Source organism: Magnolia sinica, chromosome 11 (genome assembly GCF_029962835.1).
Source record: "Magnolia sinica isolate HGM2019 chromosome 11, MsV1, whole genome shotgun sequence".
Lineage (NCBI taxonomy): Eukaryota > Viridiplantae > Streptophyta > Magnoliopsida > Magnoliales > Magnoliaceae > Magnolia > Magnolia sinica.
Window position 1 is genome coordinate 75,221,239 of NC_080583.1, and position 144,179 is coordinate 75,365,417.

General features: G+C 40.2%; 2 protein-coding genes across 13 annotated transcripts; one reads left to right on the top strand and one right to left on the bottom strand.

Annotated features, from left to right (window-relative positions):
* Positions 1-40,752: 40,752 nt before the first annotated feature.
* Positions 40,753-95,443, bottom strand: LOC131219386 (uncharacterized). 12 transcript variants are annotated; one of them, XR_009158154.1, is made up of 10 exons: positions 95,296-95,443; positions 76,728-78,311; positions 76,129-76,338; positions 66,622-67,501; positions 63,592-66,430; positions 62,534-62,604; positions 62,060-62,210; positions 61,865-61,927; positions 61,670-61,716; positions 40,753-40,979 (listed from the first exon to the last, which is right to left on the bottom strand). XR_009158154.1 is itself a non-coding variant. In XM_058214492.1 (7 exons), exons 2-6 carry the CDS (start codon positions 78,103-78,105, stop codon positions 62,575-62,577), a joined length of 5,337 nt encoding a protein of 1,778 aa, XP_058070475.1. In that variant the 5' UTR covers positions 78,106-78,311; positions 95,296-95,443; the 3' UTR covers positions 61,934-62,210; positions 62,534-62,574. The 12 variants fall into 12 exon arrangements, 1 of the variants encoding a protein (XP_058070475.1); XR_009158156.1 differs by lacking the exon at positions 40,753-40,979 and adding an exon at positions 46,152-46,446; XR_009158155.1 differs by lacking the exon at positions 40,753-40,979 and adding an exon at positions 60,325-60,558.
* A 26,373-nt stretch (positions 95,444-121,816) lies between these two features.
* LOC131219387 (uncharacterized) lies at positions 121,817-137,625 on the top strand. Its single transcript, XM_058214494.1, has 4 exons — positions 121,817-122,036; positions 130,607-130,763; positions 132,295-132,439; positions 137,273-137,625. Exons 1-3 carry the CDS (start codon positions 121,863-121,865, stop codon positions 132,426-132,428), a joined length of 465 nt encoding a protein of 154 aa, XP_058070477.1. The 5' UTR covers positions 121,817-121,862; the 3' UTR covers positions 132,429-132,439; positions 137,273-137,625.
* The last annotated feature ends 6,554 nt before the right edge of the window (positions 137,626-144,179 follow it).

Consider the following 144,179-nt stretch of genomic DNA (forward strand, 5'->3'; position numbering starts at 1 on the left):
CGACCCATCTAGATTTATGTTTTGTCTAAGTTTAGCGACCATACATAAGGTCCACTTAGGAGTTGAGTGGGCTACCCAATCCGTTAGAAGGACACATAGTCCTAGATGTACGAACTCCACCAAGCCCAATTTGTGTATGTATCGGGTCCCATATGGAAGCCCAGTTTATTCATGACAAGAGATTGATAAAGCCCAATTGTTCACCCAGTTAGCTCACCCTGTGAACCCACCTTATTGTATTCTCACTTCACTCCCCCACGAGAAATGTATCCTACCCTTGTACCCCATTTGCTAGGACCTCGTGACATATATATATCTTCCACACCGTCCATCTCCTTGTCGAGACAAGTGTGAGATCCATCCCTGACATTATTACATCATTATCCCTTGCCATAGACGGAAGGATACATGGTATCAGATTTGGTATATCCACTGTGTGAAAACTACCTTAATACGTAGGTTAGACCTATCGTCCTTTTAGTGGACCTTGTCTTAGGACATATGATATGCTAGTATCTAGAGTAGGTTATAATAGTCTAACATGGACCATTCCATATAGACTTCTATATGTCTAATGGGGTGTATCGTTCAGCCCCTACTCTTATAAGTAACATACCAATTAAGGTCGATCATCGCCTGTTATATTTGACAATCATGCTAATGTATTTAGTCTAGTAGAACATGCTTAGCATAGCATCGTGATACATGCCTATACGCATCATATGTATGCTTGATACGAGGAGTGACTGATCATAGCATATGTCATTGGGCAGATTGTTTATAGGACCCCCTGATAGGCAGAGTTGCCCCACATGAGCACGCGATACGCGCAGGATTGCTGCATGACTGGATAGTGTGATTCATGCATCTCGCATTGTGTGACATGTTTACTATACACCTTAGCGACATCAGGATCGTAGCCTCCACATGCATATCGTGGATGGTAGGACTGGACACCAAAAATCTTTTCTCTACATGGGGTGTAATAGATGTCCCTGGGTGAAATTTTTTAAACCCTTATGGTACCAGGAGGTTGCTCCAACGTCTAGACTAAGTGGATGCATGAGTATCAAGTGCCGAATACTAGGAGGTCGCATTTCTCACTTTGTCTTGGTCGGTTGGAAGGAGGTGCGGCCTTACCCGCCCGAGAAGAGGGGGCAAAGCCAGGCTGAGTTTGACCAGCTTGAGAAATGGGTCCGCTATCGACAAGTCGAGCCCGATATTGGCAGGCAGATAGTGAGGTCTCTTCCACTCACCTTGTTGCGCACGATGGGGTGGCAATATGGTTTAGAGTGTACTAGACCCCGGTGACATTCCAAAGTTAAGCTATATTGATATGTGGATTCAGATGAGGATTGGTATGCTTAAGTTGCATCTCACATATGACATTGGCCACGTAGGTCTCGCATCGCAAGGCCTTGGTATGACCAATAGCATTCATGCCCTGCATCGTATAGCCTTGGTACAGCTAATAGCATTCATGGACTTACCAGCATGTTTCCGCATTGCTCTGATATTACATTCTCGATATATAACTTGCGTACATACTTACACCACCCTCTAAGTTTTCTATAAGCTTATGCACGATCGTTACGTGCAGGTGACGTTAGGACGCCGCGGCAGCATTGAGATTGGAGCATGCAACTGTCTTCTGGAGCTTTGATATTGATATTGTATTTCTCTTATGCTTTGTACTCTAAAGTTTTAATTATAGTGGATATGTGGTGATGTTGTCATTTGTGACTTGGTTATGCTTGTGGTTATACTCCTTTACAAAAAAAATCATATTGAAAATCCTTCTTGTAGGGTCCCAGGATCGGAATCTGGCATATGGATGCTATGAGCCAAAAATGGGGCACTACAGAGGTTGTCGACGCCGAATTCGGTGATTGGAAATTCTGTGAGCTCAGTTTTCGAGTTTGGGGCGTGACACGTTATCCATTCCTTTCGTAGGTGTAGATTGACTGTTTCGCTTGTTGGACGACATTTCCGTGTCACTAATTTTGATAATCCACAGAGTGGAAAAAACATATATGATGAGCATTGCAAACTTGCATACAAGGATCATAATGTGAGATATTGCAAAGTTGAAATTTGGTTTAATGAGACATATGCATGCAAACTGATCATATTTTCAAAAAACCAAAAAAAAAAAAAAACAACACAGTGGAACGTGTGATTGTATGCAACAGACACAATTCTTTTTTATTTGTCTCTATTACAAAAACTACAAACACTCAAGTGAGGATCACAGACAACGACTCACAGGATGATAATCATTCCACATTCGTGAAGCAATATTGTCTCGAAATGTCGCCCATTCATCCTTCTCACGCTGAGTGACGTTTATAATCATCTGCCCCTCGTCAAGAGAACTAATCTCAACTGGTGAAGATTTACACCTTCTGTTACTTCTGTAGACGTGATCGCATCTTCGTTCATGTAAGGCCCGAATCCTAGTTTGTACCGTTCCTTAAACTTTTACGATCCTCCCTGTCGAATTTCAGCACCCCGCGACTTGTAATCAGCATTTGCGCGTGACCCTATATCGCACCCTGTCAGCCCGAGTCGACTCGACCCAAGACTTGTACCCTTGCGACCATGCCGTCACCGCGGTTCTAACACCGCGTCTCGCGCGCCAATGCGATACCCAGGCCACGAGTTATGGGCCCGCGTTTATTTCGAGGAAAACGCCGTGCGTTGCGAATCCCGATAAAATCTCTACCATCCATCACATCAATCAATCAAATACAAGTCAAGTACACAACCCATCCCCAAAGTCAACTCTCTCTCTCTCTCTCTCTCTCTCTCTCTCTCTCTCTCTCTCCACCGATCCCTTTCTTATACCTCACCATCCCTCTCTCCCATCCATCCCATCCCTTTCATCCCATCACCTTCTCTCTCCATCTCATTCCATTCTCTACCATCCCAAGCAACAAGAGAGAAAATCCTAAGGAGAGAAAAGAGAAGGTCCACTCCCTACCACCCAATCTCTCATCCAACCCTTCAATTCTCATCATCATCCATCAAAGAGGAAGCAAAGGAGCTCGGGAGATCAAGGAGCCTAGAAGAAGTGGAAATCGGTGGGTGTTCATAGCACTAGATCGTGATTTTGATTTATGGCCCACATGATTTAGACCCATTTTGTTGTATGTGTTGTATATGGCCCATGTAACACCCCGCACTTTCCAGTACTCGGGTATTACCATGTGATATAGTTTAGTATAAATACAAACCTAACCTACTTAAATATTCACGATCACCACAATTTAGAACTGATTGATTAAAGCAGTCCTCATCCACAAGATAACCCATCCATCCATTGGAGTTCGAAACGAACCATCACACCATCAGCACAACCCGTTATCAGGACTTCGATCACCTCAATAGATGAATCAAACCATCCAGAAGTCATATGATATTAAATAAGTATATCATTTTATACAAACATAGATAAAAAAATAAAATTTTAGATGTATTTTAATAATTTATCTGGAATTGAATTGTAATAGGGTGATATATATATATATATATATATATATATATATATATATATATATATATATATATATAATGTATATGAAATATTATAAAAATAATATTATATTAAATAGGCATAACGGGTGATAATTTTTCAATGTACAATTGAACTATAAATATAATATAGTATTAAATATCTTTTATAAATATACATATAAAAATTATTAGATATTTTAATAAAATGGCATATTATTTAACATGTGATTTTAAATATGATAGTGTACAATTTTTAATCTATATATATATGCGTGTGTGTGTGTGTGTGTGAAATGATATTGTATATTAAGAATTATATATTAATAAATATGTGATCAATAGCATGAATATAATAGTATGTTAATATTAAAAATTATATTTATATAGGTGTATAAAATTTTAATTATTTTAATTATAAGTAATATACAAAAGTAATGAAATCTATGTTAATATTAGTATTGGTTAGTAATATATGATGAAAGCATTACGAATGGCCCATTAGGACCTTTAAACCGTTGACGTTCAATTTCAGGGCGATCCAACTGTCGGATCGATGTAACCGACACCTAGGGATATTAATTCAGTTGGTATGGCCCACCTGAGCATTAGATCTACTAAATCTCCGGTCAAGATGGCCTAGTTGAGCGATGGAACATCATGGACAGAGTGGATTTCCCACAAACATCACCACGAGCCCCACATTAGTGTGAATGTACACTGGTGCTAAAGCACCTGCGGTGCGCTGGACGACACAGCTCAGTCAAATGGGTCTGACCCGTGTTCTCCCACGAATGGAAAGAACTCCCTTTCCATTTTTTTGAGAAATTGACCGTATTCGCCTCAAAGTTTGGGTCAATTACCTTGAACGCTACGACACTCCATATATTCTCTAAAGGGCCTTCTGACAGTTTTTTGACTTTGTTTTGGACGAAAATGCCCCTGACCTTAGTTCAGTGGTTGCACGATTTTCTAGGGACTAAGAAGTTACGTAGTATTTAATGCCAGTAAAGTGATGTGTACAGAACCCTTTTTGCGCGTGGGCAAAGACTAAACTCGTAGGGCCCATATTGATGTATGTATATAATCCATGCCGTCCATCCTTTTTACCGTGTCATTTTAGGGCCAAGGTCTAAATATCAGCCTGATCCAGAGCTCGTGTGGGTCACATAATATAAAATAATGGTGACAATGGAACGCGTTGTTGAAACTTTCCAGGCTCACCGTGATGTTTGTTAGAAGTGGACACTGCCTAAGTTAGGACTTTTTGGGCCCACGCCAAGCTAGCCGACAAGATGGACGGAACGGATCTCCCCATTGTTGGCCTCAGACTATTGTACCAATGGTTATCCTTTCATTTAATAGTAAAGAAAGTGAACATGTAACAACCGCTACCTGGGAAAACTAAGACCCATATAACATGAGAACTACGACCCTATCTACATTATAATCACAACCCTTACCACATTACAACCACGACCCAGGTATGGGTCGTGGTTGCCATGTTATATGGGTCGTGGTTTTCATGAGGAAAGGGTCATGGTTATCATGAGGTAGGAGTGTGGTTGGCCCGTTTTTCTTTCTTTCCCCGCGTAAGTTGCGCGCGAGAGAGGAAATCGGATTGAGTACTTGGTTGGGCCCACGTTAAATGTATGTGGTTTATCCACGCCATCCATCCATTTTTCTATCTAATTTAAGGGGTTTAGCCCAAAATTGAAGCATATCCAAAGATCAATTGGAGTATACCATGACCTTAATCTCTAACCTTCGATCCATTTACACTACAAAAAATAGATCATGGTTGTCATGGGTCGTAGTTATCATGTTATATGGGTCGTGGTTGTTATGTTATATAAGTCGTAGTTATCATGGGTCGTGGTTGTCATGTTATATGAGTTGAGGTTGTTATGTGGTAAGGGTCGTAGTTGTCATGGGTTGTGGTTGTCATGTTATATGGGTCGTGGTTATCATGTTATATGGGTCGTGATTGTCATATTAAATGGGTCGTAATTATCATATTATATAGGTCGTGGTTCTCATGTGATATGAGTCGTGATTGTCATGTTATATGGGTCATAGTTGTCATATTATATGGGTCATAGTTGCCATATTATATGGGTCGTGGTTGCCATGTTATATGTTAGATCTGTCTTATTTTTCATATCAAGCCTTAAGACGAACTCACCAAATGGATGAACGGTTTGGATATAACATATACCTCATGATCAGACACACATAACTTGTTGACTTCAATACAGCAGCTATATAGCTGGTGTGAGGTACACCAGCCAATTCGCTTCCTTTGATCCACGTCCGTATCCGGGATGGAAACGGATTGGCTACTCCCCGCTACTAACAGCCCCGTGGCTGGTGGTCGGTGTTATGTGGGCCCACTATGATGTATGTGTTACATCCATTCCGTTCATCCATTTTTACAGATTATTTTAGAGTTTTATACTAAAAATGAGAGGGATATAAATCTCAAGTAGACCACACCACAGGAAAACAATGGCAATTGGAAAACCACTACCCATGACAACCACGACCCATGTAACAGGATAACTGCGACTCATATAACATGACAACTGCGATACATATAACCATGACCCATATAACAGGATAACAGCAGCCCACATAACAAGACAACTGCGACCGCGACCCATATAACAGGATAACTGCGACCCATATAACAGGACAACTGTGATCCATACAGCTACGAACCATATAACAGGACAACTGCGACCTAAATAACAAGACATCCGCGACCGCGACCCATAAACAGGACAACTGCGACCCATATAATAGGACAACTGCGATCCATACAACTGAGACCCATATAACATGAAAACTACGATCCATACAACTACAGCCCATTTGGGTCGTGGTTTGCATGGGTCGTAGTTGTCATGTTATATGGGTCGTGGTTGTCATGTTGTATGGATCGTGGTTTTCAACGTGTTCAATTTCTTTTATATCAAACCATTGTTATCATAGCTTAAGGCCCACAATGGGGTGATCCGATCCATCCACCTTGATAGCCAACTCGGCGTGGGCCCAAAAAGTCCTAACTTAGGCAATGTCCACTTCTAACAGACATCACAATGAGCCTAGAGACTTTCAACAGTCACCATTATTTTTTACCGTGGGGCCCACATTGATGTTTGTGTATAATCTATGCCACCCATCCTTCTTGTCGTGTCATTTTAGAACTAGGGCCTAAATATCAACCTAATCCAGAGGTAATTTGGGTCACATAATAGAAAATAATGGTGACAATGGAACCCACTGTTGAAGCTTTTCAGGCTCACTGTGATGTTGGTTAGAAGTGGACACTGCCAAAGTCAGGACTTTTTGGGCCCACGACGAGCAGGCCGATAAGGTGGGCAGAACGGATCACCCCATTGTGGGCCTTAAGCTATGATACCAATGGTTATCATTTCGTTTGATAGTAAAGGAAGTGAACATATAACAACCGCGACCTATATCACATAAGAACCACGACCCATATAACATGATAACCACGACTCATGATAACCACAACCCATATAACATGATAACCACGACCCTTACCATATTACAACCACGACCCATATAACATGACAACCATGACCATGACAACCACGACCCATATAACATAACAACCACGACCTATGATAAGTATGACCCATATAACACAACAACCACGACCCATATAACTTGACAAACACAACTCATATAACATGACAACTTCGACCCCTATTACATGACACCCATGATCCATTCCTAAGGCCCACTGTACTGTTTACTTGACATCCAATCGGTTGATTAGGTCATAAAAACACAGATGAAGGGAAAAAACAAAAATCAGCTTGATCCAAAAGTTTTATGGCCTCCCTAAAGTTTTTAATGGTCTACAACGCTCATTCAACATTGTTTCCTGTAGTGTGGTCCACTTGAGATTGAGATATACCTCATTTTTGGTCTCATACAATAAATTGATCTAGAAAAATATATGGATGACATGGATGAAACACAAGCATGATGGTGGAGCCCACAAACCGCCAAGCGTGGTGGTCCATTTGCCCATTCGGGCTAGAGACGGGCGGGTGGTAGGACGCAATCTGCGTCCGTCCCGGAGACGGACGCGGGTTGGATGGAAGCGGATTGGCCGGTGTACCTCACACCGGCTATATAGCTACTGTATTGGCGTTGGCATATTCTGTGGGTCTCATCATGAGGTATGTGCTATATCCAAACCGTCCATTCATTTGGTGAGCTCATTTTAAGGACTAAAAATAAGAAATATCTAACTATCAAGTGGACCACACTGCAAAAAGCAGTAGGGGATTGAACTTCTACTATTGAAACCTTTTTGGGGTCACCGAAGTCCTGGATCAATATGAAATTTGTTTTTCCTCTTTATTCAGGTCTTTGTGACCTTACGAGTAAATTGGATTGAAAATAAACGTTATGGTAGGCCCTACAAATTTAACGGTAAAAATCATTATCTCCGTTGTTATTTGTGGTGTGGTACATATGATATTTGCATATGATTTATTTTTTAGATAATGATTTAAAATAATCTCTAAAAATAGATGAACGGTGTAGATATAATAAATACATCACTGTGGGCCACGTACCTTTGATCTACTTTGAACCGTTCGTACAACTCAGAGCTCAAGGAGCGTCACTGCGTCAGCGCTCATCCTTGCACGGCACGTCTTGGCTACTCCCCAGACACGTTACTGTGGTCGGTCTCTGTGGGCCCCACTATGATGTATTTGTTTCATCCATGCCGTTCATCCATTTTTACATATCATTTTAGTGCTTGATACCAAAAATAAGATGAATATAAGTCTCAAGTGGACCACATCACAGGAAAACAATAATGATTGGATATCCACCATTAAAATCCTCCTAAGGCCCACTGTACTGTTTATTTGACATCCAATCTGTTGATTGGATCATAAAGACCCAGATGAAGGGAAAAAATAAATATCATCTTGATCTAAAACTTTTATGGTCCCAAAACGTTTTTAATGGTCAAAATCCATTCAACACTGTTTCCTATAATGTGGTCCACTTGAGATAGAGATATACTTCATTTTTTTATCATATCATAAAATGATATATAAAAATATATGGACGGCATGGATGACACACATACATCATGGTGGGCCCCACAGAGCACCGACCACCAGCCAATGGGTGGTGTCAGGGGGAGTAGCCAATCCGTTCCCGAGTCGGACGTGGATTAAATACTGATAGGTTGAGTGGCGAGACGGGCTACTGAAGAGACGTCACCACTTCTGTGGGCCCCACCATGATGCATGTGTTGTATCAACACCGTCCATACATTTGGAGAGATCATTTTAGAGCATGGTCCAAAGAACGAGGTAGATCCAAGGCTGGGTAGACCCACCACAGAAAACAGTGATGAGAGTGACGCCCGCCGTTGAAACCCTCCAAAGGTCCAGCATGATGTTTATTTGAGATCCCACCTGTTCATATGTTAAAGCAGACATGAAAGAAGGGAAAAAACAAATATTAGCTTGATCGAAAACTTTGTGGCCCTTAGAGCTTTTTAACGGTGGGTGTCAATCTCCCGGCTGTTTTTTGTGGTGTGGTTCTCTCCAACTTTGGATCTAATTCATTTTTTGGATCATAACCTAATATGATATTTGCAAATGGATGGACGATGTAGATACAAAACATAAATCATAGTGTACCCCACAGAACTTAGTGACGTCACTTCAGTGGGGAGTCTCACTACTCAACCTGTAAGTAGCTGATCTACGTCCGAATGAGTCCCAGCAAGACACGTACCTGTAATGAGTTCTGGCATAACACGTACCTACAACAGCAATATAGCTGGTGTGGACACCAACCAATCCATTTCGGCCTACATAAACTAGACCACACTACAGAAGTGTTGGATCAAGCATGTATTTATTTTTTCCTTTCATCCTTGTCCTTGTGATCATATAAAAATGTTTCAACAGTGAAAATCATTATTTCAACTGTTTCGTATGGTAAAGTCCACTTGATATTTGGGTATGATTAAATTTTGGATTCAACTCCTAAAATAAGATGGAAAAACGGATAGACGACGTAGATAGACCTTATACATTCACAGTAGTACACCAACCAATCCGTTTCACTTTTGATGCGGATTAGAAGTTACTCGACTTACGTGTAGCTGTAGGAGTCTTTGATGAGTCCATATTCCCAAGACCTCAGGAAGACTATTTTAGTAAGTCCTATTACTCAACTTATGCATCCCAATATATGTAAAGATGAATAGTCTTATTGGGCTCATTGTGATGTATATATTTTATCCATGCCGTCCATTCATTTTGAAAGATCATTTTAAGGAATAAACCAAAATGAGGCATATCAAAGGCTCATGTGAACCACACCATAAAAAACAGTGAAATTGAAAACCTAATATTGAAACCTTTTGGGGCATGACAACCATAACCTATATCAACCACGACCCACATAACATGACAACCACGACCCATATAACATGATAACTATGACCCGTGACAACCACGACCCGGATGACAACCACAACCCAAAAAATATGACAACCGCGACCTACAATCATGACCCATATAACTTGACAACTACGACCCATGACAATCACGACCCATATAAAATGACAACCATGACCCATATAACTTCACAACCACGACCCATATAATATGACAACCTCGACCCTTGCTACATGATTACCACGATCGACTCGAAGGGTCGTGGTTTTCATCCACAAAGGGTCGTGGTTGATATTTGACCCTACCCCTAAAATGACACAACAAAAAGGATGGGCAGCATGGATTATTCACATACATCAATGTGGGCCCATTTGGGTCGTGGTTTGCATGGGTTGTAGTTGCCATGTTATATGGGTCATGGTTGTCATGTTGCACGATTCGTGGTTTGCAACGTTTTCACTTCCTTTTCTACCAAACCATAGCTTAAGGCCCACAATGAGGTGATCCGATCCATTTGCCTTGTCGGCTAGCTCGCCGTGGGCCCAAAAAGTCCTGATTTGGGCAGTATCCACTTCTAACAAGCATCACTGTAAGCCTAGAAAGTATCCATAGTCACCATTATTTTCAATTTTGTGGCCCACACAAGCACCGGATCAGGCTGATATTTGGGCCCTACCCTCAAAATGACACGACAAAAAGGATGGGCGGCATAAATTATACACATACATCAATGTGGGCCCATATGGATCGTATTTGCATGGGTCGTAGTTATCATATAACATGACAACTGCAACCCATATAACATGACAATTACGACCCATTTAACATGACAATCACAACCCATATAACATGATAACCACAACTCATGACAACTACGACCCTTACCACATAACAACCACGACCTATATAACATGACAACCACGACCATGACAACCATGACCCATATAACATGACAACCACGACCCATGATAACTATGACCTATATAACATAACAACCACGACCCATATAACATGACAACTACGACCCATGACAACCACGATCCATTTTTTATAGTGTAAATGGATCGAAGGCTACAGATTAAGGTCGTGATATACTCCAATTGATCTTTGGATATGCTTCGATTTTGGGCTCAACCCCTTAAATTACAATGGATGGATGGCGTGGATAGACCACATACATTGAAGGTAGGCCCAACTGAGTACTCGATTCGATTTCCTCTCTCGCGCGCAACTTACACTAGGAAGGAAAGAAAAACGGGCCAACCACACTCCTACCTCATGACAACCACAACCCTTTCCTCATGAAAACCACGACCCATATAACATGGCAACCACGACCCATACCTGGGTCGTGGTTGTAATGTGGTAAGGGTCGTGATTGTAATGTAGTAAGGGTCGTAGTTCTCATGTTATATGGGTCGTAGTTTTCCCAAGTCGTGGTTGTTACATGTTCACTTCCTTTACTACCAAATGAAAGGATAGCCATTGGTACAATAGTCTGAGGCCAACAATGGGGAGATCCATTCCGTCCACCTTGTTGGCCAGCTTGGCGTGGGCCCAAAAAGTCCTGACTTGGGCAATGTCCACTTCTAACAAACATCACGGTGAGCCTGAAAAGTTTCAACAATGAGTTCCATTGTCACCATTATTTTCTATTATGTGACCCACACGAGCTCTGGATCAAGGCGATATTTAGGCCCTAGCCCTAAAATGACACGGTAAAAAGGATGGACGGCATGGATTATACACATACATCAATATGGGCTCCATGAGTTTAGTCTTTGCCCACGCGCAAAAAGGGTTCCGTACACATCACTTTACTGGCATTAAATATTACGTTACTTCTTAGTCCCTAGAAAATCGTGCAACTACTGAACTAAGGTCAGGGGCATTTTCCTCCGAAACAAACTCCAAAAGCTATCAGAAGGCCCTCTAGAGAAAATATGGAGGACGTAGCGTTATAGGTAATTTGCCCAAACTTCGAGGCGAGTACGGTCAATTTCCCTTTTTTCCAGCGATTGTACATTCATCCGTTTATTTCGATGGTGGCCCACCAGCGGGACCCATCTTGATGATCTAAACCATCCATATCGTTGAGCGGGAGATGAAGACCAAAACCATAATCACTCTACCTGATATTACGCATAGGCGTGCACATAATCCTTGGTGTAAACAAGCCATACAAACACATCACTTTCCAAAAACAGAAACTATCCTCCTTGCCACGAGGGCAATCCGCGTGAAACCTCTCCCTTACATCCCAACCCTCCATTCTCAAGCAACCCCAGCCATTTGTCACAGAGGCTTTGCAAAGGGAAAGCATAAGACCCAAAAACATAGCCGTTTCTTCCTCCCTTCCAACCCACCAACCCAACCTCCTCAAAGCTTCAATGAAGCTTGTCTGCAAGCCTTCTAGGGTCCATACGGACCGTCTGGAAGAAACGGATTGGAGGAAGAAGCTCCATTTTCAAAAACGTCATTGATGGTTGTCGTCTTCCCCGACAGTTTTCTTCATTCAACAGTGCTGCTGGTGCCACTGGACCGAGTCCAGGATCATTTTAGCCATCTATGAAGGGGAAGAGTGAAGAAAGGAGGAAGATATGAAGAAGTAGAAAGAAGAAGAGATGGGGTGGTGCAGCTGTTGCACCGCACCACCATGGCCGACTCGTCCAGGCCGAGTCAGGCAGGGCCCATTGCCGCTGTCGAGTCTGTAGCAAACAAAGGATGAGGAGGGAGAAGAGAGTGAGATGAAGGAAGAGTGTTCGAGATTCGGTGTGGGGTGGTGTTGCACTTCTGTCGAAATGCAGGGACTCCCACACCAGCTCGACTCCAACTGAGTCATCGACTCGGTGGGACTCAGCCAGCTCGAGTCCTGCAACAGAAGAAGAGGAGAAAGGGGTTGAAGGTGAGGGGAGAATAGGAGGCCAAACAGCAGCCGCCCTCCAAGTGCGTGTGTCGAGTCAGGTTGGCAGTTTGAAAACTGACTCGCTGTCGAGTCTGGACACGAGTTGGGTAAGGCCTGGTCTTCTCACTTCTCCCATTTCATCTTGAGATACGACATTGTTCCTCGTCTTTTACTCACCCCTATTGATTCCATCGAACAACAACTTCAGACCATTCTCCCTTTCCTGGATCAAAATATTGCTTTATTTTAATGTTGAGGCCCTTTGTAGATCACCGCAAGCAATGTCACTTACTAGCACTGTTACGAGAAATACATATCTGGTTGCAAGCCACAGCGCCTGTTTATCCATGGACTACACTAATATGTTGTTGGAAGCATTACCCAGCGTTATCAAGCTTAGCCCTTTCAGACTTGTTGGAACTTACGTCTTTTATACTGGGAATGAGAAACTCCTCATGGTTTGGGCCGAGCCCAGCTGCTGACCTGGGCCAAAGAAGTGGGCTGAAACCAGCCCACGTTCTGGGCCGAAATCAGTCCAAAAGGTGGGCCGAGGGCAACCACTAATTTGGGCCATGTGATGGGCTGAAATCAGCCCAAGTCTAGGCAAAAAATTGGGCCAAAATTGCATAGTGGGTCTGGACTAGGCCCAGCCTCAGTTTGGGACCAGTTTGCATAGGTTTGGGCCCAAGTTCACAGGTTGGGTAAATCCCTATAAATCCATCCAGTTGTGGTTAACCATTAGTAGATTAATTTTTTTTGCTAGTATTAGTAATTATAGATACTTGATATTAACTATTAGCATTATGTTGTCATTAGTAGATTATTTATTTTAAATTAGTGTTGATAGTATTAACCAATAATTATTATCATCATTACTCCATTGCCAATATTATTTTAAATAAATTATAGGAATTTGATTTCAAACTCTAAGCCAAAAGCCTAAAATTAAATTAGTGGATAAAACCCTGAGTCTAAGTAACCTAAACCATAAGTTATGATCCTAATCATATACATCGATGAGCTTATTCTCTATGATATCATTATAGGTTTCTTCTATTGTCATTATTACTATTATGAGACCTATTAGTATCATTATTTGTGGGTTGTTAGATAATTTGATATAATAATAGTCATTGTTAACATTCCTAAAATTAATAACCAACTTATTTGATTAATTTTATTCATTTATTATTTCCATTAATAATATCATTAATGGCCACACAAAATAGAGTTCAAATTCCATAATCAAATCCTAGAATCTAAGTTCAAGACTAAACCCTAGAAAGAAAATCTTAATGTTACATTAAAACCCTAAAAACAAGTAATCAAAACCCTAAGTTATACTAATCTTAGTCATAAACACTTTGTAGAGACTTGATCTCACGTACAACTTCCCAATCCATGGTAGGATTCAATTATAAGGATGCACGTGCTTCCTAGCAACATCAGTTGGCGATTCAAAGTATAAGGTGATGATTCTTCCCCTTGTTCTTTCCATTTTCCCATTAGCTTAAGTATAGTTTTATTTTAATTTAAATTGATAAATGATATCTCCATCTTATAATGTAACGCCCTGGAAATCGAGGGTCGCTCATCCGCTCAACTCCCGAGTTCCCGAGAGTCACTATTAACAGATTCTCATTAATATGCGTTAAATCTATTTAAGTTACGCAGCCTGAAATTCCCTGAACATGAAACATGAACACGCAAGTCTGCTAAAATGAAAGAGGTCTGACATATATATACAAGTCCAAAACATAAATGGGTCGCACAAGGCGTTGCCCAACCCAAACAACAAAAGAATATTATGTCCCAAAAGAATAAGGCCGAGCTCACTGCCCAGCCATCCCAATCCCGCCGATCAAGCTGGCGGTGAACCCTCCATCAACTAGAAGTATAATAGCTCCTCCTCCTCGTCCAGGCTCGTCTCGCCAGGCTCCTCCAGTCCTGAGTCACCTGTATCTATGAATGGGTCTGGGACGATGTTTTAAAACACCAACCAGACCCGTTCATAGATGCAGGTGATATAGATTTCGTGGAGCCTGGCGACGCGAGCCTCAAGGAGGAGGACGACTTCTCTTACTTCCAGCCGATGTACGGGCCCTCATCGGACCTGTAGATGGCACGCTGGATCGCTGCGCAGAGGGCTCAGCTCTATTCTTTTTGGACATATTATTCTTTTGTGATTTTGTTGGGTGACGACATGTGCGGCCCTTTATTTTTTGGTCATGTATATGTGTATATATATACATATGCTTGTTCTCTTTCATTTCAGTCGACAGGTACGTTTGTGCTTCATGTTCCAAGAACTCCAGGCTGCGCATTTAAACCCGATTAAATGCATATTAAGGAAAATCGGTTATAAGTGACACCTGGGAACTTGGGAGTCGAGTGTATGCACGACCCCCGATTTTCAGGGCGTTACATATAATCACATGTGTAATTGTTGGAATCAAATCACTAGGTTTCATGCTTAATATTTATCCTGCATATTATCTCATGCTTGTGGATTATTTGTGGATTTCTTATGGAACTTAAACTGGTACATCAGTGGAAAACCCCCGCCTATAAATGTACACCCATACTTGGGATGTAACCCGACTGGTTATGATTGTAATGGACCTTCGACTTAGTGGTTATTAAGTGATGGTTTAAATTGATCAATGATGTGGGCCTACCATTCAAAGTTGTTGTGTCCAATGGTTTTAAGGATGGTTTCTTATCGCATGGTTTCGACATTGGCCCCACGTGGCTTAGTTTTACTAATGACCCTATGTGGCTTAGTTTTGATATTCTCCATACGTGGTTTTGTTTTGGTACTTGCCCTAGATGGGTTCGATGTTTTATTCTATACAACTCTGCAGTGGTAAGCCCATATACTGTAATATGATTAGCCACTAGTCAATAGGTTTCTATTAAACATCCTAATATAGTAGTCTCATGAGCTGGGAATGGTGGTATGGGACCTATGCCTGAACTGTCAGCCTACGCTGGTGATCAGCCCCCATAGTAACCTTGGACTTATTTAAATTGGTTGATTGTAACTGGACTAATAATGGTTTGGCTAATCATGCATACATAGCACAGACCAGCATCTATTGCTATCGTACGTGATGTATGTATTTGTCTGACTGGATGATTTTCCTAGGTCGATGATTGCATGGGTGACGAGCCCACTGTCCGCACGGATGACCATCCCTAGGGCGATGATTGCATTCACGCATCCATACATATAATAAGACCAGCATCATGTATTATTTTGTATGCTTTGTTTTATAATTATACTTACCTAATGCGGCGGTGTGTAATCTTGAGGGGAATTCATACTGAGTTGGCCACTCATCCATCAAATATATAACCGTACAGGTAGCACAGGTGGCCTAGATAACTTTCATGTTCATATTGATGAGGAGCAAGCTATGGTTGATAAGGGTGCATGACTGTATTTGTTAAAGGTTGCTATAGGATTTCACAAATTAAGATTGTTGTAAATTTACTTTGTTTCACATGTAATATTATTTTATTTCGTAATTGCAAGAATGAGGACATTGGTTTATATAAGTCATTATGGGCAGCTTCTTGTATGTTTAAATGATAATGCAACTTTCCTTTACATTTGATTTGCCCATACTACGCTAACTATTAACTCTGAATGAACTAACTTTGATAAACAAAAAATATATATATTTGGATTTTGGCTCTTTATAGGTTTAACACTCGGGTTTTTAGGAAATGGGTTATATACTCGGGTCCTGAAAAGTTATGGCGTTACAGCCCACCTAGGGAAGCTCATAGTGGCGGAGCTCCCCTACCTCACGTTTCTCTCTCTCTCTCTCTCTCTCTCTCTCTCTCTCTCTCTCTCTTTCCCATTTTAATGGTCCACCTATGATTTATGTATTTTTTTTAATCCATGCCGTCCACCAAGTGGGATGCACTCGTTGCCATGTCCAGGGCGCACCCTTGCTGTCCGTTTTGGACCAGCCCGGACCGAAGGGAAAACACAAATATCAGCTTCATCCCAACAGTGGGTGGCCCACCTACGTGGACCCCACTTTGATCTATGTATTTTATCCCCCACTGTCCATCAATGGACGCTACTGGACTGACGTCCAGCAGCTGTGGGACCTACCGCGATGTATGTAAGATAGTGTGGCCCACCTGGCATATGCATCATCACCGTCTGTCCATCTGTCCGTCTAACAGTGGACCCTACCAGGATATCCGTGTTGTATCTCCACCATCCAGCAAGCTAGACGGTGGAACGCCACCATGATATATGTGTTTTTTTTCCACGTCCTCCGTCCATCTGGATGAGGGTCCTGCGTGAGGTATGTGTTTTATCTATACCATCCATCCCTATGGGGACCACCGTTATTGCTGCTATATTACGTCAACAAGTTCTATGGTCTGACCACGAGGTATGTGTTGTACCCATACCGTCCATCTGTTTTTCCTGGGGTGGGACCCACCCCACATGTGTTGCACATGTGGGGGTGGGGCCCACCAGATGTATGAATTCTATATCCGCACCGTCCACCTGCCAGGGATGGTGGGCCCTTTGATGCATGTGTTCTCCACGCTGTCCATCTGTTTTGGGAGGACGTGGGGCCCATTGCACATGTGGAGGTGGGCCCACACTGATTTATGTGTTTTATATCTGCACCATCCATTCCTGGATGGTGTCATGTGGGGCCTACCTTGATGTATTTCCTTGTCATCCATCCAGGGCTGGACGTGAGGCCAGCCATGTGTGTGGTCGTCCACACCGTCCACGTGGGACATGGACCCCATGATGATGTATGTGTTGTATAATCCACACCGTCCGTCCGTGGACAGTGCTGTGGGACGCATCATGATGTATGTGCATTATTTGCACCGTCCGTGAGACTCGCTACACACATGCAGTCCACACCGTCCATCTATGGGACCCACCCACTGATGTATGTGTTGCTCCCACACCGTCCAGCAAAGGACGGTGCTGGGGCACCTTAATGTAAGTGTTTTATCAACGCTGCCCATCCATGGGGCCACCTTGATGACGTGTCTGATCCAAACCGTCCAGATCCTGTAGAGCCCACCTTAATGTTTTATCCAAGACATCCAGGGCCAGTAGGCCCACCGTGATATACATTATCCAGGCCGTCAGGGCCAGCAAGTCCACCATGATGTATTTATCTTCTCAGCCTAGCTGGCCACCTTGATGAGTGCATGTTGATCTGAGTCATCCGTCCATTGTGCGGCCTATCGTGATGTATGTATTGAATATATATGTCGACCACTTATGAGGCCCATATGATGTGGCCAATGTGATGAATATAAGACCCATATGATGAGGCCCGATATGATATATATGAGGCCCACATGGTGAGGTCCAATATGATGTTTGTATGGCCCATATGTGCGGCCCAAGATGATATTTGTGTGGCCTATATGCACGGCCCAATATGATGTTTGTATGGCCCATATGTGCGACCCAATATGATATTTGTGTGGCCCATATATGCAGCCCAGTATGATATTTGTGTGGCCCATATGTATTGCCCATTGCATTGTATGAGAGGCGCATATAATGAGGCCCATTGTGATATATGAGAGGCCCATGTGGTGAGGCCAAAATGATGTATGAGATAACATGAGAGAAGTCTATTTTATTCCCAGCCATTTGAGGTCTATGGGTTGTTTCATTAAGCCTTTGTGTGAGGCCCATTATGATGTACATGTGGCCCATGAGTGAGGCCCAATGTGATGCATATGTGGCCCATGAGTGAGGCCCTTCGTGATGTATATTTGGGCTCTTGTGTGAGGCCCATTATGTTGTATCTGAGGCCCTTATGTGAAGCCATGGGCCCCACTATATGTTAGGCTCTATATGGGTCACTCCTTAATAGCAATGTTGGTTATATATCCACATTGATGGGCAATGATGGTTAAATGTCCACATTGTGACCTTTCCTTAGGCCTTTGTTAGCCCTATTCTCATCCCTCTAAGTGGATTGACCCTAATCATTGGGCCCCATTGATAATTGCATGATCCATTTATTCTTATTGCGCTAACCCAAAATAGTGGACCCCCATTGGTTGTTAGTAGGGTTGTGTTTAATCTTGGAGTCCATGTAGGATTTATTTCGGGCCCCCTAGGGCATCTAGCGGGCCATATGATAATATGGTAGAGAAAGCCAGTTCTGGATCCTTAGGATTATAAGTAGGCTACTTAGGCCCAACTTTGATATGAGGAGAGTTCATCATCACCATAGACAGAAGGATCCGTGCTATCAGATTTGATATATTTACAGTTGAGGATTGACCATCATGTTATGGATCTGCTGTCCATTTATGGACCCCACCTTATGTATAGGCCGATTATCGATGCCAACTATGAGTACGTGCTAGTGTAACATTATGATACAAACCATTGACATGGTATAAGGCCCATTGTGATTGTATTAAGTTCATTCTCATTTTCCCTTGATGGGTCCCTATTATTATTAGTATGATTCATCCCGCCTTATTGTGCTATCCCAATTCTTTGGGTCCCCATTGATGCTACTAGAAGTACCTAAACCTGGAAGCCCACTCTTAGGCCTATGAGTAGGTCATCTAGACCCATCCTTATTATGAGGAGGATCCATCATCACTTCTGGGCATAGGTAGAAGAATTTGTGATATTAGATTTGGTATATCCACTGTTGAGGACCGATCCTCATGTTATGGATTAAACCTATTGTCCTTCTATGGACCCTGCCATATATAGGTCGATTATTGATTATGACTATGTTAGTATACGCACTGAGTATGTGTTAGCATAGCATTATGATTGGATAAGGTCATTGTGAGGTTTATTATGATTATACGAGGCCCATCATGATTGTATGAGGCCCATTATGTGATTGCATGAGGACCATTGTGATTATATGAGACTCATTATGATTGTATGAGATCCATTGTGATGGTACGAGGCCCGTTATGATTGTATGAGGCCCGTGGTGATTGTATAAGGCTCATTATGATTGTATGAGACCCAATTGTGATATAAGAGGCCCATTATATATGTGAGGACCATTATATGCATGAGGGCCATTGTATGTGTGAGGCCTACCATGTGTAGGTGATTATTGCACACCACCCATTCACCTATACGGGCCATGGGCCATCTTATACCAGCCCACCGTGATGTATGTGATTATAATCATGCTTGTTATACTTCATAATACATGCCTATACGCATTATTTATATGCTTGTTATGAGGAATGATTGAGCATATCATGTGTCATTGGGCTGATTGTTTATAAGACTCCCTGAGAGACAGAATTGCCCCACATGAACGTGCAGTACACGCAGGTTTGATGCATGACTAGATGGTGTGACTCATGTATATCACATTTTATGATATGACCATCGTACACCCTAGTGACATCAGGGTCATGACCTTCATAGGCATATCGTGGATGGTCAAATGGGACACCAAAAATATTTGGTTCTAGCATACGGGCACGATAGATGTCCCTAAGTAAAAATTCTTAAACCCCCGAGGCCAGGGGACGCCCCAAGGTCTAAACCGACTAAATATATATGAGCAGATGAGGGCCATATACCAGTAGGTCACGTCTCCCACTGTGTCGTGGTCGGTTGGGAGGGGGTGTGGCCTTACCCGCCAGAGGGAGTAGGTAATGTTAAGCTGAGTCTGACTAGCTCATAAGTGGGTTCGCTATCAACGAGCCGGGCCGATATTGGTGGGCAGATAGTAAAGTCTCTTCCACTTACTCAATTGTGCGCTTGATAGGGCAGCAAGCTAGCGTAGAGTGTACTAGACCCCGGTGATGATCCCATAGATGTACGATACTGATATGTGGACTTATTGAGCAGGAGTTGCATACTCAGCATTTTACTCATTCATTCATTCACTATCCACTCGGGCTAGTAGTGCGCAACTAATTTGTTAGGTATACCTTCGCAATGGCCAGGATTTCTTTTGGGGCATACGACCAAACTGAGATCAGGAGTTTACTACATTGAGTTTGGCTATCCAAGTTTAGGTATGGAACTGGTTTAAATAGAAGTCCCTTGTGATGGACCCCATAGCCTGCAATACTACGTAATATCATCCCGACTTTACAATCCAGCTTGGTCATTTCATTCACACCGCATATTGCGTTGCATCCTCAAAACATAGTATTTGGTTTACTATGCTTCTGTTTTACATAGCCTGAATAAGGTTGATGGTATTATGGACTCGCCACGATTCGTATTATACATTACATCCGTGGCATATGGCATTTAGGTTGCTACATTTGTATGGCCTAGATGAGGCTGATGGTATTCGTAGCTCTTCAGAATTTCATATTGTATTGCATCCTCGGCATCTGATATTGGTTGATTATGTCTTCACATTACATAGTTGATCTACATTGTTTCCTTAGTATATGATATTAGTTTATTATGTTTTTACATCACATAGCCTGGATAAGACTGATGATATTTATGGACTTACCAGCTATTTCCTCATTGCTCTGATATTTCATACTTGATACTTACCTTGCGCACACATTTACACCACCCTCTAAGCTTTCTATAGGCTTATACACGATAGATGCATGCAGGTGGCGTTAGGTCACAGCAGTGTCGAGCTTGAAGCATGCAGCTGTCTTCTGGAGCTTTGATTATCGATATATGTATTTTCCTTTCAGCACTGTAATCAACTGTTTATACTAGTGGATATGTGATGATGATGTTGCCTTTATGATTTGGGTAAACTTGTAGTTATGCTTATTATTGAACAAATTCATGTTGAAAATCTTCCTTGTAGGATCCTAGGATCAGAATCTGGCGTATAGGTGCTAGAAGCCGAGAATGGGGTACTACGGAGGCTGTCAGCACTGGATTCGGTGATCTAGAATTTTGTGAGCCTGGTTTCCGAGTTTGGGGCGTGACAGTTCACATCATCTTCGTTGATTAATCAAATAAAGTTATGTAACACACAACAAGTGATCACTATCTTCACTTGAGTGTGAAGGTTATATGATGGTGCAGATTTGAGGATTGGAAACCTAGCTTTCAGAACTTCAAAGATCCGCTCTATAACGTTTTGTAATTGGGCATGTCTGTAGTTGAATTGTTCTTTCTTGTTAGCAAGATTATGGCCCGTGCGATATTCATTGAGGTGGTACCGTCTTCACGGAAAGGAGCCAGGAATCCGGGGGAGTGTGCTTAACCAGCATCAACTACATAGTACTTGCCTACAATTAATTATGAATAGTTATATAAGTATAAATTAATGTGAAGAATGTCTAGGGTATAAGTAGATACGAAATACCCTCTGGGAATATGTGTCAATGCACTTTGTAAAATGCGTGTATCAAAAGCAGATCCCTCCCATTCGGTGTGCACATAGACGAACTTCATGTCAAATGTACATGCGGCCATTATGTTCTTAGAAATGACCCCTTTTCTATTATGGTACGTACCACTTTCCTAAGTAAGGACATATGCGGGTATATGGGTTCCATTAATTGCACCAATATAGTCCTAATTTGAATAACATTAAAAGATAAAAAATGAATGATTTCGAGATAAGAAAGGGTAAAATACTGTCGAATATAATTGATATTACCTGAAAGTAGGTGTTAAAATTAAGATTGGCAAGGATCTCGTTAAGGGTTTCCACACCCGGTAGTTTCATGAACTCTGGATATAGCCCGACAATAGCATCCAAAGCTTTACTAAAATATCGGCTCACAGTTTCTCCTGACTTTAAGAAGCAACTACCAATAACACAGTTTCGCACATTATGCCCCACCATATGAAGGAACATGACGAGTTGTTCCTCCATGCTTACGCATTTCCTGTCAGGAAGGAGATTCTTATCTCTGAGAAACGAGCACAGGTGGAAGAATGTTGCCTTGTTCATTCTGAGTTGTGCGATGCACTCATTATCTCCTACTCTAATTATACCACTTATTATCTTGCTTCTTTCGATATCCCCACAGCTCGCAGGTACCCTAAATAGTTGACTACTGCAAAACTCCCCAACCACAATAGTAATCGTTACTGCAGCAAGTGTAGCTGCAAATACAGCCATCTCCTCTTCCGTCCATCCAAGTCCTTCTATGTTTGAATTTTTTTCTTATACAACACACGGAAGGAAAATGTGTCAGAAACAACCTATCGATATTGATCTTTAATTTTCATATGACTATGGAAGGAAAATGTTTTAGGAACAACCTATCAAAAGTCATCCTCAATTTTCACCTATCAAAAATGATCCTCAATTTTTATATGACTATTGCAACCATTATAATTACTCTTCGATAATACTGTGGATCAACAACCGATTAAATTATGCAAGTTATAATTCCCAAAATGCATCTCTGACATCCAATCACATACACTGGATAGTCAATAAACAATGTCAGAAAAATGACTGTCGGTGGAAGAGAAAGTCAATTTTGTATTTTTTTTTTCTTTTTAGATATTATGAATACAAATTGTGAAGATTGCAAGATCATGTTCTGAAACAATCAATAAATGTGGATTTGAAATCGCCAATAGATATGGTGAGTACATGTAGAATTGGTATCATGTATGAATTTGTAATACTATAGCATACAACAGAACTGTATCCTTGATATTCAATCTCAGGTCAAAACCAACAAATCAGTCCCTAAAATATATGATTTACAACAAATCACCAATCAAAGACAATACATAATGGATATTGCACCAAAGAACAGGCTGTTAACTTTCAGATGTAATATAATTGACAAGTTGAAAGATCATGATAACATTATACTGATCAAGTTCTCCACCCTTACCCAACCTCAATCAGTCAGAAGATTGAATTTATTTACAAAGTGAACAGTAATCTATTAAGCTAGATTGATTCATTCTACTAGCCGATTAAACCAACGATTCTCAGCTACATAGTTGAACACCACCAAATTCACAAACAACTAATTCCTTGACAATGGCAACATTTCAGATAGCATATCAGATCCAACATGCACATCCAGACTCAGGCTAGCCTTGCATCCATTCCAAACAAAGATTTGATAAGCGATTATGTATTCATCCTCAGATTTTCTCATACCATTCTTACGTATAAAATTAAATATATAAAAAACGACAGATTCTGAAAAAGCATTTCATAGAAGACAGTCATTTTTAAAAGCCATAACATAAGGAATGCATTTTTGATATACCAATATGAGTAGAGATTTTGACAGCAACGATATGATGAATATATGGATTAACAAATTCCACCTGATACGTCACTTTCATATGTTGTTTTCAAGGTATATTAAACAATCTTAACTATGAAAATTAAGCAAAATATGCATTTCATCATGGATATCCCACATGTCTTGAAAATGCTAGTTTTCGTATTTCCATAACACTGTAGAATTTGAGAGCGCCAATAACACCAACATTTGGTTAACAAATCCCACCTGAAACTATGTTTTGATATCTTGTTTTCAATGTAAAAATAAAAAAATAAAAAATCATATCAGAATATTTACGTTGTTATGAAAAAAATAAATTGAAATGTGCATTGTAGGCCTCCTTATGTTTGTTCAGGAACCGAAAATCAAGCAGATCCATGGTTTCAAGTGAATCTTTCCAGTGAAAAACATATGGGAGCTGGTCACACCATTGATTACAGGCTAGTCCACCATCTCATCCACTTGAAAATCGTCAAGTGAATGGTTTAGATTGCGTATAAACAGCAATGTGAGCAGTTGGCATTCCCTTCCCAACTGTTCCTCTGGACTGTGGGCCAATCTAAGATTTGGTTAACAAATTTCCATGATCAGAAATTAGATCAGAGCTCTAGTTCAAAGACATGAATGTCGTGCCCTGGCAAGAGGCATTATTGGTTTGGATCCAACATGCACGATACCCATCGTGGAGAACCTCAAATAGTTTGGAAGAAGAAAGTACAAATCTCGTGAAGTTGTTTGTAATCAAGAAGATGGGTACATACCTGTCAAAGATAACGACCTCTTGTATGGGAAGTCTGCAGGTAGTACCGATCAATCACAGCTGGATTAAACAAGCCTGAAACCACATTAGAAATCCAGAAGGGACAGAAAAAGAACAATTTTCCAATCCAAAACCAGAACTCACCTTCGATGAAATTGACGTCAAGTCCAACCAACCACAAATTCTGCCTCCGTAGCTGAGGTTCGACCTTCACAGCATAGAAGAAAGTATCACATCCATTGAACAGAACATGAGATTCGTATTTAGATCAGGAAGAAAATTTGGAAGCAATCACAAACGGCATCAACACTTGATATATATGAAGTGGAAATAAACAGAGAAGTTGTTTTTAAAGGAGATGTTGTTGAGGCATATCTCTCCCTATGAAAACCGTCGTCAGTTTGAACAGAGAATGTTATTTCTGGTTTTAAACCCAACTGATGATTGGACGTGGGTTCGAAGTTATCGTAATGCTTTTGATTTTTTTATCCCAGAAAAATGATAAACATGGTGGTGAAGAAGAGCTAATATCAGATATGTATTTATTTATTTTTTTAAAAAAAAGAGTGAACGACCAGCATTCATACTCCTGCGGACCACGGGAACCCAAAATTGTCATTCCGGCAGGACGCTGGCGACACGTCCTCTCCTCTCGACTACATGCAGGGCGGCCGAGATATGGCACGATCTATCCATTTCAATTATAGCAATTTCGAAATCCACTCGAGTGCCTGTATTTCTTGAAAATTTCAAACAACGGTCTTTCATAATGATGACGCACCTACCACTATTTACTTATAAGTGAGAAAACCAAACAAGCCCTAAATTTCATGGCTTGGATTCTAAAAGCCCCTATTTGCACCTCAAGGACTTTGAGGAAGTAATTGCAACATTACAAGTAAACAATGGCCATAGAGATATACTCAAGCTTAGGTTATTCTCATTTTCTCTAAAGGATCAAGCCAAAGCATGGCTCAACTATCTAAGACCTAATACCATTACTACATGGCAAGCCTTAAGTAAAGAGTTTTTGAAAAAGTTCTTTCCCGAGCACAAAACAAATGTACTAAAATAAGAAATCATGTAATTCTCCCAAAAAGGGAATGAACTATTTTTCCAAGCTTAGGAGCGCTTCAAAGACCTTCTACTTACTTGTCAACGTCATGGTTATGAACCATGACACATGATTGAAGCGTTCTAAAAGGGGTTCACCATGGATACCCGTCAGTTCATAGAGATGATGTGTGGTGGAACCTTTCTTAACAAAGATCATAATGAGGCTTGAGATTTTCTAGACATGTTAGCAGAGAATATGCAGATATGAGATATCTCTGCTAAACCAAACCAAACTAGACCCATTCCTAGAGAGAAAATGGGGATGTACGTCCTAAGAGAGGAAGACGACTTTAATGCAAAATTCACCGCCTTAGCTAGAAAGGTCGAAGCCTTGGAAATTAGGAAGGCTGATATGGTTAAAGCAAACACTTCCTTAGGTAATTTTTGTAGCATTTGTGGTGGTGTAGACCATGACACAAAGGATTGTCCAACAATCCCAGTTGTACAAGATATCATACATGAGCATGGGCAAGCAATGCAACCAATGGGAAACACGTATAATCCAAATTACCGTAACCATCCTAATCTTAGTTAGAGGAATGGACTACAAATTAATGCGCCCAATACACCTTAAATGCCTCCACAAAACAACTTCTTTAAGGTATCTAACAATGAACCATATGTGCCCCCGCCAAAGCGATCATCTGTGGAGGATGCATTAACCGCATTCATGAACTCTCAAGCTCAAATGAATCAGTCTTTAATCCAATCAAATCAAGAATTAAAGATGGCCGTGGCTAGAATTGAGACTCAACTAAATGCTAGGGAAAAAGGCACCCTTCCTTCTCAACCTGTGTCAAACCCTAGAAACACACATTTCATTGGAGACTCAAATTTAAGTAAGCTACATCATGAACAAGCTAAGGCCATCATTACCTTAAGAAGTGGAAAAGAGGTCGATAACAAGATAATGCAACCGGTAGAAATACCAGATGATAAGCCATCATCTCAAGAAAATGATGAACCTGCTATGGTTTAAGAGCCACAACAACAAAAGGACAGAGACTAAGTCATAGGAACCTCCAATTTCGTTCCCATCTAAACTTCGAAACCCAATTGTCCCCATGAAATATCAAAAGGTGTTGGATGTGTTTCAAAAGGTTACTGTCAACATTCCTCTACTTGATGTCATTAAACAAATTCCATCATATGCTAAATATCTTAAGGACTTGTGCACTGTAAAGAGGAAATTAAATGTGCACAAAAAGGCCTTCCTTATTAAGAAAGTGAGCGCTATTATTCAGCAAAGGGTCATACTCAAATATAAAGACTCGAGAAGTTTCACTATTCCTTGTATTATTATAAATTTTCAAATTGAGCATGCTTTGCTAGATTTGGGTACAAGTGTCAACTTAGTACCTTATTCAGTTTATAAACAAATGGGGTTAGGCGAGCTTAAACCAACCACAATTGCACTCTAATTCACTAACCGCTCTATTAAGGTACCAAGGAGAATTTTAAAGGACGTGCTAGTCCGAGTGGAGAAATTCTACTTCCCCGTGGATTTTATTATACTAGACATCGAACCTTGTGTAAACGCTAGCGCTCAAGTTCCCATCATTTTAGGCCGTCCATTCCTAGCAACTTCAAATGCAATTATAAATTGCAGGAATGGAATGATGAACTTGTCTTTTGGTAACATGACTCTAGAAGTAAATATTTTCAATCTATGTAAACAGTCCATTGACAATAATGAGATCCATGAGCTGAATTTCATGGACTACTTGATAGAAGAAGAGGAATTGGAACCTAGTCTGACTAAGGAATTGATTTAAGTCTTTGGGGACTTGAAAAAAATCTGATTTAGAAAAAGTGCTTACTAAAATTTGTGATGATAATGAGAGCACTACCACCCAAGACATTGGTATGTACCAATGGAGACCGCACACTCAAATCCTATCTATCGAGGATTCACAACCTTTGCCATCACTAACCAATGTTCAAAAGCTTGATCTAAAACCACAACCAAATGAGTTTAAGTATATATACTTGTGTGAAAATAAAACTTATCCTGTGGTGATCTCTTCATTTTTAGACAAGGATCAAGATATTAAATTGTTAAATATTTTAAGGGACCACAAAGGAGCCTTAGGCTGGACCATTTCTAACATCAAGGGTATAAGCCCTTCCATATGCACCTATCGGATCCACCTTGATGAGGACGCCAAACCAATTAGACAACCTCAAAGGCGTCTCAATCCAAACATCATAGAATTTGTAAAAAAATGAGGTAATCAAATTATTGGATGCGTGAATCATCTACCCAATATCCGATAGTGTTTGGGTGAGTCCAACTCAAATAGTCCCAAAGAAATCCGGTATAACTATCGTGCAGAATTCTAATAATGAACTCATACCAACACATGTCACCACATGTTGACGTGTCTGCATTGACTATAGAAAATTAAACCAGGTCACAAAGAAGGATCATTTTCCTCTGTCATTCATTGATCAAGTTTTAGAGAGGGTAATAGGTCACTCCTTTTATAGTTTTCTTGATGGATATTCCGGATATAATGAAATAGAGATAGCCCTGGAAGACCAAGAGAAAACCACGTTCACTTATCTATTTGGCACGTTTTCTTTCAAACAGATGTCATTTAGATTGTGTAACACCTAAGCAACTTTTCAATAATGTATGTTAAGTACTTTTTCAAATATGGTTGGGAAGTTTCTTGAGGTTTTCATGGACGACTTCTCTGCATTTGGGAATAGTTTTGAGGAATGCCTCAACAATTTATCTCTTGTCTTATCTAGGTGTGAAGAGAAGCACCTTGTCTTAAATTAGGAGAAGTGTCATTTCATGGTTCAAAAAGGAATTATTTTGGGCCATGTTATCTCCAAAAATAGAATCGAGGTATATCGCTAAAAACTGAACATTATATCTAATCTACCTATCCCCCAAACTGTTAGAGATATTAGATCACTTTAAGGGCATGCTAGTTTCTATAGAAGATTTATCAAGGACTTCAGTGTCATTACTAAACCCTTGACTAATCTTTTCCAAAAGAATGTCCCATTTAAGTGGACAAATGAGTGTGCAAGTGTCTTTAATAAAATTAAATCATCCCTTACCACTGCACCTATCTTGCATCCACCGGATTGGACACTTCCTTTTGAACTAATGTGTGATACAAGTGATTATGCCATAGGGGTTGTTTTGAGCTAAAGGAAAGATAAATGGCCCTACGTTATTCACTATGTGAGTAGAACTCTAAACTCGGCCCAAGTGAACTACTCAATAACTGAAAATGAGTTACTTGCAGTAGTTTTTGCTTTGGATAAGTTTAGGTCATACTTGTTGGGATCCAAAGTGGTCATTTTCACAAACCACTTGGCTCTGAATATTTGCTATCTAAGAAGGATGCAAAGTCGAGACTTTTGAGATGAATCCTCCTACTCCAAGAATTTGACTTGAAGAAAAAAGATAAGAAAGGAGTTGAAAATGTAGTGGCCGATTACCTTTCTAGATTGGTGTTAGATGATTTCACTGAGGAGATGCATATCCAGAACACTTTTCCTGATGAACAATTATTTGCGATCTTCAAATTACCTTGGTATGCGAATATAGTGAACTATCTTGTAATGGGAAAAATGTGATATCATTGAAAGTCATAAGATGGGAAGCGTTTTGAAACCAAGGTTAGGAACTTCTCTGGGATGACTGGTATTTATATAAATATAAAACTAATCATATTTTTAGACGTTGTGTCCCAGTGGATGAAGTTTAGAGTATTATTTCCTTTTGCCACATGTAAGCATGTGGCAGCCATTTTTCTGCTAAGAAAACCACTGCAAAATCCTTCAGTGTGGTTTTTACTAGCCCATCATGTTTAAAGACACTCATGCTTTCTGTGTTGCTTGTGATAGATGTCAAAGATTGGGAAGAGTGTCTCGGCACAACATGATGCCTTTATCCCCAATTTTACAATTAGAGATTTTTTTATTGTTGGAGTATTGATTTTATGGGCACATTTCCATCTTCTTTTGGATTTTTTATATATTGGTTGGTGTGGACTACGTTTCAAAGTGGATTGAGGCAGTTCTAAGTAGGACCAATGACAATAAAGTAGTCATGCGATTCCTCAAGGAAAATATTTTTTTTAGATTTAGAACTCTAAAGGCCATCGTTAGTAATAGTGGGTCTCACTTTTGCAATAGGATATTTGAGGCTTTGATGAAAAAAATATGGCAAGCATAAAGTAAGCACCCCTTACCACTCACAAACGAGTGGGCAAACTGAGATTTCTAATCAAGAAATCAAACACATTTTGGAGAAAATAATAAAGCCAAATAGGAATGATTGGTCCCTCAGATTATCTGACGCTTTATAGGCTTATAGGACTGCTTATAAGACCCCGATTGGAATGTCCCCATATAGATTGGTGTATGGGAAGGCTTGTCATTTGCCTATGGAATTAGAATATAGAACATACTGGGTAATAAAGAAGTTAAACTTTAACATAGACTAAGCAAGTGGACAAGAAAATTAGAGTTGAATGAATTAGAGGAACTGAGGAGAGACTCCTATGAAAATTCTAAAATTTACAAAGAGATGACTAAAGCTTTTCATGACAAAAACATCCTAAAGAATAATTTGAACATCAGCAAAAGGTCCTATTGTACAATTCTCGTCTCCAGTTCTTTCCGAGAAAGTAAAGATTAAGATGGACAAGCCCCTTCATTATGAAGAATGTTTATACTCATGGGGCTGTTGAAATTGAGAATCCACGTAATGGTAATGTGTATAAGGTTAATGGACATATATTGAAGTCTTATGTGGAAAACTTTCATTTAAGAGAGGAGTCCATCCCTCTTTATGAGCCAGAATATTCGGATTGATGCTCCTAGTTTGAAGAAACATTTGTGTAAGATTTGTATAATATTCATTTTTTTTTGTGACACTTAGTATTTGCGGTTCTTCATGGTAGGTACTATCTATCATTTCTTTTATTTCTTTTATTCTTTGCATTACATTTTCATTATTTTGGGGACAATGTAGATTTTAGGTTGGGGGGTGTGGATAGTCATCCATGTGAGTTTTTTTATTTTTTAGGTTTATGGAGAAATTTTTTCAACATTTTCAAAATAATATGTTTATATACAAGAATGTGAACATGATATTATGTGAATTCCAAAGGCAAAGTTAATACTTTTTCTAAGTTGATAGTAGTTAGAATTCTGGTAACTGAAAATTATAGACTTGAATTCGATTATCTAATCACTAGTTTAAAATGAGTTGTAATTTGATGTACTAAATTCATAATACACCCTAACTAACTCAGTAAGGAATCTGATATGTGAACTAGAATAACAAATTTTGATTCAAACAAGGTTGAATGATCTAATACCATTGACATATGCTTAAACAAAGAATATTGAAAGAAAAAGTGATAAAAAATAAAAAGAGAAAAAATTACCATTAAAGAGCATGAATGTAATAACCATAATAATCGTGTCAGTAATCCGAAAGAAGAATACCTAAGTATTCATTGTTGTTACTGTTACAATTACGATACCTTAGGTTATGAAGCAAACCTGGTGGAAATCTTCATCTAAGGGTAGTCTATAATAATAAAGATATGATGATAAAAGAAGAAATGGCATGAAGGAAATGAGATAACTAGAGATTTCATATTCTTGGGATGATTGAAAGGAGTTAGGATAAGGAGCATGCATATTTCTCAAAGTTAGACTAATGTCACCTAGCACCTAAGTATATTAGATCATAACTATTCTAAATTTTGATTAGGTCTCTAAACTCAAGGATGTAATGGATTAGGAAATTGATATTCTAACTAACTTCAGATTTAGGGTAAATATTGTTTTATTTTGGAATTCATATGATGAATGGATGCATAATTGTATAAATTTCTGAGTGTTGAACTATTTTTCATATTTTTAATGTTTGTGGGTAACATTTTTGGAGACCCTCACGAGACTATAACTCGTCCACTAGGAGAAACCTATGGGTTTAAAGGTTTGTTGCATATGCTAAATGCAATTAAGATTACCTACGAAAGTGGTGTACTTAGAATTTTTATTTTCATTTTAATTTTGTTTCTAGAATTAGTTTTTATTTTTATTTTTATTTTTCTTCACCTATTTTGCTCGGGACTAGCAAAATGTTGGTTGAGGGGTGTGTCAAGTGTCAAATATTGCATATTTTTCCCTGTTTATATCTTAGTTTTATGAACATGATAATGCTTAATGGTAAATTTTATACATGTTTGTGTTGCAAGGTGAACTTGAGAGCTTAGAGTAAAAATAATGCTAAAAGTGTGGATTTAATGCTCAAGAATCACCAAGGCAAGGGATGGATCTTAAGAGACCAAGATTGAAGAATTCACATGCCAAAGATCCAAGAAAACTAAGTGAGAAATAAAGAGAATCAAAGATTTGAAGTGAAGAAAAGGAATCCTGAAATCGTCCTGAAAAAACATATTCTTACACTCTGGGTCATTTTGTGAAATTGTGCAGAGTAAAGTTTATTTTAGCAAACTGCATAAATTTGAAGTGGTTTCTTGAGTTTTCCAACTAGGTGCGAAAGTTGAAGTTTTCCACTTATAAATATGGCTTCCCAGGTCATTCTTAGGCATCATTCAAAGCATTCAAGAGCAAGATTTAGGGTTTTTAAAGAGTTTTCAATTTTATTAAAGTTTTCTAAATTATTTTTTTCTTTTAGATCTTTTTTATTTGCATTTATTTCTTTCTTGTTACTTTCTATTTTACAATTTAGTTATGTTTTTCTACTTCCCCCTAGCCCAAGCTAGAAGGGAAGCACATTGGTTTAATGATTTTATAAATTATAATGATTGATTATTTTTAATGATGAGATTAATAGTGTATGCATGTTATCAATTATCTAGGTTTAGGTTTTTTATCCTCATGTGAGATCCATATGTTTCCATCATATGAGATTTACATTGATGGATAGGGTTAACCTAGATCAATTAGATTTCCTAGATAGGAGAGGTTCTCAACCCGCTACATTTCTTTGATATTTATTATCTCATGGATATTGAATTCTTAAAATCATTGGCGCTTGAGAATATATATATATATATATATATATATATATATATATATATATATATATATATATATATATATATATATATCAATGGTGCAAATCCCTGATTTTCTAATCTTTTATATCATTTATTTAAAATGTATAAATTATTTTATTTTCCGATTAGGCCGACCATAGTGCTCGGATCCTAATTGTGTTAGCTAACTCATCATGATTTTGGAACATTAACCTATGTGTGGAACTTTGAAGCTTGGGTGTTGTTTTAATTCAGTTGAATTACATCGATTCAAAACTCCTAAAATCAAATCATCAGTTTAGTTTCTATTACTTAGTTTATTTTGCATTTGATTTTCTCATTCTCACAATTCATCTCCCTATGGGATCGACCCTGTATTCATGGGATATTACTTACGAACCTCTGCACTTGGAGGCAAGCAATCATCCAACCTTCCCCTTAATCTTAGAGAAGGTCTTCCATTTCTTCTTCTTCGGCACCACTGAATCATCTCGAGGGGGCGCACGAACCTTGGAGGGAGGACGGAGGAAGGGCCGAGCTTCAGGCATCTCCGTGTCACCGCATAAGAATGATACGTCAAAAAATTTTCTTTAAAAAATTCTAAGTTATGAAGCTCAGCTGAGGATCTTACCCAAGTTCTTACTAGTAAATGCCAAGTCCAAGCTCGATTTGAGGAGTAGCTTGGGTTGAAGAAGTATTCTCCAAGACCTCATCTCCTCGTTGATCGCCCGCAAATCTCTGATCCGAGCTAGCAACCCACTGCTGAGCAAAGGAGGATGCTTAGGTATGGCTACAACAAACATATGTAACAAAGGTCATATATCAGTAAAAACCAATCAATAAAAGGACAACTTCTACAACAAAAATACTAACCTAGGTCGGAGAAAGCTCGGAGGACAAGGGGCTGAGTTGATTCTGGCTCGGCCGTCTCCCAGCACCTAGAGGCCCAGAACTATTTGTCCCTCCAATTTTTATTGGAGGACAGAGGGTCGATTCTAAGGGCCCCACCAGTGTTCCGCCAAGCAGAGAAGTAGTATCAGCCAGACTGAAGATTGTTCGGCTTTAACTGGTATGGGTGAATGAACTCGTCCACAAAGTGCTCAGGCTGGTCTAACTCGGCCCATAGGACTGCATAGCCGAACAAGGCCCTCCACTAGTTTGGGATCATCTGTCCCGGGGCTAAGCCAAGGCGAGCTAGCAAACGCCTGACTATTCCTTACAAAGGAAGCTGCAGGCCACACTAAAGCGCGACCTGGAAGATCGCGATGACCCCCTCTGAAGGTCGGTCCAGAAGCTCGTCCAATGAAGGAAACTGGAGAACTACAGACTCAGGGACATCGTATCCTAGCTTGATCCGAGCCAACTCCTTCTTAGGCAAAGTCGAGGGCACCGCCCCCCTCGAACCCTCCTCATCATCAGGCTCTTCCGGATCCACCTCTTCGGAAGGGTCGCGCCCCACAGCCACCAACTCCTTAGCCGGAGATATACTTGGTGCCCTAGGCATGGACGCTGGTCTCTGACTGGGGAGAGATTCAACGCCCTAGCCACGAGTGTCAACCTCTGTGCAAGAGACTGTTCCAATACCCGTGACGACGACGACCGAAAATCGGCGTTCCCCATCATCACTAGTAGCGACGATGGGTTCGACATTACTCTAAGGCGACTACTCGCCCCATTGTCGCCGCCAGAGGCCCCCTCCCGCGATCTCAATGAGCTAGACATGTTATTTTTCCAAGTAAAACTACTAGAAAATGGAAAAACGAAAGGAGGAGGGGGAGATGGAGCTCACCGGAAAGAGAGTAGACGAGTCTCTGGCTTGATTGGGGAAGCAAACGAATGTTGGAAATCGTCCAGATAAGAAAATAGGAGACGAAGAGGGGAAGAAGCGGAAATGTGAAAGAAGGGGCCCTAAGGGTTAGGGCTTCCCTTATATAGCAATGCCATATGGCTATCATTAAAGACTCCCAGCAATACGGCTCCGTACGACGTCCCCTCAACTATCCCAACTCGACACATGGCGCAACCCCATGCGCTGCTCGACCCTAATATCGAGTATGATGCCACGCATCACAACCTCGTTGGTCCGTCATTGAAAAGACAACTTAGGGCTCCACGTGACCTCGAGCCACGAAATAACACGTCATGATTATGGAATGTCATACTTCGACTACCGTGCTGGCCACCATACTTGGCATTTATGACAATACGACTCAACTTAGTCCACACATAACCTGACCTAACTACAGCCAGCTTACTTTCCGAACCTCCGTAGATCGGCTCGAAAAGTAAGGGAGGCTCACTAATGGGGGAAAAATTGACAAGTCGATGAGTCGGCTTATGGAATGGACCAACTCTACTTAACCAACACGGGGCCAGTAAAACCCGAGCCTGATAAGGCGTCTACGTCCAGAAATAGGCCAACCTTCAAGGAGGTCAATGCAATTGTAAGGACACACAAAGAACACGACTACGAGCACATTCGAATAAACTATGTTCTGACTTAATAGGTCGATTATAAATCGACCATAGGTCGGTCATAGGTCGGATATAGGTCGACCATAGATCGACCCAGATCGGCTACTATCTGGCCATAGCTCGGTCATTTGACAGCCATAGATCGGCCAATGTCCAGTTATAAGTTGGCGACATCCCATGACAAGGTCAAGGAACATTAACGCCCAGTTGAAGGGAACAAGGATCCTCCGACCCAACCATTGGTCAAAGATGGTGAATATTGATCTATCAAGAAAATCAGAGTTGCTTATTCCTGAGTCGTCACCAGCCTATGGGAGCTGACCTAAATCCGAGCTAGAGATTTGAGGAATCTCCTAACATCCCGAAGATCTCCCCCCAGATCTTCGGAGGATAAGATTAGATCCCGATAACTTCAGAAGCCCGTAATCTCACAAAGATCCCGGATCCAAACGGATCTCCAAGATATTAGGAAGAGTCCTCGTGCAATTGGACTCCCTCCCTATATAGAGAGGCCAACCATCAAAGGTACGCTTATTCTTACCCTAGCACTCAACTGGTATCTCTTTTCTGGAGACCCGGCCCTATAAAAAAAACCTCATTCCTGACCTAGGCATCGGAGAGTCCCCTGCACTAACTAGGGTCTCTTTTGTTTCTCTTTTACACCTGTGCAGGTTTAGGGGGGTCAACCGCGAAGGGTCTGCCAGAAAACTGCGTCAACAATAACAATCTTATATTTATTTATTTTTCCTTTCATCCAGGTTTTTTTAGCATCCACGAGAGGTTGGATGGAAAATAAATATTACGGTGAACCTTGGAATGTCTTTAATGTGTTGGGGTTTACCATTGTTTCTAATAAAATGGTTCACTTGAGATTTGTATTTGCTTCATTTTTGGGCTCTTGTCCTAAGATTCTATCACAATAGATGGACAATGTAGATTTAGAATAATTTTATCAAAGTGGCCCCACAGTAAGGGTTGCACATGTTGGGTCAGGCCTGGGTCGCACCCAATATGCTCTTCTGCCTAAGGTTTCCACATTTATATATATATATAGGGAAAAGGTACTATGCGCTCGACCTCACGAGTCCGTCCCATGAGGTCGAGCTGTGTGGACCCCACCGTGATGCGTTTCAAACATCTACCCCATCAGTCAGATGCACCATTACATCGTGGGCCTAGGTCTCAAAAATCAAGTCAATCCGTGACTTGTGTGGGCCACACCACATACAGAAGTGGAGAGGGGCCGTGCACCATTAAAACATTCATAACCATTTTTTGGGCCCACCGAGATGTGGTTTGCAAATCCAGCCCATCCATTATGTGTGTCCCACTTGGATGAGGGTTCAGACCAAGTTTCATACGCATGCAAATTTTAGGTGGGCCCCACCAAGTGCTTTTCTATGTTTTAACGGTGTCTTCACATGATTTTAGATGGTATGGCCCACCTGAGTTCCGTATACGGCTGATTTTTGGGACATCCCATAATTTAAAGGGGGCTCATCAAATGCACGGTGTTGATGGTCGACACGCATCACAGTGAGGCCCACACAGCTCAACCTCACGGGAGCTTATTGTGAGGTTGAGCGCATAGTACCTTTTCCCATATATATATATATATATATATATATATATATATATATAAGAGGTTGAAGGAAGACTCTTAATTTTCTAGTGCCCACCGTGATATATATGTGAGGTCTACTCTGACCAACTGATGCATAATCACATGTTAACCCAAGGACTAAAAACTAGACCTAACCTGTTATTCTAGTGGGCCATGCCAAAGGAAACGGTTGCAAGAGAGACATGGACCCTTGATTCTTGCAGGAATCACTGCGATAATTGTATAAAATCCACTTTAACCATTAGATGCCACACAACTATTTATGCATAGGCCTCAAAAATCACAGCCATCTGTGATTCAGATGGGCCACACTAAGAAAATAGTTCAGAAGGTGAGCATTGTCTCATATACTGTTTCAAATCGTGTAGCCAGTTGAATCATTGATGGGATAGTTTTTTGGGCCAAAGGCCTATCATGGTGTGGCACACCTTGTGGTCGGGGTGGATTTCATATCAACACCAAGGTCAAGCCCACTCATAAGGCACGCTATTTATCTAATAGGGGACCCACCATGCTGTGTATGTGAGATCCAATTGGACTATTAGATGTGCAATATTAAGTTATGAAAATGGCCAAAAATGATGGATGACTTGTGATTTGGGTGGGCCACACCAAGGAAAACAGTCGGGAGAGAGAAGTCGACCTTTTATGTTTACTGGGCTTACTGTGATCATTATATGAAATCTAATCCAACCATTAGATACCACACCAAAACTTAGTTATCAGACAAAAACATCACACCCATCCAATATTCAAATGGGCCACAAAGAGGGAAACAATTTTCACAGTGATCATTGCATTTGTGAACTGTTTACAATATTGTGGTCCACCAAAAAACACGGACGGGGATGATTTTTGGGCGCTGGGCCTCACGTGGGGTGAGTCACCCGATGGTTAGGTGGATTTTACATAAACAACATGATGCCCCCCACACAACCCCGAAAATAACTTCCCCTTTATCGTATATGAAACAAATCGAATTTCAAACGTCCTTTATAACTAAAACTGCCGGTGAGGGCTACCAGGCTCTTGGACATCATAGTCTAAGCTTGGGTCAATTTAGAAACGGGCCTGACATTTATGCCCAAGCTCGGCCCACAAGCAAGATACTGCAATCTAAGCCCAGCCAAAAGCGTGCCAGGCTCGAAAGCTTGACCGATCAACCCGACCCATTGACAGGGCTATGATGGTTTGCATGTGCCATCCAATCCATTCATCTAGCGTGCACTATAAAATCACATTATTCCAACATTTACATAGGTTTTTATCATGTGATTTGAGCTCTTTCGAGGGAAGAAAAAAAAAACGAGGGGGAGGGGGGTGGATCTCCTAATGTGTTAAGTGTTGTCGAGGATCAACGCGGTGTATTTGTTTTATGTTCACGCCGTCCATCCGTTTTACTATCTTATTTTAGGACACGAACCAAAAAAAAATGAAGTAGATATGAAGCTCAAAGGGACCTTACCACAGGGAATAGTGGTGACTGAACACGGACCATTAAAACTTTGTGGGGTCACAAAAGTTTTGGATCCAACTGATATTTGTGGTTTCCCTTGAGTAACCTTATCAACAGGTTTGATGAAAATAAACATTATGGTAGGCCCTAGAAAGGTTTCAACTATGGGTGTCATTATCCTCACTATTTCACGTTGTGTGATTACTTGAGATTTCATTTTGCTTCGTATTTTGGTTCATACCCTAAAATGAGCTGGAAAATGGATAGGATGGTGTTGTTAAAGAGGTTATTGCTCATGTTCAAGAGAAATGGTAATAAAAAAGAGAAAATAAAGAGATAAAATGGTGATTGTTCAAGTTCTAGAGGCATTCTAATAAAATATGTTAAATTATCGGATGCAGGTAAGGTAGAATGTCAATTAGGTGCATCCTATAATTTAACCTATTTTATCATATGCCTCTAAAACTTGAAAATCACAATTTTATCTCTTGATTCTTTTCTTTTTACTATAATTGTATCTCTTGAACAAGTGTGACTTAACTGCATCCCTGGAACCAACAATGCGGGTGAGATTGTAACCATAGCGTGTAAAGAAAATTGCAACAAATTCAATGACGGTACTAGCATCTAATATAGGAAATCAATTGTTTGAATACATACCTTGATCTTGCATTGAGCTGTTTTTCAAAATCCCCAAAAGAGATCATTGTAAGTCGGTCTTTCACATCTAACACACCTATGCTTGTTTGCACACTCCAAGGAAAAGAGAACGTGCATCTAATAGTGGGTACAATTAGAGACTGGACACTCCTTATTATATAGTAGGTATGGGAATAACTGGCCCTTCACAGGACTCTCCCATGTCCACATCTTATTACTCCTTCTAGGAGAAGAGAGGTTAATTCAAGATACACCTCTATCTAGAGTTGTTAATGGTACTTCATTCCCCGTAAAGCGGTGTACACCCACTATAATATGGGCCTCACCCTAATGTTCGTGTAATTGATCCAAACTAATTATTGCATTGCCAGATTGAATTATGTCATATATGGCCCACAATTCCAACATTCTCCTCTTTGAAACATTAATGGCAGTCTTTAGTATGCAATGTATTATCAAGTACTTTCTTAACAAACTCGAGACTTTACTACATCCTGTAAAATACCTTGAATTTTTCGGTCCATTGGAACTACTAACATTGGACCACGACAGTCATCACCTTATTTATTGAAGTGAGACCAGGCACGATCATAAATGTTAGTATTTCCAGCGACATGGATGTCAAAGATAAGAGTGCTAAAAAATGAAATTCCCATGCAAAGCATAAGCTGTATACAAACTTTCAAATGGTCCAATCACCTATATTAAGAGATGCATTTGCCTCAATCATAAGTAATTTTAACTGTTTATTTCATCTTATGCATATGTACAATGAATACCTCAGTGAACAAAAATCAAAACTTGAATTGTTAATTACACCTTAATTATTTGTGTATGCTACTATAATGTTTGTACTCCCACTTACTATGAGCATTCTATTAGTCAAGATACAATTATCAATTAAGGTCTACAAACACTTGATGATTATATATCATCTTCCGTTTAAGGGGCTATGTCAAGTGTCATTTTTGCATATCTTAATTCAGAATGATGCAATACTGTAACGTTTAATATATGGCTTCGTGCTAGACGTTAAAATTATGTTCCAATGCATGGTGTTACAAACGCTTGTATTACATCCTGACGAGCAATAACATTCATGCCATCAAACAAAACCTAAAATTAGAACCCCAACTGATAAGGCATTCACTGTAGTATAAATTGTCATAACACTTGAGACAGACTTCCACTATTCTCTTGCTAATCAAATGATTAGAAGCCATATATGGCTATAAGAGAGGCTCTCACATTACGTACATCAGAATTCTCGGGAATTTGAGACAAATGTCCCTCATTCTTTTCAAGTCAAACTTTTCTCATGGATTTCTAGCTTAATATCTTGAATGTCATTTTAGGTACACCTATCCAAAAGTGATAACACTCTTTGGTTCAAACTATAATTGTTTATGCATGTCACTTTTAGGAATTTAACATATTCATAACTTTTACTTTTATTATTTTCTGTATACAAGGTTGCCTTCATTCACATACACATTCCATGCACAGATAAAGTATCGAAGCTTAAACTAACATTTGAATTTAAAATAAAACCAAATTAACTAATTTTCAAACCGAAGTATTATAAAATGATTTCAAAATTCAAATGCAAACTAATTTAAGTATTTAAAATGAAATACAACACTAATCAGCCTTAATTCTTCTACTTGAAAACCACTCATTGATTATGAAGCACTCTACATCACTGGATCTTAGGCTCCTTAGGTGTCACTACAAGAAATACAAGATGTGAGTATCGGCCCGAAATTGATCAACATCATGATAAATGTAAATCAATTAAAACCTCAGAAACTATCAGACATGAATCTTTACCTTTATTGTTATTTCTATTCTTCTTAATACGAGCCTTATATCCATGACACTATTTCTTTAAGTGATAATCCTAATAGCAAAAATAATAAGCTTCAACCGTTTGATTTTTATCCATCGAATCAGCACCATCACTACAACTTTGCCTTTACCCTTACCCTTAAAGCTCATTCTTCTTTTCTTTGGGTTATTTCTATGAAAAGAGTGCGCGAGATGAGCACTCTCTGGTTGTTCTCATCTAAGTATCTCCCTCTTACCCACAATGCGGCATTAGCTCAATTAATATTTATTTTTCCTTTTGGGTGTTATAATTAACCTTGAAAGTGTTAAAACAAGAAGGAAGAGAAATCCATACAAAATAAACCACTAGGTCTTCTAGAATGTTCAACTAGAGCGCCATTAACTGCGATGTCGGACATCTTTATGATGTACTCCCTAATTCTATCGCTATTATATTTCAAAGACACAAGTTTAGAAAGGACTATTATTGTCTCTGCCTTATCGAATTTGGTAAATCTAGCTATTTTTATTTCTTTAATAAATTTTCTCGCATTTTATCTCAGGTATACCTTTACGAAAAGACTTAGGAATGAAATGCTTGATGATCTTTATAATTAGTTTATTGATTTAATCCCACTTGTTATATATGACAATATCATAGGCAGGGTTGGATTCAATTGGTTTTGAAGGTTGATTCTCATTTAGGGATAAGTCTACAACCAAGAATAATTTCTAATGTCTCTTTCCATTCTGAAAAGTTGGTGCCATTAAAGGTAGGGAGAATGGATCCAATATTCATAACTATACAAAGATGCAATAGTTCACTCAAAGAAAAGATCTCATTAACCTTAAGCATCAATAAAAAAATACTTTATTACATTTAACTTTATCTTATCAACGAGGTAATCAACTAGATTATCTAGAATGATGGGCCTAATCATCAAATCCTAGTATGAAACATGGGGCATCATTACGACCATTCCTTTGGGCCAAGATTGCAACATGTGAGCGGTCTTCACAATATGAAGCTAGCTCTTCACAATATAAAGCTAGCTGAATGTCAACAATGTAAGCCCAAATAGTCCAACACCTCTATGGCAAGATGGACCATCTAATCCACTGCTGTTAACACCATCCACCCCACCCTGTTTGGCTCCAGCCAAACGAAAAGCTCCTTTGGGTCAAACACCGCCCATTTAGAGACAAACGCTACCTAATTGATCCTTAAGGCATGACGTTAGTACCATGCCCTTGAATCTAAAAGCCAATTGGCATCCTTAATTACGACCACTTTAATGAATCATGTAGCCAATGATATCCACTAAATCCTAGAAACCAAGATCCCACCCCCATCCAATTGCCCTTAATAGATATTACCAAAGCCACATAGATAAAGAGATGGGTAAATAAAGCCATATGGGATAGTCAGTGCTAGGGCGACAGTGAATTCTATTTCCTTACTCTTAATCGATGATCATGTGGTTTCTAATAAGGATGTTATTTGTAATTCTATACTTTCTTTTTATTCTAATTTTCTCTCTTCAGCTAATGTAATATGTCCCGGTATTAATGATTTAGCTTTTAGTTTTGTACCCCTTAAGGATGTTGATCTCCTCATAAAATTTGTTAATCTAGAAGAGATTGAATCTGTAGTTTGGGAACTAGTAAGAGATAAAGCTCTGAGGCTTGACAGTTTTCCGATTGCTTTTTTTTTTCCAGACATTTTGAGAATTAGTTGATGGTGATCTTTACAACTTTCTGTCTTATTTCTTTGACTCTAATAGATTACTGGCCAAGTTGGGTTGCACCTTCTTAGCTCTAATTCCCAAATTGGAAGCAGCTTAGCATTTTGAAGATTTCCATCCTATCAGTCTTCTTGTAAATCTTTATAAAATCCCTTCCAAAATTCGTAGTCAAAGACTCAAAGGCTTAGTTGGTGATTCCTAAGGTTATCTCTCCCTTTCAATTTGACTTTGCTGAAGGAAGACAAATTTTTTACAGTGTGCTCATAGCCTATAGGTGCCTAGATTCATTTTCTAGAACTAGTACATCGGGATTTCTTTACAAATTAGATCTTGAAAAGGCCTATGATCATATCGATTGGGTGTTCCTAGATTATATATTAGGTACAATGGGTTTTAGTGATAAATAGAGAGTATGATTGAGAACCTATGTTTCCTCTCCTAAAATTTTTGTGCTTATTAATAGGTCTCCCTTTGTTGTTTTAAAAAATAAAAATAATAAAAATAATAAAAATAATCTCGAGAGGTCTGTGGTAGGGTGACCCCTTATCCCTGTTCCTATTTATTTTAATTAGTATTACTAACACTGAGTTGCATGTTGTCTGGGGGTTATGAAGCAAGGCTGTTTAGGGGTTTTCATGTGGAAAACTCCCCCTCTTAATATCTACCGTCTCCAATTTGTATATGACACTTTATCTATTTGTAAAGGTAATGACCATATAGTGGATCTCTTGAGCATGACCATTTGTTGATACAAGGTTGTTTTAGGTTTGAAAGTAAATTTGTATAAAAGTATATGCTTTGGGAACAATTGGAAGGAGCTTAACATCTTGAAGATTTATGTCTTGCCTTTGTTGAAGGAAGACAAATTCTTGACAGTATGCTCATAGCCTATAGGTGCACGGATTCATATTCTAGAGCCAGTACATTAGGCTTTCTTTACAAATTAGATCTTGAAAAGGCTTATGATCATATCAATTGGGTGTCCCTGGATTATATATTAGCCAGGATGGGTTTTGGTGATAAATGTAAGGCATAGATGAGAACCTTTGTTTCCTCTCCTAAATTTTTTGTGCTTATTAATGGGTCTCCCTTTAGTTTTTTGTTTTAAAACCTCAAGAGATCCATGGCAGGGTGACCCTTTATCCCCATTCCTATTTATTTTAATTAGTATTACTAACACTAAGTTGTATGTTATCTAGGGGTCAGGATGCAAGGCTATTTAGGGGTTTTCAAATGGAAAACTCCCCCTCTTAATATCTACCATCTCCAATTTGTAGATGGCACTTGTCTATTTGTAAAGGTAATGACAATATGGTGGATTTCTTGAGCATGACCATTTGTTGATTCAAGGTTGTTTCAGCTTTGAAAGTAAATTTGTATAAAAGTGAATGCTTTGGCAACAAAAGCTTGGAGGTAGTTAATGAGACCTTTTTAGCCAAATGGACCTGGAGATTTGGGATGTAAGGATGACAGCCTTTGGAGATTGATTATTTCCTGACGGATAGAGGACCAGTTCCTCCTCGCTCCCTTTACCGTTCTTCCTATTTTGGGAAAAGGATTGCCAAGGTGGCCTCAAATAGTTTTTAAAAGGTTGTCCTTCTCTTTGGAGAATCGTTCCAGGATTAGGTTTTGGTTAGATCCGTGGTGCAGATTCCCCTCCCCTCTCTGAAGCATTCCTTGCTTTGTTTGCCATTACTTCCAATCTTGAGATTATAGAGATTAATTGGGGATTCCTCCATTTCAGATTTATCTAACCAACTCTAAAATTTAGGACCTTACAAATCTTCTTTCTCGTCTCCAAGGTTGTTCTCCTAACCCTAGTTTGGAAGACTCTTTATCCCGGTCATTGCGACTTCTGATAGTGTTACACCTTTTACAATTCCTCATCCCACTAATTCCTGTGAGGTGGTCCACTTGAGGTTAGCCGTTCTCAATCCTATCCCTTTTGAGTGGGGCAGATGCGTTACAACGTCCACTTGTTTACAAGTCATAGGTCACATGGTAAGAAATATCGAACCAAAGTGAAAATTTAAGTTCACAGGTAGATCTATCGAATAAATGTTTCAAGATGATGATTGGACCTATTTTGTTTCTCTGCTCAATTGCTCAATCCTGACCGTAGATTTCTCAATGTATTCCTCGGATGCTAGGATCATCTGATTGTCATTACCTTTGCACCTCGTGTTGCTCTAGTTTTATGAATGAAGGAATATTTCAGATCCATGATTGGGTGTTCCATATGTCACTTAAAAAGGTTTTGGGACGTTGCTAACCTTCCAATGAAGGTGGGGTCGTTAGCAAAACCCAATTTTATTAAATTAATAATTTTAAGGGTTTGGATAACATCCCCAAAGCTTTTAACTGACACAAAGCGATAACTTGTCATGTGAACCGTTCCTTCATTCTGCAACTAGCAAGCCATGATGCAGTTGGATAATCTTAAACAAATGATCAATAGCATTGAAAAAGGACAGTCAAGAAATCATCATGTTGAAACATTTATTTGATAAATCCAACTTTGTATTTGCTTATAACTCCAAAGTAGCACTTCGATTATTCTAACCATGTGTTCCATGGCTGGTAAATAACTGATGGTTGTAACAAAATGGCCCAATTCAAAGTGATAGGATCATTCAATTGCCTGTAATTCTAGCACCATGGCTTGCTCCCAATGGCACTATTGAATGAATTGTCCCAATTGATGATTGGGCATCCCATGTCTCACTCAAAAAGGTTCAGGTACATTGCCAATGACCCCATGAAGGTAGGTAAATCACCAAAACCCTAATTTCAAAATTAGTTTAGAAACCTTTTTACATTAAAAAAGCAATAATTTCATCAAATAAATCACAGGACATTAATTAACTGCTGACACTTTAAAAATCTCGTGATATCATTGCAATAATTTTATTTGGTCAATTTTCCGCAATGAGTATAGTGAGATTTTCAAAATCTGGGCCATATTTGTCCTAATGATTGGTGGTGTCCCTTCACTCTAGGGCTCCATGGCCAGGCCTGGACCAAGCAAACTAAAATTTTGAATAGGGCTCGGCATGTCGACAGACCCCATTTGCTTGTACCCTGGCAGCCTGGCCCAGCCAATCCACTTATCATGCGGCACAACATCAAAATCAATGGGCAGTCAATGGTACGGCAGTGTACTGGTTTGTACCTGGTTAGTACATTAGGGCCTAATTTCCATATCGGGTGATCATCAATTAATCATGGTGAGGCCCACCTTTTGTAATAACATATTCTACAATCAACATGTTGGAGGGAGAAAAAAGAAAAGAAAGAAGAAAGAAGAAAGAAGAAAGAAGAAAAAGAAGATCTAAACAAGAAATTCTAATATTGCCAGTGTATACGATCATCTCTCTTTTAGAGTGACCTACCATCACTGATGTGTCAAGCACAAATGCCAGATTCTAAATAGGGCTAGGCAGGCTGAGCAATTCAAATGTCGGGCCTGTGAACTTTCCAAGCTTGATAATTTATACAACTAATGACTGAGTTCAAAGTTTATCAAGTAATGATAAAGTGGAGCTCGAAGAATCGAAATGTGGTGGAGCATGAATCAAAGGACAGTCCTTCCATCTAGTGGGCCCTGTCGTGGATGGATTACACTTCAAAAGTACACATGTTAGACAATCATATTCAGTATTTTTGTTCAATTTCCCCACTAAATATATGACACGGTCATCTGTCATGGGCATGGAGGTTGACACGTGACTTAGCCATCGATTACTCTATTTATAGATACGAGAGGCATGTGCATAGTAGAAAGAGTATAAAGAAAACTAAAATATCTGAGTCATGTAGAGTAGTGTAGAGAATTCTATTTATAGATTCGAGACGCATGTACATAGTCAAAAGAGTATGGAGAAAACTAAAATATACAAGAGTCATGTACAGAAGTGTAGAGAATCCTACACTATGGCAGAGTCATGTAGAGATCACCCAAAAGGTTCAATAGTTATTTAGTTAACTTTTGGTAGCTATGCTTGGCGAAAAGAGTCTAGAAAGTGTAAAAAAAAAAAACATTGGATCATTTTATCCAAGCTACGCCGCAGCCAAAGAATTACAAAGATACCCAAAAAGATACCCCCCAAGAGAGAGAGAAAACTACAGTCCTAACCAACTATCAGGGAAAAGGATGATTGCCTGTAACTCATTCCATAACATGAATGCGTGTTATTGTCTAGAGTTCATTGAATGAGTGTCACAGCACAATGCAAGAGTGGTTCCTGAGTGCAACACAAGCTTTCCATTAGTTCCCATCCCTTGAGACAAGCATTGCAAGAGTGCTAGAGAGGTGAGAGTTGGTAAGAAGTCACAAGTCCAAGACAACTGCCATGCAAGATGGGTTGGTTCTACAAGCACCAAATCATTGTCAGAGGTGAGTGTTAGTAAGAAGGCTAAGAGGAAATCATCCTAGCACAACCAGAGGAAAAGTCCAATGACTTGAGGGTTTGGTTCATTTTGGAGGATTGCATTGGCAAGTTGGAGCTTGCCATTACCTAAAGCAATGGAATGTTGGGGAAGGGAACTCAACAAGTTCATGCTAAGACAATTAAAGAAATCAATGGCGACATGGGTTAGTTGAGGTACTCAAAACTCAAATTGCTAATATCCACAAGGTAATGTTAAAGGAGATTGAACCCTTGGATGCAGGCATTGTTGTGGTAGAGAAGGTCATTGTGAGTTATGGATGTGGTTTGAGGGCGATCACCAAGCTCAGGGATCTTTAGACCCGAGTGCTTCAACGGCAAGGGAAAATAAAGATTTTTGAGAATTTCTCATGGCAAATGGAGCAGTACTCCTCAAGGCTTCCAAGTTGGAGGATGGAAAATCCAGAGTGCAGATAATGCACCTCACTAATGATGTGATGTTGTGGTGATGTAAGGGACATGGAGACGTAGAAGAGTCTCTCCACCATCAGGATATTGGGGGAACTCAAGAAGTTAAATGAATAATTCCTTCCTGAGAACATTATTAGGCGAAAAAGAGTCTCAAAAGATTCCAACACTCTAGGTCGTTTTGGATTATGTGAAGCGATTCACAGCCTTATTACCTGACACCACAACTATGACGAAAAAAGGCAAGTTCTCGCTTTGTGTATGCATTGGCAGCAGATGAGCAGCTTGTGGAGAGGAACTCCAACAGGGCTGAGAACACGTTCCAATTCCAAGTCTTCTGAACACTTTGACAAAAGTTATAGCTGGTAGAGATGGTGTAGCATTTGTGAGTAATCCAGGGTTCAGCCGAGACCACTGCACACTGTTGTGCAGGATGCCTTGGATTCTGCCATCTGAGAGTACAAAGAAGGCCACTTTCAGTTCGACCAGTATTTCCATCGGTCCAACCGAATTAGTGGGGGTATCACAGTTTGCACGTTTTCGATCCGACCAAGATGTGTAAGTTGGTTTGTTTTAGTCCAACCAATGGTTCCATTCGGTCCGACCGAGAAGTGTAAGTCGGTTTGTTCCAGTCTGACCGATAGCTTATGCAAACTAACACAAATCAGGATATTTAAGTCCGTTTTCAATTAGGGCTTGATAACGGACAAGTATTTTCTCTATAAGGGCAAGGGTTAGTGAGATGGTTCTAAACACTTGTTTGTTTTTTTTTTTTTTGTTTTTTTTTCTTTTTTTTTTTTTTTTTTTTTTTGAGAATTAACCGAAGCATTCATTAAAAAGAAAAGGAATACAGGAAGGGGAAAAGCCCGCTGAGATGGCAGGCCAAACATCCTCTAAAAAAGAGAAATTACAACTCGACAGATTAACCACACTACAGGCCCATTCGATGATAAATTGATGCACTCTCTTAACTATGAAATCCACCGAATTGGAGACATCTCTAAAACACCTACTAGTCCTTTCTTCCCAAACTGCCCACCAAACGGCTAAAAGGGACATTCTCCAAACCAGAGAACTATCTTTACCCAGGGAAACTACATGCCAGGCTGAGAGAAGACGATCCGTTGAATGAGGAAAAGTCCAGGAGACCGCAAAAGAAGAAAGCAGGACTGACCATACATGATGGAAGAAAGGACAATGAATGAATAGATGGTCTGTCGTTTCTTCATTTGCCATGCAACAGAGACAAATATTGGTGATTATCATTCCCCTTTTTCTCAGATTATCAACTGTAAGGACCTTCCTCTTCCCCACCAACCACCCGAAAACTGCAATCTTGGGAGGCACTTTATATTTCCAAACTTTAGCTGTCATCACCTCCTCAGTTATATATGTTTTCCTACCAATACAGAGATATAAGGATTTCACTGAAAATAGCCCCTTTTTGTCGGGTCTCCAAACGAGCCTATCATTTTGAAGATCTGGTTTACATTTGAAAATACGATCAAGTGGGGCAGCAAATTCTCCAATTTCCCAGTCATGTAAGTTCCTTCTGCATGGAGGATACCAAACGGCGTCGTTACCATGGATGGAGAAACAATCAGCAACCACGATGGAAGAGTTGGGAGCCAGGCGATATATTGAAGGGAAATCATCTTTCAAAGCCGTAGAACCTGCCCAGATATCCTCCCAAAATCGGGTTTTATCTCTGCCTATAGAATGGCCGATACTCCTACGAACTTCCTTATTAGAACACAACACACCTCTCCATAGGGCTGAGGCTCAATAGGAAGAAGAGTCCTTAGACCACCAACCTTCAGACGTGCGCCCATATTTACGTTTGATCAAAATATTCCAGACAGATCCATTTTCTGTCCTAAGTCTCCACCACCACCTGCCTAGGAGGGCCCGATTCATAATTTTGAGGTTTCTAACTCCAGCTCCTCCTTGAAATTGCTGACAAACCTCTTTCCAATCGACCAAATGAAATTTCTTCTTTTCCTCCTTCCCATGCCAAAGAAAGTCGTGTCTTAATCTTGTCAATCTTGTCAAGATACCGAGAACCTTAGCCGGACATTTGAATAGAGACAAAAAATATAGGGGAAGATTAGAAAGCGCCGCTTTAATCAAAGTAAGACGACCTCCTCAAGATAAATATCTGCATTTCCACCTGGCTAAATATGATTTAAACCTATCGATTAGTTTGTCCCATAAAACCATCTGGGGTTTACCTACGCATAAAAGAAGCCCAACAAAGGTGGTCGGAAGAGATCCCAATGCGTGGTCGAAAAAATCAGCGAATACACTGGATTCAGCTTCATCCATATTGACATCAAACATCAGCGACTTTTTCAGATTCACTTTTAAGGCTCGAAACCACTTCGAAACAACGGATAGTGGTACGGAGATTGCCGATTTTGTTGAGATCTGCTTCACAAAAAAGAAGAGTATCGTATGCGAACTGAATGTGAGATATGGGGAAGTCCATGCCTTTAACCTTGAAGCCACCAATAACGCCTTTGGCTTGGCCTTTGCTCAACATACTTGAAAGGGCCTCCCCCACTATAAGGAATAAGAAGAGGGGTAACGAATCTCCCTGCCACAAACCCCTTGAACTCTGAAAGAACCTTTGGGGAAACCGTTTATAAGACTCAAAAAGAACGCCGACCCGATACATTCCTCCATCCAAGATGCCCATTTGATCCCAAAACCCATCCTCTGAAGCATATATTGGCGAAAATTCCAATCGACATGATCGTAAGCCTTCTCTAAATCAAGTTTACATAAGAGGCCCTTAGATCCAAATTTATGACTTGAATCTAGACATTCAAAAGCAATGAGAGCATTGTCAATGATTTGCCTTCACGGAATAACACACTTTGATTATGAGATATGATCTTGCTCAAGACCCCCTTCAACAGAGAAGCTAAGACTTTGGCCAGAATTTTGTAGGGCCCACCAAGGAGACTGATCGGTCTGAAGTCTTGCAAAGAGTCTGCTCCTTGAATTTTTGGGATAAGCACAATAAAGGACGCCCCCATCGATCTGGACGACTGACCTCTATCATGAAACTCCCTGACAAAGGCCATTAAGTCTCCCTAAATAATTTCCCAAAAATGCCGAAAAAATAGAATCGGAAAACCATTAGGACCGGGGGCCTTGTCTCCTCCCAACGCCTGCACCACATCTTTAACCTCTTCTATCGTAAACTCAGATTCAAGGGTTTCTAAGTCAGAGATACGATTAAAAGAGAGGAGGTCCAGATTTGGTCTACGCCAGTCTTCTGTTTGAAGGAGGTTTCTGAAAAAAGAAATAGCCTCTTCTGATATAAGATGTTTGTATTCGGTGAGCACTCCATTCACTAACAAACTGTTGATCTTGTTATTTCCAGCCCGAGTGCTGGCTAGGCTATGAAAATATTTGGTATTTTTCTCTCCTTCCTTTATCCATTTACTTCTAGATTTCGGCCTCCAAGAGATCTCGTCTTCGATCACCCTGGCCGGACTAGCTGAGCTCTTCTGAACCAGATTGCATTATTGATCGAACTGTCTTCAACCGCAGAATCCATGGTCTGGATTTCAAACAGGATGGCATCTGTTTCTTCTTGTCTTTTACGAATATCAAACTTCTTCCACCCTTTTATCTTCTCCTTCAGCATATTCAACTTTTGACATAATTTGTACCCTGCATAGCCATCAACCTTAAAACCTTTCCACCAATCCGTAATGAGTTGTTGAACACTTATAAAGGCTTGGGAAGGGATTTTCTCAAGGGGCTAAGGTTTTCCTAGGTGCGATCGCAAGGGGAGATTGGGTTCCTTCTGTAATCGATGAAGGTGAGTGGTGTAAAATAATGCTTTTGATTATACTAAGTTGTTGTCACTTTGTGCCGTGGTTTCTTTTTTTCTGCAAGGGCTTTCCATGTTAAATATCTTGTGTTTTATGTGATTGCTTTATTCATTACTGTTTATTCAATTGTTCTATCTTCGTTGAATGTGCTTTCCGTAAAGCGCACAAATTAATGGTGGCATTAGATCCGAATTTCTAGCACCTATGGTTGATCTGGGTTTGTTATTGCTTGGTATTACATCATAGTGGTGTGATAAAAGAGTTGGAACTCCAACAAAGTAGTATCAAAGCATCAAGTTTAAAGAGGTTGGGGAATTCGGCAAAGATGTCAAGGTTGAAGTTCGATATACAAAAATTATATGGGAAAAATAATTTTAGTTTGTGGCAGCGGAAGGTTATGGATATTCTAGTATCACAAGGGTTGAGTAAGATGTTGTTAGAGAATAAACTGGAGAAGATGTCGGATGATGACTAGGGCGAACTCGAGGAGAAAGCTATGAGCACCATCCGTTTATGTCTATCGAATGAAGTCATGTACAACATTCTGGATGACGAATCTCCCCTATAGATGTGGTGAAGTCCCTCACTAATGAGTTGTTTGTGAATGAACTTCTCGGGCTACGGATGAAGAAAGAATTTGATCTCCTAGAGCACATGAATTCGTTTACGAAAGTATGTAGCAAGTTGTTAAGGCTCAGAGTGACGATTGAAGATGAAGACAAAGCAATGCTACTTCTAGCATCGCTTCCCACATCATACAACCATCTAGTCACCACTATGCTATATGGGAAAAATAGCATGAAGCAGGAATAAATCACCGCGACTCTCGTTTCCAATGAGATGAGGAAGAAGTCAAGCGATGAGGACACTTAAGCAGAAGGGTTGGTTGCGAAAGGGAGGCAAGGACGTGGGAGATCCACGGAGTGATCTCAATCTGACAAGAAGAAAAAGTCTAGATCGAAATCAAAGGCTAAGTACAGATGCTTCTATTGTGGCATTAATGGGCACTTCAAGAGAGAGTGCTAGAAACAGAATGATGACCTAGAAAGCAATGGTAAAAAGAATATAGGTGAATTGGCTAACGTAGCGGAAGAAAGCCTAGAAGGAGACATCATCATAGTCTCTTCAAGTACGAGTCATCTCTCAAATACATGGATACTTCATTCAGGATGATCGTATCATATGTGTCTGAATAAGACTTTATTCAATTCCTACAAGTCCTATGATTGTGGAAGTGTTTTGATGGGGAATATCGCAGCATGCAAGGCCATCAAAATAGGGACCATCAAGGTAAAGATGTTTGATTAAGTCATATGGACTCTGGGTGATGTCAAGCATGCCCTAGATCTAAAGAAAATTTTGATATCCTTGAGTGTTTTAGATATGAATGGGTGCACGCTCACCGCATCTTACGGTGTAATCAAGGTCACCAAAGGTGCAATGGTGTTAATGAAGGGAAATACGATGGGAAATCTGTATAAGTTGGTTGGGAGCACAGTTATAGGTGAGGCCACTACCACCTCACATGCAGAATCCGACACAAATGACACTGATCTATGACATATGTGGCTAAGGCATATGAGATAGACGGGGATGATGGAACTCCATAAACGGAAATTGTTGAAGGGAGTTGAGGCGTAGAAGGTACTCCATAAACGGAAACTATTGAATGGAATTAAGGCGTGCAAGGTAGATTTTTGTGAGCATTGCATCTATGGGAAACAATGCAGGGTAAGGTTCAAAACTGCTACACATACTAGCAGCGGGGTGCTCAATTATATTCATACTAATGTCTAGGGGGCGATGACGGTATCGTCTAAGGGAGGAGCACAATACATCGTGAGCTTCATATACAACTACTCGAGGAAGGTTTAGGTCTACTTCTTAAAACACATGTCTGAGATGTGCGCAAAGTTTAATGAATGATAGGCAAAAGTAGAGAAGTAAAACGAGAGACGAGTTAAGTGTCTCAGGTTAGATAACTAAACAGAGTACAGAGAAGCGGATTCATAGAATTCTGCAAGGAACAAGGCATCACAAGGCACTTCTCAACTCTAGGGACCTCACCGCAGAACGAGGTGACAAAGAGGATGAACAAAACTCTATTGGAGAGGGTGAGAAGTATGTGGTTGCATATGGGGTTACCTAAAAGCTTTTGGGTAGAAGCGTTTAACATGGCATGCTATATTGTAAATCGGTCACCATCTACAACGCCAGACTCCGAGGTTGCAGAAGAAGTCTGGATAGGCAAAGACGTCAATTACTCAAGGGTGAGGATCTTCGGGGTGAGCATCTTCGGGTGTTCAGCATACATCCACGTGCAAAGTGGACAAATGACAAAGTTGGATCCCAAACCTATGAAGTGCATCTTTATCGAGAATGAGAAAGGTGTTACGAGCCACAAGCTTTGGGATTCAGTTTCACTGAAGGTGGTCATTAACAGAGATGTCGTCTTTGATATGGCATCAATGTTGAAGGCCAACAAGGACGCTGAAGAGAAGTCGGAAAAACATATTTAGGCCAAGAAATTGTCGATGCAAGTGGAGCCAATCGAGCCATTTACTAAAAGTGAAATTTAGCAGGAGCAAGAAACTGACCAATACAATCAGCAGGATACCCAGGAGAATATAGCCAAGAACAAGCAGAGAAACCATTAGAGCCTCAATTTGGTATGGGTCCGAGGAGATGGTTTCATTCGCATTGTTCACAGGGAGTGGAGATCCCTCCACCTTTCAAGAGGCAAAATTTGAAAAAGAATGGCGACAAGTCGATGTTGGCCATGTCCGGCAGAGATGGAATCTCTACATAGTAATCAAGCATGGGAGTTAGTGGAACTTCCCAAAGGTCAGAGGGTTATAGGGTGCAAGTAGGTGTTCAGGAAGAAGAAAGTATTAACAGAAAAGGAGGGCAACAAAAAAGGAGGGCAAAAAATTCAAAGCACAACCTATAGCAAAGGGGTACTCGGAAAGGGAATGAGTAGATTACAATGAAGTTCTCTCCGGTCGTGAAGCATACGTCAATCAAGGTGCTACTGGCTATGGTAGCGGAATCCAATTTAGAATTGGAGCAGCTCGATGTGAAAACGGCATTCCTTCATGGGAACTTGGAGGAAGTGATTTACATGAGGCAGCCTGAAGGATTTGAAAAACTTGGTAAGGAAGGCCACGCGCGTAGGCTGAAGAAGTAATTGTATGGGCTAAAGCAATCTCCGATGAAGTGGTACAAGTGGTTCGAAGTGCTCGAGGACGGGTCTTACATTCTACTAATGATTTACGTTGATGATATGTTGATTGTTACAAAGGACAATGAGGAGATACTCTAGCTTAAATCTTTGTTACGCAAGGAGTTTGATAGGAAGGATCTGGGCATTGCGAATAAGATCCTAGGCATGGGGATTCACAGAGATGCATCTAGGAAGTTGATTCAGAGGGATATATGCAAAAGGTGCTAGAGAGGTTCCATAAGGAAGGTGCTAAGCCAGTTAGCACGCCTCTAGCAAGTCACTTAAAGTTGTCAATCAGGTCATTTCTAGGTACAAAAGGAGAGATTTCATATATGTCACGTGTCATATGCGAGTATAGTGGAGTGTCATATATGTAAGGGTTTGCATGAAGCCGAATATCTCAAAGGCAATTAGTGTGGTCAATAGATATATGGCAAATCCAGGAAAGGTGTTGTTAAGTAGATTCTAATGTATCTCAGGGGACAATCGATAATGGGATCATGTTCGGGGGACATAGGCTTGAGTGAGGTTGCCATGGGATGCAAGGGCACACTCGGGGTGGACAACCCATGTGAGGCGAGTGGCTCGTGTAAGGCAGGCCCCATGTGAGGTGGGGCCCACAAGGGGGGTTTGGCCGAGGACCTAACCCATGGAATATGGGGCCTGGGCTATTAGATAAAGGGATAGATTCGCCATGCTCTATCAATTCAAGCTTTTAGAACAAGTGGCTAATTGTCCTGCATCAAAGTGGTATCAGAGCGGGAGGTCTCATGTTCAAGACTCCACCAAGGGTGATTAATGCAGAGGCATTTTTACACCAGGCTCGAGTGGGGTTGCATGTGTGATGCAGAGGCACACTCAGGGCGGGTGGCTCGTGTGAGACGGTACCTATATGATGTGGGGCCTACTAGGGTAGATTATGGAGCTAATCTAGATAACAAAAGGTCCACTACGGGATATGTTTTCACATTAGCACATGAACCGATATGTTGGAGATCTACGCTATAGTCTACAATAGCGTTGTCTTTAGCCGAGGCATAATATATAGATGTAACAGAGGCGTCAAAAGAGGCATTATGGTTGAAGGGTCTAATAGGAGAACTCGGATTGAAGCAAGAGACAATTTGGTTGCATTGCAATAGTCAAAGCGTTATCCATCTAGCAATGAATCAAGTGTATCATGCGAGAACCAAGCACATTGACGTGAGGTTCCACAAGATACGGGGACATGTTGACAAAGCCAGTGACCACGGACAAGTTCAAGCATTTCTTCAGCTTGATCAATCTCTTCATCCATTGATTGAGATTAGGCACCCTTGCACAGAGGTACGGATGGATCTGCATTGCAAATGGAGAATGCATCGAGCGGTCTACGCTCAAGGTGGAGATTGCATGAGAGATCTTGAGGGTGACTTGGCAGAATGCAAGTCAAGGTGGAGATTGTTGTGTAGGATGCCTAAGATTCTGCCAATCCGTGATTGCAAAGAAGGCCACTTTCAGTTCGACCGATATCCCATCGATCCAACTGAATTAGTGGGGGTATCATAGTTTGCATGCTGTGAAGATTTGCATGTCTTCAGTTCAACCAAAATGTGTGAGTTGGTTTGTTTCGGTCTGACCGAAGATTCCATTCGGTCGGACTAGCAATTTAGGCAGATTAGCGCAAATCAGCGCATTTTAAGTCCGTTTTCGATTAGGGTTTAATAACATACGAGTGTTTTCTCTCTAAGGGCAACAGTTTTGCTAGGTGAAAGGGTTCTAAACACTTATAAGGGCTTGAGAAGGAATTTTCTCAAGGGGTTAGGGTTTTCCTAGGTGCGCATCACAAGGAGAGATCAGGTTTCGTCTATAATCGAATAAGGTGAGTGGTGTAAACTCTTAAGGCTTTTGATTATAGTGGATTTCAGTCGCTTTATGCCGTGGTTTTCTTCCCGCAAGGGTTTTCCACGTTAAATATCTTGTGTTTTGTGTGATTGCTTTATTGGTTGTTGTTTATTCGATTGTTCTACTTTTCATTGAACGTGTTTTCGAAAAGCGCACAAATTAACGGTGGTATTACATCCAAATTTCTAGTACCTAGGGTTGATTTGAGTTTGTTGTGATTCAGGAATACATCATAGTGGTGTAAGATAAGAGCCGGGACACCAACACACGAATAGAAGCTGAATAAGACGTTATAGTAGTTCAAAGATCACAGCTGGAGGTTCATCCACAAAAGCATGACGATAGCATCAACACAATAGGTAGGGTCGAATTGTCATGAGAACAGAGGTTGACTCATATGACTTAGCCATTTTTTGTTCTACTTGTACATATAGGCTTGTACATACAAGAAGATGCCTGTATATAGTAGAAGATTAAGAGAAATCTAAAATATAATATAGAATATTGTATAGTGTAGAGAATTCTAGTGTAGTCTACTATGATCTAGTTGCGTACAAACCTTTGGAAGGTTCCAAATTTCTCTGGTAAGTTTTGGTAGCTACTATGGAAGAGTCTAGATTGTACCTAGTCGTGGTACAATCAAAGCCATTGATGAAAGGGTATACAGAGTTTCCAGGTGTATATATAGAAGAATCTCCCTCATTTGGGCCTTAGTTCCTCACTAGGTGCACAATTTGGGAATCCTCTCCTAGGAGTTGCAAGCACTCTTTCTTTTTGCATTATCACAACTCTTTAGTATATAAATTGTTAGTGGTGCAAGTGAAAGGTAGGCCGACTCCAATAGCCTTTGGGTGTTGCACGAGCTAAGGCGAGAGTGTTAAAGAGTTATCAAGCCCATGACTCACCACCAGTGTTTTAAATAGCATGTAGCGTATAGCGTGGCGTTTGGCCCTTTATAGCGTGTAGCGTATAGCGTAAGCTACACAATCCTTAATATTTTTAATTAAAATAATATAACATATGATAAAATTTACAAAATGCATAATTTCTATGAGTTCTTGACTACGAATCTAGATCATCAACCACTTATTTACATGCAAAATCCCTCTCTCTCTCTCTCTTTCCCTTTAGACATCTCTAAGTATCAAGGTATCCCATATCGGTATCGGTTGGCGTAACAGTGCCCTCGGATACCGATACAGATACGGGGGTGTAAGGCGATACGGGGGCGTAACGGTGCAAATTTTTTTTTTTACCAAAAAAATATGAAAAAATATGGATTAAATCCGAAATATTCTAAGCATTCCAAATATGCATTCATTTATAAATTGGAACATGTTTATGGTGGTGTAACGGTCCACTCTTTGGTGAGAAGTTGTATCAAACTGTCTGATGAATTTATGAACCAGATAACTTGAATTTGACTACAAAATTCATCTATTTAATTTTATAAATATCTAATTTATATACTTAACAATTTGATATCATTTCTCCCAATAGTTCTTTAAAAAAATGAAATTAAATTTAGGTAGATGGTGTTGCCAATTTGGGGCTGACTTAGAGGACCAATCCATGCCCCAAATCAGCCTCAAATTCATGCAATTTATTGGCATTATCCCACTTATGAATTGGTGGACATTTATTGGATAGTGAATCATGAAAAAAAAAAAAATCAAAATGCACTATTTTAAAAAATAAGCGTCCACAAATTAACAATTAAAACTATTCAAACAGTTTGATTTTGGCATTGTGAGTTAGCAATTACAGTCCATAATTTAATTGATCAATTTTAAGTTAATACATGTCTCGTGTACAATTTTTTAAGGGCCTGAATTAGGCGAGACCCGAATTGTGAAGTGTAGCACACGAGTGTCAAAGTTTTTTGGGCCCCACCCGTGATGAATGTGTTATATCCACACCGTCCATCCATTTTGCTAAATAATTTTAGGGCATGAGCCCAAAAATGAGGCAGATCCAAAGCTCAGGTGGACTGCAACATAAGAAACAACAATAATTAAACGTCCACCATTAAAAATTTATTGGGGGGCTACAAAAGTTTTAAATCAAGCTGACATGTGTGTTTTCCCTTCATCCACGTCAATGTGACCCAATTAACAAATTAGATGAAAAATAAACATTACAGTGGACCCTAAGAAATTTTTAATGGTGAGCATTCTATAACCATTGTTTCCTATAGTGTGGTCCACCTGAGATTTGGATCTTACTAATTTTTTGGATCATGACCTAAAATGATATGGCAAAATGGATGGACGGCATGGATAAAATATATACATTATGGTGGGGCCACGCGGCACGTGTACAAAAGCGTGTTGCGTAACTCCAGAGAGTCCGATTTCTTTGGAAGCCTGGTGTACCTATGTGTATTGACGTCAGTAAGTCCTGTGGGTCTGATCATGAGTTGTGTTATATCTAAACCGTCCATTCATTTGACGAGATCGTCTTAAGGCTTGACACGAAAAATAATACAGATCTAATTATCAAGTGGACCACACTGCAAAAAGTAGTGGGGGATTGAACGTCTACCAATGAAACCCTTTTTGGGATCACAAAACTTTTGGATCAATATGAAATTTTTTTTTTCCTCTTCATTAAGGTCTTTTTGACCTTATGAACAGATTGGATGGAAAATAAACGTTATGGTGGGCCTACGAATTGTTTAACGGTGAAAATCATCATCTCCGCTGCTCTTTTTGGTATGGTCCAGACAATCTTTGGATACGATTCATTTTTTGGATAATGCTCTAAAATGATATTTAAAAATAGATGAACGATGTAGATATAATATATACATCACTGTGGAGCCCATGTAACTTTGATCTCCTTTTAACCGTTCGTACAATTCGGAGCTCAAGGAGTGTCAGTGCTCGTCTTAGAATGACACGTACCTACAGCAGCTATACTGGTGTGTGGTACACCAGTCAATCCGCTTCCGATTTCAAATGAAAAAGACGGGAGAGAGGGAAACCGAAAAGAAAAGGAGAGAGAGAGAGAGAGAGAGAGAGAGAGAGAGAGAAGGAGGCCCGGGCCGCAGCCGCAGTAGGGCGAGAAGAAGAAGAAGAGGAAGAAGAAGAACAAGGAGGAGGAGGAGAAGAGCAGAAAGAAAAAAACAGGTATGCTTTTTTTTTCCTATTTTTTTCGCTATTTTCTAGGCCCGTAACAGCCTTTACGTCACAGAATCGGGGGGGTGCCCGTTTCGACCCTGTATCGCGTAACGGTGTCGGCCGTTACCGTTACGTATCGGCTGATAAGGCCGTATCGTAACGGATACGGGACACCTTGCTAAGTATGCTTTTTATTTATTTATTGAAACATCACAAATTCATGATATAGACCACAATTTGGATGGTCTGGATTGATCTAAGTGCTCTATTTATGATATAGACCACAATTTGGATGGTCCATATTAGTTTAATGTAGTGCCATGTGTCATATGTATAAGTCATCACCATTTTAAAATAGGTGTTTAACTAACATAGAAAAAACACTTGAAAAAATAAGATTTCAGGTAGCTTACACTATCCATGCTACGCTACGTGCAGCGTAGCTTACGCTACATACCCTGTGGCTTACACTACCAGGGAATTACGCTACATGCGTATGCTACGTAGTGTTTTTGCTACACTACAGCGCTACTAGAAACACTGGATCGCATACATCGATTCAGGAAGCTTTTTGGGTAAAACAAAATGGAGGGCTATTCTAATTGGCAGTCCTGTGAGCTGTGAAGAATAGTCATCATTACATAAATCATAAAATTTCATCAGCTGGGGTCTTTCCTAGAATTCTTGTCCTGTTTGGAGATTAAGCTCCTCAGCTTTGTATCTCCTTGGGGCTTCTCCAATCAAGTGACTGGCCGCTTTATCTTTAGTTTCCCTTGTTTTTGTTTTGTCTTTTCGGCTTTGCCTAATAAAATTTTCATCTTTCAGAAAAAATAAAAAACAGACGAAATTCCTAATTAATTACACTAGGAAATAACTCCTAAACTGAATGCCACTAGAAAAATGTTCTTTTTGGGTGGGTATGACATAATTGCCCTATCATTTTTTTCCCCTTTCTAAGTGGTGATGTCGAGCATTGTGGTAAGCACATTGTGTATGAAAAAACACAAAACAGGTTGATCCAATCATCAGGTGGGCCATGCATATGAAATTGCAGGATTTACTTTTTTTTAAAAATTTGCCACAACCCACATGATGATTGGATTATACTGACTTGGTTTGTCCAATCATCATGGTGGGGTGTGCTATGTCAGAAAGGTTAGATGCTATACATGCATGCAACCCACAGTGCTCAACTCCACTTTTAGAGAAAAAATAGACGAAGGAATTTTGACCAACACCATCTACTTAGGAATGGTCAATTGAATGTTATCAGAATTCTCAAGGAACTTTAAGGTGAAAGAAGAAAAAAGAAACAAAACGAAGAGAGAGGGAGAGTGGAACATAGTGACTTAACAACCCTGTCTCTTTGGCCAAGTTAGGCAGTCATTTTGTTATTCCTTTACTTCTCCTTTACCTGTCCACTCAGCAGAGTCAACTAGACTATGAAGATTTCGAGGCAAGTCTGAAACATGCTCCTACGGCTGACTTGATCCTGACTCAGCAAGATACGCTAATTGTCAACTCAACTTCACAAGATTTCGAGGCGAGTCGCTCTGAAACTCACTCCTTAGGCTGACTTGCTCCTGACTCAGCAAGCTCCTAAGGTTGAGTTGAGCCCGACTTGGCAAGACCAGTCAAGTCAACTCTACCAGGGGGGTTACTGAATTGACTTGAGCCATCACTCGCCTGGTCAAAGGCTAGTCTTACTGGTCACTTGGCCCATCAGTAAAGGCAAAAAGGGAGACTGGTGTTTGGAAACCAAAACCTCTACTGGATAAAGCAAGCAGTTTCTACTGGTGAACCATAAACATGGTTATGTATACTAAGGTTATTTTATATTATTTAGGGTATCATAGCTGCTTTTAAGAATATATAATGTTCTGTATTAAATATCGAGTTAAGTACAGACTCACCTGGGGCAGCTGGAGATCGAGTGGAGTTGAGTTTTCAGGTTTTCAAACTATGGTTGAGCCACCAAATCAAGATCCCAAACGACCAAGATGTGCCACATGTACAGAGGAGATGCAGATAAGAATGAGGAACCTCTAGAAACGTCTACAAAATGGGAATGGCATCAAGGGGGGGAAAGAAAGGAGACTGTATTTAACTGTCGTTTGGGTAGAGAAATTTGTAGGTTTTCAAATACGATTTCTTCTAGTCGGTGATACCTCCTAAAATGCATAAGGAATCAACAATTAAATTAGTGCTATAATGGTCAGATACTTTACAAAAGAGAAATATATTCCATTAAGCAGAGACTTTGACAAAAAAGTAAACACCATTCAAAGGAATGGGTTACATACACGTTTGGGAGCTCCTACGAAATTGCGGAGGATTGCATTTACACCAGTTTCCCACAAAGCTCATCTGCTCAGAATCCAAATCCCTTTTTTCCCTAAAGCAATTTCACTATCAAGCCTCATAAAGCCCTCCTCTCATTTTGGAATCCTTCTGCTGTTCAAGCAACAGTTCAATGAGTCAGCCAAATGAGAAAATGCATCCAAAAAATATGGATCATGAGACCAAGGGAATGTCCGGGTGCAACTAAAAATTAGTTCAACTCATTTTCATTAACATCCATTACTTATTAGAGATCACAGTTCATATACCCTCTCAAAAAAAAAAAAATCATAGTTCATATAAACTGTTGGCGATTTTTAACCCCTACCAAAAAAAAGTTTGATCTCCAATAAATAATTAGGATTAAATAAAATGAGATGAACTCATTTTTAAGTGGCACCGAAACAGGCCCTAAGAATGTTATCAATCCTTCCTACCACTTATCATAAGAATCCGTGCCAGAGTATGATTTCATAGCCTATATCTTGGTGTACTTGTCAACATATCCCTGCAGATAAAAGTGTGCAAAAGAAAAGTTGGTGAGTATCAGAAGAAACAAAAAAATGACACCAGTCGGTGGGACTGTAAGTGGGGTTTTTTTTTTTCTAAAAGAAGAGACTGTAAGTGGGTATTATTCGATTTTGGCGGAAATATGATGGAACAATCCATAAGTAACAAAGAAAAGAACAGATTGCATGATCAAACTTCACAACATCTGAGTTTCAGCTTTTATGCTTTTCAGTTTGCACTATCAACATATGGCAATCAGATTTTAATCAATGATCACTGCTTTGTCATTTTAATCAATGGCAATCAGATTCCAATTTTTTTTCTTTTTTCTCTTTTTTGATAGAAATTCTTTTTCTTTTTTTGTTTGACAGATTTCAATTTCTCTAACACCTCTTTCTACGTAAAAGCAATTCCATATCAAATTTCGGAAATAGGAAATGAAATGCAATTCAACTTTGTTTGGGACATTGGAAAATCCTGAAAATGATATTGTTTCCCATTTTCCTCTTGGGGGGGGGGGGGGGGAACCACAAAAACTGGTTTCCTTTTTCCTAGTTTTTACAAGAAAATCGTGGAACCAATGTCACCCAAAAAAAGTCTCTAAATTGATTTCCAATGTCAAGATTGAAGCAAGCTGACAGAAGTGGATTGTTTAACAAGGTTTTCCACAAGAAATTGCACGCCAAATCAAAACACAAAAATTATGGTTGGAATGTGCAGTTTTCCATGTCCATAGGAATCTTCATTAGTTATCCATTACCCATATTTTAGGTTTCCTATTATCTAGTTTGGGAATGTGATTTTATTTTATTTTTTTGAAGGATGAATTTGGGAATGTGGAATTTACCTTCCAAAAAATTTCGGGAATGTCGAAAACCCTGGAAATGAATTGGGTTCTGTGGGAAACCCTTAATCACCCTTTCTAAAAGATCTGATTCTGGAGTCAATCTGAAAACAAAGAATGGCTAGGGGTATAGTCGCTTACCATTACAAGTTTAGTCAGCTTCCGCTGCGATGACTCAACATATTGATTGATTTTTGCCTGACTTTTGGGTATCTGGTGGCTCTGCATTGCTCCAGACACCTTATCAACAGTTTTCTTAACAATGGTCTTGAACACCTCCTTGCTCATGTTCCCCTGTCGCCATGACGGCTTAAGAACCTCCTTCACAAAATCAGCAATGGCAATCTTGAAAAGCTTCATTGACCTTGAATCCTTGCTCTTCTTGCTCTTGCTAGGAGACTGAACCTGATCGATCTCAATCTCTCCCACAGCTGTGTTCATCAGATCAATTGGATTAGCTGGACTCCAGTTCTTCCCTTCACCTGGTTGAGGGCTCACATTCTCCACAGTACCAACTTCAGCATCAATTGCAGCACCGTCAAATTCATCATTTTCTGGAGGCTTAACATGAGTAGCCACGCCATCTTTCCGCTTCTCTTCTACATCCAGAGGCCCATGCAAGCTGCTGAGTCTCAACGTCTCATTAGCTCGTCCAGCAACGGACCCACTTATGGGTTCAAAAGTGGACTCCCGACCATGAACATGATCAAACTTCTTGAACACATTCGTAGATGGCTCTATGCTGTCAAATAATGGGTCATATTGGTCACCAGCTACCAGCTCCCTGCCTGACTTTGGCAAAAACTGGCCCCCAAACCTGCCAGAATCTGGCGGCGAAGACAAGTGCCTTGCTCCAGGCCCACCACTACCTTGCACACTCACAGGGCCATGACTCAAACTGAATGGAGAATCATACTTAGTACTGTAGTTCGAGTCAATCTCTCTCCTGGAAATGCTGGAATTTGATTTCAAGCTTGCAGGTGTCTGTTCAAAAGTAGAAGCAAACGGATTATAGTGGGTTGAGGTGGAAGTTTTCAATCCAGCACCATCAGACAGACGAGATGGCTGATTGCCAACCGGAAAGCTCGATGGGTATCTTGAGAGAGATGAATCAACATTGCCAGGCACACCCATATGTGATGAAAAACCACCACTGGTGGGGATCTGTGACCCATAGGAATGCACTTGCGAGGGTTCCCTTGGAAATGGTGGAGGCTGCGAGTGTATAGTTTGAGTCAAGGCACTGGAAGAAGTAAACCTTGGATCCTGCAGTGGTTGAAAGCTCCCAACATTCTCCCTGACTGAAAGGGGGCCAGGGTATTCTTCTCGAAGCGGAGGCAGAGGATGTGAATGATAGTCCTGGGGACGCCCAGTGTTAAACTGACCTTCAGGCATTGTTGGATGCATAAAACGATGTTCTCTCATGAAATTGGAGCCCCCAAATGAATGATCCCGTAGATTGTCCACAGCGGGCTGGCGAGGGTCCTCCATTGAAGGGAATGTCCGGTACTGAGGAGGTGTGTCAGTTGGGAAGGGCCTCAACAATGGCTGAGGTTCATTATTCCTTGGAAGCATTGGATTCTGCTGAAACTGCAATGGACGAAAATCGCTATTAGGAATAGCGGGTCCTGGAGCTGATTCATTTGCAAATGGTGGTGGAGGGAGGCTGGCCCAAGAGTGATTTGGTGGAGGTGCATGCTGAGAATGGTAGTCGACAAAAGGAGGTCGATGAGAAGGGTATCTTTCAACTGGTAAAGGCTGAGACTGAAAGTTCACCCCTGGTGGTTGCAAGTGATGTTCTCTTGGAGGGTGTGAAGCATGCAGTGCATTGAGAGTATCTTGAGGGAAAGGAGGGGAAGGATGCAGCTGAGGAGGTGGTGGTAGCTGGGATGGTGGAAACCGGAAGTCTCCACCTGAAAAGGTGGGTGGCTGAGGGAAAGGCGGAGGTCTGAAACTCTCAGATGGATATGGCTGGCTTCCAGGAACCTGATTTGAATATGGCTGGCCCATAGGCATCTGATCTGGATACAATGGAGCTACAGGTACCTGACTCGGATAGGGCTGAGACTGAGGGGGCTGGTTTGAGAAAGATGAGGGTGGAAATGTCTGAACTGGTAAAGGATGAGATGTCGAAGAGCCTTCCACATGTGGAGGATGGGTTGAAACATTCTGAAGCTCCGGAACAGAAAGGGAATCAGAAATATTGGCTTGGGGAGGCTGAGGCACTGAAGTTTCACCGATCACATCACCAGGCGAATGGTGGGTTTCAGCAACAGGTTCAGGTCCAGTGGGGAAGCTGTCAGCAGGCAGAGGCTGGATATCTTGACTCTCTACTGGCTGCTGAGAGCCCTCCTTGTCTGGAGGTTGAATACTGGGTCCCTCCTGCACTTGTTGAGTTTCCTGTGGCTCCTGAATTTGATCGAGCACCTCTTTAGAGCCCTGAGAATGACTTAATTCCCCAGAAGTAATAGTAACCTGTGTTTGACCAAATTCATTTGAAATAGCAGGTTGTGTGTCGTCTTTTAAAGAATCCTGTCCTTTTTTCTCGTCCAAGTCCCCATCCTTTGTAGCCTCAACACTGTTGAGCAACATATCCGGTCCGTTTTGCACATCTAAGCTCTTTCCTTCCTCATGTGAAAAATCATGTTTATCAGCACTCAATTCCACTCCCATGCTATTCTTAGCTTCATGTGCCTCCACAGCATAATGAGCATCTCCATGCAAAGTGGGGTCTCTTGTATTTTGCTGAAACTCCTGATGTGGCTCTTGCTTACCCCTATTCCATCTTCGAGCATCACCTACGGCAGAATCACGGTGGAGAAACCTGCAAGATGCTCCACGGTAGCATCTGCCTCTAAGGAAGTTAAAACACTCAGGCTGACTTCTATTATCTCGTCTCAATTTCTCATTACCAAACTCACCCATGCGCCTGAAAGCTGGTGGAGACTTGCTCCTGCTTCTGTGTTTCTTGGGAGACCGGCTGAAACATAAAAGGTCAAAACTTAAAAAATCTTCCAGTAAGTTGTAGAAAATTCTGGAAAACATAGCATCACCAATTATGTTTACACCTGGCATGCCAATGAAAAAAATCCACAATCCTAATTTTCTCTAAGTTCTGAGAAACATGTGAACAGTGAAAAGAGATGTACCCCATAAACAGAATGTATATACCTGCGAGATCGGCTTCGTTTGTCCCTTCTCCTCCATGGACTACGACTCCTCCTCCTCCATCTACCCTCTTGAGGTGACCGGCTTCTACTCCAGCTTCTGCCTCTCTTACTGCGCCTTCCAGCATAATGCATCCCATCAGAATCACTGTCACTACCACCTTCTCTTACCAATCTACCAAACTCATCCACATTCAATGCAGTAGAAGCTCGCTTTGCATCCACTTCCTGATGAAACTTTTCAGGCTGGACATCAAAATCAAAATCATTTCCTGGTAAAGCATCATTATGATTGAGAACCTCCAAAGATTCTGTTCCACCAATCGACGCCTGACATTTGTCCTTGTGAATACTAAGCTCATCAGTTTTTTCACCTGAATCCAACAAGTCTCGAACTATGACAGTTGGTGATGCCACTTTGTTCAGTAACACTGAACTGTCTGAATTTTGGGCAGCTTCTGTCAACCCAGTGGCAATGCTGAATCCTATTTCAGTTGTGGAAACATTCTTTACATCTAAATCTGAATCCATATCGTTCCTCTTATCTTCATTCACACATGAGATATCCTGTGTAACTGGTGGCGAAACCCTTACGGGGCTGACATCTTCTAGGCATGTGCCTTTATCATCATCAGCACTGTCATCAGAAGCATAATCCTGTATGAGTTTGAATGGACTCCCATCTTTAACAATTACCCTTGGAATCTCCTCACTATAGCCACCTCCAGTAGGCGGTGAAACCTTGACAGGACTTGAATATGCAATGAGACGCTTATTAGATGCCTGCATGTTGCTATCTAAGGTGCATTCAATAGCTTTGGATGAACTCCTGACCAGGCTAAGATCTTCAGTATGTGGCCTTGCAAATGTGGATTGATCGTCTTCTAGAAAGCATTGTTATTGGTTAGAAAATAAAGTGAGAAATAAACTTATGCCATGACCATGCTATATGCATGTGATTTATTGCAAGAATGTATAAAGAAAGGTCCAAGAGAGCTAAATTGCTAAATGTGGGATATTTAAATGATATCAAAATATAACAAACCAGGCATTGATGCAGGGGCTGGAATTGCACATTTATGGGTTCAAATCAGGAGGAAACTGCAAATATTTCCTATCCTTTAGCATGAAAATCCCAAAAGCAGAATTGCAAGATATTGTAGTAAATTTTAGAAGATCATAAATACTAGAAAGTATTTTAGGAGCACTGATGAGTGAAAAAGGAACGTTGTTAGAGTCTTTTATGAGGAAATGGAAGTTTAGGGCCTCAATTGTGCAGTGCCAAATTCTAAAAGCAAAAAAGCTGTCCGCAGCATATAAAAAACCCAACATTATACAAAATTTTCACGTAAACTGACACCCAACATTGCCTCGCTTTTCAACCAATTGCATCAAGTTTTCTGGGACTTGACGATGGTCAACTCACTGAGTAAACAGCCAGAAAAAGCTTCCTTGGGGGGTAAGAGAACAGGCATGGCCTTCAATGAGTGCAAGACTGCATTATTTGTTATGATGCGTGAACTTATAACTACCGATGGAATATGGAGCCCTTGCAAAGGTATAGAAATATGAGATGTGGCCATGCATTTCAAAGAGAAAGTACTTACATAAAATTTGAGAGTAACAGCTGAGATATGAATTCTTTAGAGCTCACAAGATAGTAGAGATTTAACTTTGATGGATTGTAAAAGGTCCTTGTACTATTATATTTCTAGAGTAAGGGAAACCGCAAATCTTCTATATAAATCTGTTCCCAATGTCATTGAAGAGAACAATTTCAGCCTGTTGATGCTTACATAAAATTAGACAGTACAACTGAGAAATGAATTCGTTAGGGCCGACAAGATAGTAGGGATTGAACTTTGATGGATTGTAGACGGTCCTTCCAATAGTACATTTCTAAAGCATGAGAAAATGCACATCTTCTATAAAAATCCATTCCCAAAATGGAGAGATGAGCAATTCCAGCCTGTTAATACCAACACATAAAAACAAATTGACAGCAAGGATGAAAATAAGCTATGCAGATCTTTTAATAGCGAAAGAAACTAAGAAAATATGTGACAAAGACTGATTAGCATAAGCTAAGGCCATAAGAATATGGACTTCAAGAGAGCCTCTACCTTGTGACATTCCAAATGTGATTAAATAGTCCTCATTCGGATTCAGAACCTCTCTTTTTTATTTTTGGAAGGAACGGGATGGTATGTTCTTCTATGTGCTTTTTGTCATGTCTTCCTTGAGGCTTGGGTGACAACAGGGCAGGCAGCAAGCCCAGACCAGCTTGGGACCAGGCTTGGAACTATTAGTTTGGCCTATGATCAGGGCTTGGGCCTGGCATGTATGGCCCAATCAACTTTTGGGCTGGGCTTGGGCTCTAGTCAATTTACCCGGACCTGACCCAACTTCATATGTGCATGTGTTCTATCCTACAAAAATGCACTTCCAACTTGGACAACACATCCATCTTAAATGCAGACCATTGATTCAATTTTTCTATTCTATTTCTTTGTGCATATGCTGCCCACTTGATTGACAGATGGATTAGGAACATTCATCTAGAAAATAGGGATTTGATCAACTTTTGGGTCAGGCCCAACCAATTTTTCAGGCTCAGGCCTACCCCTTGCCAGGCCTAACCCCAGCTAATTGCTGCACCTAATTGAAGCTAATGCGGTTTCAAAGAGTTAACTCCTTTGTTTCTAATTTCTTTGGTTGGCTTATTGTATTTTTTCTCTTATCTTTAAAGAAATCTATCACAAATTTAATTTATTTAAATTATTTTTAAAAAAAAAAAAAAAGATAGATAGAAAGAAAAACACTCGGCAGTTCACATTGTGTTCATGCACAGAATATATTACCCTAGACCACCACAAAAATGTATTGCATTTAGCACTCCATAACAGATTAGTAACCTACAGGATCAGATTCCAAAGATAAAATGGTTTTCAGTCAAATTTTGGCTCTTTCCAGTTTTCCAATGTACAAGTGAAATGAATATACATCACGAGCATGGAGATATATACATGTGTGTCCGTATGGCAAGTACATCAACTCGCAGACTCAATTCAAATACAATATCATAAATGTTATGTAATGAGCCCATTAGTAACTGTATACGAACTACATGTGGTGAGTTCTGCTTTCAATAAACACTTAACAAGTAGGAATACATAATTCAGAAACATAAGAAAAATAACAACCTAAAAGCTCCTCATTTTCCATCTACGGTTTCTAGATGCTTACAACTATATCAATCCTAGCCATTTAGTCTACATTTGAGTCATTGCATGAAAGTTCCAGAAGTTGTAAGGTGTTGACCGTTTTATGACCTCATATCCACTCAACAAAGCTTTGATGGGAATTTCCTGGACCAGCAAAGTTCCAATGTCTTGGCATTCACAATATATGCTTTCTTCCAATAATTATAAAACATATCAACAACTGCACCCACAATGGATAGCAAGAGATACAGAAATAACAAGAGAGTTTTTTTGACTCACCACTAGAACTCACCGCTAGACAATGCAAGTTACCAAAAAAACAGAAACAAGATTCTGATGGGAAACTGCAAAAGCCTCATAATTTTTCAACAAGAATGAAGAGCCCTTCAATTCTTTTTCTTTCTTTCTTTCTTTCTTTCTTTCTTTCTTTTTTTTTGTTGTTGTTGTTGCTGCTGTAATCAGAGCTCCTTTGATTCACAATATCCATATTTATAAGTTAAAATTACAAAACTCTACCTGTTAGAGTTTATGCTCTCAATGTCAGTCCCCCATCCCTGATAAGGGAGGGTTGCGTGAAGTTGGCGGACGGTGTTGAACTTATGCACACTTTCATCATGAATCCAAACAATATGGCATTCCAAACTCATGCTAGCGTGTTCCCTATAAACGACATGTTGCATCAGAACATGGGTGTAGTGAGAGAAGGGCAAGGCTTGGCAAGGGCATCTCTTGAAAGCTATGCATGGCACCAACACCCAGTTTCTGTGAGAAGTAAGCAAGGATTCATGCACTATTTTGGACACATGCCAGTAAAGAAGTTAGTATAGGAGAAGGATTTGTCTTGCCACATGGAAGATAGGAACATTGACGGGTAAGGATATGGTATAAGTAGATAGTAAATAGACAAATGAAGGAGCATTAACATAGCTTGTGTTCAGGAGACCAAGTGGAAGGGGGCCAAAACTAGAGAAACTGATAGAAATAAACTTGGGTATATCATATATGGGAAAGGACAAGAACAGAAATGGGATAGAAATATTGGTAAATAATGATTTAAAGGATAAAGTTTTAGATGTTAGGAGAGTAAGTGATGGGCTTTTATTGATAAAATGTGTGTTAGGAGAGGAGACAATCAATGTTATTAGTGCATATGCACCATAGGTAGGGTTTAAAGGATAGCATCAAGAGATAATTTTGGAGGCATATGGATGGACAACTACAAAGAAATCCGAACGGAAAAGATATTTGTTGGAGGAGACTTAAATGGTCCTATAGGAAAAGAAAGTAGAGAATATGAGAAAGTGCATGGAGGATATGTTTTTGGGAGAAGAAATGACATGGGGATGCTAACCCTGATTTCACTATGGCATACATATACCTCTATTAAACACATACTTCAAAAAGATGGATGAACATTTAATAACTTTCAAAAGTGGACCATATACAAGCCAAATAGATTTTCTTTTACTTAGAAAAGCATAGCGTTCAATATGTAGGAATTGTAAGGGTGTCCCAAATAAGAGTGACCCTTCAAAATAGGTTAATGGTTATGGATGTTTACATCAGGAGATGGAATAAAGGAAGTGAAATTAATTGGTGTCTAGAAACCAAGTGGTGGAATTTACATGGAGATGAACACCACCAATGATGCGGAAAATCAAAGGCAACGGTAACGTCTCTCCAGCTAGATCTACCCTAGAAACTGGGACAATATTATTCAAAAATAAATTGATGGAAGAAGGAAAGTGAAATGTCGAAGATCTAAATGTTATGTTGAATGAGATGGCTTAGTGACTTAGGAAAGTAAGAAAAGGATGTTTTTGGAGTATCTAGAGGGAAAATCCAATCATGGAAGGAAACTTGATGGTGGATTGATGATGTACAGAAAGATATTCATGAGAAAAACTAATGTTTCAAAGCTTGGAAAGGTACTACAAGCAATGAAAATTTTGAACAATATGGAAATGCCATATTGCTAAAAAAGTAGTAACTGAGGCTAAACTAAGACTTATAAAGATCTTCACAATAGATTAAAGACGAGAATGTGAGAAAAATATCTCCAAACTTGCAAAATTGAGAGAAAGGGTAAGGACCTAGACCATGTTAGATGCATTAAGAGTGATACCAAAGGGTGATAGTAAATGACAATAAAATCCATGAAAGGTGGAGAAGCTATTTTAGAACTTTTTAAATGACAACCACAAGCATAGGGATAGAAAAAACCATAAACTATGATGATGTCAGAGGCCACACATACTTTCCTAGAATTAGACATCGTAAGCGTAAGAAGCTTGGAGAAGATCAAAACAAGAAAGGCACTTAGACCAGATGGTATACCAATAAAGGTTTGGAAGTGAATGGGACATACTGGGTTATTTTGGTTCATAAGGTTGTTCCATAAGATTGTAAGATTGAGAAAAATGCCAAACAAATGGAGTAAAAGTACAATGATACCTATTTTATAAGAATAAAGGAGACACATAGAGTTGCACTACCTATCGTGAGATTAAACTTATGGGTCATACTATGAAACTTTGGGAGAGTGAGATTAAGCGAAGACTAAGGGATGAGACGAATGTATCAGAAAATCAGTTTGGTCACATGCCTAAGAGATCTACTACTAAAGTCATTTTCCTACTTAGACAGTTGAGGGAGAAATATAGGGAGAGGAGGAAGGATATCCAAATCATCTTTATTAGAGAAAGTGTACGAGGGACTGGTAACAAATGTGAGAACTATTAGTGGAGAGACAAGTAAGTTCCCAATTACTAAAGGATTACACCAAGAGTTAACATTGAGCACATACCTTTTCGCATTGGTTTTGGACAAGTTAACAAGGCATTCGCAAGAAGATATCCCATGGTGTATGATGTTTGCAAAAGACGGTTTTGATTGACAAGATGAGGGAGAGCGTAAACACAAGTTGCTCTAGAATCTCAAGGATTTCAAATAAGTCAGACTAAAAAAATGCTTTATTAAAGGAAGTCGAACAAAACAGGTGAATTACACCAGCAAGGCCCAATGCAAAAGGGAAAGATCACAATCAACTAAAGACCCAATACATGAAGCCCACCCCATAACATCCGTCACTGATCCACACTGGTTTCGAAAACATCAATTATTCATTTCCCCCCATAAAGCCCAAATACTTGCTAAGAGAGCTAGCCTCCGAATCACCTTCCCTTTTTTTCCTTATGCCTCAACCATATTATGCTAGGAGGAAGGGGGAGAAAAACCTACAATGGATCCCGGCATCACCCCCTCCCTTCTAAAAGTTTGATAGAATCTCTCCCATATTTCTCCAATGCTAGGGCAATGAATAAATAGGTGCTCAATCGATTCCGCGTTCCACATACACATAACACAGATGTTGGGAATGACCATCTTCTATTTCTAAAGGTTGTGGATCGTTGATACCATGCTCCTTCCCACCAACCAAGCAAAAGCAACAGCCTTAGGGGAAGCTCTGTATTGCCAAACGGTGTAATTATGCACATTATGCACCCTAGATGAGGACTCAAGTATCATATTGTAGAACGAACATACTGAAAACCAACTTGAACTCTCCTTATTTCACACCAATCTCTCCTTAATGGATGGGTGTTATTCACGAAGACCCTCCAAAATTCTAAACAAAATCACCCACCTCCTCATTAGACAAGCTACCACTGCATGGCAAGGTCCAAGCCGCAACATCATTAGACATGGAAAAGCATCGAGCTATATGAATATTCGCAGCTGAAGCTAACTAGCTACCTTCGGAAACTCTTTTTTTAGAGTCTTCCCCCTGATCCACACATCCTCCCATAAATGGATCCTCTTCCCATCACCCAGAGAGAACCCAATGCCCTCCTTAAACTTAGATTCCATCCTTGTGACTACCTTCCAAAGCATTTTGACCCTATACAACGAAGAATCTTTTTGTCTACCAACCTCCATCTTGGAGTTCATACTTGCACGCAATGACTTGTCTCCACAAACTGCCACCTTCTAAACCAAAATGCTAACGCCACTTGCCTAGCAGCATTGAAGTCGTGAGCTCTAGCTTCCTAATACCCGCTCCCCTTTCTTCACAAGGCAAGCAAACCTCCTCTGAATTCAACAAATGAAACTTCTCTTTCTCCTCTACTCCCTACAACAAGAAGTCCCTCCTTAACTTCTCCAATCTATCAAAGACCACCTTAGGGCCTCTAAACAAAGACATGAAATAAAGAGGCAAGTTTGACATGGCTGCTTTGATTAAAGTTATTCTTCCTCCCAAGGAGAGATGTTGACTTTTCCATCTCAATAGCTTCCCTTTCAATTTTCTCAATTACCATGTTACAAAAAAGAATTGCAGATTTGCCAACAAATAAGGGGAATCCAGGGAACGAGAAAGGGAAGGATCCAGCACTCCACCCGAGCACTGCTACTAACCTCGTCACCTCCTCCTTGGACATCTGCACCCCCAACATCTCACACTAAGCCCTCAACCCCGACACCACTTCAAAGCATCTGACTATTTTTCTCAAATTATCTACTTACCCACTTCTGCATCATCTGCAAAGTAGAGGTGTGAAATCTAAAGCCTGGTTTTGTCCACCCTAAAGCCACTGATTAAACCCATAAATACACCCACGTCCAGCATCTTACTTAGAGCCTCTGTCGCCGTCACGAACAAAGAGGGAGAAAGTGAGACCCCCTACTACAGCCCACTCAAAGCCCTAAAGACTTTATAAGACACATTGACTCAAATGAAAATTTTAGCCAAATAAATGCACTCCTGAACCCAATTCCTCCGTTTCTGCCCACAACCCACTTAGCCCAACATATAATCAAGAAAGTCTCAATCAACGTGATCGTAAGCTTTCTTAATGTCCAACTTACACACCACTTCCTCCTCACCTTCTCTATGTCGAAAGTCTATGCATGTGTGTGTAATTAGCACACTATCTAGAATATGTCTTCCGGCCATAAAAGCACCTTGAACTTTGGAAATGATGCTCCCTATGATTGCACGAAATTTAGAGGCCAGGATCTTCGTTATAATCTTACACAGGCTCCCAATGAGGCTAATTGGTCTAAAATCACCAAGCCCTTCAGTCCCATCTTTTTTCAAGATAACCGCTCTAAAAGAAGCGCCCAACTCTACCTACATGCATCCCCTCTCAAAAGACTCTGATACCTTGGGTCAATAATTCATGATAGTGGAGAGATTGAGAAGGATGTTACCACAGAATTTAAGTTATGTGGAAGAAATGGAGATGCCTTTGGAGTTTTATATGATCATCCTGTACCACTCAAACTAAAAGAAAATTTTAGTCGTGCCTTATGGGATAGAATGTTGGGCAATTAAGGAACAATAACATGTTCATAAGATGAGTATAGCTGAAATGAGAATGATGAAATGGATGAGTGGCAAGACTAAGGAATTATAGAATTGATAATGAATGTATTTGAGGGAACTCGGTAGCACCAATAGATAATAAGATGAGGGAAAGTGAACTTCGATGATTTAATCATGTGCAACAGAGACCAAGAACCGTGCCGGTTAGGTGTGAGTTAGTATAAGTTGAAGACTCTAAAAGGACAAGGGCAAGGCCAAAAAGGACATGGATGGAGGTAATAAGAAAAGAATTGATGACCTATGATCTAACTAACGGTATAGCCCTCGATAAAGTGAAATGGTAGAACAGGATTCATGTGCCTAATGGTCATGACCCCAAGTAAATGGAATTTGGGATAAGGCTTAGGTCGTGATGAATATGATGATGATGACAATAAGTTACAATTACAAAGACTTATAACCTGAAAACTCACATAAGATAATTTGTCAAAAGAAAATTATAGTTTTGTCTGTGGTATCTTCCTTAATATATCTGCCATTCATCCAACAATCCTAGTAATACAATTGCAGCTTACGAGCATACAAGTCATATGACCAACTCACAAGGAATCTTCATTTCCCAAACCTAAGGTGCGGAACAAAAGAAATGCTCAGATATCACCAGCAGCTCACATTTCTTGGCTTTGATCACTGAGTGCATGGTAAAGGTAATAAAACCTAACATATCCAAGAGGCAAACATGATCACAGGGAATCATAGATTAACAGTGTAAAGAAAATATCTCTATCATACATAGTTTGTGAGACTCTGAAATATGAGAATAAGTTCAGGGACATAATATAGTAGAATACTACGTTTAAAACAAATTGAATGTGGCATTGGGCAGTCATGAATAATGCAATGGACAAAACAAACCCAAACAAATGAAGCCAATGAAAAAGAACAGCTTTGAAGCTGAAACCTTTTCCTTGCCCAAGAAGCAGTGGTGAAGACCCAGAACCGGAGAGAGTTCCAGACACATCCTCCTGCATCAGTGGCTTTGTTGAACTCTGAGTTGCAAGCAATTGTCCTTTCAGAAGAAGTGCCTCATTGCACACCGAAGCAGGCTCCCCTTTTGAATCGTCTATAGATTGACAAATACCCTCGTCTTTGTCAGGCTGGTTTACATCATCTAAAAACAACCCATGCACACAAGGAAAAAACAGGATCTCAAATTGTGTCACAATCACTTATTGATTAGGTAATTGAAGTGTGCATAGAAAAAGTTTAATGTAAAACAAGAAAAGAAAAGATGCTATGTTCATGAGTTCAGAAATTTAAGAAGAAATTTAAAAAAATAAATAAAATAAAATAAAATAAAAAGTCACAAGGAGACATGAAAACTGCCAAAATTAAGGGAAAAGGAGTACATTGAACAGAAAAAATATATATCGAGTAGACTTAAATTCCAATCATTGAGAAATCAATATGAGAGCTCAAACAAGGGTCTAACGTATATAAAAAATCCAAAGAAAAATAAAAAAAACCCACGATACAATTGAAGAGATTAGTTGCACTAACCTTCCACATCCATGTCTGATACAGCAGGTGAAACAGATAGACCATCATCTATTGAACTAATGGACTGCAGAGAAGATTCAATTTCTGAAGGCCGCGGTGCTGGATCACTTTGCTCAGATTCATTACGCACTTTAAATTCCAAATGACATTTCTTCTTCATCCACCGAAAATATTCATGCCCAACTGCAGCAGCACTTCCAGGTTCACCTCCAAACAAGAATGCAAACTTTGGGTTCCCAGCTTCTTTGGTGCGAGCTAAGTTTTCAAACTCAGGCCCAACCTTAGCAATAAACTGGCACAAAACCTCGATATTGCGAACAACTTCTTCGTCCACTGGCTTTGGTGGAGGCAAAGGAAGATCGACCAATGCTTGTCCTTTTGGTGTAACCCCATTCACCATAACAGAATCCACCTCACAGCTGGTGTCAACTTCACTATGAGTGCAACCCCCAGGTATGGATGCATCATCCTTCACCTGGGTGGGACCCACTTCATTATCAACAGTCATCTCTGCAGAATCGCTAACTTTGTCAGAACCAAAATCAGACCCTGAATGGCGAGACATGTCTAATGCAGGATTTGAAGAGATAAGAGATGAGGCCTCAGAAACCCCAACTGCAAGATTATTTGGTGGAGGGGAGGAAGGTGGCGGCGGTGATGGTGGAAGGGGTGGAGGAGAAGAAGGGGGAGGTGGAGGCATTGGTGGCGGCATGGAAGGTGGATGGGCATCACCCTGAGTGAAAGATGCAAAAGGAGCAGGTGTGATTGGAACAAAGCCAGAAGGGGGTGGGGGAGGCAGGGGCCGCAAATGTTGAAGCCCTTGCATGGTTCCATGTGGGGGCATCGGAGGTGATGTTCGATACAACATTTGTCCTGGTGAAGGAACTGGAGGAGGTAACACTCTAGGGGGCGGGGGGCTTGGTCCAGTAAGTGGCGGAACTGGGGTGGGAGGCACAGGTGGGTTGACATGATGGACATTTTGAGCTCCTATAGATGGAGGATATTGAGGATTCTGTTGGGGAGTTGTATAGGATGGTGCCACAGTGGCACTTCCATGGACTGGAGGTGGATGCAAATATGGTTGCCCCATGTTCACCATTCCCGGAGGTGGAACTTGAACTTGTTGAGGATGGCCTGGATGAATCAAAGGTGGTGGTGCAGGTGGGCCATGATGGAAGGAAGGAGGTGGTGGAGCTGGAGGACCTTGCTGGTAAACGGGAGGTGGAGCTGGAGAACCTTGATGGTAAGGGGGAGGTGGGGCCGGAGGGATTTGCTGGTAAGTAGGAGGTGGGACCAGAGGGCCTTGCTGGTAAGGTGGTGGCAGTGTGGCAGGAGGACCATGCCTAAACTGAGGAGCGTAGTTCCCTTGACCATACATCTCAGATTATATAGCTTGACGTCCAAACATGGGAAAGAATTTCACTGCTGGGAATTCTTGAGCTTAATCACATTAAAATAACCCCTGTCACATGCATACAATCTTGACACTAAAATCCTAAAACTTATCCAAGATCGACTTCCACAGCTCCCACTCAACAGCCTCTGCTCTCCTTGCCAAAACAATTCAAATCGTTCAAGAGACTCCTGCAGAATATAAATCATGGGATATCAGTATTTACATCTGAAAAACAGATCTTTCGTTGCATGGACACAACAGAAATACAAAAGAAAAAACTGGAGGTTTTCACAAATCATCTGTCTCAATGGTCTGCAAATCTACTACTACCAAAATACGAAATGGTCAGAATTCCACAACCAAGACCAAAAACTGCCACCAAAACCAAAATGCCTTTAACTAAATTCAATCCAACAAACAGAAAAATGTAGTGTGGACAAAACAGCAGCCATTCTTGTTCAACCCAGCAAATGTACAGGTAGGGCCAAATTCAGTGTGATTCACTGTTCATCTACCTGTTCTGAATATTGGTATCAGGTAGGGGGGTATCAGCCTGCCCAAAAACCAACATGATACAGGCATACTGCATCCACAACAGATGAAATTCCTTTTTAAGCCAATGAACCAAGGTAAATATGGGAAAATTGGAATGTTTTGAGAAATTCAAGAAGCTATCTTTTTTCTTTTTATATATGTTGGACAGGTATATAATGATGTTTCAGACCATTCCTTGATAAGAATGTTGTTTGTCAGCTTGACCTATTGAAAATCAGCCAAATGAACCCTAACTGAACACAAATCAAGCATAATTTGGTGGGCTATGGTGCATGACATTGAAGCAAAACAGGAAGAATATGAAGAAATGTAAAATTAAAAAACAGGGGGAGGGGGGGGATTGGTTTAATTTACCCTTTTCCTGATTTTCCCATAATGGTCTATTTAACTATCGAATACCACTTGGATCTTGTGCTTTGATCCCCAAAATAGACCTAGATCTAGCTAAAATGACTTTTTTTTAAAGCTTCCTCCATGGTGAAACAAAAAATGAGAAAGATTTTGGAAAAAAAAAAGATCAATTGTGTGGCTTTGTGGGCCATATTGCCGATGTCGGTGTAGATACAGACCATGTTTTTGGGGACAAGTCGATTCAAACATGCACAGCACGTTGTATCCAACTGATACAGATATGATACTAACATATAAGCCAATACAATACCAAAATTCAAATCCATTCCCCATTATAAAAAGAAAAGGCATTATACAACAATTGGGCAGAAAAGGTTGTACAAAACCGTTTGGGTTTTGAGTTTGTATAAGTGGGCCCAACGTTCAATAGCATGGACCATTCATATGTTAAACCTCTTCGTGGAAATGGTCGATGCACCAAAAATCCCAGAGACGGAAAGATCCTGGCACTATAATATTTGGAACTTTTCTTAGTTGAATGTTAATTGCTACTGTATTTTCTCCCTTAAATGTCCTTTCTATGTCCAACACTTGGCCAATTATGCTTGAAATGATCAAAGGTGAGAGTTTTGTCCAACTTTTCTTGATGGGTGGAATTTAGTCCACCTTCTCTATCCAATGATATGACTCAAGTGTTGGGGGATCTTGCTCTTTTCCATAAGAAAACACACGAAAAAGAAATTTTACAATGAATAGTGTGGGGGGGGGGGGGGGGGGTGAACCTATTTGCCAAAGGAAAAGGGGATGACTCCTCAAAAGGCCAAAGCTCTAACAAAATTTCAGGAAAAACTTCAATGACTGTCCCATCTATGAACTCTTCTATTCCCAGATCCTTCAAATATAATCATAAATCAACCTGCACAGTGCACACAACTATACAAATTTCAAAAGACTACCACCTACAAGATTGCACCAGCCAAAAGCATATTTGTTCACAGTGACAAACCCATGGCACCATCCTCTCCAACCAACACTCACCCAAACATAAGATTTCCTGCCTGCACTGTAATTCTGATATCCTTGCGACAAGTCCATTTCAAACTTCAGAATGGATCCCATATCCCTAACCCTCTTACAGATAATCTGAGACTTCGACCCCCAATTCTGTCTGTACTGATGTTACTGAAAGATTACATCCTTGCACAAGGCTTCCAATTGCTCACTGAATGTTCCCAGCAATTTGCCTGAAAGAGCCACATTTCTCTCTTTTAGTCTTCCCACCCCAATACTTTAAATCTTGTCCATCTCGGGATGTCCTTGCACTTAATCATGTGGAATTTTATGCACTATAAACTCCTTATGGGAATGAAAATACTTGTACATGTAGCTTCTTACCATTTCTGTTTGATGTGGATATGAAACGACTCGTGATGTCATCTGTAGGTGTTTTGTTTCTTTAGAATCTGAACCTTGTGCCCAAAAAGGATCAGAGGCTTTCTATCAATTGGTCCGTTCCTTTTTCTCTTTGCGTTGTAGTTTGGTAATGCAAGTGAAGAAGATCAGCAAGGACAGGGTTTTGGAAATGACATGTAAACTGCATGATAACTGTTAAATAGGAAGGATCAGCGTCATGATATTACTAGTATAGCCCAGATGACAATTGTTTTGGAAGTCACTACTATAACTGTTGTTCCACAATGTATTCTTGTATCCCTTGCCCCCTAAATTCACAATAGGCATCGCAAGTGCTGTAAGCTCCTAAATGAAATACCATTTTTTACTCATGGCACTAAATTTTGCCATGTTGGGTCAAGAATTGATATCCAGATAGCTAAGAAAAAGTTACCAATCTATTGAGATTTTTTATTACATGTAGGAATGATTAGAAGAATTATTTTTCACAAAATGATGCTTTCCCTTTTAAGTTCTGTCAAGGTCCGTAGTTCATGTTTCATCTATTGATTCTCTTGTTGGCATAAATTTTGATCAAAGCTTCGGCTGTAAAACATGTAAAATTTTGGAGGTGAATCATACAACTTACAATTCACTTTTTATGGTTTTTTAGGATTCAAACAGAAAATGAAGATTTTTGGCTTGTAATGGGAGTCGTGATTTAAAAAATTCAATTTTCACCATTTGTTTTCCTTTTCTTAACCAACAGGTAATAACTATACTACACATTATGAGAGTGACCACGAACCAAAATTTGCATGCAATTACTCTTACGAATTGCTAAAACTATGGATTATTAAGGAATATGGGAAGGATTTTAAATGAAAAGGAAGGCCATTTAGTTAACTTGGTGAAGCCATGTCTGCTAAGTGACGCTCCCATGCCCTTTTACAATGGAAAAAACTTGGGTACTCTGGCAGAGCATGATCTTGATATGCAGGCACTAATAAATTGTCCATGTGTCATATGATAAACTCAAAACTAAACTGTAAAAAATCATGGACCCTGATATAGATTGATCGTAAACAGAAAATTGCATTGATCTAATTTTCTAACTGGCTAATTGGTGGATTTTTTTTTTCATTTTTGAACGGTGCTAATTGGTGGATATTAATGAATGGTCAAAATCAAAGCAGTCAATGGCCCAAATTCAAGAATAAGTGTTCATAAAATAGAAGTCAGGATAGTTACATCAACCTGCATTTTGAATAATGAGCTGTCTAAGGTGGGATCCACAACTTGGACGGTTTGATTGAGTTAATGTATGTCATGTCCACAATTTCAAAGCCTGGATATCAAGCATCACACCCAGATTGTTGAACCTCTCTCCTCTTAAAACTGCTTCTACACCCCCTATCTCCCACATCTTGCAAGCCACTCCCTCTCCACAAGCATTGCACATGCCATGTCCACTAGTATTTCTTACTACAAGACGGATTCTATTTCGACTTTTGGAGATTTGAGGGCGAGTTTGCAGAGTTGTTGGTTTTCTCGTCCTTGAGAGAAAAAAAAAAAAATCATACACTTCGAGCTCATCCTTTGCATTTCAATTGACTTTTCTATCACAATTCTGCATTAATTTAAGCCAGAGTAGGCCTATGTTTCTTTGTGCAAGTTTTGGTTCTAGTGGGAAAATGCTAGATTTTCACAAGTTTCTTATAAATTCCCAAATCTAGAAACACTCATGGCCTATTTGGATTTGTTGAAATATAAATTGAGGAAACATCATTTCCGTTAGAATGGTGTTTCTATTGTTGTAAATTTCTTGGAAACACCGTTTCCAGTTCACTTTCGTTTCCTGAAAAATGCCCCTTTTTTGTTTCCTGGCCTAGACTTAGGAAAGGTTTTCAAGAAATTGAGGGAAATGAGAGAATGAGCCCTCTTTTTGGGAAAGGAGAGGAAATGAACCCTCTTTTTATAAAGTACCCCACATGATAGTCACATGTGCCGCCAGCCATCTTGTAAGTGCCCTGCATGTGAATGTTTATCTTCAAGCACCCCACATGTGCCAATATGCCACATGTACATCACTTACCACCATCCATCTTAAAGCACCATATATTTGTCATTGTGCCACATGTACAACATGTGCCATCGCCAATCTTTTAGTAACCCACATTTCAACGTGCCACACGCCCAATGTGTCACTGCAACATGTGCCACCCTCATTTTCAAACACCTTAAATGTGCCACATGACTACTAGCCATCTTTAGGCACTTCACATGCGTGACATGTGCCAATGTGACACATGCAACATGTGCCATCAACCACTTTCATGTGTCCCTCATGTGTAAACGTCCATTCGAGTGCCCCACATGTGCCAATGTGCCACGTGTCACAATACATCTGAAAGCACCACACACATGCCAGTGTGACACTCACGACACATAAAACCACCCACCACCAAGTCTACCAACGTGCCACACAGCCCAATGTGCCACGTGCAACATTTGCCACCCTCATCTTCAAACACCCTACAGGTACAAATGCACCACGTGATATTATACCACATGTGCCGCCATCCATTTTTAAGCACTCCTCATGCACCATGCGTCAACATGCCACATGAGCACCATGTGGCACCATCCGTCTTCAAGCATCCCCCACATGCCAATGTGTCACGTGCCACAATCCATCTTGAGCGCACGCATGTCACCTTCTGTCTTACGAGTAAAATTTTGATGAAAAATTCCCTTTTTTTCAAACAACATATTTGGAAATGAAGAACAAAATTCAAGAAAATCTGATTGAAAAAAAAATAAAGGGAAACGACTTTTCATTTCTCCTTATCTTCTAGAAATGGCGTTTCCCAAAAAATATCATTTTCCTTAAAAAAAATTTCCACCAATCAAAACAGGCCCTTGGCCACTTTTTATTGTGTTTTAGATTAGGATTGTGCAATGGAGGTGACAATGAAAACAAAGGGGTTTATGATGATTCATACTAATAAAAAATTAGGGTTTATGACACTTCAAGTTGCGTGGCCCATACACATCAAACAAACATTAGTGAGGACTACGGCTCTCCTTTAGGGCCTGTTTGATTTTCCAATGCACTGGTAAATAACAGGGAAAAGAGTAATAATTATTTCCCAGTGTATTTACAACGCACCTGATTTGTCTACTTACTTTTTTGACACGCAAACCGAAAATATTACAAAATATTTATGGGTCCCACTATGATGCACTTCGCTTATCCACACCGTTCATCTATTATGCCTTTTGAATTTATAGTATGAGCAAAAAAATGAGTTATATCCAAAACTCAAGTGGACCACACCATACGAAAACAGGAATTGAATACTTACCGTTAAAAACTTTGTGAGGCCACTTTTTCTTTTGGTGTGGGCCACCTGAGTGTTGGATCATCCTCATTTTTTGGTTCATGCCTCAAAATATTGTGGTAAAACATATGGACGGAATTGATATATCATATACATTACCTTGAGGTTCAAAAATTTTAAATAGCTATTTTGAACCCGTTCCCAATGCAGAAGTTTCCCTAGATTTTCAAACGCATGAAATGGTAATAATTACCCATTTCCTGGGTATTTACCCAAGCTCTTGAAAATCAAACACGCCCTTAAAGATTTTCTATAGTGAGAACTCTCTTCCTACCCACTAACCAAACAAAAACTGCCACTCAAAAGGGGGGCTCCATAGAACCAATGATGAAACGGACGAAAAGGGCTAGAAAGACAAGGTAGCTTGTTAATCAGGCTAAATAGTGAGCGAACAAAAAATTTTCACAATTGATGTGTAGTCCAAATCATCAAGTCCACTTCTTGAAGGGAAGGATCTGTACCCTTCGAGCAATCAAGTAACCAGACAAACTCGGCAATTTCCCCGTTTGTCATATTCCTACAACAAGGAGGATTCCACACAACAGAGCCACCATAATAAGAATAACAATGCACAACGGAGATGAAACATTCAGAAGCGAGGCGAGCCACTCCAAGGAAAAGATCTTGAAACACGTAATAACCACACCAATTATCCACCTAGAATCGAATGCGATGCCCATTTCCAAGCGAAAAGGCAATCCCTCTATGAACCAAATGATATGTCACTATTGTCACTTTCAAAATATCACAAGCTCTATAAAAGAAAGGAGCTCTTCACAAACCAACTACCCACCTACACTCCATGCTAGTAAGAGGTTCCCTCTAAAGCCTTCCCTCCACGGTGCAATCTCCAAATCCACTTCCTAAGAAGAGCTGCATTCATAACACCCAAACTTTTTAAGCCAGCACCATCCACGTCAATTGGCTTGAGCACATCTTCCCACTTGAGGAGATGAAACTTCCTTTCATCCCTAGCACCTTTCGAGAAAAAAATCTATTCTTAGCTTTTCAAGCCTACCCAAGACTGATTTCAAGCATTTGAAGAGAGACAAAATACACCAACATATTAGAAAATGCCACTTTAATTAGAGTCAACCGATCTCCCAAGGATAAATAAAGCCACTTCCAAGTTGCTAACTTGCTCTTAATTCTTTCAACCACCTTATTCCAAAGGTGCTTAGTCGGCTTTCCTATGCAAAGACGCAAACCTAAATACGTCGAAGGAAATGTCCCTAGCTCGCATCCAAAAATACATACAAAGAGCCTTCACAATCACAAGAAAATAAAGGATCCCCCTGCTTGAGGCCCCCCCTTTTTAGAGAGAGAGAGATAACATTTTGTTGAAAAGTGCACCAAAGGCACGAAAGAATACAAAACCATAAAGAAAAACCCCCAACAGTCCTAGGAAAGATTTACATAGGCCGCCCACTCAGAAGTGAGGCCTTTTATCCTATAAATAACATTTTCAACTGACGCTGAATCATTATGAAAGCAGCAAGTTCCTAGCTCCCCAAACTGCCCACAGAATAGCCATAATATGCATTCTCCACATGGCTCTTCCAACCTTTCCTAAACCTCCCTCATGCCATGCGAAAAGGAGATCCTCAACCACCTTAGGCATCACCCACACGGTGCCTAAAGATAACAAGAAATGATCCTAAAACTTCCTCACAAACGGGCAATGGATGAAAAGGTGATCAATAAACTCCGCATCTTGCATACACATCAAACAGAGGCAATATGAGAAATCTTCTTTAAAGATTATCAAGGAGACATTTAAAATAACCTTTTGGCAACCCATTAACAAAGATAGACTGATAGACACGTAGATAGATTTCCATACATGAACAGATCCACCCCTCCACTTCTAACCACATCCCAATATGTCAAGCATATAATCTAAAAACTCACAATCCATATGATCATAGGCCTTCTCAATGTCCATCTCGCAAACTATCTAACCGCTTCTCTCCCTATTCTTGGAATTAGTGCATTTATGGGCAATGAGAGCGCTATTCAAAATCCGTCTCCCCATGACAAAACCTCCCTAATTTTTTAAAATAACCTTCAATAGGACTTTCCCTAAATTTTGAGGCCAAGACCTTGGCCAAAATTTTATAAGGAACCCCTAATAGACTAATCAGTTTGAAGTATTTTAATTGTTTTCCCCCTTCCATTTTAGGGATAAAATCAATAAAAGAAGCCGCTAGCTCACTTAAAAAGACGACTTCGCTCAAAGAACTACGAGATAAAGTCCATTACATCCTTTTTTTATCAATTGCCAGAATTTCTGAAAGAAGAACTTGAGAAAGCCATCAAGGCCCGTGGCCTTTTCCCCACACATCAAGTTTAAAGCAGCTTTAACATCTTTCCTCCGAAATTGACGCGAGGAAGCATCCATACTTGACAATTTATGAAACTCTATGTTGTCTAACCACAACCTCTCCCATTGGTCACAAGTTAATAGCTTCCTGTAAAATTAAACTATAAAGTCGCATATATGTCTCTTGTCTGAAGTCCTCGATCCGTCCACAACCAAACTAGAAATTCTTTTTTTCCCGCGAGCCCGAGCATTAGCTATGTTGTGAATGGAATGAGTATTTTTGTCCCTTTCTTCGAGCCACACAACTCTAGATCTCTATTGTCATCTAATTTCCTCTTATTTTGACCGATTAGCATGGCTAAAAGATAAAGTTGCCCTATTATCTCTATCTCTCACCAGTAAGCCACTACCCTCTAAAAGATCTAATTCATGAATCTCTTTCAACATTCTATCAAAGTATGCCTCTCAGGCACCAAGCATATCTTTCTTCCACAAATTAATCTCGTCTTTCAAAAGCTTGTGTTTCCTACTTATCTAATCCGGCAAAACCATCTACCTAGGGAAAAAAAAACAAAAAAAAAGTTCCACCAATCGACTGCAAGCTGCTCGAAACTGTTAATTTCCAACCAAGCTAACCGGAACCTGAATGGTCATTTTTTTTTCCATGGTATGCCAGTTGTCAAGTTCTGACAAGAAGCTTTATAACAATGCTACCAATAGACATGATGATGCATGTAAAAGACCTTTTTGTATGCATATGCATACATGTAGCAATGTGCTAGCAATTTGAAGTCTAGGTAAAGAAAGTTGATGTTAAGTAGGCATACAGTAGTACGAAGCAAAGACGCAATAGATTCAAGTGAGAAGAGAAGCCTCTATTTCAAAAATGTTAACAAGCATAAACAACATGAAAGCGAGAGCAAAAGCATGATTCGAAGCTGGAGATTAACCTAAATATAAGGTTTATGCAACTAAGACAAGCAGTTTAGGGAGGAATACTAGACACTACCCTCATTGCCTAGACTCAAGTTGAAAGGAAGAAAAAAGGAATTGAATAATGAAAAGCATTCGACCAATTAAATGTTGGGACAGTTGGGTTACAGGCAAATATGGAGAAGTTGGATTAAAGAGCAAGCTTGACAAAGTTTCGACGTTAGTGAATGGATCTCCAAATGGCTTCTTCAAGGATCAAGAGACTAAAGGCGATCCGCTCTGTCCATTCTTATCTGTAATAGCGGTGGATACATTGAGTAAGATGTTGGATAAATGCCAAAAAGTTGGGCTAATTAGAGCAAGGTATTCCGTATCGGTAACAGTGGCCGTAACAGTCACCACCATTACCAATACGGGCATCGACCGATACAGGATTGCGTAACGACCATTACGAACCCCATAATTGCTGAAAATTTTCTTTTGCCCAAAAAAATTTGAAAAATATTTAGAAAATCTATAATAATGTAAATATTCCAAATATGTATTAATTTTTTTGTTTTGAACATGTTTATGGTAGTGTAACGGTCAACTCCTTGGCAAGAGTGTTGTATCGGACCGTCTAGTGGAATCGTAAACATGATTATGTCTGTAATGTTTACACATCACAACCAAGCATTAGAACTAGAAATTAGAAAGGAAAAAAAAAGGCATAAATACTAATTTTTCAATTTTTTGAAAAGATGGCCCTCAAAGCATCTATTCACTCAAATCACTTCAATCTATGGTTTTAATCTTAAAAACTACAGTCAGAGTTGTCGAAATCTGTTGTACAATGATCTAAGATAATTTTTGGAATGAGAAAAGTGAACAAATGAGAAAAAATGAATTTAAATATTTAAAATATATATATTGTTTTTTGACCGTTACGGGGGTAACAGTCATTATGCCCCGTAACGGCCGTTATGGCCGATACGGTCCAAAAAAACCAACTGCCTCATTTCAGCCCCGTATCACGTAACAGTCACGGCCGTTACCTATACGTATGAACCTTTACGGGCATATCATAATGGATATGGAACACCTTGAATTAGAGACTTTAAAGGGGAAGGTTGAATGCCACCAATCACCCATCTTCAATAAGCAAACGACACTATATTATTTTGCGAGGAGAAATCCAATATGGTGGATAGTTTGAGGAAGCTGGTGAGACATTTTGAGGCAATCTCAAGCCTTAAGGTTAATATAGCAAAAAGTGAATTGTTCAGAGTGCACACAGTAAATAATTAAGTGGTCTTTGGCAAAAAAAAAAAATGGTTGTGGGGCCAATTCTCTCCCATCCATGTACCTAGGACTTCCATTGTGTGAGAGTAAACCAGCAAAGGCACCTCTAGGACAAGGTCATCAAAAGGATAGAGAGAGTTTGTCGATGTGGAAAGGGAGACCTTTCTTTGAGGGGCAAGCTAACTTCAATAAAAGTAGCATTGTCAAAATTACCAGTGTGCTACATGTCACTATTCAAGTGCCCAATCTTGATGCTTGAAAGATTGGAATGGACAAGAAGGAATTTTCTATGGCAAGGAGCAGAGGTGAACCAAAAATTTAACATTTTTAAATGAGAAAAGATGTGTAGGCCATATAAGGACGGGGTGCAGGAATACAAAGGTTGGGACAAATAAATGAAGCCCTCCTTGGCAAATAGCTATGGCAATTTGAAAGTTTATGGTGGAAAGTAATAGCTAGCAAGTATGGTCTTCAAGATGGTGAGTGGTGGGTCAAAAGGTCATTGCTCTACAGGGCGTCGAAGGTGTGGAAGGGAGTCTTATTGGTGATGGACTAGTTCAAGGCCAGCATCCACCTGACATGGGGAGATGGGAGAAGGATTCAATTTGGGAGGGATATTTGAATAGGGAAAAGTTCACTTAGCATGGAGTTTCCGCTAATGGCGTGAGTAGTTGAGGACTTAAAAGCAACCATAAACAAGTGTGCATCCTTTATAGATGACTCCATTATGTGGACTCCGTAGTGCCACATGAATTTGACAAACTAAGAAGCAGAGGAGTATTTGCAGCTTCTATATTGGCTTCATCGCCTCAAATGGCAACCAAGTGCAAAAGATACAATGGTGTGGGCATTGGAGAGATAAGGAGACTTCTCAGTGCATTCCTTTCATGAGTCGTTGGGAAAGACTATCCCGATCAATAAGCTACTGTTTGTTTGGTCTAGCAATGCCTCTCCCAAAGTGGTGGTGGCATTTATATGGTTGGTAGCGAGAAAGAAGATCCTACCACTAATAACCTTCAAGAAAAAAGGACAATAATCATCCTAAGTTGTTGTGAGTTATGTATGAAAAGGGCAGAGTCGGTAGATCACTTATTCATCCATTGTCCCTTTGTTATAAAGGCATGGGAAAGATTTCTTGCATTTTTCAAGTCACCTTGGGTGATCTTGTGTTTGATCACAGGCTTCCTTTCAACATGGCTCGGCAGGGGCATAGGGAAAAAAGAGGTTAGGTGGCAGAAGCTAATGATAACTACGGCAATATAGGTTATACGAAGGGAGAGGAATGTGCAACAGCTCCAAGAGGACCAAGACACAAGTGAATCAAAGGGGATGTATATAAAAGGGCAAAAATGTATGTAATCGAGTGGATTTCTTATTTAAAGGATTTCGATGCAAAAGATGGGTTGATCCTAGCTAGATTGTAGATTAATGTAAATATAAGCCTTAGGCTCCTTATTTAATAAAGAAATTGTCAATTCTCCAAAAAAAAAAAAAACACTAAGGCAAGCAATCAATCACCACTTTTTTGCAAAACAACCATGACAACCAACCCCAAATAGCTCGAGCAATCCTATGATGATGAGGGTGAAGATGATGAAAGGTCAATTGTCGACCACCTATTGAAAGATTAGGATACTTAAGTGGAATTCATTGTTTTAAATATTGACGATATCGGCCAATATATCCCACGATATATCTTGTATCCCATCAGTGCGATACGAAACGCACAAGTAGTGCGATATATCCCACATGTTCAATCTAGTGAGCATTTTCGAATTTCGATGTTCCTATTGTCTGTAATTCATGTTAAATTAGTGTCAAATTATTACAAATTCCTGATTTTTCATGTTATGCATGAAAATTTATGGATTGGGAGCTTCAATTTCAAGATTTGGAGGAGATGGGCTGAGTTGTGAAAATTTGAAAAAAAATCAAAATTTTCCAATTTCTCGCAAATCATTTGCAATCTGTGTTCAAACATCACATTAAAAATGTTTGTAACCTAATCTAGTGATTCTTCTTTTGCTTTTGAATGTATTGCGTGTGTTTCTACACGCCTTCTTACATTTATTAATTATATGAATAGACATTGAAAATACTTGCATCAATTCAATCAGACAACGCATAAATTAGGACCTCATACAAAGAAAACATATCGTGTACTTGTTTTTTGTAATGTTTTGATTTATAAGTATGTATTGATGTCTTTTTTAACAATCACTGAAGTTTCTTCGAAAAATTCAACCAATTTCCCAATGTTTCCCCATGTTTCCGACAATAACAATACATTACACGATACAACCGATATATCCCATGCGATAACCAATACGTATCCGTATCCCAAGAATGTGATACATAACGCGATACCGATATTTCGAACTCTGAAGTGGATTTCTTACTTAAAGAATTATGATCCACATGTGGGTTGATCCTAGCTAGATTATAAATTAATGTAAACATAAGCCTTAGGATCCTTTTTAATAAGGAAATTGTTAATTCTCAAAAAAACAAAAAAAAAAAAGAAGAAGAAGAAGAAGAAGCAGCCCTAAGAATTTTTACGAAACAATTATGAAACCCAACCCCATATAGCTTAAACAATTCTATGATGATGAGGGTCAAGATGATGAAAGGTCACTTGTTGACCACCTATTGAAGGATTAGGATACTCCCAATCTTGTGCATTTTCTGTAATAAGCCGTTATAGCGATCATCATCAAAATCATCAACGCCTTATACCAACTAATTGGGTTCAACTACACAAATCTTGTTCCACCATTATACTCTATAAAGTCCCATACGCTCATACCATAGGTCATCAAGTCTTTTCTTGCTATCTCCCCCCATGTTATTTTGGGCCTTGCACTTGCTCTTTGGGAGCCCTCAACTTGAACCAACTCACTCCTACAAGTGCAATTCTTGGCCACCACTATGCATGGCCAAACCTTGTAGGAGGAATTTCTCAAAAAGGGAAGCAAAAGATTTTATGCAGCTGTTGGAGTATCTTCATGGTTTCACACCCACCCCAGGTGAGAGGGATTTGATGGTGTGCCCTTTGAAAAAGTCAGTTTGAATTTTTGTTTGCTCCTATGGTATGCTTGACAATTCATCGTCAAAAAAGCAAGCAATGGCCAAATGTCGTTCGTTTGGTCTTATAGGGCCCCTCCCAAGATCGTAGCGTTCGCATGGTTGGAGACGAGGAATTAAGTGCTTGCAACAATTACCTTCAGAAAAGGTCAACGGTGATTCCTAATTGTTTCGTGCTGCGTTTGCAAGATGCGGAATCAATAGACCACTCGTTTATCTATTGTTCCTTCACTCAGAAGGTATGGGAAAGAGTATTGGTCTCTTTTGGAATGTCACTGTTGATGTCGAGGTCACTGTTATCAAATGCGATCGCATATGTCCATATGGATCAAATCGCATATGCCATGATGGCATATGCGATCCTAGCAAGTATGCCATGGCATACTTTTATATGCGCATACTGCATGTGCGATCGCATATTTCCCAATAGCTAAGAGTGGAAGATTTTTATTTTTATTTTTTATTTTTTCAAATTGGAGAACTTTTGCCTATAATTAGGCACTCATATCCGCTCCATTTTCACTATTCTTTACTCCAAAGTTCTAAATCTCTTACTCTTTCTCTCTTACACCTCTTTCTTTCTTACTCTAATCTCCCTACAATTATTTCAATTATGTTTATTTTTGCATTTTATAAGTTATGCTTACTTTTTGTAAATTGAGTTGTAAGTTATAACTTGTAAGTTGTTTCAAGTTATCCATTTATCATTAAAATTTCTCTCTTCAAAGTTTATAATAATTAGTTATCTTTTAATGTAGCTTGTTGATTGTTTTGTTAAAATTTATATAATATAAGTAATTAAATATATCACTTAATGAAACACACAAACTATAATGAAATAAGTAAAATAACCCAATCCAATCATGTGTACTAATTAGACGAGTTTTTCCCTCTTTTTTTTAGAATTTTTAGAATTTTTTTTCAAAAAAAAAAATATGCCATGGCATATGCGATTGTGCGATCACATATGCGAACAGCATATGCTGATTGCATGCAATAGCATATGCGATTTGACAACATTGGTCGGGGTCCACTAAAAGTCTTTTTTTGGCTTGGCACGGGGGAGGGGTTAGGAAAAGGAAAGAGTGGGGAGGAGGTTAGACTTACCGGCTGTCGTCTGGGCCATATGGGGGGTGAGAGGAACAATTGGAGTTCTGGAACAAATGTAGTTAGTAGTAAATGGATGTCCACAAATGAGCAAGGCTAGACGTAATAAGAAGAGTCTCCTATCTTAAGGACTTCGACCAAAGTGATTGGTCGTTGTTATTTAGGCTTTAGTTGTTGCATTTCTTTGAGCCTATGGTGCTCCTCATTAATAAAATTTTGACACCTTTCAAAAAACAACGTCAAACCATCAACATCTACTTTCCCTAATCTCATTACCTATTGGTGCTACACTGCTACTCCTAAGTTCCCTCGAAGGCATTCATTTATAGTTCTAAAATTCTCATCTTCCACTCATCCATCTCAATATCCTCATTCAACTACACTCACACCATGAACATGTTGCTCTTTAAGCCATCTATAGAGGAGGCCCACATATATCAACTGTTTGGCTCGCTGAAGCATGGGGCCAACTTGCACCCATGAGTGCAAAACAGAAAGTTGAACAGTATTGTGCAACCATTCAGCCCAAACATTGAACAATACCTGGTTATGAAATTGGTTGTGTGCAGAACAGCAATGTAGTAATCAGACCACATCTCACACTAAATGTAAATCCCATTGATCATGCAGATAACATTTTACAATGAAGGACCAACCAGATGAATGGTAGGGATGCCCAACCCCAACCCCAACACAAGCCCAAACCGAAATAGGCAAAGTTTGTTAGGTCCAAGCCCGACTGATTAAAAGTATGTCAAGCCCGCACCCAACCTAATCAAAAGATTTTCAAGCTGAAGACCCTCTCGTTAAGCAATTTCTCTAAGAATATTGATGGCATGTACTAAAAAATAATGATATGTAATACACATACATACACTTCTATGTAGCTTTTTTTTTTAAGTGCGACTCAAATTTTTATTAAAGAAGAAAAAGGAAAGGAGAACAAGAACGATTGTGAGAGGTCATCCAGCAAGTACAAAGAGGATAAAATACCCAAACCCTCATAGAAAACCCTATTGGACGATCCTTGAATCATTTAGTGGCTTTAGCCCATTCCAATACTAGCCACCTCGCCTTGAGGAACACTTGCAATGGAGCAGCCAACTTGTTGTTAAAAGTCATGTTCTTGTGCTCACGCCAAGTAGCCCAAATAATGGCTAAGCACAACACACCAAATCTTCTTCCTTTTCCTCCCTAAACACGCAAAATGCCACATGGCCAAGAGATCCCCCATTTTCGGGGCATAAACCATGTGTCCAACAACATTGCCCTGGTAAATTCACAATGAATGAAAAGGTGGTAGACTAACTCCTCAACATGCAGACACAACGCATCCATTAGTGAGTGTCATATGCTGCTTTTCAAGTTGTCGATGGTGAGAATTTTGTTCTTGCCCACCAACCACATAAAGGCCCCAGCACTACTCAAGAAGGCCTTAGAGTATTTCCATACATGACAAATGGAATCACCATTTGGGATTTTGTCTTACTATGTAGAATACTTTAGAAGGACTTGTCCGAGAACTCCCAGGATTTGCACAGGTTGCAAAACATCTTGTCCTCCTCAACTGACATGCCTTGGATATGCAATTTCTCTGCCAAACTCAAATAATCGTTGATCTCTTCATCAAGGAGATTTCTTCTTATGAGTGGATTCCACGTCATTTGGTCCCCCTCTAAATCAATGCATTAAGAAATGAAGACATCTCTCTCCAGCCTTTGCATATAGCCACAGGAACTCATCCTTTAAAGTGCATTCCCCACACCACCTGTCCTCCAAAAATCAGATGTGGAATCCAGCCCCAGATTGAAAGAGATATGCTATCTAAAAGAGTTAGCCACCCCCAAAATCGCTTTCCAGAGACCAAATGACCTATAGCAAGAAAATAAGGCAAAGAATCATTGCCCTATCTCCTCACCATATTTGAAAGCGATCACCTTGTGCGATAGACTATCATTTTCCAACCCGAACCACCACAACCACATGGCCAAGAGAGCAAAAGTTGGAAATTTTAAGCTACTACATCCAAGGGCGCCCTTCTCTTCAGGTTTGCAAGCCTCCCCCAACCCAATTGACTAGATAGATTATTCTCTATGTAGCTATATGTGTGTTTATAGCTATATATGTGTTTGTAGGAGCATGGATCGTTATTATGGGCCCAGGCCGATAATTGGGCTAGAACTTTTAAACCTGACCAGACGATCCTAGCATTCTAGGATTAAGCCCCATCTAAGACGGATTGGCCCAAACGATTATTACTCTGGATCACAGAAAGGTGTGTCACACAAATATATAGGTGGACGGCTGTGCATTGTATATTTCCACGAAAAAAAAAATTGGAACTTCAATCCTAAATCTCCACACAATGCACCCAAAGAACGCCATTTTTTTAAGGTAAGAATGCCATTTGTACTGAGACAAATTACATTAAAAAAAAAATCAAAACTAAACCCTAATTCTCCAAAAAGAACCACCCAAAATGAATTCTTTTATCGAAATGAATCCGTTTATCGGCAACCGAAGCACGAAATCGGTACGTGGAGATTCTTTTGAACAGTATAAATCCTAAAAATCTGATTCCTTTTAAACTAAAGTGCAAAATCCAAAGCTCTAGAGCCTTGGAATGCATCTACCCATACAATTTGGGGAAAAACAAGCTTTCGATATGAAATGTCAAATCTCATATGAAAATGCACCGAATCATATGAGAAAAAGAAGGCGAAACGGACGAAAAACCAATACCTTTGCATGCAGGTAGACGCAGTATGAAATCTCAGTGGCAGAGGTTCCTAGGGTTTGGGAATTTAGAGAGAGAGAGAGAGAAAGAGGAAGAGAGGGATAAACCCTAGGAATTACTCAAATTCGGTTTTCTGTGCTGTGGGTGGAGAATGGAAGCGTTTGCATCTTAATCGAACGCTACATTGTGGTTTTGGCACCATTTTCGAATGGAAGTGGTGGCCCATCCTCCAGCAGATGAGGCATGATATCAAATCAATCCAGACCATCAAAATTAATGGAATCCTCTTGGATGGAGTATATAATGAAAATTGCACTGATTTATATTTTATCCTGTCCAATTTTTAGGAATCAATTCAACGGTCATGAATAAAAGGACTCGCGGAACAGTTAAAATCGGGTGGATGCGTTCAGACGATCAGTGTCAACTTGATCTGTGGAGCATCCAGAGTCAGAGTGAATATTTGAACGGTCTGGATTCTGTTATGCGTGCATGGCATGCACAACTGGTGAGTTACCACCGTCTATAATGGCGGTGAACGCGTCGCAGTACTCGCGCATCTGGATTCGCCTTATTGTGCCCGAACAAGCGCGTGGCTTGGGCAAAAGTACGGACGGTCCGATCATCACGTGGGCCGCGGATACGGAAAATGGCTGCTTAGGTGTTGGCAAATTCCCCATTCCACATACATACGTGGGCCACCTGTAAATTGACAAACCTGATTTTCGGACAGACCATATTGGCAGTGTAGCCCACCGAATACTTAATGAACGGTGGTGATCACATGAATTTATACTACGCTTGTCACTGTTTTTCAACTAGAGCTGTCAGTAGGCATGCTGGGCAGTCGGGTTCGGGCGCATTAGCCCGGCCTGACCTGAGTCAGTGCATATAAGGCCGTATATGAGCTGAGTTAGCTCGGTTAGCTCGCTTGACTCGACTTGAAAAAGTTCGATTCAACTCGGTTCGAAACTAACTCAGGCGAGCCGAGTTGAGCTAATTTTTTTAACTCAAAAAAATTTAAAACTAAGTTCGAGCTTGCCCGAGCTCCACTCAACTCGGATCGAACCCCAACTCGAATCGAACTCGGATCAAACTGGTTCATGACTAAGTTATTTTGATATTGATATTGCTCACCAGGTGTTTGATGAAATAACTCAACAAAGTGTCGGTTGGTGGCAAGAAAGGTATGGATATGAAATAAATACCCTTGTGTTCTTGATTTTGATGTTGACTACCGAGTGTATAATGAAATACCTGTAAAAATGGTAATGTTGATTTACGTATAGTGAGAAATTGAATGTACAGTCCATGTGTTTGTGAAAATGTTGCACAAGTGAACTTGGCTAGATCTTGGCTCGAACTAGCCCGAGCTAATGATTGAACCGAGCCAAGCCAACCAGTCAAGCTCGAGGATCGAGCCAAGCCGAGTTCGAGATGGGGGTCAGTTGGTGGCCGAGCCAAGTCGAGTTGTGCCAAACTCGACGACACCTCTAGGTGCATAGTCACAGCTGCCGGACATTCCGGACTATTTATTTTAGCCCGTCGTGGACCAGGGCTCTAGCCTAGCGATCAGCATACAAGCCAGCCAGGCTTAGGCTCAGGATACAATCAGCCCACTAGACTCAGCCCATTTATAGCCCTGTCCTCAACTCTTAAGGAGGAGCGGCCATTGGCTAATCCACTGAAAATGTGGTATCAATTTGACGATTACCAATAGAATAATTAGGGAAGCAAAATTATTAAAAGAAAAGTGGTTGAGACAGCCTTTTAACATCACCGCCATTTAAAATGAGCCAAATTATTTAAACATTCTAAATTGTGGTGAATGTGTCCTACAATGCCAGTTGGTAAGCCATCGCTACCCACACCCACTCAAGTTTCACTTTGTGGCCAAGAAGGGTGGTGCCTATAGGGTCGTTCGGCATTATGAATATGGGGGAGTGAGGGGAATTCAAATCCCCTAGTATGTTTGACACTATAAAGTAACTGGGTGTTTCAAATCCAGGGGTTTCAAATCCAAGGTGAAAGCTTGATTACATCCAAAATCCTTCAAAAAGTTGCATGTGTAACATTTGTGTCACTAGATTATTAATCTATTGGGCACATGGGCTACTGATGATATCCCACAACAGTTAGATTATTAATTGCATTACTATAATAATTACTTTAATATGATGATTCGTGTCGTCTAAACATTGTCCATGTAGATCAATGGTTAAAAACTGTTGGTTAGTTCCTCGTATGTGATCTTGTGCTAGTGGCTTATACGAGACTTGAAATTTCATTAATTTTGAGCAAAGTATAGATTTCAACAGGTTTATTACAACCATTGTGTCAAACATGCATACATACGATACGATGATTAGATATATTAAAGTTGATTTGGTAATTAAATTCAAACTCGTGTAAATATATTATGCATAGCTATCTATGGATTACAAGAGATTATGAATCTAGGGTGTCGAAAACAACACGAGGATTTTAAATCTAGTGGGTTTTAATTCAAGGGGGTTCCAAATCCACGCTCCCAAAGCATGTCATAGTAGATTCAGGCGCATGGTAGTCGTAAAGGAGAAACACCGAAAAAATATTACTCACAATTTTTTCATGAATGAAATGACCTAAAATAATATTTACAGTCATCTCTTCATTTCATGAAAAAGTGCATGGAGATGGATGAAAGTCTATCAAAGATATTGATTCTCCGGCTAACATAAAGGAAGAGAGCACCATACACACTATTCATTTTTATAAGTTTGGTGGATTAATATTCACAAACCGAATGAGATTTCTCTCAATGCTAAGGTTTTAGAGTATAGAGAAAGCATAGTAGCTAAAGCCCTACACATAAAGGTTCCGTAGCACGTCATGAGCACCGGGCAAAAGGCGGAGTAGTTGAGCAACTTAAGCAAACCGCGAGGATAAATCTTAATTGGAGATTAATTCTAATATCTCTCATATTATGGAGGTGATGAAGTGCACCAAATTATTACATTTCATTCTAATGAGAAAATTTAACATGTAGTTTCCAATCAAGTAGACCGAGTGTGAGTCTATGAGATATATAAAATTATAAATAGACAAAAAATGATTTATCCCAATCTCCTTAGGAGATGATATCACACTAAATCTCCAAATGGTCCAGAGATGATCCATCCCAATTTTAAAATTATTTTATCTTAAATCATTTATCACACTCAAGTAGACACTCTTAATTCTATATACAGACACAATTTTCAAATCTCCAATCATGACAATTACTTGTATTTTTTCTTTTTACTGTGGTTTTTTACATATTTATCAATTAAAGCTCATTGCAAGTACTCATGTAACAATATATAAATATATTTTGAAACCCGTTCACAATGAAATCCAACCGTTTATTGAATACGGTGCCTTAAAAAGGCTCACGTGCACTGTCGCCATCATATAATCACATACGATCCTCCTTTATGCCATTCGTTGGGACCCGCGCTTTCGTGGTGTACTTTTGACCCGGTTGAACATGTGCACTCGGTTTTAACATTGCACACTAAAAGTAGCATCACCTCATTGCAACATGTCACGTAAAACCGATTAATAAGGACATAAAAGTCACCCGTAAGACTAGCATACTTACACAACAATTGAACTGAAATCAATCCATTACTTACAGGTAATTAGTTTAGCAGCATGTGCAGCTAATTTCACATATTGTGACTAATTGTGCACTCTTCGTCTACACGATCATCATGCATAATCCATTCATTTGAATAAATATCCATTCGAAATGCAATACATGAGCACAATAATTTGACTAGGTAGGGAGTCAACCACGCGAATCTCAGTGAAATCTCTTCCCAGAAATGTGCATATGCATCTCATATATGTATCACCCCCGTCGTGCATACCAACGTAGTGGTGTGCACCATATAAGAACAAGAGTAAGCCTTTTATCTGTGAATATTTATAACATCTCATTATGATAGGTAATCTAAAATTTAAATATCTACGTGCATACATTATCATAAAGCAGTCACATACATACATACACATACACACACAGATATATGTATATATAAGCTAAAACATCATAATAACTCAAATATAATCAAATGAACAACTCAGTACATGTGTCATTAATGATTTGATGGCCCACATAAAGTCTAATGGCAGCATCCAACTGTTTATTAATCAGGATTTACAACTAGCGTGACTTGTTTAAGAGTCAAATCAGTGTACTTCTCAAGTGGTTCATGTGTTTGAAGGACGATAGAAGTAAAAACATTGGCCTATTATCCACATCTTATGTATACATGTGGCCAACTTTCAAGTAAACTAGCCTAACATTTTTATGTGAATAAGATATGCAAAGTAGCTTGCTTGATGAATGGTTTTTAATCACGGATACTCATGTTGCGTTAGCACATGGGGCAAGCACGTGACCCGTACTAGGATATTTGTTTTATAGCAATGCAAGGCTCTCACCTATAGTATTGCTCAATCTAATATTTCTTTTGCCCCACCATTTCATGATACTAATCGTTTGTTTAAAAGCTCTCGTCCCATACGGTTTATATTTAATGTATTACAATCATCTAATTCAGTGACCCTTGATATGAGTGGTTTATATTATTGCATTGAGTGGTAGAAGCGACAATTATATTCAACTAGCCTCTAACATGTTTGGACAGTGGTATTGGGGTAACGTGCCATGTAAAACCAATACAAGCCTTTCATATTGACAGTGTGTACCATGACTAGTGATATTAATGGTTTGGACTGTGAATCCCGGGGGACATAGGGTCATGTGTATATGTGTTACTGTGGCTAGTTAAGCTGCGATATTTTCTTAAACATACATGATGAGAGGACTGACCAGTGGAAAATTGCGTTATAAGGATCCCAATGCATGCTTCCACATTCCATTGCTACCTGACACGTTTTAAGACATACCCGTGGTAATTCTTACGTGGTCGCCTTCTATGAGGGGACCAACGACGGTTCGGAGTCGAAGGTATCTATCACCAAGTTCAATTACAAGTCGGTGCCATTGTTATATCTCATGTGAAAGTGTCATATTTCATCATTAACTTGTTGGATACTCGTATTAGAGAATCACTTCAAACCTTTACACAATAAACTCATCGGGCATGGTCCATATCAACGTTTATACGTACTAGCATTGACTAATTATTATTAGACCAAATGACATGAAGTTCATATTCCTAGTGCATCATACTATGGCTCCTCACATAAAGCCAACTATTATGGTTCGTATGTAAGCATGGTTGGGTATGTGCATTGTGATATGGCTAGGGTCCATATGATCCAACAAGTATATAATAATTGCACAAGTATATTCTCGTGGCTCAATTGTGGTAGATCCGACCTTCCATCAGATGGTTTTTAACCAAGCTTGATACTTTGAATATTTTAGATGATTTTATAAACATTTTACTTTGTTGATCCTTTTAACCAGGCTCGATACATTTATTTGTAAGTTTTTTAACAAAGTTTGATGCTCTGATTTACACCTCATGTGGTACACATATTCACTGGGGCACATGTAAGTTGATTGATTAATGGTTGATTTACACGTGATCCAATCGCAAACTGATGGCTGCACATGTCAGGTATTAAATGTTGACGTTGTTCATGTGTTGCATGTGGAGCACTTGAAGATGGATGATAGCGCAAATGGGGCACATGTGAGTTGATTGATTAAAGGTTGATTTACGCCCCATGTAGCACACAAAACTCACTGGTACATGTGATACTTTCACGCGTGGGGCATGTGTTGTATTTGATGTCTCTAATCAAGTTTTATGTTTCCTTTTTTCATTTAAGATTCTTCTCAAGGTATATATATGGGTGTGAACGGGATTAAGAAATATTCATAGAGGTTTTTAAATTCGTCAAAGGGGCTCAAAGGGTGTAGCAAGGGAGAGATTCGATGTTGTTTAAATCAGGTAAGCTCTTTCTCTTTGTACTTTTTGCTTTCATAGTGTTCATTTGTCGCCATGTCATATTTTTTATTTTTCCAGCAAAAAAAAGGGTTTTTCCACGTTAAAATCGTTGTGTTCTCTTAGTGCTTGATTTGTGCGATTGGATTACTCTCCTAGATTCATCTATATTTGCTTCCGCGGTCTTCCAATAACATGCATACTAAATAATACAAATAACCATTCACCTTGTAATACATTTGTATATAATAAAAGTCTTGTCGTGGATGGATCATGTGAGACAAACAACTCTCGAGAGTTATATCCTCGGCATGTTAATAATCATTCTTAAATAGATGACAAGAGAAAACAACTGGAAAGCTTATGCCCCATAATTGGACTCAGTATACAACACTCGTTCTACAACGTTATAAAGGCACGAGGGGATGAACTCACGAATTTATTTTTTTAATATAATTGAAGTTTATCTTGAACATTTATTTAAGTAAAAAAGAGCATGTTATAATCTGTTTCACCCGTTTCGTTAGCAATGCCGCGGTGACCCATAGAATAAAGCAAACATGTATATATGAAAAAACTGCAAAATAAGTTATTTTTATTCACCAAATGTAACGCCTTGAAAATCGGGGGTCGTGTCACGCCTCGAACTCGGAAACCGGGCTCATAAAATTCCCGATCGCCGAATCTGGAGCCGACAGCCTCCGTAGTACCCCATTCTCGGCTCCCGCCACCTATACACCAGATTCCGATCCTGGGATGCTACAAGGAGGGTTTCAAATCATCAGTTCAATTGTGATGAGCATAACCAAAAGCAAAACCCACGAACAATAAACACAATAACACCATCACAAAATCCACTATGATAAAAAACTTTTGAGTACAATGTGAGTAAGAGGAAAATACAAGGTAATGATAATAACAGGAACTCCAGAAGTTCGACTGCACACTCCAACTCTGACGAGGCTACGGCTGCGTCCTGGCGTCACCTGCACGCATCAATCGTGCATAAGCTTATAGAAAGCTTAGAGGGTGGTGTAAGTGTGCACGCAATATAAGCGTGCTCAGAATGCAAGGTCAGAGTAACGCGGAATCATGGTGATGAATACATGAATGTAATCAGCCGTACCAAGTTCATGCGATGCAGAATGCAAGTCAAGCATGTCAATCCTCATCCACATATCAATGCAGCTCCTCACTAGAGCATCAAATCAATACGGTTCTCAGTCTAGATAATCACCGGGGTCAAGTAAACTCTACGTCAGCTTGCCGCCCCTATCCGGACGCACAACTGGGAGGGTGGAAGAGACCTCACTATCCGCCTGCCAATATCGGGCCCGGCTCGTCGATAGCGGACCGATTCCTCAAGCTGGTCAAACTCAACCTATAAATTGCCCCCTCACTCAGGCGGGTAAGGTCACATCCCTTTTCAACCAACCACGACATAGTGGGAGACGCGGCTTACTGGTATACGGCCCTCGCGCGCTCGTGTATCCACTCGGTCTCGACGTTGGAGTCATCCTCTGGTACCATCGGGTTTAGAGATTTTCACCCAGGGACATCTATGACGTCCGTATGCTAGAACCAAATATTTTCGGTATCCAATCCTGCCATCCACAATGTGTTTGTGGAGGTTATGACCCTGATGTCACTAGGGCATACAGAACTACAATCACATAAATGCAAGCGCATGAGTCACACTATTAGTCATGCAACAGTCCTGCGTGTACCATGCACTTATATGGGGCAACTCCGCCTATCAGGGAGCCCATAAACCATCTACCCGAAGACATGTGCAATGATCAATCAATCCTTACATCAGGCATACATATGATGCGTATGATCATGAATCATGAATCTATACTAAGCATGTTATGTGGTGATGGGCTCCGATCAAAACGAATATGGGCCTAGACGAACTATATGCTACAGGTATGGGCCTATTGATGGGCCTTAGGGGGAGTGATAATGCGGACATCTAACCAACATCATCCTTACAATGTGGACGTCAAACCAACATTGTTCTCAAGGCATAACCCACTACAATAGTCAACACATGAACCATAGTAGAATCACGTTGTAATGGGCCTTATATAGATCTTATTGGGCCTCGACCCAAGGGCCCAAATACACCAAATGGGCCTCAAACCATGGGCTCATGTATCTCAAGTGGGCCTTAGTGGGCAGGCCACAAACACATCAAGCTGGGCCTAATCACACGAGCCTTACATACTTCACAGTGGGCCTCATAATATGGGCCTTATACAAGTCAAGGTAGGCCTCAACAAAGGCCACCAATACATCAAGATGGGCCTCAACAATGAGCCTTAAATTATCTCCAAAATGATTGGACAGTTGGATGAAACACATGCCTCATGGTGGAGCCCACACTAATGGAGGGTGTGGATTACAATACATATATAGGTGGGTTCTAAGTAGGACTCACCATAATGTTTATTCTCCACCCAACCTAGGGCCCAACATAATGTTTATTTTCCACCCAACTTAGGGCCCAACATAATGTTTATTTTCCACCTAACTGTTCATAAAGCCACGTGGTCCAAGGTAGGGCCCACTGTGATATTTATTTGCAATCCAATCCATTCATAAGGTCACGTGGACCTTGAGTGGGGCCCACTGTGATGTTTGTTTGCCATCCAGACTGTTCACGGGTCTCGTGGACCATGGGCCCACAGTAATGTTTATTGCCATCCATCCTGCTTAAAGGGTCACGTGGGCCAGGGGGGTAGGGCCCACTGAAATATTTATTGCCATCCAACTGTTGAGGAGGTCACGTGGGCAAGGAGCCCACCGTGACATTTGTTTGCCGCCCAACCTGTTTATAAGGTCACTTGGACCTGGGGGTGGGCGTGGGGCCCACCGAAACGTGGTTCACAAATCCAGCCCACCCATTATGTGTGTCCCACTGGACTGACGGTCCAGACCAAGTTTCAGCAACATCCAAAACTCAGGTAGGCCCCACAAAATGATTTTATATGTTTAGGCATGTCCTCACATGATTTTAGATGGTATGGCCCACCTGAGTTCCATATACGACTGATTTTTGGGTGGACCGTAGCCAGGAGGATGGCCCACCAAATGTATGGTGTTGATGCTTGAAACGCATCACGTGGGGCCCACAGCTGGGGCCGTGAGCCCCAGCCCGGTCGTCCGTCAACAGCCAGCGCAGGCGCTGCCTGCGCCTTCTGTCAGCGGAAGCAGTTGCTGCTGCTAGTTATTTATTTATTTTATAAAAAAAAATCTGTTTTTACACAGATTTTCCTAGGTTGGGCCCATATCAACAGAATCCACTCCGTCCACTTGCTCCTGTGGCTCAAGACAAGCCCAACGGGTCTAATATCTGAGGTATTTTCGTGTATAGGGTCATCAGGTGAATTTTTAACGGTAAGGACCACCATTTTCCATGATACGGCCCACCAGATGCCCTGATTAATCTCATTCCTCGACTCAACGCCTAAAATGATCCCGAGAATGGAATGGATGGCTTGGATTAAATATATACATCAAGGTGGGGCCTGCATGAGTGGCCAACCTCTTCTTTCTCTTTTCTTCTTTTTTCTTTTGCAAGTACACACCCATGTTAGTATACACAATCCATGTTAGCCTCGTCCGTCACGCTGGACGGTATGGATAGACACATGCATTGTGGTGGGTCCTACATGGACGTGGCCCACCAACTTAATATATGTATATTTATAAATTAGTATAGTATAATATACCATACATATATATATATATTCCCACCGGATGGTGGATTTTTACCTAAAATGTGGTGGGCCTCACCATTGATGAATGGAGTGGATTTAACATGTTTTGGTAGGGCCCACTTCATTATAGGGAGGGAAAAGAGAGAGAGAGAGAGAGAGAGAGAGAGAGAGAGAGATAAGGTGATAGAGAGGAGGGATAACACATATATCAAGTGGGTCCCACAACAAGTGGCCTTTAAAATTGAAAGTAACAGTAGATCACCCACCTTATCTTCCTTCTTCTTGGTCCCTTAGACTTTAATGCTCCTTAGCTTACCTTTTGATGGAGGTTGATGGGAGATTGATGGTGTGGATGAAAGATAAGAGGGTGGGCCACACTTGTTATTTGGGAGAGAGCTTGGATATTGGAGCTCTCATGAGATTTTGGAAAATTGCTAGAGAATGAGAGGGAGAGATAGAAATAATGGATGAAGGGATGGGTGGAGTGGTGGTTGTAAGAAAATGATGATGAAAGGTATGACTTAGTTTGAAATTGGTGGGAAAGAGAGATGGTTGTGGTTGAAAATGAGAAAAAGAGGAATGGTGAGGTGGAAAGAGAGTGGACTTTTGAAAAAGTAGGGGTGGGTTGATGTACTTGAGGTAAGGCTTGTACTTGACATTGATTGATGAGACATATCGTAAAGATTCCTTCGATAATCGCAACGCGCGGCGTTTCTTCGGAATGAACGCAGGTCCACATCTCCTAACCTGGGTATCGGTTCGGTGCGCAAGTCGTGGCGATGACACGGTCGCTATGATACAAGTTTTGGATCGAGCCAACGTCGGCATGCGGGATCTGGTTTAGGATCGCGCGCAAACGTCAGATATGGTGCGAAGGTTGTCGGAATTCGACCGGTAAGATCGCGGAAGCATACGGAACGGTACGGATTAGGGTACGGGTCTTACAGGTCGAGCAGGAGCCTAACTCCCGAGTTCCAACACATCACTTATGCAACATAGATAATGATGATTAAATGTTGTCTATATTAGTACCTTAAACATGAATGAGATTATACCAAATCAGCATATCATACTTCAGAGACAGTTAAATTACGCAAGAGGAAGGCTGTGATAGATATATAAGATATATAAACCGTTTTAAGTCTCCAAAGTGTGAACATATCATCAGGTTAAATATATACATGTATACTAAAAAACTGAACAAAATGAATATACATGAGTGTTCCAAAAGTGCAAAATGACAAGTGTAATGGCGTCTATTCAGCATCCCTGTAACCCCGTCGATCAAAACATGGTCTACGTAGACCCGCCTGATAAGTGCAAGTAAGAGAACACCTCCTCATCATCATCTAAGTCTGGCTCCGCTTCGTAAGCATTGCCATCATTTACAACTACAAGAGGGTCTGATTAGTGTTTAAAGCACTGTCCCAGAACGTGGGAGTGAGCGGTCAATTTAGTGGAGCTATAAAGCAAAGGTTAACATGTTTTCAATTCAATCAAGCAGTAATGATAAAGCAGTACAACACTCATTCCTAAGTACTCTGGTTAATGCAAGGATGATATGCAATAATGATGTATGCCCTCGCCTACACTCCCTCTTGCGACAACATCTCACGATCGCGGCATGCAATACTCTCGCTGTGCTCAACTCTAACGCCAAAGGCACATGCAATGCGGTACATGTGCGTCATTAGCCAAATTCTTTATTAAGCATATTCATACAGCAGAATTGAGAAACTAAAGTACCTCCCTTATATCAATTCTCAAACGATGATCCATTCTAGGGTCATCAGTCCTAGCTAATCACATACGATGTTATGGTTCTAGGTCGCTACAAAGGGCTCGTCACCTGATCAGTGTAGGCCGACAGCTTGAAAACAGTGTCCCATACCACCATATTCGGCTCACGAGGCAGTGTTGCTCACTGGTCACTACGGGGAGGCTCGTCGCCTCAGCGTAGGCCGACAGCTCGACCACGATGTCCTATACCACTATGTCCGGCTCATGAGTCTTAGTAGATTGAGGTACCAAGGTTAACGGGGTTTCCACTGGTGAGTTTGGTACCTTAGGTTCAAGCAGTAGCGTCCATGGTGAACATACATTGGGCCAATCGAGTTACTTGACAAGCTCGACTGGTACGAGCATACGTTGAATTGATCAACATAGAGCGCATAAGCACTTCGTGTGGCCTGACCACTGTCGACAACCGAAGTATGGCTCGGGTCCATCGAACACGTCCTGTGTGGCGAAAACAATCTCAGCCACCAAATCAGGGCCTGTTACCGATTGGTTGGAATATAACATACTCCCAACCACGTTCAATTACAACAAGTAATCACATGGGATAATCAAAAGCAGTAATGAATAAATAATTCAAATCCTACAGTCATTGGAGCATATTATGGAATTCAACTTAAACATGAATTTACACGTATGCATTCCATAAATAAAATAGACACTATAATATACAGTATGTGGAGGAAACCATACACATAGTTAAGGTAGTTGGGAATCATATCTCAACACCCATATAAATTATAATTTACTAACTACTTGCTCATTCATACATTTTTACAAACACTTGGACTACACATTCCAACATACTTGACGTATGTTGGTGATATTACATATTAGGGCAAATCCTTTCGCCAAGGAGTTGTAGCATATACAACAAGCACATAACCATGACAAATAATCATGGTAAGCACAAATCTAAATTCCATGACAATACAAATATCTCCACATCTACATGAAATACACTATACTCAATATAGTTCATATATATACGTAAAGCGAACAAGACATCGCATTTGACATGTGAAATGGCACCCATAACAGTTATAAATCATTAATTGGCATTGAAAGCCTTGAAAATTATAACCTAAACATGTATAGTCCGTACCTTACGCCGGTAAACGCGTAACGAATTCAGTTTAAACGCTAAGTCTTTGTCAACAGTAGAATGACAACCTATAACATGAATTAAGTTAGCTATTTCATCACTTACACTATTGGAAACCCTAAAATAGATTAGGGTTAGGTTTTCTTACCCAAGTACAAAGTTCGAATCGCCAGAAAAGCGATACAGGTGTGGTAGTTAAGCACGTGGAGTGATCTGATTGAATCTCAAGAAGAAACGCCGGCTCCCTCTCTCACCTTCTCTATCTTTCCTTCTCTTTTCTCTCTTAGGGTTTTCCAAATTCATATGGAATGAGAGAGATAGAGAGGGTTTAACGCACTTACATAGGCCCATAACTGATGGGAATGGCCCCAGGGCCATGATATACTTATGTTATAGCCAAATAATGACTATTTCAGTCAAACGGAACACTTTTGGAGGCCCATTTTCTGCGTGTGGTCGGATTTAAGCTCCCTGACATTGGATCTAGATCGAGTTAAGTTTTCAGTCCGATCGGATTTACAGATCAACCGTGGCAGACCAGTTTTAGTTCAACGGTCACCGGTGCTTGATCAGGGCCACAAGTGTACTGACACATGTTGAAAATTTTTCCTGATCTAAGGGTGTAATTGGGTCAGATTCCGACGGTCTGGATCCTTAGATTTGGCCTGCAAGTGAAACGACTCAATTCACTTAAGTCCCAGTTCATTTCCTAAAGATATTCGCGTTTCTCACACACTTCACTCAGGGCTCAAGTTGTGCGTTTCGGGATACTATTTGGGCTTGATTTCTAAGGTGGTTATCAAATATAGTAAGGCGGTCATAACCGTATAGTTTCGCGGTAATCGGACTTTCGACGTGCGGTCCAGGTCCGATACGGAGTTTCAAAGTGCTCCCAAGAGCAACTCGGTTTTGAAATGGATATTAAGTTTTAAGGTAATGTAGCGTTAACAATTCTACACATTTTGGGTCTTGCAGATCATATTTAAAAGTGATTAGTGCTAATTTCACAAGTAATCTAGTTTAACACTTGGTTAACTCTCGTTTAATTTCTAAAGGATTTAGTCCTGTGTGATTTCTGCCGGAGGTGATACTCGCGTCTTTGTACGGATTTTTCCGATACGTTACACCAAAACAGAAACTTTTTTTTTCCCATATGGAACCCATCTCAATTCTTTCATGCTATTTATAGATATAATAAGTATGTATTTATCGCACATACCACGAATTATGAATACATATCATTCTCAACTTTTGCAGGGCCCACTGTGCAAATACACCCCATCATACCATGAGAGGACTTTCATTTGAAATGCATATATAAAAACTTGGGTTAATAAATAACTTCAGTGGGGCATGCCAACAAGAACAATGCAAGATTGCTCCTATCTAAGTATAAACACTATGACTGGCTTGAGTTTTAAATTTGGTTGATTTTGTATATCCACCTCATCGTAGATGGGGTGTAACTGATTAATTGTTTTAATAAAATATATACATTACAATGACCTGCCTCATCCACAAACCCATGGCTGTCATCTGCCCAATTGGCTATAATGGCATGGTTTACATGAGATTTTGATTGGATTTTGCTGATTTTTTTTCCTTCCTCCGACCTGTAAATTTGAGGAAAGGTTATGTAGACAGTGTGTATTTTATGCAGACAATGTGGCGGGCCCTACACAGCTTGGGCTTCAGTATTTTAAAGGATCTGGGTCACCATTGATTGTTTGGACAATATTTTATATAACATAAGTTGCATGTAGCTCATGTTTGCCTTAAATCTGCTTTGTTAACTAGCTTTGCCATATAAATTCAAGATGATGAAAAAAAGTATATTCAATGCCCAAGTGGGTCATACCATGAGAAATAATAAGCGATTAATTAAACAACAACCACTAGAGCCTTATCAGGGGCACAACAATTTTGGAGTAGATTGTGTAAATTGTTTTTGCTTGGTTGATCATGGGTAAATCAAACAATCCAAAAAAGGTCACATAACAACCATACCTTGAGTCTCACTAAAAGCAACTCTTTGTAAATGTAAGAGCACAATGATGTAAAAGACTCTAGCAAAGTTTCTCCTGCAAGAGCTTATCACGTGAAAACTCTAATAAATATTTCTATACAAAGTTCAATGACATGAAGACTCTAATAAACATTATTGTGCATAATTGGAATAACAAGAGATACACATGTTCACATGTACATGTGGCCTAATACAATGGGCTATGCTTATGTGAATAATTAAAAAAATTTCCATGTCAAGTTGTACAAATCTCTTACATTAATGAATCATAAATAAAAGCCATCGCATATCCGAATCTACAAAAGCAACACTAAAAGATAAATCCGGAGCCCTTGCCAACACAAATTAATCAATCCCTTTTTAGCTCTATGTTGCTTATCATTTTCATCTTCTATGGACAATTATTAGTTTAACTCCCCACTTATGTTAAGGGTCCTCCACTAGTTTCTCCATTCATGTCCAGCTAGGACGTAGCAAATTTGACGCCATTAAATCTTGACTTAATTTTGCTATCGCTCAACGCATCGCTGCAGCCTGCAGCACACATGTAAGAGAGTAGCTTAAATATCCATAACCCGATCTTCAGTTCTCCTAAATTACTAAGATCTTATTAAGTACATCTCCCATCATGTCTTGCATAACTCATGCCACTAACTCTCACGGTTGTATGGTATTTTCCATAATTGTTTTTCTAAAACTTATTATTGTATGTATTTTTATTTTTTTTCGACCATATTGCGCTAATATGTTAATTAGTAAAATTGATAACCTAGACTTTCTTTTAAAATCATTTTTTTATATTGTTTTATTGAAAAACTTTATCTAAATTATCATCATTTAAAGAAAGAGTAAATTGCGACTGTACGACCCATTTAGGAAACTACGCCCACCTCATTTTCCTTTGCGAGAATATGCCCGAGCTGTACGGAAGGCTTGCCAAAGGTCGAAAATGCCCCTGCTTGTTCCTTCAAGTGGATATGTGGCGCTCAAAGACAAGCGCTGACACTCCTCGAACTCCGAGTTGTACGAACGGTTCAAAAGATATCAGAGTTACATGGACCCCACAGTTACGTATTTATTAATCCACAGCGTTCATCCATAGTTCGAGATCATTTCGGAGCATTATCAAAAAAAAAAAATCCTATCCAAAGATCAACTGGACCACACCACAAAGAGCAACGGGAAAATTGATTTTAACCGTTAAAAAATTTGTAGGGCCCACCATAACATTTATTTTCCATCCAATATATTCATAATGTCACAAAGACCTGGATGAAGAGGAAAAACAAATTTTTAATGGTCCAAAACTTCTGGGACCCCTAAAAGGGTTTCAATGGTAGACGTTCAATCTTCCACTGCCTTTTACAGTGTGGTCCACTTGATAGCTAAATCTGTCTTATTTCTCTTCACAAGCGTTAGTATGAGTTCACAAAATAGATGGACGGTTTGGATATAACACATACCTCATAAAAGGACCCATAAAGGCGGTGGGGATTACAACAAGGAAAAAAAAGAGCTGGTATCTTTGGCTACGGATTATAACCTAGCGATAATCGCAGCCAATGCTTTTTCAATATGTCCTCTACTATACATCGAAGGTCTTTCAATATATACTTCGATATATCGAATGTCTTTCGATTAATCGGAAAAGGTCCAAAACTGTCCAGCAACTTTGCATAAAAAATCCTGCAATTTTCGATTAATCGAAGTGTATTCGATATGTATCGAAGATATAGCTACAGATTATAGCTGTAGCCATAACTGTAGTCCATAAAAGTCTAAGCAAATTTTTTTATTTTTTATTTTTTAGTTTTTATTTTTTACATGGTGAACTTTATTCTACCTACAATTTTCTCTAATACATATTTATATAAATATGTATATATAAGCATATAAAAAAAAATTCCGCTTTTTTTCATTTATTTCTCTATTCATTCAACAAGAATATCTTATAAACCAAAATTAGTTACTTGATGTACCCTATATGATTTTGGGGGAGGAGAAGATACTTTAGCCAACTAACCTACTTATTTTCTAAGATTCCATCAGGTCGATGGTCGAAAATCCATTTCATTCACTTTGCGGTCAATTTCAATCAGTTCGTGGTCATTTCCATGCATTTCATCGTCAATTCCCTCCACTTCACGGACAATTCCATGCATTTCACGGTCATCTCAAACTATTTCGTGTTGATTCATGGTCGTTTCGAGGCATTTCGCAGTCAATTCCCTTCACTTCACGATCATTTGCATGCATTTCGCGCTCAAATCGCTTCCAACCATGATCAATCTCATGCACTTCACGGTCATCCCAAACAATTCCGTGTTGATTCACGGTCGTTTCGAGGCATTTCGCGGTCAATTCCCTTCACTTCACGGTCAGTTGCATGCAACTGACCGCTGATCATGAATTGATGCGATTTGAGCGCGAAATGCATGCAAATGACCGTGAAGTGAAGGGAATTGACCGCAAAATGCCTCGAAACGACCGTGAATCAACACGAAATTGTTTGGGACGACCGTGAAATGCATGGGAATGATCATGGTTTGAAGCGATTTGAGCGCAAAATGCATGCAACTAACCGTGAAATGAAGGGAATTGACCGCGAAATGCCTCTAAATGACCGTGAATTAACACGGTGGACGACCGTGAAATGCATGGGAATGATCATGGTTTGAAGTGATTTGACCGTAAAATGCATGCAAATGATCGTCAAGTGAAGGGAATTAACCGCGAAATGCCTCGAAACGACCATGAATCAACACGGAATTGTTTGGGACGACCGTGAAATGCATGGGAATGACCGTGAAGTGAAGCGAATTGACTGCGAAATGCCTCGAAACGACCGTGAATCAACACGGAATTGTTTGGGACGACAGTGAAGTGCATGGGAATGATCATGGTTTGAAGCGATTTGACCGCGAAATGCATGCAAATGACCGTGGAGTGAAGGGAATTGACCGTGAAATGCCTCGAAACGACCGTGAATCAACACGGAATTGTTTGGGATGACAGAGAAATGCATGGGAATGATCATGGTTTGAAGCGAATTGGCCGTGAATGCATGGAGGCCGTGGAGTGAAGGGAATTGGCCGCGAAATGCCTCAAAACGACAGTGAATCAACACGAAATTGTTTGGAATGACCAGCGAAATGCACGGGAATGATCATGGTTTGAAGCGAATTGGCAGCGAAATGCCTCGAAAGCAATAGTGAATCAAGCGGAATTGTTTGGGACGACAGTGAAGTGCATGGGAATGATCATGGTTTGAAGCGAATTATCCGCGAAATGCATGCAAATGGCGGTGCAGTGAGGAAATTGCCATGAAATGCCTCGAAACGACCGTGACTCAACACGGAATTGTTTGGGATGACAGTGAAATGCATGGGAATGATCATGGTTTGAAGTGAATTAACCGCGAAATGCATGCAACTGACCATGGAGTGAAGCGAATTGACCGTGAAATGCCTCGAAACGACCGTGAATCAACACGGAATTGTTTGGGATGACAGGGAAATGCATGGGAATGATCATGGTTTGAAGCGAATTGACCGCGAAATGCATGCAACTGACCGTGGAGTGAAGGGAATTGACCGTGAAATGCCTCGAAACGACCGTGAATCAACACGGAATTGTTTGGAATGACCGCGAAATGCATGAGAATGATCATGGTTTGAAGCGAATTGACCGTGAAATGCATGTAAATGACCGTGGAGTGAAGCGAATTGACCGCGAAATGCCTCGAAACGACCGTGAATCAACACGGAATTGTTTGGGATGACCGCGAAATGCATGGGAATGATCATGGTTTGAAGTGATTTGACTACGAAATGCATGCAACTGACCGTGGAGTGAAGGGAATTGACCGCGAAATGCCTCGAAACGACCGTGAATCAACACGAAATTGTTTGGAATGACCGTGAAATGCATGGGAATGATCATGGTTTGAAGCGAATTGAACGCAATGACAGTGGAGTGAAGCGAATTGACCACGAAATGCCTCGAAACGTCAGTGAATCAACACGGAATGGTTTGGGATGAAGGGAAATGCATAGGAATGATCATGGTTTGAAGCGATTTGTGCGCGAAATCATGCAAATGGCCGTGGAGTGAAGGGAATTGACCGCAAAATGCCTCGAAACGATAGTGAATCAACACGGAATTGTTTGGGATGACAGTGAAATGCATGGGAATGATCATGGTTTGAAGCGAATTGGCCGTGAATGCATGTAAACGACCGTGGAGTGAAGCGAATTGACGCGAAATGCCTCGAAACGACCGTGAATCAACACGGAATTGTTTGGGATGACGAGGAAATGCATGGGAATGATCATGGTTTGAAGCAAATTGGCCGCGAAATGCATGCAAACCGTAGAGTGAAGGGAATTGACCACGTGAAATGCCTCAAACGACCGTGAATCAACACGGAATTGTTTGGAATGACAATGAAATGCATGGGAATGATTATGGTTTGAAGCGAATTGATCGCGAAATGCATGTAAATGAGTGGAGTGAAGCGAATTGATCGCGAAATGCATGTAAATGACCGTGAGTGAAGCGAATTGGCGAAATGCCTCGAAACGGCACGTGAATCAACACGGAATTGTTTGGGATGAGCGAAATGCATAGGAATGATCATGGTTTGAAGCGATATGACGCGAAATGCATGCAATGACCGTGGAGTGAAGGGAATTGGCCGAAATTCACCTGGCAGTGAATCAACACGGAATTGTTTGGAATGACCGCGAAATGTATGGGAATGATCATGATTTGAAGCAATCGATCGCGAAATGCATGCAAATGGCAGTGGAGTGAATTGAATGCGAAATGCCTCGAAACGGCAGTGAATCAACACGGAATTGTTTGGGATGATGTGAAATGCATGGGAATGATCATGGTTTGAAGCGATTTGCCATGAAATGCATGCAAATGACCGTGAAGTGAAGGGTATTGACCGCGAAATGCCTCGAAACGACCGTGAATCAACACGAAATTGTTTGAGATGACTATGAAATGCATGGGAATGATCATGGTTTGAAGCGATTTGACCGCAAAATACATGCAAATGACCATACAACTTAAGAGACTAGAAGAAGCACATTATAAACATAACTTGGAAAACATGGAGTGTGTACCGACATGGGTGTGTACTAACAAGCTAACCTAAAAAAGTAAAACAAAAAAAAATATATATCGAAATATCGGAGATATAATCAATAATTGCACTAAAAAAGCAGTTCGACGCTGGACATTTTCTGACAATTTTCGATATATCGAAATCTAGTCGATATATCGATACCTCGATATATCGACATCTACTCGATTATATCGATAATACAATTTAAAAAGTATTTTGTCGCTGGACAGTGTGTGACTATTTTCGATCAATCGAATAATAGTCGATATATCGGTCGGTTGTAAGGATGACTTACTAATATTATATCGACTAGATTTCGATATAATCGACAACTTACTCTACCATTAATCGATTAGGTTTCGATTATATCGAAGAGTTTCGATATATCGTGTTCTATTCGATATATCGAAGTGTAATTTTTCTGTTTTTTTTCTAATGTATTTTTTTTATTTTTTTATATATTTTTTTGTTTTACTTTTTTAGGTTAGCTTATTAGTACACACCCATGTCGGTACACACTCCATGTTTCTCAAGTTGTGTTTAAAGTGTGCTTCTTCTAGTCTCTTAAGTTGCATGGTCATTTGCATATATTTTGCGGTCAATTTGCTTCAAACCATGATCATTCCCATGCATTTCACAGTCATCCCAAACAATTCCGTGTTGATTCACGGTCGTTTCGAGGCATTTCGCGGTCAATTCCCTTCACTCCACGATCAGTTGCATGCATTTCGCGGTCAATTCGTTTCAAACCATGATCATTCCCATGCATTTTCCTGTCGTCCCAAACAATTCCGTGTTGATTCACGGTCGTTTCGAGGCATTTCGTGGTCAATTCGCTTCACTCCACGGTCATTTGCATGCATTTCGCGGTCAATTCGCTTCAAACCATGATCATTCCCATGCATTTCACTGTCATCCCAAACAATTCCGTGTTGATTCACGGTCGTTTCGAGGCATTTTGCGGTCAATTCCCTTCACTCCACGGTCATTTACATGCATTTCGCGGTTAATTCGCTTCAAACCATGATCATTCCCATGCATTTCGCGGTCATCCCAAACAATTCCGTGTTGATTCACGGTCGTTTCGAGGCATTTCGCGGTCAATTTGCTTCACTCCACGGTCATTTACATGCATTTCGCGGTCAATTCGCTTCAAACCATGATCATTCCCATGCATTTCACAGTCATCCCAAACAATTCCGTGTTGATTCACGGTCGTTTCGAGGCATTTCGTGGTCAATTCCCTTCACTCCACGGTCATTTGCATGCATTTCGCGGTTAATTCGCTTCAAACCATGATCATTCCCATGCATTTCGCGGTCATCCCAAACAATTCCGTGTTGATTCACGGTCGTTTCGAGGCATTTCGCGGTCAATTCGCTTCACTCCACGGTCATTTACATGCATTTCGCGATCAATTCGCTTCAAACCATGATCATTCCCATGCATTTCGCGGTCATTCCAAACAATTCCGTGTTGATTCACGGTCGTTTCGAGGCATTTCAGGTCAATTCCCTTCACTTCACGGTCAGTTGCATGCATTTCGCGATTAAATTGCTTCAAACCATGATCATTCCCATGCATTTCACAGTCGTCCCAAACAATTCCGTGTTGATTCACGGTCGTTTCGAGGCATTTCGCGGTCAATTCCCTTCACTTCACAGTCAATTGCATGCATTTTGCGGTCAATTCGCTTCAAACCATGATCATTCCCATGCATTTCCCTGTCATCCCAAACAATTCCGTGTTGATTCACGGTCGTTTCGAGGCATTTCGCGGTCAATTCCCTTCACTCCACGGTCATTTGCATGCATTTCGCGGTCAATTTGCTTCAAATCATGATCATTCCCATGCATTTCACGGTCATCCCAAACAATTCCGTGTTGATTCACGGTCGTTTCGAGGCATTTCACGGTCAATTCGCTTCACTCCACGGCCAATTACATGCATTTCGGTCAATTCGCTTCAAACCATGATCATTTCCATGCATTTCGCGGTCATTCCAAAAATTCCGTGTTGATTCACGCTCGTTTCGAGGCATTTCGAGGCCAATTCCCTTCACTCTACGGTCAGTTGCATTCATGGGCAATTCGCTTCAAACCATGATCATTCCCATGCATTTCCTGTCATCCCAAACAATTCCGTGTTGATTCACGGTCTTTTGGAGGCATCGCGGTCAATTCCCTTCACTCCACGGTCATTTGCATGCATTTTCCGGTCAAATCGCTTCAAACGATGATCACTCCCATGCATTTCGCGGTCATCCCAAACAATTCCGTGTTGATTCACGGTCGTTTTGAGGCATTTCACGGTCAATTCGCTTCACTCCACGGTCATTTACATGCATTTCACGGTCAATTCGCTTCAAACCATGATCATTTCCATGCATTTCGCGGTCATGCCAAACAATTCCGTGTTGATTCACGGTCGTTTCGAGGCATTTCGCGGTCAATTCCCTTCACTCCACGGTCATTTGCATGCATTTCGCGGTCAATTCGCTTCAAACCATGATCATTCCCATGCATTTCGCGGTCATCCCAAACAATTCGGTGTTGATTCACGGTCGTTTGAGGCATTTAGCGGTTAATTCGCTTCACTCCACGGTCGATTGCATGCATTTTGCGCTCAATTCGCTTTCAAACCATGATCATTCCCATGCATTTCACTCACATCCCAAACAATTTCGTGTTGATTCACGGTCGTTTCGAGGCATTTCGCGGTCAATTCGCTTCACTTCACGGTCATTTGCATGCATTTTGTGGTCAAATCGTTTCAAACCATGATCATTCCTATGCATTTCGCGGTCATCCCAAACAATTCCGTGTTGATTCACGGTCGTTTCGAGGCATTTCGCGGTCAATTCGCTTCACTCCACGGTCATTTACATGCATTTCGCGATCAATTCAGCTTCAAACCATGATCATTCTCCTCATTTTGCGGTCATTCCAAACAATTCCGTGTTGATTCACGGTGTTTTTTTATTTTATATATATACATTTTTTTGTTTTGCTTTTTTAGGTTAGCATGTTAGTACACACCCATGTCGGTACACACTCCATGTTATCCAAGTTGTGTTCATAGTGTGCTTCTTCTAGTCTTTTAAGTTGCACGGTCATTTACATGCATTTTGTGGTTAAATCGCTTCAAACCATGATCATTCCTATGCATTTCTCGGTCATCCCAAACAATTCCGTGTTGATTCACGGTCGTTTCGAGGCATTTCGCGATCAATTCGCTTCACTTCACGGTCAGTTGCATGCATTTCACGGTCAATTCTCTTCAAACCATGATCATTCCCATGCAATTCAAGGTCGTCCCCAACAATTCCGTGTTGATTCACGGTCGTTTTGAGGCATTTTGCGGTCAATTAGCTTAACTCCACGGTCATTTACATGCATTTAACGATCAATTAGCTTCAAACCATGATAATTACCATGCAATTCGCGGTAATAACAAAAAATTCCGTGTTGATTCACGGTCGTTTGAGGCATTTCGCGGTCAATTTGCTTCACTCCACGGTTAGTTGCATGCATTTCGCGGTCAATTCGCTTTAAACCATGATCATTACCATGCATTTCCTTGTCATCCCAAACAATTCCATGTTGATTCACGGTCGTTTGGAGGTACGGTCTATTCGCTTCACTCCACGGTCATCTCCATGATGGGCAATTCGCTTCAAACCATGATCATTCCCATGCATTTCTTCATCCCAAACAATTCCGTGTTGATTCACGTCTTGGCATTTCGTCATTCCTTCACTCACGGTCATTGCATGCATTGTCATTTAATCATGATCATTCCCATCATTCGTATCCCAAACAATTCGTGTTGATTCACGGTCGTGGCCCCATTCATCACGCATACATGCATTGTAACTTCAAACCATGATCATTCATGCATTTCATTCCAAAAATTCCGTGTTGATTCACGTCGTTTCGGTGCATTTCGGTCAATTCCCTTCACTCACAATTGCTTCAAACCATTGCTTCAAACCATGATCATTCCCATGCATTTCCGGTCATCCCAAACAATTTGTGTTGATTCACGGTCGTTTCGAGGCATTTCGATGTCAATTCCCTTCACTTAATGCATTTCACGGTCAAATTGTTTCAAACCATGATCATTCCCATGCATTTCATCATCCCAAACAATTCGTGTTGATTCACGGTCGTTTTGAGGCATTTCGCGTCAATTCTCCTCCGCGATTGTGCATTGATCTAACGTCATTCCCATGCACTTCACGGTCCAAACAATTCGTGTTGATTCACGGTTTGAGGCATTTCGCTTCACTTCACGGGCATTTACATGCATTTCGCGATCAATTGCTAAACCATGATCATTCCCATGCATTTCGGTCATTCCAAACAATTCGTGTTGATTCACGGTCGTTTGAGGCATTTCGCGGTCAATTCGCTTCACTCCACGGTCATTTCATGCATTTTACGGTCAATCGCTTAAAACCATGATCATTCCCATGCATTTCGCAGTCATCCCAAATAATTCCGTGTTGATTCACGGTCGTTTGGAGGCATTTCGCGGTCAATTCCCTTCACTTCACGTCATTTGCATGCATTTCGCAGTCAAATCGCTTCAAACCATGATCATTCCCATGCATTTCACGGTCATCCCAAACAATTCCGTGTTGATTCACGGTCTTTGAGGCATTTGCGGTCAATTCCCTTCATTTCACGGTCATTTGCATGCATTTTCGCGCTCAAATCGCTTCAAATTCATGATCATGTCGGATTGCATGCAACATCGCCGTTGATTAGTGATAGGCATTTGCCGGCAATTGCCTTCAACGTGAATCAACGAGTATTTGGATGCATTCGTGAAGTCGCATGGGATTGATCATGGTTCGAAGTGATTTGACCGTGAAGTGACCGTGTTGTGAAGGGAATTGACCGCGAAATGCTCAAACGACCGTGAATCAACACGAATAGTTTGGGATGACCGTGAAGTGCATGGAATTGATCCGTGAAGTGGAGAATGATTGGCGAAATGCATGAAATGACCACGGATAGTGAAATTGAGCTCAGCAACAAATAGTTTGGGATGACAATGGATTTTCGACCATCGACCTGATGGAATCTTAGAAAATAAGTAGGTTAGTTGGCTAAAGTATCTTCTCCTCCCCCAAAATCATATAGGGTACATCAAGTAACTAATTTTGGTTTATAAGATATTCTTGTTGAATGAATAGAGAAATAAATGAAAAAAAGAGAGAATTTTTTTTTATATGCTTATATATACATATTTATATAAATATGTATTAGAGAAAATTGTAGGTAGAATAAAGTTCACCATGTAAAAAATAAAAACTAAAAAATAAAAAATAAAAAAATAAAAAAATTTGCTTAGACTTTTACGGACTACAGTTATGGCTACAGCTATAATCTGTAGCTATATCTTCGATACATATCGAATACACTTCGATTAATCGAAAATTGCAGGATTTTTTATGCAAAGTTGTTGGACAGTTTTGATCCTTTTCCGATTAATCGAAAGACATTCGATATATCGAAGTATATATCGAAAGACCTTCAATGTATAGTAGAGGACATATTGAAAAAGCATTGGCCGCGGTTATCGCTACGGTTATAATCCGTAGCCAAAGATACCAGCTCTTTTTTTTTCTTGTTGCAATCCCCACCGCCTCTGTGAGTCCTTTTATGAGGTATGTGTTATATCCAAACCGTCCATCTATTTTGTGAACTCGTACTAACGCCTGTGAAGAAAAATAAGACAGATTTAGCTATCAAGTGGACCACACTGTAAAAGGCAGTGGAAGATTGAACGTCTACCATTGAAACCCTTTTAGGGGTCCCAGAAGTTTTGGACCATTAAAAAATTTGTTTTTCCTCTTCATCCAGGTCTTTGTGACATTATGAATATATTGGATGGAAAATGAATGTTATGGTGGGCCCTACAAAATTTTTAACGGTTAAAATCAATTTTCCCGATGCTCTTTGTGGTGTGGTCCAGTTGATCTTTGGATAGGATTTTTTTTTTTGATAATGCTCCGAAATGATCTCGAACTATGGATGAACGCTGTGGATATAATAAATACGTAACTGTGGGGCCCATGTAACTCTGATATCTTTTGAACCGTTCGTACAATTCGGAGTTCGAGGAGTGTCAGCGCTTGTCTTCGAGCGCCACATATCCGCTTGAAGGAACAAGCAGGGGCATTTTCGACCTTTGGCAAGTCTTCCGTACAGCTCGGGCGTATTCTCGCAAAGGAAAATGAGGTGGGCGTAGTTTCCTAAATGAGCCATAAATGGGTCGTACAGTCGCAATTTACTCTTTAAAGAAGTCATCGTATTCAGGTAAAATGATCTAATAGAAAAGGACCAACTGTCCTTGAGCCAACCTTCACATATATGGTATTAATTGGGCTAGTTCGTCATTGGTGTCATAAGTGTCACCTTAACTCAAGCCCAAGTGACCATGTGTCCGGTTGAACGGCAACATAAATTACCCCAACAACCAGTTGAATGCACATAAACACCAGGATGAACCCCAAGAAGGTTTCAACGGTAGGCGTTTCCATTTCAACTGTTTCCATGATGTGGCCCACTCGAGCCTTTGATCTCTCTCAGTTTTGGTTTCCTATCCAAACATTAGCTGACTAAACTAATGAACGGTGTGAATTTCAAAGGGACATCGCGGTGGGGCCCACAGCTTTTTGGACTGGCCAACCCCTTGGAGACTCGCGTATTGACTGCCACCCACCGGAACAAATCGAAAACCCGAGTACGACTGTTCCCATTCTCCGCTCGAGGATCATATAAAACTCCCCTTCTTCGTGTCGCGAGAGGGAGACGGGGAGATATGGAAGAGACGGGGAAGGGAAGCGAGAGATGGAGGGCAGCCATCGTAAATTTATCGGAGATGGGGGCCAATCTCGAATCCCTTCAAAAGCTTCTCATGAAGAAAGCTGTTTTTGTAGACGAAGAGGCCTTTGCCAAAGCATCTCTTAGCTCCGAACAAGCAAGAACAATCAAGGTGATTATCGTTTTTCTTCAAATTTCTACGTGATTTCCCTTCTGGGTTTTTTTTCATGAGATGATTTCATGATCTGGGTTTGCTGTTCTCAATCTGAAGATTCTCGAAAATGGGTGCATGTTTGCATGGTTTGAGTGATTTTGAGAAGAGGAATTATCTTTGATCAGTATACACGCGTTTTCAGTTCTCAAAAGCGGGTCCCATGGTTCAGTAATCCAGACCGTTGGAATGCTGTTTCCCACCGTGGATGGACTATGAACAATCTTAATCTTACAATAGGTGGTCTACTGATCGTTGGTTAAGAAAAGAATGCAAAAACCGCCCACATTCAACTGGAAAGGCATGTGTTTGAAATGCCTACTGGGTTTTTAATGCAGACCGGAAAGGAAAAGCAAATAAATCAATAAGAAAAGAAAGAGATTGTGGGAAAAGACCAAAAATCCTGTAGCCGAATGCTAGAGATCACAAATGCAAGATTTTGAGCAAGCTCAATAGTCCTCTAGTATTGAACTAGAGACCAGTCTCCCTCCCTTCAACAGCCACCGTAGAGAAAATAAGAAAATTTTCATAAAGAGAATATCGATCAGCTTGTCTTATTCCATGGGCCGTAGGCCCTATTTATAATCAAACATTACAATCTGTAATAAAAGCTATAGAATAAAAAATTCTATGAAAATAAGAAAGCACCTAAATAATAAAGCATTCTAATTAAGAAAATGCCTAAAATAAGAAGATACATAGATAAGAAAATATCTAAAATTATTCCCCTGCTTTATATAAAGATATGAAAAGAGAGAGAATTTCATAATCTAGAGACTTGAAAGAAAACGAAAGTATATATGAGCTAAAAAAGGAAAGTGAGCATTTTCACACGTGCCGAGTATGCTCGCGTGAGATGCAGGCCTTTTCTTCAAATCTTGATTAATTGGCACGTGTGGCCATTTGGTTGCATCAATTCCACCCGGCTTCGAAAACAACTTGTCATCGAGTTTAAATTGGTAGTCATAAGCTCCTGCGAAGATCCTCGTTTGTAGTGCGTCTTCTTTGACTTCGTTGGTAGTTGATGGTAGAGACCTACACGCCTAACGGGTAGCTAGTGCATAATATGGTCTTGAAACACGAACCATTTTTTCTTTTGCTTCCTGTTAGTCATCCACGTTATAGACGTCGATTGTGGCCCATTCGTCATAGTCTGCTTTCAATTTGCATACCTTGATTGATGTTGAGATGGTACTATTGTGCTGACCTCTATGGAGTTTGCCACTATGATTGTAGCACTATCCATCTCTTTGACCGTCGGATCATCCATATATGTTAAACCTTCAGACTCCTCAATTGGACCATTCATCAACTGATCTTTTGGTTTTAATTGAATTTCCTCCAATTCGACCATTAATCCATCGACCAATCTAAAGGAGGATTCCTTTTGGGTTGCCACACTATCTATAACCACGTCATTCCTTGAAATGCTAGATAAAACATATCGAAGCCCATAAATCATTTCATGTTCAATTAAGGGCTCAAAGCAAGCTCTCACAAACTCCTTGATCATATGAAAATGGGTATGACTCAAGGTGATAGGAATGACAATCTTGATCATCGAAGTATCTTGGATAAGAATAGTGTGATGGATATGGAAAGGTATGGGAGTCTGAGTAGGGATAATTGTACGACACATATGAACATCTTTCTATCCATGACATCTTCTTTTTTCAGTTTCCCAAGAGCAGAACTTGCTTTGATACCAATTTAATGCAAACCTGAAATGAAAGGCAAATAAATCAATAAGAAAAGAAAGAGATTCTTGGAAAAGACCCAACAATCCTCTAGCCAAATGCTAGAGATCACAAATGCAAGACTGTGAGCAAGCTCAACAATCCTTTAGTATTGAAGTAGAGACCACTCTCCCTCCCTTCAGAAGGCACCGTAGAGAAAATAAGAAATTTTCATAAAGAGAATATTAATCAGCTTGTCTTATGCCATGGGCCATAGGCCCCATTTATAATCAAACGTTACAATCTGTAATAAGAGCTATAGAATAAAAAAATCTATGAAAATAAGAAAGCACCTAAAAAACAAAGCATTCTAATAAAGAAAATGCTAAAATAAGAAAATATCTAAAATTATTCCCCTGCCTAATATAAAGATATGAAAAAGAGAGAGTATTTCCTAATATATAGATTTGAAAGAAAAGGAAAGTAGAGATGAGCTTAAAAAGGAAAGTGGGCATTTCCTTGTGTACACGTGCGGAGTGTGCTTGCGTGAGATGCGGGCCTTTTCTTCAAATCTTGATCAATCGGCATGTGTGGCCATTTGGTTGCATTAGTTTTGTTTATCAGATGATTTCATGATCTAGGTTGTTTTTCTCAATATGTAGATTCTCAAAAAATGGGCAGATATTTGCATGGTTGAGGTGGTTTTGAGAAGAAGATTATCTTTGATAGTAAACCCGCATTTTCAGTTATGACAAGTGGGTCCTGTGGTTTGATAATCCAGACAATTGGAATGTTGTTTCCTACCATGGATGGACTATGAACAATCTTAGTCTTTCGATGGGTGGCCTACAAGTTGATGGTCAAGAAAAGAAATGCAAATCCATCTACATTCAACTGAAAAGGCATGTGTGTAAATCCCTTATGGGTTTTGTTTATCAGATGATTTCATGATCTGGGTTGTTTTTCTCAATCCGAACTACGAAGATTCTTGAAAATGGGTAGATATTTGCATGGTTTGAGTGATTTAGAGAAGATGAATTATCTTTGACAGCATACACACATTTTCAATTCTGAAAATTGGTTCCCACGTTTCGGTAATCCAGATAATTGGGATGTTGCTTACCACTGTGGATGGACTATGAACAATCTTAATCTTTCAATAGGTGGCCTATAGATGGTTAAGAGGAGAAATGCAAAAACTGTCCACATTCAATTGAAAAGGAATTTGTGAAATCCCTTCTGGGTTTTGCTTATTAGATGATTTCATGATCTTGGCTATTTTTCTCAATCCATAGATCTTTGAAAATGGGTAGATATTTGCATGGTTTGAGTGATTTTGAAAAGAGGAATTGTCTTTGACAATATATGCACATTTTCAGTTCTGAAAAGTGGGTCCCATGGTTTGGTATTCCGGACCATTGGAATGTTGTTTCCCCCTAGTGGATCGATCATGTGTGTGGAATCTCTTCTGGGTTTGTTTATTAGACGATTTCATGATCTTGGTGGTTTTTCTCAATCTGAAGACTCTCGAAAATGGGTAGATATTTGCATGATTTGAGTGATTTTGAGAAGAGGGATTATCTTCGACAGCATATATGTATTATCAGTTCTGAAAAGTGGGTCCCATGGTTTGGTAATCCAGACCATTAGAATGTTGTTTCCCACTGTGGATGGACTATGAACAATCTTTATGTTTCAATAGGTGGCCTGCGTATGGTTAAGAAGAGAAATGCAAAAACCATCCACATTCAACTGAAAGTATTGTGTGTGATCTCTCTAAAAAAAATGAAATCCCTTCTGGATGTTATTTATCACATGATTTCATGATCTGCATTGTTTTTCTAAATCGCAAGATTCTAAAAAACGTGTAGATACTTGCATGTTTTGAGTGATTTTGAGAAGAAGAATTATCTCTCACAATATGCATGCATTTTAAGTTCTGACAAGTGGGTCCCACGGTTCGGTAATCCAGACGATTGGGTCCTTTGTTTTCTGCCGTGGGTGGACTATGGACAATCTTACTCTTTCGATTGATGGACTACAGATACGTGGTTATCAAGAGAGATGAAAAAACCATTCACATTCAAGTGAAAAGGCACAAGTGTGAAATCCCTTATGGGTTTTGATTATGATTTCATGATCTGGTTGTTTTTCTCAATCTGTAGATTCTTTAAATTGGATAGACATTTGCATGGTTTGGGTGATTTTGAGAAGAAGAATTATCTTCGATAGTATACACGCATTTTCAATTTTGACAAGTGGGTCTCATTGTTGGGTAATCCAAACCGTTGGAATGTTGTTTCCCTCCTTAGATGGACTATGAATAAGTGGACAAGTAGGTCCCATATTGAAAGCCAAAACACGAAATTCGGTGGCCCGCCCTAGTTAACCACAAATGGAATGATGAGCCAATTCACTGCTCCATTCATTCCTGCAATGAACCCCAGGTGAAGAACAAGTGAAGTGCAGCCCAAGTGCGGATTCCTATTGCACGGTCTGAAAGTGAGTGAGGGAGGGAGAGCTCTACCAGATGTTGAAGCAAGGGAAGTAAAATTTTTTACTAAAGGAACTGGTTATCGTTAGCTTCATTGGACTTGTCACAAGCTTGGCATGATTGACATTCATGCTCCAGCTTGAGGGTGAATGCAGAGAGATGTAGTTATGCATGGACTGCCACATTTTATATCTTTTGTCTTTGTACCTATTTATAGCGATTGTCTTTGTTTTGTTTATATTTGTTTTTTGGTTAGCATATCACAACAAGATTTGCACATAAAGTCCCTTTTCGATGTTTTTTATATTATATATTAATCTGGGACCAAAATTCCAAGCTGTGAGATAGCACAAGCCCTTAATTACAGTTCCTGGGAACCCATGACTGAAAGGGAAAAGGCTGAGTATACTACCATGTTTGTAAATGATGTATGCCATAGTGCCACATTTTTGCACTGTGTGACAGGGAATAACTAATATGTGTCAACTATAGCATTGAGGTTGTTGGGGTCTTCTTCTTTAGTTGTCAAGCGTCAAAGATCTATTGAGCGATGTCTTTAGGCTTTTTTTAGCTTGCTGGGGTGTCAGGTAACTCATATAGTGAGGTGGCACTATGGACTTATCAAGAGAGGCAAAAACTTCTGATGGTCGATATAACTGTTGGCATAGATAGCTGTTATCTGCTGAGCGTGTAAATCCTTTCAGTGTAGGCATAGAGTATGACTTTTTAGTTGTAGTGTAGCTGAGGAGTCATACTAGCTAAACCCTTAGGTCCACCCAGTCAGACAATTTCTTACAACGCTGTTATAGTTGTGACTTTCGTACTCTATCACTGCCATGAGTCTAACGTGCTAGAGATAGTGTATTAAACAGTACGTCTGTTAAGACTGCTGCTAGGTTTGAGCGTGTCGCTCTAATTCCTTTCAGGGCTGGGTAGCGCCTGGCGCTAATGAGAGAATAGCTTGGAGGAGAGGCATTGCCATGTCCATTTTAAGCACTGTCGGTATCATTGTTGAAGTAAAGGCATGAGCAGGGTTCCAATGCCATGGTAGCGCTCGACATGACCTTTCCATAAGATGGTAGTGTAAGCTCCTTTGGATAAGCCATGGTTCTCATCCAGGGCTTGTGTATGTGTGCATGCAGATGAGTGCTCCAATTTGGGATTAGCTCCGATCCACCTGCACTAGGGCCTAATATGCTAGGCGTAGTGGATGAGCGAGTTGCTCCAATTCATGCAGTGTTAGGCACCATTGCTAGAGCTCAGGCTGAGGTAGTGAGCTCACCCGAAGGTTGTCTTGCGCCAAGAGAGTGCCTGAGAATCCAGAGTGTAGGCTCAAACAAAGTGTTAAGTGGTCTTTATAGCCTCTGGGTCTTGATTTCCTGCTTTAAGTTCTTAAGCGGTTACAGATGACATGGTGCTTGCTGATTGGATGATTCTCAGATTTTTGTCCAACCAAGCGTGCCCGGGTAATTGCAGCATAGGTGCTAATTGCTAAACCCTTCTGAAGACCAGCGTGGGTGCTTTGCAAGACCAGCACTGGGGTTGAATCTTGATCCCTATGCATTTGTGTGAGTCCATTTTCTAAGTTGCAGTTGGTAGCTCAACGTGTGTGGACTAAATCCACTTCTGGGTGCCTTTGCATAGGTGCATGGATACATTCCGGAGTTAGTGTTGATCACCTGTGCATGTTCGTTGGTACATGAGCATGCTCGCTGGGTCATGTGCATGCGCACATGTTGGGTGTGCAACATAGCACAAGCGCTTGGGTCTTTGCAAATTCATAGGTGCTTGGGCCTATTTTTGACGTGCACTTGGGCATGAAGTCTTACCTTCTCAATTCGAGTTAAGTTCTTGAATCCATGTCAATAATACCATTGTAGTCATGCAGAATTCTATGCTAGTCTCCTCTTTATATATATATATATATATATATATATATATATATATAAAGTAGACTGTAAGTCAATGGGAAATAACACATCATTTAACCCTAATTCTCCTATCCTCTCCTCTCTCTCTCTCTCTCAGATCTCTTCATTTGTTTCTCTTCTTACAAAGTAACTCACCAAATATAAGTGGGTCTCATGCAAAGAACTTGGTGCACTTTTAGGAGCTTTGTGAACAAAAGAAGAGAAATAGCAAGGAACTTCCGGCGTGGAACATTGAGGAACCATGGGATGCTCAACCTGGCTCTGTACAGGTTGATCTCATCCATGGTGGCTTGCTGATTTTATTGAAGAGGTGTTAGATCTTACCAGGGGCTTCAGATTGAGTTTGCTGCTATACCTAGGGAGGCTGATGACTATGAGGATGCTGACTTCCTTGACTAAGCAGGATGCTAGCAGGCATGCTCTGATAATCACTAATGGCAAGGTGTAGCAGCATGTGACATCTTATGAGGGTCTTTGTTCATGTAAGCGTGTAGGGGAGTTGTCAGTTAGGTCAGATGCCCCTATTCCTGTATTTAGGGTGTTGTTTGTAAGGGTAGTCGCCTTTTTGGGGCTTAGGGGTGATTTGTGGTGTGTCTTGTATTTTCGGTTAGCTATATGCTAGCTTTTTGTTGTATTATCTGTTTTTACTGTGGTTTAATATAAAGTAAAAGAAAAAACCTGGCTTTGTGTAGTATACTTGCATTTTCAGTTATGACAAGTGGGGCCCATGGTTTGGTAGTGCAGTCCATTGGAACCCATCATGGACGCATAATGCCACAAACATCTCCCAGTTTGGAAGATCCTAGCCACTGATGCTGGGAATTTTTTTTATTTTTTTATTTTTTTATTTTTATTTTTATAAATTGTGGACTGTTGTTGTTTGTCCTTAACCATCTATTTGTAGGCCACAAATGAAAAGGATTTATACTATTGAGGTGACTTTTGGGACATGGTTCATCTACTGCAGGATGCAATAGACCAGCATCTACAATGGGGCCCATAAATGATGAACCGTGCTAACCTGACTACACATACTCATGAGGGGACATCCCTATGAGTAACCAAGCACTGCGTCACTAGAATGTACATGAGATTTGTGCCCATAATAGATGCGTTGCCTCATGTTCAATCGGTCCAGAACTCAGGTAGCCCACACCATAAGAGTTGAGATGGAATGCCCACTGTCAGTTGCGTATAGGCCCACTGTGGTTATAATATGCCATCCAATTCATATGAATCAATCCCTTTATCTCATAGCCGAGGTCCCACATCGCATGGGTTAGGACCTCGGCTGAACCTCCTTGTGGGCCCCACTTCACATGGGTTCTGCTTCACACCAGCCACCCACCTCACACGGGCCGCCCACCTTGAGTGTGCCCCCGCATCCCACAGGCCACCCCACTCGATCCCGGTGTGAAAATGCCCTTGCATTATAATTACCTTTGATTGAGGGAGGAGCTTGATGCGGATGAGTTCTTTTAGACCCATCCATGGAGGCCAAATCTCAGGCTCATTCGACTAATCTCTTCTCACCTATCCCTTTTGAACTACCATCAAAATAATGTTTCTGCTTTTCCTTTGTGGTTAAAGCCTGGCATATATGGGTATCTGATGCGTGAAGTCCATCCTCCATGTCCGCCATCCATCCTCACTCCAGGTCACTTTTGAAACACCTTCAAATTCCTTTAGAACAGAAGCCCAGGAGATAATCCTTTCTGGAATCCCTTCACATCACTTGATTTGCTGATTCGGACACATTTCTAAAGGCACTGTTGTTACTTTTGCATTGACCATCAAACTGCCGGAAGAGACAAAGGCAACAAGATTTTAGCCCCCAGGAACCTTCGATCTGTTAGAGTACACAAATCTTGGTGTATTTGAGAGCACTTTAGGAGGTGTTGAACATACATTAGAATGGTACCTGAGAGTACCATACTCTATTTAGATCGCTCTGTATGGTGGACATTACAAGTAATCTTGGATTAAGAGTTGTCTTTGTTATCCTAATCTAATATAACTTGTAATCTCCACGGTAAAAAGTGATCTTAATAGAGTATGGAACTCTGAGGTATTATTCTTTAGATGCTCAACACCTTTGTATAATGTTCTTGTGTTCACCAGGATTCATGTACTCTAACATGATCAAACTTACAAGCATGTAAAAGTTTCTCTCCGTGGTGGCATCAACCAACTAGCTTCAAATAGGCTCAATATATTTGTTGAGCGGAAGGTGGTGAATGAAAAGATGATTCAGTTTTTCCTCAGCCCTTAAACATTTGAACTCTGTCTATAGTAAAACTTTTTCTTACTTTTAAAATTGACCTTGAATTGTTGGAAGAAGGCTAAGATGAGGATTGGTTATGCAAAAACTGTAAATGTTTATATAAGGTTTTCTTAACATTCATGTATTATCAATGATCTTTTATATAGGCACTTGAACAAAGGGTGGAGACATTGGAACGAGAGCTTGATGCAGCAATCACAGCATCTGCTCGTGCTCGCACTGAAAAACGACAAGCTGAGGCAGCACAAAGAGCTGCTGAATTACATGTACAAGAGGTGACAAGAGAGCTGGAGAATACAACAAGTGTGTATGCTTAATTCTGTATCCATATTCTAAGTCTACATTTGTAGGGCTGTCTATGGGTACCTGGACCAACCACACCCGATCTTCTTGACCTGATTTTTATTGGTTGGGCTCTCTCTCTTTCTTTTTTTTTTTCCTCTTTTTTCTTGGACCCAGTAAGAAATCAAGTTGTGTTCAGGTCTCACCTTTAGGACCTGGTTAAGAACTGGTCCAGTTGGGTTTAAGTTGGGTCCATCAAAATCTGGTCGGGTCAGGTCAAGTCAGGTCTGGGTTGGGTCCAGTTGGTTTTAATGGCACTATTATATGTATTAAATAATATATTATCCTACCAACAAAATGACGCTTTCCAACCCACACACATGTAAGGGAGCTAGTTTACATACCGTGCATGTTCAAAGTGGCACATGTGTGTGAGATATCTAATCCATTGATCGGGGGGGACCAGCCATGTACATGCTCTATTTTTCCCAAACCCAACTCAAAACCTAACCTGATGGGTACTGGAAACTGATTGGATCTGGGTCCAGGTCTTCAAGAACGAGACCTGGACCTGAAAAGACATGACCCAGCACACGGTTAGCCCGGTTATGGGTACCATAGGATCCAACCCTGACCCATTGACAGCCCCAGACAATCAGCCCTCTGCTGATTTCATTTCAGAGTTTGAGGATTATTTGTATCATCATCTAAGAAGTTATAGCATTGGAAGTTCTAGTTTTGGGTATGTTTGGAAGTTTCCACATTTACATTGAAGAGAATGGCATTTTGCTCAATATGGTGGCTTGCTGCACTGAGCTAACTTACCATTCGGAGCCGGTTCGATGTGCTTTCTCCATTCCACTCAATGCAAAACGTGGTCTCTACACTTCCATAAAAAAAACCAGTTTCAAATGCAATATGATGCTGTTTAAATGGGGGTGTGAATTGTATTTGTGCCCTTTTCAAAACTGGTCCTTGATCGCATTCACAACCATAAACATTGTAAAAAGGTAGAAACACCTCTACAAAACTTCCTTATAGATGGTAGGCAATAGCTCAGAAACATCTTCGGTCTGTGAGTTTTGAAACCTTTGTATCACAACAGCTAAAAGGACCGTCTGTTTTTTTTTTTTTTTTAAATATTTTTTATAATAATTAAATCTATGAAATTAATTTGTATATTGGAGATCTGAGGTGGCTGTAGCACAGTTATGGTCCTTGATAGAGTGGAGTGGTGTAAAAGGATTCATGTAGCCGACCTCAATTAGTTGGAATAAGGCCATGGTGATGTGAATGTAACACAGCATTTCCTTATCTGCCTCACTGCACTCAAATTAGACATGCATCAAAATGGTCTATGCTCGGGTCTGTTCATCGGGTTTGTCCCACAATAGGTTGTATAATCCCACATGTTTGCTTGGTGGGCCTTTTCTGTGTTCAATGGTTACCATCCATTTGTAGCTTGGGCGATCAAGATCTTCTAATCACCAAGGTTTTTCAACCACGTACCGTATAAACAATCTAATTTTAATTTATATTCTTTTCTCTGTAGAGGTGTTCAAGCTACACATGGAAGAGCTGCGCGCAAAGCAAGAGGAGATCTCAAGGAAAGATAGTGAGATAAAGGTTTTGGAGGCTATAATTCAGACACTAAGTGGAAACAAGTCAGCAGATATGGGTGACTAAGTCCCATTTATGTAAGCGTACAATTTAACTCATTATCATTTGTTCATAATATAAAGTTATTACTTGCTTATGGATGATGTGATGATGGTTGATGAATATGTTTCTCTCTACATGCCAAGAGACCATCTTAAAAGAGTAAATGATGCATCCAGCCACACAGCAGGCCTCCTGTTGCAGATTCCTTAGTAAATGGGGTCTGATTGGACTGGGGGTCGCACAAGCGCAATCATATTCGGTTCACAGACTCATGTGGCCTGATTGACCAAAGTAACATGTCTATACCAACGGTGCATTTTACAACTTTTTCGGTCCCACAAGCCCATTCATATTGCACTCTGTGTGGTATAATCAATAATGTCAAAATCGTTGTTGTATCACAAATCATAATAAGGGCTGAATCGTATTGGATCACAAATCATAATATATATTTTTTTCTATTTTTATAAAAACTTTAAAAATTCTGATTTTTTTTTTTCTTTTTTGAAAGATAAGTGGACTAATATTAAAAAGGAAAAAAAACTGAGACAGAGGAAGCTGAGGGCTCCTGCTGAGGTGGCAGGCTGCTCTAAGCTCCAAAAAAAGAAAAATCAAACCCCTTGAGAGAGGGGACGCTAATCGCCCATTCTATTACAAGGTCCGTAGCCTTAGCTGAAGTTGCTTCCGCAGATCTTGAAGAATTTTCAAAGCACCTAGCATTTCTTTCAACCCAAATTGCCCACCAGATTGCCAGGATGGACAATCTCCAGATGCATTTCCTTTTTTCCTCTAATCTGACCACCTGCCAAGCTGCGAGTAGACTGTCCGTGGAACCCGCCATGCACCAAGAGATCCTGAACCGCTTGAAGAATTCGGCCCATATTTTAGAAACGAACTGGCAGTGGATAAGCAAATGATCAATCGATTCTTCCTCCTTCATGCAGCAAAGGCAAACGTTGACTATCTGCATACCCCTTTTTTTTCATATTGTCGACGGTAAGGATTCTCTTTCTATCAACCAACCAGGCAAAACAAAGAATCTTGGGAGGCGCTTGATACTTCCAGATGAAATTGGAAGTCTGATTAAGAGCTGAGGGGAGAGGGAGAGGAATGACGGTAGAGGGATTTAACTGTAAACAATCGCGTTTACTCCCATTTCCACACCAGTGAGTCTTCGATTTCTGGGTTGGGCGTAATTCGGTTGATAGCTACTAACAGCTCAACGAATTCGGACACTTCCCAATCTTGGAGATACCTTTTGCAGATCACGTTCCAGACGAAAATTCCCGAAGAGCAAGAATAGCTATCGGCAACAGAAACCAATTTGTTGCGCGCCAATCTGTAAATGTTCAGGAAACGCTCGTTGAGAGGAGCGTCCCCCTCCCACAGGTCCTCCTAGAATTTGATTTTAGCCCCGTGGCCTACTTCAAATCTCATCCCTTTAAGGACCGCTTTCTTCGAACTTAGGATGCCCCTCCAAATATGAGACGCCGTGTAAAGAGACGATTCTTTAGTCCACTAGCCCCCTCTTGCGGACCCGTATTTACTTTTGATGATAATATTCCAAAGCTTCTCGCCCTCTGTCCCCAGCCTCCAAATCCATTTCCCCAGCAGCGCTTGATTCATTTGTTTGAGGTCTTTCACACCTGCTCCTCCCTCCCTGAGCGGTTTGCAAACTTCCTTCCACTCCATTAGGTGGTATTTCTTCGAGCCTTCCTTACCGCACCAAAGGAGGTTGCGTATGATTTTATCAATCAAGTCGCGGACCGAAGCCGGACATCTAAATAGAGACATGAAATAGAGGAGAAGGTTAGAGAGGGCCGCTTTGATTAGCCTCAGCCTGCCTCCCATGGAGAGGAATCAACTTTTCCATCTAGAGAGGTAGACCTCGAATCTGGCAATAAGCTTATCCCATTGTGATATGGGGGGCTTTCCAACACATAGGGGGAGGCCGGCAAACGAAGACAGGAGCAAGGCAGGGGCACAATGCATGGTTCCCGCAAAGGCTTCAATCTCCCCCTCTTCCAAGTTCGCCCCGAAGATCTTGGATTTTTCGAGATTCACCCTCAATCCCGACATCGCTTCAAAACATCTAACCGTGGTGCGGAAATTTTCGATCTTGACCTGAGAAGCCTCTGAGAAGATGAGAGTGTCGTCGGCGAACTGAATGTGGGAAATGGGATTCGATAAACCGTGGATTCTTATTCCAGAGAGCATGCCTTCGGCTTGACCTTTGTGAAGGATGCTAGACAGAGCCTCTCCCGCCAATAGAAAGAGAAAGGGGGATAGGGGGTCGCCTTGCCGCAACCCCCTAGAGCTTTTAAAGAAACCTTTTGGCGCCCCGTTGAGAAGGAGAATTTTAAATAAATCAGAAAATAAAAACTTACCAGTTATCCATTTTCCATCAATATACACCAAGAAAAGTAATAGATGTCGTGATATTGGTAGTTAAGAACTTGTATATGGCAACGTATCATGATAGTGTTAAAGGATTCGTCTTTCTGTTATTTTTTCTCGAAATTTACCTTAAAAAACGTATAAGAAACCTTTAATAATCATGTTCTTTCCTTCTTGAGTGTAGAATTACATTAGAAAAAGTGGCATTCGATTTTCTTGACCGATGAAAATGATATTTTGATTCCTTTGTTTTGAGTTTTTGAATATCAAATTCCTCAAATGTCTACCCCCATCTCTCTCAAAAAAGAAAAAAAAAAGAAAAAAAAGGATTTTTAATAGGGGAGGGCCTTTTAAATGTTTTTGAAGCAAAAAAGTAAATAAAAAAGTTGATTTTCATGTAATTTCAGCCCCATTTACGTAGTCTGCAATTATTGCATGATTCATACAATTCGATACACTTATCTTACGATTCATACAATAATCGCCTTATTATTCCATATTTACGATTTTGGGCTGCAATTCATATCAGTATGTACACTATGATTTGAATCATAAATCATATGATTTTGACAATAGTGGGTATAATAGTGTACATTAACCGGTTGAAACGAATATGGATTGTAAAGCAACCGCACGGCTTCGAATAGCTAAACGGTTGGTATACAAGGATCCTACAATTGATATACCCCAATTTAATACCCCTACGCCTATTGCATAAGGCTCTTTGGAATTTTCTAAGTAGCAAACACAACCGATACAGTTGGAACATGGAGAGGTATAAGGGGATTAGTCTATGTAGTCCTTTGAGCTAGTATTCTTTATTTAGTATTTGAATAGGCAAGGTCTCTTTGTTGGGTCAAAATATTTTCTAATCAGCAGGACAAATGATACAATTGGAACATGGAGAGGTTTAAGTGGTTGGACTATGTAGTCCTTTGATCATTATTCTTTGGTCTGTTTGGAGCGCAGGATTGAATGGTATTGAATTGCATTAGGTGGAATTAACAGCATTGTTACACGATGATTATATGTTTGAAAATGCAATGGTATTTTGACTGTCCAATCCCACTTTTGGGATCAAATTCTTCCTCTGGGAAATACACTATATTTAGTGAAACCTGCATTTGGTGGACCATGAAATTGTAATCGATGGACCAGATTTTACAACTAATGCTGGTCATCCATATGCATATGCAATTCAATTGTCTCGTGTAAAGGGCACATATGAATGGACGGCGTGGATAAAACATATGCTTCAACGTGGGGCCCACGGATGTAGAGGATTTTGAAATCTATCAGAAATCTCACTGTATCTCCTCATAGGACTAGGTGATATGATAATTGGATTAATCCAATCCATCCCATCATTTCCAAACACTGCATGGAATTTACATTGGACCAAATGCAATTCCATACCACCTACTCCCACCTAATCCCACGTTCCAAACAGGCCCGCCCTTGGTAGTTGAGTGGGCAAGGTCTCTTTGTTGGTTCAATAGGATCTGTGTTAGGACTTTTCATTATGTAACCAATGGGATTTCTCGCTTTGTTTTTTAGTCTTCAAGTTACCATTATCTTACTCAATGCCTATGAAGACAAGGCCATATGCAAGGAGTTGTCATGGTCATTCAAAATAAGAAGTCTTTTCATTGAGTTTGAAAGCATGTGTTGCTATCACTGAGTGTTAGTTGCTGAATTTTCTATCTAAGCATCTGTTGCTTTCTCATCTTGTTCTCAGTAATCAGTTGGTAGAGAATTTTGAAGTTGGTCATTACATACTGATAGATAGCTTATCCTATAGGGGCCCCACTTGAGTGGTACTGTTACCACCAGGTAAATGTGGCACCCGGTAATTTTTCATGGAATTCAACCCTTCCAGAAGATATGTCTCCTCAGGAAACCCCACAGCACAAAACTCGGCCTGGCCCAAAACTTAGATGGGTCACAGCATAGGGAACATATTGAGAAGGAACGCCCACTGTTGATTAGTGTGGGGGACCCACCGTGTTGTGTATGCGTGTAATCAAGTCTGTTCAGACACTTCATCCTGTCCAGATGAAGGGTCAGGCTAAAATTCAGGCTGGTTTGCAACTCAGGTGGGCCCCTTTGAAATTCAAGGGTGGGTGTTGTCTACCAGCTTGTTCTCTTTTCCTTTGCCCCCCTCAGTTTTGGATGGGGCTTAGTTTTGGGGCCTATGGGTTTTCTGGTGATGCAGCTGATAGACGGGATGGATAGTGTGAATACACCGTGTGGGCCCCGTGTTTTGCCAGTACCACTGTAAGCTTATGGTGGTTCTGGTACCACTAGTGTGCGCCCCTATCCAAAACTACTATTTTTTTTTTCTTTTCTTTTCTTTTCTTTTTCACATATATAAAATTCAGCTGCTTCATTGATGTGTTGGAAACAAATCAAAACCTCTTGTATTTATGCCCAGGTTGCAGCTGTTTAATATTGTTTTTTCTAATTGATAGGTCTACGCGAATTTGATTTGTACGCCGCAGAGTACTAATGGTGATAACGGTACACATGACACACATGCAAGTCAATCCTGATGCAGATCAGGTAACCTATGAATTTTTTGTAGCCCCTGTTGCTAAGAAAAACACAATCCTTTTTAGTTCTGTTGTAACTGATGATGGAATGAAGTCAACGAACACTTTTATTCTTCCAAAACCACAAGGCAAAGAGCTCTTGAAGTGAACTGAGGGCTGGCTTGGTAGCTTGTATTTTATATGCATTGGCAATTACCTCGGAATCCATGTGAATTGGAATCACCATCTCTGTTTGGCAGGTTATATTTAGAAATGTATTAGTGGAGAGATTGGAGATGATTGTGACTTGTAAATTGGCGGTGATCAGAATCCATGTGAAATGAAATCACATGGTTATGTTGTGATTTCAAAAAAGGGCCTCATGACGTATTTGATGTGAATTGAATTCTATTTCACATCAAATACTCTCCCATTAGCACCATTTACCACCTATTATATGCTCCCAAATGACTTTTAGCCACACAGCTGGCTAGCTGAGCTGGTTGGTGCATGTACCTTCTCTATGGAGTTATGACCTGGGATCTGGTCGTGCCATGGGTGCTTGGTGAGGAAGTGGTCCTTTCGCAGATTTCCTACAACACCATGCATTTGGGGCCATCGCAATGTTTGTGTTATATCCACTCTGTCCATTTGTTCTCCAGCTCATTTTAGGACGTGGCACAGACAAGAGAGGGATCCAAAACTCAAGTGGGCCGCATCATGAGACAGTGGTGATTGAACAAGTCCACTGTTGAAACCTTCTCGGGGGCTATGGAGGATAGATGACAAATAAAATCTCTTAAATGGAAATATTAAACAATTTGAAATTTGTCGCTTTTTCTTTGGAAAGGGACAGTCATGGTAATCTTTCTATAATCAAAGGGTTGAAATATTCAATCTAATGAACTGTTCCGAAATCCCCTATCTAAGATGAGTCCATACAGACCGTTGTAAATTCACAGGAGATATGAATTACCAAAATGCTCTCATTTATTTGTTTTTTTTTTTATTTTTTTATTTTTAAGTGGCAAAGTGAAGAATTGTAGCCCACGCGTGGTATTTGTATAACATCCCACCCGTCCAACATATACAACCCATCGCACAAAAAATCTGACCATTCAAATTATTAAATGGGGCACACTTGAATTTGGGTGTTGCTAAGTGGTGTAAATTATCTTTAATGGTTTGGCCTAGAACATGTCATGGTGTGGTGCAGCTGTTGAATAGTTTGGATATCAGACACATATAATCTATGGCCTTTATTTCCATTCCTCACTTATTCTCTCCTTGAAAAGCACTATTCGGGAATTGTCTTTAACGTGCCGCAAGTTGCCCTACCTTGCTTGTAGTGCTGTCAATGGGATGGGTTTAGGTAAGCAGAGGATTGTTTAAGCCGAGTGAAGCACGTTGGACACCTATGGGGCCCACCTTGATGTATAACACTACATCCACACCCTCCATCTGTATCGAAAACTCATTTTTGGACATGATCCAAAAAATAAAGCAGATTCAAATCTCGGATGGACCATAGTACAGGAAATAGTAGTAATCGATCATTAAAAACCTATTATGGACACAAAAGCTTTGGATCAAGATGATATTTGTGTGGTCTCTTCGTACAGGTTTTTGTGACATTATTAACTGGTTGGATGACAAATAAACATTATGGTGGACTCCATGAAGTTTTTAATGGAAGGGATTCAATCATGACTGTTTCCTGTAGTGTCGTCCACTTAAGATTTGGACAGGCTTCATTTTTTAGGTCATTCCCTAAAATGTGGTTTGAAAATGGTTGGATGGTGTGGATTTAAGGCACATACATCACTGTGAGCCCCATAGTCAGGGGTCTCACCCACCTGGGTCCACCGCGTAATCCGCTCCCTGGCCCATAAAGTAAAACCTATGCCTGAGCCCAGTCCTGGCCTGCATCCGGCCAAAACAATCAAGTCCATCCATAGGCAGGGCCCCAACGTGGATGGTTTATATCTCAAAAATCACTCTTATTGGACAATCCTACCCGTCTGATATGTGGCTTTTAAAGTGACGGTGGAAAATAAAAACAGTTAATAGTCAAATATGGAGTGGTATAAACTGTAGAAAAAGTAATGAATGGGATTTCTGACAGCAGTGATTTTTAACACATAAACCATCCATGCCTGGGCTCTCCACATGGACGGACCTGATCTGCATATAACCCCGCCACGTGGCCTTTATAGAGGTGGCTCTGCCATATACGGTTCTTCATGCTCTACCTGCATTTCAATATTTATGATCTGGCATCCAAATACATGGGCCACATCAACCTGATTGGTGTATTTTGAACCTTGGATTATCCGCGTGGAGGGACCTGATCAGCGGTTCTGATCATGCTAAATATGTTCTGCGAAGTCATGAAAATGGTCACGTGATGAGAGTCCCATCACCGGAAGTGGACACATGTACCGAATCCTTCTCGTCCATCATACAGGCCCATGATCTATACGCATTGTCGAAATAATCAGACCGGTCCACTCATCAGGTGGGTCGCACATGTGACATTCTGCATTAAATTTTCACAAGCCTGTTCAAATGAGTGGGCCATCTTGTATTTTGATCAGTATATGGTGGGCCTCACTTGTTGAACGGCCTGTATCTGATCTGCACGAATCCTAGCTCCTCGTGTAGCCTTCACGCACTTCACCAAGGACGTGAGCCAAAATGTAGCATATCAAAAATTCAAGCAGGCTTCAACACAAATAGATGATAGGGATTGAATGCTCACTAGTAAGTGTTATTATATGGCTGGATTTGACAATAGCATGTGGTCCAATCAAATCTAATCGTGTTAATGGTTGAGACATTGAGCAATTTGCATTTCTTTCAAACTAAAGAATGGTAGTCTCTCATGTTTGTATTGATGTAATGAGATTTGATTAGATGAAAGGTCATTATGAGTATGAGCTATGTGGAGAACGGACTAACTTTCAAACATGGTTTGCATGGACTTATGACTGATAGGCCTATCATTCAACTAAATCTCACCATATCATATCTTTTTCAAACATGCTCTATGTGCCTTATCCCTAAAGCTCCACATGGCTAGGGGTGTACATCGAGTGACCTCTGCTCGACTCGGCTCGGCCATTGGTTGACCTCAGCTTGAATTCGGCTCGGCTCGGCTTGGTCGTCGAACATGATTGGCCAGCTCGGATCGGTTCGGTCAGCAACTCAGGCCAGCTTGGGTTGAGTTCGAGCCAAAATCGAGCTGAGTTCACCATTCAAGCATCTCCATGAACACCTGGACTGCACCTTCAAAACTCATCTTATTGTAAAACAAAAGCCATGGTTTTACAGGTATTTTACCAAACACCTTCCAAGCAACTTAAAAACCAAGAAAAACCAAGAAAAGAAGGGTATTTGTTTTATGTACATACCTTCCTAGGGTTCATATTGATGGCACTGTCGGCATATGTAAAGTACTTAGTGAGCAACATGCATGAAAGGAAGGTGGAGATAATGACCACACCTTCGTTGATGGCACTGTCAGCATATATGTAGTACTTGGTGAGCAACATACATGAAAGGAAGGTGGAGATAATGACCACAACTTCGTTGATGGCATTGTCACCAGCCAACATACATGAAAGTACTTGATGGCCTATATTGATGCCATTGTCACCGGCCACACTTCATTGAGTTGTTTTATCAAACACTCGGTGAGCAACATCAATGGCAAAGTAACAAAGCCACCGATATGGATCGATCCGAGTTCGATTCGAGCTGGATATGATCCGAGTCAGGGACCGCTCCAAAAAAATTAGCTCAACTCGGCTTGAACTCAACTTCAAACTGAGTTGAATTGAGCTTTTCTCAAGTTGAGTTGAGCGAGCTAACCGAGCTAGCTTAGACCAATCAAAATTTCCCATGTTGGGGCGCTAGGGATATATCAAACCAGGACAAGAACCGGGTTGGATGGTGAATCAAGACCATCAAGTGTTATGGTGTCACTATAACACATGTTTTATATCAATGCTGTCCACTTTCCTAGCTAATTTTAGGCATGAGCAAAAAATAAGTAGGTCAGAAGATTAAGTGGACCACAACTGAAAAACAAAAAGTAGGGATAATGATACTAGTGTTGAAACTTTTTTAGAGCATTTAGTAATGTTTATTTGCCATCCAACTTGTTAATAAGGTCAAATACAATCTAATGAAATTAAATAGAAAATAAAAATATTAACTTAATTTAAAAAAATTTAACATTTGAAAAGTTTTTAATGGTAGCGATTAATCACCGCTGTCTTCTTTGGCATGGTTCACTTGAGCTTTTGATCTGCTTCATTTTAATACATGTAAAATGATCAACGGTGCTGAATGAAACAACGGTCATTGTCGATATGCCACGTTTCATTGGCTGTAATATGCTGCGTAAACACCCAACAGCGCCATGGGCCCACATTGTTGAATATGTAAAATCCATTCCGTCCATCAGGTTAGAATCATTATTTAGACCGTACATGAAGAATATAAGCCTGATTAATTTGCAATACGTGCACAATAATGAGAAACACATAAAATTATTTCCATAACTGCTAAGTTCACACCGTATGGCACGCATGAGTTTTTTCTTATCAGTCTGACCATTTCATCTTCGATCATCCTGGTTATCTACACCTGATTAACGGTTTTGATGAAAGATACACTCATGGTGGTCCCACATCATGAACTTACTGATGGAATCCCATTCCCCTTTTCGCTTGCGGTGTGGTCTATATGAGGGGTATATCTACCTCATTTTTAGTGTTAGGCCTGGTAACGAGGATTAAAACTTTATAGATGGAGTGGATTTTACATATACATTATGGTGGGTCCCACAGACCTGGTGTTTTTATGATTCCGTACTGCGGATTAGGTGTCACCCTAACCGTAAGGCACAACTTGATGATAGGTTGTATATCCACTCCGTCCGTTCTCTTTTTTAATCTATTTTAGGACTTGGTATGAAAAAGTAAGCACATCCAAATCTTAGGTAAACCACACCAAAAGAAATAGTGGTGATTGAACCCTCAACATTTAAAACTTTTCAAGGTTCACTTTAATCAAATTAATAGTAATAGTTATTTGTCCAACCTGAAAAGTAGAAATACCAGCTTTATCCAACAATTTTAGTGGCCTACAAAAAGCTTTTAATGATCATTTACCTATTTTTTCTATGAGGTGGTTTACAATAGATTTGGATATGCTTGATTGAGTTTTGGAACTTGGTCATTAAATGAGTTGAAAATAAGATGGGCGGTTGGATATTGAACAAATTCAATAAGGTGGGTCTTGTCTAGTAGAGTAACACTTAGAGTTGTATATGAGTTAACTCGGTTAGCTCGCTCAATTAGACTTGGAAAAGCTCGACTCACTTTAGCTCAAAATTAGATTTGAATTGAGTTGAGCTGGTTATTAAAGTTTGAATAAATTTTGAGCCGAGTTTAGTTTACTTGAGCTCAGCTTGGCTCAGATCAAACTCGAATCAACTTGGACTGAACCAACCCAGTGAAAATACTGCTCGTCCAGTGTTTGATAAATTAATTTAATGAAGTATTGGCAAGGAAGAAATGGATACTTCGATTGTGTTGATTTTGATGCTGCTTGCATGTGTGTTTGATTTTGATGTTGATCTCTAAGTGTTTGATAAAATACATGTCAAATATTGTTAGTACTTGACGTTATGTGAAAAATTGAAGATGCGTTTTACTTGCGTGTTTTAGTAAAAGGCAAACATGCTCAAATTCAGCTCGAATTGGCTTGTGCCGCTGATTGAACTGAGCCAAGGTAACATGCTCGAGGCCTGAGCCTGCAACGCTAGACTACGTGAGCTCAATTAACACCTTACCCGGATGATAGCTGATCCGATGCTTCGGAGGATTCCAGTGCTCTTTCCCTCGGACGCAGATTGGCTACTCCATTGGCTGGTGGTTGGCGCTCTGTGGGCCCCAACGTGATTTATGTTTTCATCCATTCCGTCCATCTATTTTTCCATATCATTTTATGCTAGGAGACCAAAATTGAGTTATATATAAATCTTAGGTGGACCACATTACAGGAAACAGTGTCAAATGAGCGTCAACCATTAAAAACCTTTTGGGGCCATAAAAGTTCTGAATCAAGCTGATATTTGTTTTTTCCCTTCATCTGTGCCTGTATGACGTAATTAACAGATTGGATGTCAAATAAACAGTACATTGGGCCTTAGGAGGATTTTAATGGTGGATATCCATTCTCTATTGTTTTCCTGTGGTGTGGTCCACCTGAGATTTATCCCTCTAAATTTTTGTATTAGGACTAAAATGATCTTTAAAAATATATTAATGGAATGGATGAAACACATACATCATGGTGGGGCCCACAGAGCACCGACCACTAGCCACGGGGCTGGTGGCAGGGGGAGTATCCAATCCTTTCGCTCTCTGCCGGTTACGGACGTCTGACATGAGCTGTCGCTGTTACTTACTTAATCAGTTGCGAGTTAAGATGAGCTATTCGCAGGTGCAGGATATCAAATACTTCTCTTCCTAGACATCACAATACGAAAATAATATGAGAGATCCGGACTGTTCATAAATTGAGGCCCATCTATAATGTTAAAATAAAGAAAAATTATTCAAGTTCATTCTTTGGTTAGGCTATAATTACAGGATGAATTTGGACCATTGATTCCTTCTTTACGCAGTCTTTTTTATATCCATTTTCCTGAAAGGATTATTGGATATTTAAATTTATTAATTAAAAATAAAAACTGTGGGTCTGACCTAATGAATGAATTGGATCTCTCATACATGTCAAATTTTCACACATGTGGTGTGTGCGTTGGAGATGT

Bases quoted from the DNA above. Each gene is read 5' to 3' on its own strand.
- LOC131219386 (XM_058214492.1), bottom strand. From the start codon at position 78,105: ATGTATGGTCAAGGGAACTACGCTCCTCAGTTTAGGCATGGTCCTCCT. The intron at 66,431-66,621 runs GTATATACATTC...TTTATGTTTCAG, and splicing joins AAACGAAGCCGATCTCGCAG to CCGGTCTCCCAAGAAACACA. The intron at 62,605-63,591 runs GTAAGCGACTAT...TTTTATCTGCAG, and splicing joins AGCTGACTAAACTTGTAATG to GGATATGTTGACAAGTACAC.
- LOC131219387 (XM_058214494.1), top strand. From the start codon at position 121,863: ATGGAAGAGACGGGGAAGGGAAGCGAGAGATGGAGGGCAGCCATCGTA. The intron at 122,037-130,606 runs GTGATTATCGTT...TCTTTTATATAG, and splicing joins AACAAGCAAGAACAATCAAG to GCACTTGAACAAAGGGTGGA. The intron at 130,764-132,294 runs GTGTGTATGCTT...TTTTCTCTGTAG, and splicing joins AGAGCTGGAGAATACAACAA to AGGTGTTCAAGCTACACATG.